The following is a 144,179-nucleotide window of genomic DNA, read 5'->3' on the forward strand; positions in this document are numbered from 1 at the left end:
TCATGGGAATGATGTTGGTTGTTGAACGCACAAAACAAAGACAAAAAAGGATACGCTAAAGGAATGGGGCAGCTCATTTTAGTTGAACCATTAATGGCCTTTTGAATTTATGTACTGAATGATATTTATATGTAAATTAATATAGATATTATTATATATCCTAATTGATTTATATCAGTGCCTTTTTGTATTTATTTGTTTGTTTGTTTTTAGTGTATAAAAATTATTTATATATAAACTAATAAAAAATTATAGGGTATCTATTATATGCATAGTACGTAAAAGAAATAGGTCAATAAAACCCTAAAAAGATAGTAACGTTGCCATCAATTAAAAAAAATTGGTATTAACAACGGTTAGTACTCCTTGGTAAGGCTCGAGGCTGCACAATATTGGTTTTAACGAGCATTAAAACCCCTCGAAAGTTCCAAGGGTTTCCAAACTGCAAGAAATAAAATTGATCTTAACGGGGACATCTTGTAAGTGGAAAAGTGACCAATACTGTATGATTAAGTGTTTAGTAATCGAACACTCATTTCTGGGTGCTTGTCATGCACCATTTGATTGAGTTATCCGTAATCCAATAGTGTATTTTCACTGCCCGTGCTGCACCAAAAATGTGTCCCGAGTCTTAAATTTGTGCCTTAATTTTCGAATGGTCCAACCTCCCATCGCTATGTACCCTCTCATTTGCTGGTTCCCTTTAAGGTATGTATAGTTGTCATCTGTCTTGGTCCATAATTAATTTTATCAAATGATTTTTGTAGTGATTCCTTGTAATATACCTGTTATGTCAGATTTTAGGGTTTTTGTTTAATTTGTATAATGTCATATTTCAAATGTATGTATTATACCTGTTATCTTAGAACTTGAAAATATATCTGCAATACAAGTTTGTTTGTAAAGTTTCAGAGGTCTTTAAGTATTTAAATCATGACCTAGAGACACAAAAATATTAGTAGTAAACACCTATGGACACTACGACAGTGGCATGACACACTTTGGCGATGGCACGATGTTGGTCATAGTGGACAATGTGGAATCAACGGACAAAAGCTTTGTCAGAAGTTGTGTTCTACTGCATCGATGGATTGTGCATCCCATAGAGTTGGGTCCTATAATCTGTTGTACTAACCTAAAGTTGACCACATGAAGTGATAACCGTTAGATTTGAGCAGTGATAATTTGATGGTGAAAAAATGAGTTATGCATGATAGCCAATGTCTTAAATCATTATGCATTTTATGACATACAAGTGTAATAGAAGGCTTTTGAAATAGATGAAAGCAAATGCTTTAGTGGTTCACCACACGTGGGGCTAAAGGCTAATTGCTTCCAAACTGAACATAGTTTTAAGTTCATTAGAAAAAAAACCTTTGAAACGCGTTTTCTTGCTCCCTTTTCTTTCTTTTAGCATTTTTAACATGCTATTTTGGGCACATCATTTTGGTACCTTTAAATATAATGGAGGTGTATTATTATCTAGTTACATTTTTTTGCCCATCTGATGAAGGTGCATGCCATTTAATTGAGTCTGGAGACAAATATATGCAATGTTATTTTTGACACCTAATATTTTTGGTTGTTTAACTTAGTTATTGAAATTGATCAAAATTCCAAAAGTTTATTTATTTTTTAGTGCATTACTATTGCAAAGCACCACTGCTGGCCTCAATGCTAATAACACTATACCTACATAAAAGTAGTTTTTTATTGTTATCCTCACATAAACCTTTTTTGTGTCTTAACCTCACATATTTCAATAATTTTATTTTATCTTTGAATTTTGTGATTGTCCCATAAATAATGTTGGAATAATTATTTTTCAATGGAGGTATGCACCTTTTGCAGAAGGGTCCAGGAATCTTTGACTGAAGTAGATCTTTCTATTGAGGTATGTTGTCTTCTCATACACTTATCACTAAGAGTAATGTCCAATGCTCCCTTCCCTTGACTGACTTTTCTCTATTTCAATTGAGTACTTTTTTTAATTGGCAATAACATATGCTTGTAGAATTTTTGGGGTTTATGTCTACAATTTACAATAGTTGAATGTAACATGTTAGCAACCTTTTGAACAATGCAACCCTGTAATCCTATCCTATCAACTCCTACTACAACATTGATATTGAAACAAATTCGAACAAATGTCATTTCCTTTTTCTTTTTTGCTTTCTGTTGTTTTTTTAGGTGGGGGTATCAGTATGAAAATTAAATGGATAAATGTCATTTTTAATGATTAATAAAACAATGTTATAGGTTGGAAGAATTCATTTGTTTTGTCAAAATAACTTAAATCAACCATTGAAATTATAGACACTAGACATGTAATTGGTCATTGTAAAAGTCATTTGTTTGTTTTTAGATAATGAATGTTTTGAGAATAATGTTTCAGATGATAATGAGTTAAAGGACGAAGAAGATTGTGACAGTGAGGTTTTAAATGATGAAGGTTATCACGAAACTATTTTAGAAGATGGTGTAGAATATGTAGTAGAAATAAATTATGCAAATCCTTTGATGATTAATGGTATTATTGATGTTTTGGAGCTATAGTTAAAATGATTTTCTATTGAGGATATTGTCAGGTTAAACTTTGTTAATCTTGAGACAGGTTACCAATTTTATAAGTGGTATGCACAGGCTAATGATTTTTCTATTCGGAAAAGTCATGTCCTCATAAACAAGAAGGGGGAGACACTGCAACAAACATTTGTTTGTTCAAGGGAAGGCTATAGACAAGATAGAGGATTGACTCCATGAAATAAGAAGCATGAATATAAGAATTTTACTCGATGTGGATGTAAGGTATATATCCATGTTCATGTAAATGAGTTGACTGATCATTGGTATGTGTTTGTCTTTAGTGGTGGTCATAAGCATAAGTTGTTGAATAAGCAAGATTGTGGTCTGCTTCCAGGTCACAGGAAAATTACTGCCACAGATGCAATGCAGATTGAAAATAATAGGAAAGTTGGCATTAGACCACCCCACATAGATGCATCATTGGCCCAAACTTCAGGGGGTTATAATAAGGTGGGATATGTTAGAAACGATATATATAACTATTTTGCAAGACAAAGGCATCTAATGTTAATAGGGCTTTGAACTACTTTCACCATTTGTGTTCAAAAGATCCCATTATGGTTGTTGCTTATATTGTAGATGATGAAAATACATTGCAACATCTATTTTGGTTTGATGCAGAGAGTCGAATGAATTATGTTGTTTTTGGAGATGTTTTAGCATTTGATGCAACTTATATGAAAAAATAAATACAATTGTCATGTAGTTGTGTTTTCTAGTGTTAATCATCACAATTACACAATAGTGTTTGCTACTGCTTTGGTTACTAATGAGACTGAGGAAACATATGTGTGGCTTTTAGAACAATTTCTGAAAGCGATGAAAGGGAAACATCCTAGTTTTATTATTACGAATGGTGACCTTGTAATGAGAAATGCTATTAGAATTGTGTTCCCTAGGACACACCATCGGTTTGCTTGGCATTTATTGCGTAATGCGTTGAGCCATGTAAAAAATAAAGCCTTTTTGCATGCATTGAACACATGTATGTTAGGAGACCTTGAGATTGCTGAGTTTGATGAAAAATGGAATGACATGATCACAAGGTTTGGTTTGGAAGACAATAACTGGGTAATAACACTGTATGAAAGAAAACAAACGTGGGCCACAACTTACATAAAGGGGATTTTTTTATGCATGTATACAAACAATCTCCCGATGAGAAGCCTTCGACAACCATGTCGTGAAATATGTTGATTCAAGGACAAATCTTACTGACTTTGTGCAACAATTTCATAGGTGCTTAATGTATTTTCGACAAAGGGAGCATTGTTTGACATGTATGGCCTCGAGCTTTCTTCATCTGGCCAAATAAAATGACTTCCATTTTTTGAAATTTCTGTAGGGGTGTTTCCTTGTTTAAATCTCTTGCCCCCTTTGTTATATAGGGGAGTAATACTTTTACAAGGGATGTATTTGATTCCTCTAGTTGGTAAATTATGTTACCAAGCGCCTACATACAACATGCGGCCATTAATGTTGATATATGGACATAACTATTTGTGTCGGTTTTTTCTACTCTAACGCATAGAAAAACAAAAATTTCAAAAATTTAGAAACGTCCATAAATTATATTTGGTTTCATTTTATTATAATAACTTACATGTATGGCCTCCATCAAATTTAGTAAGGTAATGTCCTTGTTGGTCTCAACATTTTGGCCCACAATGATGCCTTCACCTATCATTGTTGGTTTATTAGGCGCCTCACACACTGGTTGTTCGGTTCATCTGTTATTTGTTCCTCATGGACCATCTCCCTTTAATGTTGTTAGACCTTCATTCCTAGAAATGTTTCATTCGTCATACCAACCTTGAATAAAAATGCTAACAGTTGAAACAAGGTAGATTTCGAAGAACCTTACTCTTCAGACCTCGTGGTTGTGCTCTGACTTTCCATTGTTTATTGAGGTCTCTATGTGTGTGTGACTCTAGTCTCTATCTCATAAAAATGTCTTAGTTGGTCTTAGTCACAACTGATTCCATGTCCAAGCACCATCCCAATAGATTTCTAGTTGTAATTTGAATGGAAATTAATTTTTGTACCTTGAAACAATTCCTGTAAAATAAGTGGGAATTGTCATATAGGTCACTAGGGTTTGATTTCTATTTTGGTATTTGGTTTTAGCAAAAAGCTTTTGTTGTTTGTCACATTAAATGTGATGTGGACGCTTCATTTAGGCTAGACTATATGTGACACCCTCTACCCCATACATATATGTACTAATAATAAAAGGAAAAAAAATCATAATTAATTAAAAGTTCTTAAAACACATTTAAATAAAATCCTTTGAAAAGGGTAAAAGACTCACATTCAGTTTTTTCGCATCATAATAAAACTTGTCCAAATAAATAATAAAATCATCTCGGCTCAAGGTTCTCCATAGTCATTCACCTAATCATCTGCTCCCACAAACATAAAGTTCGAGATCATCATAGGATCTAAACACATCAATATAAATTACATGCAATATGTACATCCAATGTACACATTAGACTACATGTTGAATGAGTGTATAAAGTCCCATTAGCAGACATGTGTCATCACAATTATTGATCATCATATGAAGGACCACAATTATGTGCAATCCAACCATGAGGAAAAATAAAAAAAGGTCGACCAAAATCAACAAGAATACAAACTAATATGAACGAGAGAGAAAGAGGTAAACTAAAATGTTGTTCAGTCTACAGGCTAGTAGGTCATTCCAAAAATAGGTGTCTTCACCATCCTGAAAATTCTAGTCAATCAATTTGTTTTCCTTTTTTTTGTTTACTATTTATGTTATCAATGTATTTCATTGCACTCTATAAATTAGAAAAAATTTCTTCAACGAGAGTGTTTTTAACTATTTTTCTTTAACTAGACTTCTTTAAGAGATATTATCAATTTATTATCTTCGTTTATATATTCTCTAATTTTATTATTTTGAATTAATTTCCTTTATTTATATTATATTTTGAAGTTTAAAAAATTGTGAATTCAAGTTTATATTATTTAATTTTATTATTTATATTAGTAATTCGGGTTGGGAAGACCTAAATTTACACTGTGAAAAACAAAAGTGTATGTTTGTATTAATAATAGTAACTATATGTATGTTTATATCTATATTTGTTATGTCTTGTATGTTTGTGTGAAAAAATCTCACAAATATATGACTATTCATTCAAATGTCATGATGACTTGACAAACAAATCCCACCGAGCGTTACATTTTTACATGACCCACTTTTTTACAATCAATTTTGTGTGCAACCCACAATCCAAAGACATTGCTGATCATAAAATAATATTAATACTAATAAAATAAACAAAAGGAAAACAAACTCTCATAAAGGGAATTAATTTAAAATAATATAATATTTTTTCTTCTTTATTTTTTTAATTATTTTGAATTAATTTCCTTAATTTATATTTTTTTTATCTTTTAAAAAATTAATTTTTTATGAAAAAACAAAAGAAATACACGTTGAAAATTCGGGTAGGGGGACTTGAATTCTCAACTTTTTTTTTTGCAAATTATTTTGAAAATCACAATGTAATCGTGGGTCCTCCTAACCTAAATCTACACTATGAATAGTAAATGTAGAAGCAAAGATATCTTGATGTTTTGATGATGCCAAAGAAAGATGTTTCTCAAGTTTGATCCAAAACAAGACTCCAAGAAATCTAAGATAAATGATGAAGTTAGTCTCTAGAGTCTTAGAAAGAAGTTTCCAAATTGATGATGCATAAGTTATGGCCAAAGGTTTTTCTCAAAAGCTTTTAAAAGAGATATTTACTCTCTGGTAATCGATTACCAGTGGCCAAAATGCTTACTGGAATGTTTTAAAATATTTTAAATATTTTTGAAAGCTTGTAATCAATTACACAAGGCTTGTAATCGATTACCAGAAGTTTTGAGCGTTTTAAAACAGCCTTTAGAAATTTGAATTTAAATTTCAAAGTCTATAATCAATTACAGAGTGTATGTAATCGATTACCAAAGTTAAAATTCAAATTTGAAATGTGAAGAGTCACAACTCTTCAGAAAACAACTGTGTAATCGATTATACCATTTTGGTAATCAATTACCAGTGAGAAATTTTCTAAAAATAACTCTCAACAGTCACATCTTTTCAAATGATTTTGAATGGCCATCAAAGGCCTATATATAGGTGACTTGGGACACGAATTTTCTGAGAGAGTTTTTCTGAACTGAAATGTCTTATCCTCTCAAAAAGATTCTTTGGTCAAATACTTGCATTTCAATAAGGAATCTTGATTGATCTTCAATTATAATATCCTTCTCTTAAAGAGAGAATTCTTTTTCTTCTTCTTCTTCTTCTTCTTCTTCTTCTTATAAAAAGAGATTGATTAAGGGACTGAGGGTCTCTTGTTATAAGGATTCCTGAACACAAGAGAAGGGTTGTCCTTGTGTGGTTCAGACTTTGTAAAAGAATTTTTACAAAAAGAGAGTGGAAAATCTCAAGTGAGCTGCTTGAGGACTGGACGTAGGCACGAGAAGTGACCGAACCAGTATAAATTAAGTTTGCATTTCTTTCTTCCCTTAAACTTCTTTTATTTATTGTTATTTATCTTTTGCTTTAAAGAAGTTTATTTTGAATTGTCTTTTGAGTAATTCCCAAAAAAAAAAGAATGAAATTTTTAATTGGGGAATAGTTTTTATATCTTAATTCAACCTCCCCTTATTAAGATAACTGAGACCACTTGACTAACAGTAAACATGTATGTTTATGAAAATAATGAGGGGATAGGTATGTTTGTGTACATAATGTTTTTTTTATGTTTTGGTAAAAAAATTGTACAAGAATATTTGGTCCCCTATTGGCAGTAACTCATTTTATACCACTGACAACAATATAAATACCAGCTTAATTAAGCACATAATAATATTTGTTTTCATTCACAAAGATAATTTCATGTCTGGCACATTATTTCATAACCAGTACATTAAAAAATACATGAAATAGGCCAAATAAAAATATGAATAACTGACCATTTAGTTTTTTTTTAATAACAACAATAGTTATGCACCACCTATCAATTGTGTTATAAATATTTGCTACATCATGGTCTTTTTGGCACTACAATTCGTTGTGTTCAAATAGATAAATATTGCAATTACTCACTGGTTCCATCTCACTACTAACATTCAATAATGTTTGTGCCACCATCGACTCAGTGGATTTTTGTACTATACAATGGCTCTATTAATTGCTCATGCACTCTATTTGGTTGTATCTTTGATAGCGAGTATGGTAGAGCAATTGAAATGAAGAAAGATATCTCTCTTGAAGCCTTAAAGGACATTATTGCATCTCAACGAACACCGTATGAAGGATTCAAGGTTTGTGACTTGTATTTTCGCTGCCTATTTTTTCATTAGGTGAGTTTGTTCATTATCAACCACAGAAAATTGAGAATGGCAATGACTTGAGGACCATTTTCACTATATCTTTCACTTATCCAAACCTACCAATTGTTTCCTTAATGGAAAATATGACTCGTGGATATTAAAGGTGTCTCGTTCATTTGAAATAAATTAGTATGGACAATAGTTATTAAGTTAGATCTATACCAGATAGAAAAAATGTAGGGAGGGAAGTGGTGATGGGGGAGTGAATAGGCAATTTAGTCCCTGAGATTGTACCTATTGTGCATATTAGTCCCTAACTTAATATTAAATTCAAAATAGTCTTTATCTTTGCATAAGTGTTGCAAAATAGTCCTTCCGTTAAATTGTAAAGTAACGCCGTTAATGAAGTCAATTTTAGTGCCACGTGGACTATCCACGTGGCACTAAAGGATGACGTGGCATGACACATGGACGTGCCTGATGCCACGTCATTTGATGATAACAAAATGAGTAAATAGGCAATTTAGTCCCTGAATTTGTACCCTTGTTGCATATTAGTCCCTAACTTAATGAAAAATTCAAAATAGTCCCTATCTTTTACATAAGTATTGCAAAATAGTCATTCCGTTAAATTTTAAAGTAATGTTGTTAGTAAGGTCAATTTTAGTGTCACACCATTTGATGATGATAGAATGAGTGACTTCTTCAAATTTGATGGTTTTGAACCAATTGAGGCATATATACGAAAAAGAACTCACACACACTTGCACAAATAAAAAGAACCAAAAATCCACAGCAACAACCTTATCTCTGTAGTTGTCAACACCAATGGGCGAGGTCTGCATAACAATTCTCTTTTCCTCTTTTTTTTTTCTTCAATTACCATCAATGTATCATTCTGGGTTCTGATTTTTTTGTGTGTTTTGAATAGGAAGAGAAAAAACCAGAGGAAAACAAAGTGGAGGAGAAAAAAGCAAATGAAGAAAAAAAGAAAGAAGAAGAGAAAAAATCAGAGGAATCAAAAGATGACAAGGAATCCAAGGAGAAATCTGCGCGGCCAGAAATCGTGCTAGGCACAACCTTTGCAATGCATGGATACTTTAAGCATGATTTCTAGCATCTTTTAAGTTAGAGACTATTTTGCAATACTTATGCAAAAGATAGGGACTATTTTGAATTTTTCATTAAGTTAGGGACTAATATGCAACAGGGGTACAAAGTTAGGGACTAAATTACCTATCTACTCGTTTTGTTATCATCAAATGACGTGGCATCAAGCATGTCCACGTGTCATGCCACGCCATCCTTTAGTGCCACGTGGATAGTCCACGTGGCACTAAAATTGACCTCATTAACGACGTTACTTTAAAATTTAACGGAAGGACTATTTTGCAACACTTATGCAAAGATAAGGACTATTTTGAATTTAATATTAAGTTAGGGACTAATATGCAAAATGGCTACAATCTCAGGGACTAAATTGTCTATTCACTCGGTGATGGGGGGTTTCGGTATCTAAGATAACAAAAAGCTTAGACTAAGCCTCGAAGGCTTCAAACAACAACCTTATCACCTTTGTAATCCTGTTTGTAGTCATGTATATTTCATATTTCATGTATATGCCTTAGGTAATTAACCGTATGCAATTATATCATGCTCTGTAAATTTTCCATATATATGCACCAATATTAATTATGTCATTTTTTAAGTGAGTTGATACAAAGAAACAAATGAATTGTATATAAGTAAGTAATTAATGATGACGAACACACAAACTTATAATTGAAAACATAATCATTAATGTTATATTAAGTTTTTAAAAACTAAGATAAGAACACTCATTTTCTTCTCAAAATTAAAAAAAAAGAATAATTATAACCAATTAAATATAATATAACTAGCCTTTATTGAATTATGAAAACAAAAATAACTTATATTAATATTAATAACTTATATTAAGTTATAATAACATAATATTAATTTATAACATTTAACATTTTGAATTAACTAAAACCCTAACAAAATCTTTACTTATAACATATGTAGATAGGGTCACGAGACAATTTGGACTGCGAAAAAATATTCCAAATGGTCCATCAAACTTAGATTAACTCCATGATATAGATATAAGAGGGAGAACATGCATTTTTTTGGCTTTACCATCATCCTCATTGGATTAATAAATGGAATCATTGGAATGATTATATTGTTGAAGGTGAAATGGATCATTGTATTTTGCATGAAAATTTAGAATACATGCAATGATATATACAAAGAACTAGACAATATATATCTCATGAGGGAAAACTATCTATTAAGGTTGTAAGTTTAATTATGAATTTTAATAAACTATTCATATTATTATTTATTATTATTGATACTATCTATTTTCGGATTGGTGTATTACAATACTCTTTTATTGTATTCGTCAACCCTGAAAAGCTTTAAAAAACATATTTTTATTTTTACTTTTTAAAAAACATATTTTTTATTTGAATATTTACAGTTTTAATTATGACACTACACCTTATTAAAACTTTAAAAAAATAAAAGAGGACAACATCTTCACGCAAGATTCTCCTCGGACTACTGACTCTGCACCAAAATATTTGTCTGTCTTTTTGTATTAAAGTTTTTCGAATTCACAAGCGAGCACAATTAGGAAGAGATAAAGCACCCTTCACTAATTGATTGACCTGTAAGCACACACTACTAAAAAAAAGGTCTTCTACATGGGTTCTAATGGCCTTTCTACATCGGTTATGATGCGTGTTGGTAACATAGTGTCGTTGAATACCGACATCGGTTGGAGGACCGTCTTTGAAGGGCGACCTTTCTACATCGGTTGTGTAGCTCAACCGATGTAGAATGTGAGCTTTCTACATCGGTTCTAAAGTTGAAACCGATGTTGAATGGTAGGGTTTCTACATCGGTTATCAATCAACCGATGTAGAATGGGTAATAATGGCAAGGTTTCTACATCGGTTATAAGTCAACCGATGTAGAATTTGAAGGGTTTCTACATCGTTTATCACTCAACCAATGTAGAATAATGAATTTTTTTTTATTATTTTTGCGAAATTTATAATTTCCCCTTCAAATATTGATGTGATGTTAAAGTGCATGATTGTGGTTTACTAAATGTAAAAATACACATATTTGAGCTAGTAATAGAAAAATCACAAACTACGTGCTAATTTAACTTATTAGAGCTAATTACTATCTTAAATTGTCTTAGTATTTAACTACTATATATATAATTATATATTGTGCATTCTTCCTAATATTTCAACTTTTCAAGTCAGTGCTAATTTAAAAATTAAAATTCTATACTAGGAAATAATAGCCACGTACGTTATCTAACTTTCAAACCAAACTATTGTATGAATAAATTTATTAACCTAAAAATCCAGCATCTTCACATAATAAATTAAACTACCAAATCACCAATATTCTTCAAACACTAGTTAACAGGAACTTACTAGCAAGGGGTCTAGCTCACTCAAATAATACCATTAACTAATGACGTAACAATTATAATTCATTGACTAACCATAAGAAAAAATTGACAGGACATAATCGCGTGTTTTGTTTTTGGTAACCTGTTCTTTAAATCCCATCATGCAAGCGTAAATAATAAGGATTCCCTACCCATGTTCACGTTAAAAGAAAAGCCCAATTGAGGCATTATCTCAAATGGACAAAATAAATTTTTTTTGGAAATAAAGACAGATGTTGATTGAAGCTCAAATACAAGGAAGGACAACCCAAAGAAATGAAATGAAGAAAAAATTGAATATTAAATCATGTCATGCCATGGATATCAATCAATTATGACAATGACATCAAATTCAGTAACAATAACTGAAAGGGCACCTGTCATCATCTTCATCAAATTCAGTATCAGAATCCGTTGATGTAATGGTCACATCGGGCTTAAGTTGTGCAGACTGGAGCAAAGGAGGCATCACAAAACCCATATATGGGAGAAAATCCTGCCCAAGGCACTTGCAAAGCCGTGCCCATGCCTGAAAGCATGGCATCCAAGTGAAAATTTGAGATTTGTAAGAATTTTAACTAAACGACAAAATAAATATATATTTCCAAGTTGATGCTTGTAAAAAGACCATACTTGTAATATGTAACTTGCAGTTGGATCATCAGCATCCAGTTGAGATTGTTGCAGTGACATCAAGACATCCATGACCTAGTAAAGGAAAAAATGAAAACTATACATTAGCACACTGAAAGTAAACAATGAGTAAAGGAAAGAAAATATAAAAATTACTACTTCCAGCAATGCATATGAATTTAAAAAGAAACACAAGAAACAACACTCTGAACTAAATTAAAATCCACCTGTTTGGCATCATCCCTGAACTTCTCCTTTCCAACAGCCATTCCTACCAAACTAATGCACTCCATTGCTTTGGCTCGAAGCATACGATTAGATTTATCATTTGCGTTCACCAAAATAGCTTTTAAGTATGGCATCACAACATCATAATACTTCTGAAATTGCACCTGTTAACATGGCATTTCATGTATTAAGTATAAAACTTAAAAGCATTGTCATTACTATGGAGAATATCGGCTACATAAAGCACCTCTGAAGAATCTGCAATAGATGCTAAGGCTGTCAAAGCCCCTTCTTCAACCAAAGCCCCTGTCATCATCTTCCCCATACCAAGCCATGCCCAGTTTCCATCTTCACACTTTGTTATGTGGCTAAATCTGTAATGCCATATAAAGCATATGGCCACAAATAATGAGATTGCAAAGGACCTGTTGATGAACCTTCCTCTGCACCTTCTTGTCTAAAACAACGGGGAGTACTCAACCCTCCCCATAATAACTATGCTAATTATGTGTGTCTTGTTCTACACAATTTGGTGTTTTTGCTATTAGTTGCATTGGTATTTGTAGCCAATACTAAGGCATTATTGGCATTTGAAAGTTTGTATTTAATTGACTTATTTTCCATTGAGTTAGCGTGCCTTTTTTTAAAAGGATATTGCTGCATAATTTGGTGGTAATAGAATATAATAAGAGTTCCATTATAATAGAATATAATAAGGCAAGGAAAGCCAATGATACACCTGCTACCTGCTGGTAATAGAATATAATACCATCATTATTGTTTAATAAGAGTTCCATTAAGAATATTTAAATCATTCCCCACCAAACCCCATTTAATTTTATATTGATATTGAATTGATTGAAATTAAGCTTATAAGTTACGAACTATTTTTCACTTAACCTAGAAAGTTTATTTAAACTTAATTAAATTGAAAATAAATTATAAACAAATATTAAAGTAAATATTTTAATAAGTTCTCTATCAAACACCTGCCAAATATACTTATATATCTCATAAGATAACTCTAAAAAATTATGATTACATTAAAAAATCTATTTTTTCTTTAAAAAAAATATTTTATACATACGAATGTAGTGTGTGACTGTAAATTAAAGATATGCAAGTTTTATTTCTTTTTATCATCAAATATTAATTTCTTAATTTGGTTAAAAATTACTATTGATATACATTAAAATTAATCTATAAACTTTTGGCATGTCTAAAAATTTAAATTTTTAAATGCGTGTACTTTAATTATCATTAAAATTAATCTATAAATTTATTTTACACATTTTTTATAACTATTATATTTTCATTATATGAGATAACTAATATCAAATAAAATTAATATTTTTTTTAAGAAATGATCAAACAAATTAGTTATAATACAGCTTTATTCCATAAAAAAATGTTATTAACTACAACAGTTTTTTTTATGGAAAATAATATTTGTTGTGCAGCTGATGGTGATATTAGTTCCGTCAAGATGACCAGGACATGCGTACTTGAGATAATGCCATTCAAATACATATAATAATTAATTTTTCAATAAGTGAACCTTATTTTTTTATTTAGTAGTACTCTTATTATCAATGCAGTAAAATTCAATTTCAACCAATAATAAAAACAGTTGGAAAAAAAGATAGGATTACTGCTTATAGACAGATTTGTCATCCCATTCCCGAAACACAATACAATAAAAAAGAATAGAAAAATAAAAGAAAAATAAAAGTTTAACATGAAGAAAAGGTGTTAAAGAAAAAATTTACCTTAGTTTGTCATCTACAAAATCCATTTTAGTTCCAATGACATTCATAAGGGCCTTTGGATCAATCAATATATTAACACCCTTATCCTCAAGCAACTCATTAAACTTCCCTTTTTCACCTGTCAAAGCAACAAGAATCTAAGATCAAAAAGTCATAACTCATAATGCTATCACACATCCATCTCGAGCTCACCGCAATTGAAAGGAATAATCAGTACAGAAAAATAGTAAATTCCCAACAGGATTAAACTCTAAAGGTCAATGAGGTATGCCTATTTACAACCAAGCCACTACACCCTTTTCTAACAAAGCTGAATCCCACTCCCTACTCAACCTCCTATTTAAGCTATACCTGTCTTTCCATACTCTCTAACTAGTAACTAACTAACTGCTAATATTTGGGAATCTCTAGGAGCCAAAAAACGTAATATTTTGCCATTGAGCATAAGTTGTACTGTGCTGAATAATTTTACAGTTTACAATATATAATTGCGACACAAATCTCACTCATTTTAACCATATTTCCAGCTAAGATATCAAGAAATAAAAATATGGGTACAATGAAAGCATTTTATTGGAGAGCTTATTAAAACAAATCCCAATCTCTATCCACCCCTTCATTATAAAATATAAATCTACGTAGTCATTCTTAAGTGAGATGAATTCTAAGACCTACAGTCTTTCTGAATAAGCCCCAAGTGGCTTCTCCTACGTTATGTATTTCACATTTTATTTCTAAATTTTATTTCTTTCATATATTATTTCTTGATTCAAACAATTTACTTCCAAATTTTCGTCTTTAATTTTAAAAATGTTATGTCTTTAATTTGTTAGTTGTTTCTTTCAAATTTGAGAAAGGGAATAATCTTGTGAGCCTCTATCCTCTTATAATGATAATTCCATGTCAACTTAAGTAAATTATCATCTGCAGTGATGTAATATATATAAAAACATCATAAAACCTACCTATTTGTAGTGATGAAAGTTTAGAATTGAAGTCTTCAGTTACAGCTGGTGCATATGGTGTGATGGTAAAGAAGATGATGATTAGCCATTCAAAAATAATTTCTTGAAGCATTGGAACTAAATCAAGCTGTATTTTGTTTATATCATCATGTAACAAGTGGACCCGCATGAAAAAAATTCCACAGCATCTGTGTCATACATATAAGATATTATTAATCTGCATCTACAAAAAGGTAATAACATTTTGCTAACAAATACAATTGCCTATATGCTTTGTGAACTTGATCTACAGGAAAGGTCAACATGGTACCAAATCATGGCTGACCAAGTACTTATAGAATACAATCCTTGAACTCAATCCTATAACTTACCATACAGACAAGGCATCGACAGCAATAGTGGCATTCTTCAACTGGCCAGTCATAAGTACCAATATCCTGTAGTACTAGTTCTCTAAGCTGCATCAACATTTAAGATTCACGTGTCACCAACCAAGTACCCAAATGTTCTTCTCATTAAATGCACCAATTATACATAATTGATTGTCTAGTTTCATTCTCATTCGAGATAAGTTAGAATTTTGTTAATAAATAAAAATGATTTCAACTATTAAGACAAAATACAAGGCCAATGAAAAACTGAAAGACATCATATAAGTCCAGCAAGAATTCAAAGACTTCACTAGATATGCCAGAAATACTAATATACGAATTCAAAGACTCTGTTGCGGCGCCTTTGTGTTTGCCGCAGACACAAACAAGTGCTGCTATGCATCTCTAACCAAATAAGTGCTGCAGACACAGCACAAACAAGTTTTTATATACAAAATTTAAGATCTTTACTCTTGTTTTCAAATAGCATATGCACAGGGTAGCTAGCCTGATTGCAACTAGTGTATAAATAGGAACATATAATTAATCTAACCTTACGCTCACGAACAACCTTGGCGGCCTTGTCCATTCCTTCCTCAAGGAGCCTGAGATCTTCCACATTCAGACAATCTCCCATTCTCTACCTAAGCCATGAACAAACACCAGCAATAAACAAATTAAATAAAACATGTGCATGTGCATATATATATATATATCAAGAATAAAACATTACCAAAGAGATCGATCGAAGTGATGAAAGATATATATACCTAAACTCCTTACGAAGATTCCTATTCACCTCTTTCAGTTTCTTCAAGTTCTCTTGCATATTCTGGGGGACAAATCAACCAATTAAAATAAAATATATTATCAATTACAACGTCCAAAGCAGCAGGCAGAAGTAAATCTGAAGAAAAGAAAAGAGAGAACCTCGTAATGAGAGTTCCAAATATCAACTCCCAGAATCATCTGGTATTGATCGAAGAACTGCTTAGTTCTTGAAAAAAGAAAAAGACATAAGAGAGAAGATAGGTAGGTAGGGTTTGTTGGACGAGATAGAGAATAAAAAAACGTACGATTGCTCGATCTTGTGGAGTTTTCCAGTGCTGGAGAACATAATAATAGAAACCTTGGCATCGCAGAGAATGGTGAGCTTGTTGGCCTTCTTGGTGGTGTTCTCTATCCTCTTGATCTGGATCTTTCCTCTAGCCATAGCTAATAGCTAGCAGCTTCTTCACTTGCTCGATCTGGGGCAGCGATTTCAATTAATGAGGGAAAGAGGAGGTGTGTTTGCATTGCCGCAAATGGGAAGCCTCTTTGCCAAATTAGCGAAAGCTATTGCACACTTTGTCATAAACGTCTTGTGCTCTTTCTCGTTTCATCGTCAACACCAGCTCCCATGTGCACTGTGGGGACCCTTACGAGAAAGAGAAGAGAGAGTATGAGAGTGAGAGTATGAGAGGGTCAGCTGAGTGGAGGCAGGAAGGTTCAAGAATTAGGGTTCACGAAAGGAGAAGGGGGAGGACGCATTTTGCTTCTTTTTTTTTTCAATTATGACGGGTTTTTATTAAGACCCGCAGTGAATTTAATTACATATAACATTCTAAGGCGGTTTTCAATGACCGTCTTAGAATGTGTGTCGTAAAATACTCTAGACCTTATAATAATTACAAAAGTGGCACTGTATTATTTTTTAAGGCGGTTTCTGTACAACTCTCGTAGGATACGTGTTGTAAAAAGCTATTTTTACAATAGTGACATAATTTCACCACTTGCTATGACAACAACACTGAACTACTAAGTCATTGATTTAAAGTTCTGTCTTCTTTCATTACTTTTTATTTTTCTTTTCAATATCTCTTTTTTATAAACCTTGTTGTTAATATATGTCAATTAGAACCACGACTAGGCAAATTATTATATCTATGTATAATTAATATTTTGTGTTTATTGCATTTCTAATCTCTACATAGCTAGTTATAACTATCATGCTAACCTATTATAAATAAATTGTAAATTTTAGAATACTCTAAGTTAAACTATAGGAGAAAATCTCATAATTTTCTTGCAACAAAAAAAATATTTAATTTCTATTAATATATGAAGGAAAGATCATCTGGAGTTGTACATTTTTGTCCAAACATTTTTTAGTCTATTATCACAATATCTTATTTGACATGATATTAGAGTTTTAATTTTAACCATTGTCAATTCTTAAGCATTTTCATTAATGCTCTTATTTGATAGTGTTATTCATTTTTTTTTTCAAATTTTCGTGTCCATAATTTGTGATACTTTTTTCTTCTATCATTACGAAAATAATAATAGATAATGATAACTTAGAATCATTTCATGTTAATTTTCTTTGATAGAAAAAAATATGTCTAGGAGTTTCAGTTGAAGATATTTGTTAAAGGAAAATAATTATAGAATTATATTAGTGAAAATGTCTAACACTTGAAGACAGAAAAAACTAATTAAGTAAAAAAATAAAGAATGCATGAGTCATGATTTAGATACCTAACTCACTTGAATCGCATTTGGTTCTCAATATAACATAGCATAAAATGTGGAGTTATTTAGAAAAATTATATAATCAAGACAATACAACAAAGAGAGTTTAGCTCAATTATGAATTAGAGAACTTTTCACAAGAGAGGCTCTCAATTGAGGATAACTATTATGATTTTTAAAACTTATGGATAGATTGAATGCTCTTACACCATTGTTATTGATACCTTACAAGTTCTCTAATGTTAAAAAGGTCCATTAAATCAACATATATAAGAGACTAGTTATTGATGAAATTGTATTTTGAATGAGGGTGTTTATTCTAGTAGAATGAAACATGCTCTTGTATTGTTACTCAAGTAGCAATGAAACAAAATTAATAAGAATACTTGTGACTTATGTTAAAACAAGAAAATGTATATTAAGTAATTCTATAATTGTAAAAGATTTAAACTTATTGTAAAAAATTTGTCCACAAATTTTTTACAACTACTGCAAGCAACAAGTGCATCAAATCAACGTCTTATATTCAATAAAAAAAAATAGTGTTTATAATAATTTTATTAGTGCTTCCAATTATAGTTAAATACTTGTTACAATCTAAAGTGATACATACAAAAATTATCTTACTTCCAGAATAGTACAACAAATGATATTTTAAATTTCCTTCTTAATTGAATATGCTTTTTAAGACAAATCTTTTTTTTTTATCTTATCACCTATGTAAGTTATTGAAGATTTTCTTTTACTTACGTAAATTTAAATTTTCTTTTATACATTGGTATCTTTATATGTAAGTTTATATGTAGTATAAAATAAAACTCACACAAAAATAATATTTTTTTTATGAAACAAGTGTACCAATTTACACTTATTAAATCATGGGGATGAACCACTTACCTTAAACCATATTAACGTTTAAATTATTAGACAAAATATTATTCACTTTATTTGTTATCTTATATAAATTATTAAGATTTTATCCTATCTGTATAAATTTAATTTTTCTTTTATATATTGATATCTACATATAAATTTATTATTAATATATATATATATATATATATATATATATATATATATATATAATAGGAGTTAATAGAATGAATTTTTTTATGAAATCAAGTAAGGAAATTGATACTTAATTTAATTCGTGAGGAAGAATAATTTACCTAAAATCACAATGAAGACAATAACTTTAGGACAAAATTGTTTTTAAATTCATCTTTATAATAATAATTTTAATATAAATTAATAATTCAATAATTTTTTATATGAACAAAAAAATTTAAATTTTTTTTAGACATCACTATTAATTTTATTTATTTATTTTCTTCTCCCTTAAAACAATTGTTGAATTATTTTTTATCTAAGTAAATTTAAATGTTCTCTTATACATTGATTTCCATATGTAAATATTTTAATATAGAAAATATTTTAATATAAATTAATTAAATATTTTTATATATGAATAAAAAATTATTAAATTTTTTTTACACATAATTATTAATATTTATTTATTTTCTTCTCACTTAAAAAAATTATTGAATTATTTTTTATCTGAGTAAATTTAAATTTTATTTTATACATTAATATTCATATGTATATATTTTAATATAAAAACTATATTGCATACAAAATACAACTCACGGGGATTGACATTTTTTATATATAAAATGCAGTAGGAAAATTTATGAAAATGCTAGCTATGATTTATTGTAAAAATTAGTATTATTTTATAAATTTAGACAGAAAGCTCTTGATTTAAGTATTCAAGTTGTTTTCACACTTTAAGCATTTTTTATCACAATTCCAATATTTTATCTTTTTAACCTAATGAGCAGCTGAATTTTAAAAAAAATCTAAAAATTAATAATTATTCTTTAACTTTAACAATTTAACATTTTTATGATGAATAAATATAAACAAACATCGTTCCGTGCGAGTCACGGATCAACATAATAGTATTTCAACGTATATATGAGGGAATGGAACCTCACAAAAAAAAAAAAAAAAACGGAATGATAGTGTAATACCTATATATTTGAGGGAAGGAGAGTATAATTTAGTCTAAAAACCATGTAATGAGAAATAATTTTATAATCACATGAATGACACAGTATGAACTTTTTAATAGATATTACTTATCATACGTCATCTAAAACAAACACTTAATGGCAATTCCATTAATTAGTATAGTGATATGATTAAATTAATATTCTTCGTAATTGATATATTTAAAGAATTAAAAAAAATTATTTTACACAATTGATTAATGTTTATATAAAAATAAATAATTCAACAATTAATTTATTCTCGAAACACTATCTCATGTGTCAAGTACAAGATAGTGAGAATTAAAATTTCTCTTTAAAAAAATCTTAAAAGGACCTAAATATAGGTACTCTTGATAAACAGATTTAGTGCATGCATGTTTGTTTTGCTGTCCATAATCAAATCTTGCTCTTTTTAATGCAAAGATATTATACATTTTAATTTTTTTTCCTTACCTTCATCAAAGATTCAAAATTAAAGACTAAAATAGACGAAGTGTTTACCTCTCAACACAATACTTCTTTTCTTATATAAACTTTGGCGGTTCCTATCTTTGTTCTTGTAGATTAGCAAATGTCAAACATTAAATATAAGAAGTAGAAATGTATATTATCCAGTTTCAAAACAAAATAACATTACTTTAGACAATTGAATTCCAACTTTTGAGAAAATTAATGCACGAAGTGAAACAAAAGGAACTTGATATTCAAAAGCTAAATAAATTGCTTAAGTATGCATAAAAAGAACTTTGTTGGAAAAGATTATAGTCTCCAGATGTCAGCCAAAAACTGAAACAAATTCCACCTTCCCACAGAAAATCATCGTTTTGTTCCAACTCATTTAAATAAAAGAAAAAAAGAAAAATCCAAGGATCTACTCGACAGAGCATGTTTCTGTCTCTGCCTGTTCTCTTGTATGTTAATTTTTATTCATTTGTTTGGCCAAGAGTAATCCAACACTTGAGTAATCACGCACCCTACAGTACGATGATAAACAAAGATGAGACGCTGTTAAGTGATTGAGGCTATGAATTCAATCAAACACAAACAAAAATTGCTTAACTTAATGTCTCTAATCTTATGCTGCCAACTTTTTCTCACCCTTTAATGGGGTTGAATGTCATATGCATTCTTGTATTTTATCTATAATGTAAGTATAACTTACTAACCAAAGGGATACAGGTATCAAAATTGCCACATCCCATGCCAATCTAATAAGAAAGATGTGAATTTACTACATTTATCACATCCCATTCCTCCCTTCCAATCTTTCAAGAGGGAAAAATCTGCTAAGTTAATAATTTGCCCTGGAAGATGTTATGTTATGTAGGGCCCAAAAATATATTGGTCTGTCTCATCCTTCTAGGCAGGCCAAAATTCTGATAACACCTAATTTCACCTCCAAACCCTGCTGTCACAATTACCAAGCCCCATGCTGAAGGGTGTATTGATGAGGCACCATTGCAACCATCATATGATGAGTAATTGGAAGACGAAGATGCATTTGATGGAGTAGCTGCAGCAGATATACTAGCTGGATCACCATAGCTTGAAGCAAATGAATCACCTAATCCTGTGTGTGTCCTAGAAATTGCTTCAAGTTCTTCTTCTATAGGTTTGTAGTCACCGCTTTCTGTTGCATGGTTACTACTTTTATTAGGAAGGGGTGGCAACCTTCTCTTGCTGTTCCCAAATGAGTCTCCAATTCCAGATTCTGTGTGCGAAATCGCTGCAGGGTCATGTTCTGGGGAGCCTGGTGCACTTTCTGTGGTGTGGTTGTTGCTTTTCTTTGGAAGAGGTGGCAACATTCTCTTGCTGTTTGCTGCAGAGTCCTCTTGCGAACGTTTTGAGTTCTTTTTGGGGTTTTGCATTGGCACTGGTGGTGGATCACCCCTTATGGTACATGGCCAAGGTATTGCTACTGAAACATCTTTACATGGGAAGTGCTCGTGAGATTGGTTAACAATCAGATTCCTTGCTTTTCCAGAGCTCGGATTGCGAGTCTCTTCGTGCTTCCAGACATACACTTGTGAGTCTTCACTTGCACTAATGATGTACCTTCCACTTGTAGTAAATGAAGCTGCCATTTGGCTGCTTGCATTTCGAAATCCTGCTTTCACCAACATGTTAATAAGTTATGACATTACTCTACTGGTTATGTAGGCATAAACTCAAGTCGTTTTTGAAGTATTATTGGCAAATGATGCATCGGCATCATCATTACCTTTAAACTTTTGAACAACTTGGGATCCATCGACAATTCTTATCCTTGAATCAGCTGAAGTAACAAGCACTTCTGATGGATTATTTGGGGCAAACTGTGATTGTGAAGATGCAAAGCAAGTTATGTTTTATTCTTGACATAAAACAATCTTCAGTGGTATGAAATTGAAACCATAGAAGCTATCATTTTTAATATGGAGAGAAGAATTTACCTGGAAACCAGTAACCTTTTTCAGCTGAGATTTCTTTTTGTTTCGAAGCTCGATTGTGTCAGATTGAGTTAACTTGTAATCTGGTGACCAAATACAAATGAGAATTAAAAACACAGCAAGTAATTGAGGATGAGATATTCAAAACTAGACTAGTCGAGTAATTAACAGTACCTTCTATGCTGTAAGTTCGACAATTCCCTTTTTGTGTACCAACTAGAACACCCTACAATTAAAAGAAGAAAAAACCAAAATATCAAAGTGGGTATAGATTATTAAGTTTTATCAATAAAAAGGATGTGATAATCATTTAACCGATTTGTAACAACAAATCAGAGATGCACATAGTAGAAGAAATCAAGAAAATCATACCTGGCCATCAGGGGTGTAAGAAACAGCAGTAACCATTTCATGGATATCAATCCAATCCACAACGAGGCGTGCAGGGATGTTCCACATTCTGACCTTGGCATCAAGGGAGCCAGTAATGAAATAGTCTTCATCCATGGGGTTGAACTGCACGCAGGTCACTGCCATACCCAATCCCACAACAAATATCATAACACAGAACAACCCAATTAAGTAATGTGCCACATATCTCCCAAAAATATTAAGAAAAAAAAAAACAGAACAAAAGTTAAAACATATCACCATAGTCATTATGTGCAAAGAATTTCAAGCACGACTTAGTTTCCAAATCCCACAACCTCACTGTTTTATCCATGGAAGATGAGAGAAGTAACTGCAAGGGCAAATCCACATTAGAAAATAAAATCACCCTTTGTGTGCTTAGCTGAGAACATGTAAAATTGATCTCGAATGAAATTGAGTTAAAAATTAATTTTAAAATGAAGTGATTTATGTTTTAGATATTTTTATTTATTTCAAAAATAAATTCAGTAAAACTCAGAATACAATTTTTTCCACGCAAAAGCTACTTAAACTTTTTCAACTCAAATCAAATGATTCACAGAATCAAGTTGCATTGAGTGCGTTTAGTTTTACGGTGAGAATCATCAAAGTTGTTTCTAAGTTTCAAACTTGGTTTTAGTAAAACTTAAGGACTTAGATGTTTGGTTGTTTTGGATGAAATTTATTCTCTCAAAACCTTGTTTTAACTATAAAAAGTATTAAAAAAAAAGTTTTTGTGATAGGTTGAAAAATTTACACTGTATATTTACTTTGATTATAAAGAGTATTTAAAATTTGAAAATTAATTTTAATCAAATTCAATTCTATAAAGTTAATTTCATTAAAAAATAATTTTAAAAATATTCACCCAAATCAAAATCAATGAATTCACATTATTTGTCTAAAATCACATATTCAGCTTCTTTAATGAAAAAGTTTTCCCAGAAAACTTATTAAAAAATATTTTCAAAAAATTTCAGCAATATTATTTTTTAAAAAATAGATATTGAATATGAGAAACATTTCCCACCTAAAATTCTAAAAAAAAAAATCAAAATTTCTTCTCTACTAAATATCTCCTAATTAATTTTGGATTACTCAAGTAAAACCAAAACAATAACTGTATCCTTAACAATTACCTGAGATCTGGACCACGACAAATCCAAGACCTCGTCCAAATGCCCAGTGAAAGAACAATACGGCTTCTCGGATAGCGTAAACACAGTTTCCGGAACATGAACATACTCCGGAATAGCTCCAGCACCTCCTCTCCTGCTCCCATTCTTCCCTTTCGTCATCGACGAAAGCAACGACGGGTGAATAGGCGTCAAGTTCCCCTCCTCGGGCCTCAACGACATAACCTCCCACTCCTGCACCTCCCACACGTGTATTACCTTGTCCTCCCCCGCACTCGCCAAATACCTCCCATCCAAACTGAACTTTATCGTCCACACGCACCCCTCGTGCGCCTCAAACTCCTGGCATAGGTGCAGCGCCGATAGCTCCTTTTGCGACTTCCCACTCTGCCTCACGCGCACCCATCTGTTCTTCCCCTTCGGTTCCGCCGGTTCCGCCGCTTGCGGCGGAACCACCGCTTCGCGCTCACGCTCCCCGACGAATCCACTCGCCACACCTTTTATGTTCCTTAGCAAAGACGCACCTCGCCTCTTGCTTAACCTCAAACTCCTTGAAATGTAGGAGTTCGAAGAAAGCTTCTTCTCGCCACGTGCCACGTTGGCTCGTCTCATAACCTCTTTCACCACCGCAGAATGCCCCACCGTTTTCTCAAACTCCTCCATCGTTAACTGCTTCCCCGTCTGCAAATCACTCAGCCTGTTCCACGTGCCGTCTTCTCCGTATTCGTTTACTATAAACTCTTTTCCCGTGTCCAGGTTCTTTATTAAAAAAAACGCGCTAACGCCGGCCACTCCCATGACCGGCGTGATTACCTGGCGATTCACCCGTGCATCCACGTGCACAAGGGAATCGCCAGCAGCCGCATCTTTCACCACCACTCGGTTGTTCTCAACGCGGGCATGCCGGCGTTGAGCGACCTCTGTAACGGTTCTCGTCAACCGCTGCTTTGACACCTTTCCTATTATCTCCTCCTTCCTGGATTTCTCCATCGAAAAAGAGTCAATGTCGCCCTCGGACCGCGATCGGACAAGGACGAAAACCGGTGAGCTCGACGGTTTCTGCTTTTCAACACGAACGGCGATGGAATTGGCAGCGTATTTGTTGTTGTTATTATCGTTGTTGTTGTTGATGTCATTGTTGTTTTCAAATTTTTTTGTCATGGCGCGGGCGATGGCTTTGCTTGTGGCTTGGAGCAGCTCCTTGTTCTCGTCGAGGCCCATGCTACACAGCAACCTTCTTCGGCGTTCGGAGATGGATCCCGGCGCGGCCATCCAGATTTCGTAGTTTGGTTTTCCGGTGAAGTTTGCGGAGAAGTGTGAGGTTCGGGGCTTGATGGTGAGGGTGGAGGAGATGGTGGAGGCGAAGGAGAGGCGGCTGTCTTCGAAATTGCCGTCATCGTCGTCAGCGAGGTCCTGTGGCACGGCGGTGGAGAGGCGGTTGTAGGTCTCGAAGAAGTGGTCGTCGTCATCGTCGTCGCCGAGGCCATCCCAATTCATGGTCATCGTTTTCCGGCGCTCCATGGTGGCCATCGGCGAGACGTGAGCAGAGAGGAATGAGAGAAATGGAATGTAATAGTTTTGATTTTTTGTTATTTTTGTTACTGTTACTATTACTGTTATTACTAGTATTAGTGTTATTTCAAATAATTAATAGCAATTAATTAATTCTTTCAGTTACTATTATTTTATTTTTTGATAAATTGTTTTGTGTTTGAAGGTTTGGGAGTGGAGGAAAGTGGAAGGGAGGAAATCAAGGGAATACGGAGAGGTCCTTACCGTTATGGATTTTGGAGGCAAAGAAATGGTCAACGTATTTCCATTTGTGTAACCGTGCACATGCTTTGCTTCTTTTGTTGAGAATGTGTTGCGTGTTGCTATTTTTTTTTGCTTCTTCTGATTTATGCTGTGTAGGCATGTTTTGCTTTCCTTGTGAACGTGCTTTCATCGTAAAACTGGTTGCCACGTTTGTGAGTTTTATGCTTGGAAAGTGGTTGGTCAATTATTATTATTTTTTCTGTTAATTGTATTTTTTTTATTTCTTCGTTTCTTAAATTATGCTCTCTAAATTTGTCTTTTTCCCTACGTGGAGTGTGTTACACTTGCTTTTTATTCTCTCTTGTTGTCGCTATTAAAAGGACATTCTCGTGAGCATGTCTCCAGTACCAACAACAACGCCTTATCCCACTAGGTGGGGTCGGCTACATGGATCAACTTCCGTCATAATGTTCTATCAAGTATCATACTTCCATCCAAATCATTAAGTTCGAGATCCTTCTTGATAACCTCTCTTATAGTCTTTTTGGGTCTTCCTCTGCCTCGAATTGTTTGTCTTCTCTCCATCTGGTCTACTCTCCTCACTACAGAGTCTACCGGTCTTCTCTCTACATGCCCAAACCACTTAAGTCTATTTTCCATCATCTTCTCTACAATAGGCGCTACTCCAACTCTCTCTCTAATAGCTCCGTTTCTAATTTTATCCTGTCGAGTCTTACCACACATCCACCGCAACATCCTCATCTCCGCTACACCTACTTTAGTCTCATGTTGGCTCCAGTACCATTTTTTTAAAAATAAAAGAAAAAAATAACATGGGATAATATCAAGCAGTTAATCACTTCTATGCATTTTTACATTTGATTATCGCGAAACATGACAAAATTTGAATGATTGAAAAGCAATTTATATATGCAAGTAAGCTAGCAATATATATACGGTAGGATCATACGTACAAGTTGTTATAGTCGTTATAGTCGTATAATGTAAGAGGTAAGCAATTTAAGAGCTAGCAGTATAATGATTGAAATAAGTTGGCAAGAATTTTTTTCCTTAGCTTATTTCAGTCGTTATAGTCGTATCATATATGATATTATTCGTAACCAACTAACCATCACCTTCAACCCCTTCACTTTTCTAACTTTTCCAGATTTTTCTATTTGTCAATGCACCCTCTTCTAGCTTCCTATCCATTCTCTTCATTTATCCAAAGTTATTTTTATATAGATTAGGCCTTCATATAATGAAGGTCATTTTTTAGAAGAAAATATCACATTCAAGACAAGTTCTTCCGTAGTATATATGCATACAAGTTGAATTTCAGAGTTTAAGATATAGACATAGAAGCCTTAAGCTTAGGAGAAATTGTAAATGATAAAGCCTTAGTTAAGTAATCATGAAATGTATGATTGTTCGCCACTAAGCACTAGGGTTAGGATTAACTGACGTGTAATTATTGCGACTTAATTATATCTTGAGTTGTTAAATACTCGAAATGAAAATTTTTACTTTAACTCAGCAAAATTACTTTCAGTGAAAGATTCAAATTGTCTAGACAAAAGAAAAAATATATTTTTGATTGTTCAAGCAATACTTTAGTGTGTGTGTGTGTATATATATATATATATAAAATTTTAGGTGGGTATTTGTAAAATAAATTTTAGATAATTTTATGATATTAATTTTTCTAGGTAATGATATTAATTTTAATTAAAACAAATTTTAGTGAAATTATTTATGGGCATTCATAATGCAAAGTATGTCCTACTAATAAAATCATTTTCATAAGCATTTTTCCCATATGATTGAGGCTCAAAAATTTATATTAACAAGTTTGTAAACGACTGTTTGGTCTCACAAAAGCAACGGCAAAAACATACTCGAATGATAGAATCAAATTAATTAATTTTTTTTACAGAAATAGAACCCAAATCACATGGGCTCTAATCAAAATTTGATCAAACATAATATGTATAATGTTGAACACATATTTCTCTAAATTAATATACCCTTTTAATTAGTTAAAAGGAAATTCAACTTTTTGGGGTTTTTTAATATATTTTATCATTATGGGAAGGTTTTCTTCCCATTTCTACCTTTCTCTCTTCTTTTCCCAGCCATCTTCAACACCCTTCAGTTTTAATTTCTAACTTTTGCAGATTTTTCTATTTGTCAATGCACCCGCTTCTAGGTTCCTATCCATTCTCCAACACATCTCACCCCTTCAAATAAAATTGTTTAATGCGGATAATACGATAAACATCCTAAGACGTACTTTAATACGATAAACATCCTCCTATAAAAAATGAAAACAAATTAAGTTTTTTATTTAATTTCTTTAGAGAGAAAAATGAAAATGTAAAATACTACTATGAAATAGCTTTTAGATTATTTTAAAGTGACACTAAATAGGTGGCATGTAAATAAATTTATCATTTCATGTAAAAAATTTCTCTATCTCATTTTCTTTTTGTGGAGAGATATTTTTCTATTTAATTTTTTATCGGTTATGGACCGAAGTTTAGCCACAAAATATTTTGGTCTTGGTGCAACAAGTTTGTCTAGTAATCTAGCTAGTGGTGGTATGCAAATCGCATGCCACATAATAACTAATCTCTTGAATATGATAATTAGTTAACAATGATTATCTCTTCAAGAATCTTGCATCATCATCATCATTTAACTACATTTATGGATAATGATAAGTCGAGGAGGTCATAAATAAATACTTGAAATCAATCTACTAAGGTACACAATGATTCTATCCTTCACCTCTTAATTAACTTTAACATTAAAGTCCTTGTAGGTGAACTCCCTCCTCTAAAGCATGTGAGAAAATCTATATCAATTGTTGCTCGATCACTATTACAAAGGAGTTAAAATGAGTTCTTTTAAGATTTTGCTAAAATCAATTTTTTTTCTTACAAACTCAGATGCTTAATAATAAGTAAGAAAAGTAATATATAAATTGTATAGGTCTAAAAACACCATATGTCTAAAGAGACAACATTTTTTTTCACTTTTTCGTTTACTTCTTTGATGTAAACAAGGGGAAAAAAGTATATAAGTAGGTGTTAAGAGAATGTTTGTAAGAATATTTTTTAATAAGTGTAATTTAAATAATTATTTTGATTTATTTATCTTTTGGTAATTTACTTCCACAATGTAACATCATAATTAATTAATTCATATACATTTTGTTTCAATAATATATAATTTTAAACAATTCTTCCATGACTCCACATTACGGTAAACCTTTATTTTTCATGTTACCAAAACTATCTCAATTCATACGCAATTCAACAAGTCCGCATATCTTCCTACAATATTTGTCAGGAAAGATATAGATTAATTTTGGCTAAAGATAGATTTAAGTGAAAATATTTTTGTAAAATTTTTTTTAATCTTAGTTTGTTAAAATAATTTCAGAACTTTTTATTCTATTTGTTAAGTGCTGAACATTGTTTAAGAAAACAAAAGAAATTATTCATAAAAATTATCAAACAAAATTTATTTAATATATTTAATTTTCTTAATAATTAAAAATGATTTGATGATGCAAAATAAATAGGTTATTATGACAACAAAGGTTGATAAGGATCGGACTGTATCTTTCTAAGGAATTTGAATTTTATTGACATGTGATGATTTTATTAGATGATTTATAATTACCTTTCCAAACACACTCAGAATGTATTTGAATACAGAATTTTAACTGAGAAAACTAATTTATTAGGGAATTTAAATTTCAGTAATCTAAAATTTATTATTTGGATATTTTTTTTACGAAGAATTTAAATTTTTGGAATTTTAAAACAGAATTTTAAACAACTAAAAATGTGAAATTTCAATTTCTTTCTAAAAGGTGAGAAATTGAAAATTTCTTTTTTAAGATCATTCGCATATTTCCTTTATAACCTTCATCATCTCTTTTACCTGAAAGTTCTCGAGATCCCATTCTCGAACTCGCGACTCTTCCCTCACGCTGTTCTTCAAGAAACACCGTCTAAGTTCGTGGAGTATCGATCTGGTGTGGATGTAGGGGGACACGTAGAACTGCACCTACCAGTCACGAGAGTAGCCATCGTTATCCATCACGCAGCACACACGCAGCACAGGTGTTCGTCCGCGCGAAAGGCTTGAGTCATGCCTTGAGCCGTTGTCTGCATGTTGTAGTCAAGGTGTGATGGTGTACGTCGTCGTGTCTCGGTTCTCCCGCGACTTCCCATGCTGCATCAGTATTTTTCTCTTTGGAAGCACACCAACCATATATTATCTTCTCTTTGTATTTATTTTCTTTCACCCTCATAATTTTAATTTTTTTTTCCAAACACAAAATTTTAAAAATAAAAGAATTTCAATTAAATTATTTAAAATCCTTAAAATTTAAAATTCTTCTTCCAAAAAGACTCTCAATAAATCATGAATCTTATATATATTCTAACTTAGTAAGTTTTGAAAATCCAATTCACATGAACTTTCATTAAAAAATAAGTTATTATAAACATAAAATCGTTTGTAAGAATGAAAAAGCCAAGAAAGTACACATCTGCTGGAACTGACCGTACCAGAGAATGGCGAAGCTCGAGGACCTCCCCATCCCTAATCACGACACGCTGGAGGCAGTGTATGGTGAGCTGGAAGAAACACGGCGTCGTTTCGATGTTTTGTGGTCAAAGTTCGTGGACCTGTTCGGTGACAGTCCCGAGGTGATTGGTCGGTCACCGGGGAGAGTGAACTTGATCGGTGAGCATATCGACTAAGAGGGGTACTCCGTGTTGCCTATGGCCATTCGCCAAGATCCCTTGTGGCCCTCCGCAGAGTCCCCACCCAAAACATTCTCAGGATTGCTAACGTCAACCCTCACAAATATGCCACCCGCTGATCCCAAATAGGTTTGCCAAATTATTAGTAACGTTAAAAAATGTTTAATTTCTTCTATACATTGGTCAACATGCATGATGTGATTTTAGTGCTTTATATTTTTTTCTTCCCGTTTTTGTTTTGGTAAATTTTAAAGAAAAACGTTAACAAGTGTCTTAGCAGCATTAGTTAAATAATTAAGGAAAAGATTTTTAATTAAGAGACGCAAAATTGATTTTTCATGATTTTTTTTCTTCTCTAATTTAGTCGTTAATTTTTTTAACGAATATTCTTACAACAATGGTTAGCATTGAAGATTATCTTTGTTGTCATGTTAAATTGTTAATGATGTGCATATATTTAATTATGTCATATCATATATGATTATTGAGAGAAAAGAAAAACTTACTAAAACTAGTCTGCCATGTTTTCCGAGGTGATAGTTTACAACTGTAACATGATAACAAATAAATATACATAATTATTGATTTTTTATAATTAGATGCATATGAAACTATTATTACGTAATTAATATTTTTTAAAGAAAATTAAAACTTGTGAGAATTAAAAGTAATAAAAAAATTGGAGTATTAAAGTCAAATAAAGTTTATTAATTTTATAAAAAAAATAATATTATGTTTAAAAAGTTTGTCTTGTATGTTTTGATTAATTTTTACATGTTGTTCAGCTAACGAAAATGATACCTGAATTTTTATTTGTAAGCCAATAGCTTATCAAAATCATATATCTGTATCATCATCGATAGGATAATAATATTCCTGAAATTTCATTGCTTTTTCATTTAATTATCTCTATTTCGAACTATCTGTGACACTTGAAATTAATGTTTTGGAAACTTTGGTTTCTTCATTATTTAATTCAATTTTTATGTTTGTCTTTTAATGTGCTTCTTTTGTTAACAATGCAACAAGCTAAGTATCTACTGTTTTATGCAATAATTGATTTTAGCTTTGTCTATAGCCTGTTAATCATCTGAGATACAATCCCCTTTTGCATAAAGTGACAAATGACCACAGGGTTATTGGAATTTTGAATGCATTTTATTATTTCTTTAAATTATTTACATTTCATGTTCTTACATTCATATGCTGCTGACAGAAAGAAATTGCACAGCTTACGTGTGAATGTGAAAGATAGATTGGAACACAGTCTGGAGGAATGGATCAGGTTGTACACATCTTTCTTTGTACAAATATTCTATTTTAATATTAATGCAAATTTGTTCAAATGAAATGCCCAGACACGAATTTTCCTTCCAATCACTCTGATGATAGTTGCTTTATAAAGCTTTTTGCAAATTGGTATTACTGATTGACAAGCTATCTTTTGACTAACGGATAAAGTATAGCACTTTAGGTTAATGCATTTGTACTTTTACCGATATATTATTCAGAATAAAGCTATGATAAGATTGTACTTAAGATTCTGCTTTCTGTTTATGGTTTATTATCATAAGTATTTTAAAATATAAAACTATCACAAGTACAAAATATAGATTTAACATTGTACGATTAATATTGATTTTTAAAAAAATTGATGTTAAGAAAAGTACGATGACATTTTTGTAAATAAATTGAGTTAGTTAACATCAATTTTTTAAAAGATCGATGTTAACTACTTGATGTTAACATCAAATAGTTAATATCGGTCTTTTAAAAAATCGATGTTAACATTAACTGGTTAACATCGGTCTTTTAAAAAATCGATGTTAACCAGTTGATGTTAACATCGATTTTCTTTATAAAACCAATGTTGGGTTATAGATAAATTAAAACCCAGAAGGTTCTCCCCTCGCACGCTATCTCAGTCTCAGAAACAAAAGTATCTTTCTCCTTCACCGCGAAGACCTGTCACTGTGGTCTCCTCCACACCATCGTCGTAGCTGGGGTTCGTGATCGCCGTCGGGGTTCGTGACCACTGCGGTCTGTTGGAATTTGACTTCAACATTCAACATTAACACTAACACTGCAGTTTCTGTCAGGTAACTCCTTCTTTGCAATTTCTTGAAATGAGCTTTGTTAACTGTTAAGTTAAACCCTATATGGTTGTTTTCACCACCCTCATACTCCATAGTTAACCCTCATGCTTCAAACTACCTTACCTTAGGGTTTGTGCAAGTAAACTTCAAAGGATTGTAACTTTTGATAAGAATGTCCGTTTGAGGCCCATAATATGTCAAAATGTTTGAAATTGAAGGAGGAATCCCTTGATAAATGCCCAAAGGGAATTTGGTCAATCGATTTTTCCAAAAAAATGCCTCTAAGTAGGTGAAAAATAGGATTTAAGATTCAACCACCGATTTTTCCAAAAGTTTCAAGTTTTGTTATTCTATAATTACTGGCAATACTATTCCTTTAATTCAGCAAATTACCTCTCAGTTGAACTCAAAATTCTCTGCAGGTTATCATACAATATATTCCTGCCATTGACCAATGGGCATATGCTTTGACTAAACCCCTGTCTCCTACTAGGTTCAGTTTTTTGAGGACCAAACTCAATGTGATTGAGTTTGTTTCAAAGAGTCAACTGCACACTCACTTAATTATGACATTACCAAGTTAACCACAGACATTAAATCAGAAAGTCAACCATAGACATTAAGTTGTACATGCCAAGTTCTAATATTTATTTTCTCTTCTTTGGCTTTTGGTTGCTTCTCTGCGGCAGATTTAGTTGCAAGGCGTAGGGAGTACCTCTACCTTGGTGGTTTGCTTTCTTCTGGGCTGTCCATTCATCAATTGCACTCTTCAAGTTTGAGGTAATTGGCAATGCTGTTCTATTCTTTTAGTGTGACCGGTAAGCTATATTATTAATAGAAACATCATGTATTAGATATATTCTATTCTGGATAATAAGCAAGTAAATCCTAATGTTGAATGATCCCTTGGTCCAAATGACTACATAAATCAATATGAATTAGAGCAATATACTACTGACATAGTACATAAACAAGTCATATCAAAGATTTGGGCAAGTATGCGAGCGAGGAATTCTGATATGTATGGATTCCTCGAGCCACAGTCCATTTAGAGATCTGGGCAATCACAATTTGAATTGGAAAGTTACATCAAGAGTTGGATGCAGAGTTCAAAACGCGGTGTCTACCTTGGAGTCTACCTGAATGGGTAAGTCAAACACAACAACTGAATTTAAATAATCTATACTACTACAATAACCCATATTCGTCTCCACTGCAGCTAACACTGACAAATGGTCGTCAACAGTGCTTCGAAAGGACTTGATGATACTCTACAACCTAAATCCAAGGCTGCTGCTAGGTGGATTATTGTTAAGGTACATGATTTAAATAAAACTTCTACTTATATATATTGCTTATGTGTGTGTACACTAATTGTAGTTAATGTTTAATTAATATCCAAATTTCATTATGAATTTAGTGTAATAGACAAAAAGGAAGCATTGAGTGTGGCTATTACGTCATGCACTAGATGTCCATGATAATCTCAGGAACTTTCAGGAATAATTGGGAAATGGTAATTTTTCATTTCAAACAAAGTTGATTTTCTTATCATTGTTATTACATTATTAATTCATCTTTTATTTGATCATGTAGTATTTTAATGATGTTAGACCATTGGAAGCAGAGAGATTCAAGGCGCTTCGCATCCAGTGGGCACAATATTATCTAAAAGTTAGAAATCAAACATAGGATGTTAGGGAACTATGTAACTTTAGGTTACTTAATTAGTTTACCGTACTTTGCATTACATTTTTTTACAATTGTTGTTTCATTTTAACATTGAATAACCTTTGTTGATAGTTATTCATAGTTATCAATTGATTTTTTTTTACAATTAATAGTTTACTAGCTAGTTTTCTACTAAAACCTATTTGAAAGCAGAATACAAATCATATATGTTGTGTGGTCTGATTTTAAATTTACAGGTTAAATTTTGGTTGTTTTTTGTAAAAACAGAAAGAGTATTTAAAAAAAAATTCTTGAAAACAACATCGGTTATTTGTAAAAAACTGATGTTAACGTATGTTAACATCGGTTTTTCCAAAAAACCGATGTTAACTATCAACATTAACACATACGTTAACATCGGTTTTTCCAAAAAACCGATGTTAACTGTCAACATTAATACATTTTTTTGGGTGTAATTCTTATTATCAACATCGGTTATTTAAATAACTGATGTTGTAAATTTAACGTTAACATCGGTTTTTTAAAATCGATGTTTACGATAATACATTCAACATCGACACTTTCAACATCGGTTAAAAACCGATGTTGAAAGTTATAAATAATCAATGTTGAAAACATATTTTCTAATAGTGTATATAGAATATGAAATACTTTTTAGAACCAATCTTATGATAGCAACAGTTTGAGTTGGATTTTTGTTACTAAATGTTTCATTTCGTTAACTTCTATTCTGGTCATTGATAATTCCTTTTACATGGTCCTAAATTTGAAAATTATCGTAGGCTCAAAGTCACAGTTGAAGCATGTTACAGTACTATGCTTCCATCATGCTTATGATTACAAGGCTTACATGCTCTTATCTATGGAATAGTGTAAGATAAGCCTTCTAGGCCAATTGATGTTGCTCTTTGAACATCTGAACATGTGCATCAGGGGACTTGTATCATTTTCAAAATTTTTTCCATAAAAAAAATTACCAAACATACAACTAACCCAATATTTACGCAAACATAAATAAATATTATTCACAGTGTAAATTCGTACAACCCGAATTTACATTGTGATTTGTAATTTTTTAAAAAAAAACATGTTGAAAAATCGAGTTACCTCAATCCAAATTCTTAATGTGATTTTAATTTTTTTTATTTAAAAAATTAATTTTTTTAAAAGATTTTTTAAAAATATAAATAAAAGAAATTAATAAAATTAAAGAATATTATGATTTAATGTTTTAGTTACGATGTAGGTACTTAAATAAATTGCAATCTTAAGGAAGTTGAACATATTGTGAATTATTTTGAAGTTAAATTTATGTGTCGTTGGCGGTTTTGTTTTGTTATGTGCGTTAATTAAAAAAATGAGAAAATTAATTAGTAGTGTTAAAATAAATTAAAAAACAATGAATAAATAATTACTACATCTAAGTTATATAATACACATAAATTTAAACAGTACGGTGGCTGAGATGAGAGACATAGAGACATAAATAATAAACATAACATAATAAAATGAGAATAATGAAACATACTAAAAAATACAATTGAAATGCAAAAATGATAAAACTAATGATAGTTTGAAAGATGTTGTGCAGGAGACATGTCTTCTTCCTTTTAGGTTACTGGTTTGCTAAAAATAGATAAAATTTATATTGGGTATAATCGTTTTCAGTAGTTGGATTTTGTTAACACCTTTAACACGTCTTCATCGTTTTTCAACTCTGTTATTTCATATTCGATTAATTTTTCTAAATATTTAGCATGACCTGACTGTTCAAAGAACAAGCATCTGACCACTTGTGATTCATGAATTCCATAAGGGGGAACCCCTATAGGTGCAACTTGCTTGATGACATCCTTGAGTGTCTCGATGCTACATCCCGAAGGAATGTCAAATTTTATTGGGTTTGTTCTAGTGAAGGAGTAACCCAAAAACCCGTCTTGGCGTGGTATGTTCCACTTCCCGTTGTAATACAACATTGCATCATGAGAAGGAGTAATGATGGATTGAAGTAGGTTGAGTATACCATCCGGTGTTCTATTGATGATACATAATAATTCTATAAGACCAACACACGAGTTTTGCTCATTGCACATTAACATTGTGTAAACATCATCATCATTTTTCAATTGTAGAGATTGAAAAAAAATATCGCTGACCTACATCTATGAATGGTTGTCGGTAGTAGATTTCATCCATAAATTGATCATTGGTTAGCTAAAGGGTGTTGTGCATTCTACTCTTGAGTGTCTCAAAAGAACAATGATTAGGAACTCACATTGGTATTGGAGTAGGACTTCGAAAATAAACACCAGATTCGTTGTGAATGATTGATCCATTTGGAAAAATGAAGGCTAATATCGAGTTAGCAATGATCTGAGTGCTTGTTTCTCCCAAGAATGCCATAGTATTGAGATTGAATTTGGTTTGTGAAGGTATGTTGTGTGGAATTGTGTGGTTGTATTGACGATATTTCGTGTTATTTATAGTTGTTTGAACATTTTGCTCCATTGATGTGTATTGGAATCTCATAAGATTAGAATTGTGTTTTTGCTAGATTCTTGTTTGGAATCCAATGTTGATTGAGGCATGTCATTATTTTATATAGTGCATAGTGAATAGTGTATAATGTTGTCAATTTTGTTGGTGAAGCATTTTTAGAGACGTGTGCAAATTGCGAAGGGTTGTCAATTTCGACTGTGATTTTACCCTGTTATCTAGTGCAGTAGACGTCCATTATAACTTTTAGGCTAAAAAAGAGATTGAGTTGTCAATTTTGTGTTAGTTTTGTTGGTGAAACATTTTTTACAGAGATGTGTGCAAATTGAAAAGTGTTGTCAATTTCGACTGTGATTTTACCCTGCTACCTAGTGCAACAAACATCCATTATAACTTTCAGACTAAAAAAGACATTGGGAGTTATCAATTTTATGTCAGTTTTGTTGGTGAAACATTTTTTTCAGAGACGTGTGCAAATTTCAAATTGTTGCCGATTTCGATTGTGATTTTACCTTGCTACCTGGTGCAGCAGACGTCCATTATAACATTCAGACCAAAAAAGAGACCATGAATTGTCAATTTTATATCAATTTTGTTGGTGAAACATTTATTTGTTTTAGAGATGTGTGCGAATTCCAAAGTGTTGTCAATTTCGATTGTGATTTTACCCTGCTACCTAGTGCAACAAACATCCATTATGACTTTCAAACTAAAAAATACATTGACAGTTATCAATTTTATGTCAGTTTAATTGGTGAAACATTTTTTTAGAGACCTGTGCAAATTTCAAAGTGTTGCCAATTTTGACTGTGATTTTACCCTACTACCTGGTGTAGCAAACGTCCATTATAACATTTAGACCAAAAAAGAGACCGTGAATTGTCAATTTTATATCAATTTTGTTGGTGAAACATTTATTTTTTTTAGAGATGTGTGCAAATTACAAAGTGTTGTCAATTTCGACTGTGATTTTACCTTGTGACCTGGTGCAATAGACATCCATTATAACTTTCAAACTAAAAAAGACATTGGGAGTTATCAATTTTATGTCAGTTTTGTTGGTGAAACATTTTTTTTTCAGAGACGTGTGCAAATTTCAAAGTGTTGCCAATTTCGATTGTGATTTTACCCTGCTACCTGGTGTAGCAAACGTCCATTATAACATTCAGACCAAAAAAGAGACCGTGAATTGTCAATTTTATATCAATTTTGTTGGTGAAACATTTATTTTTTTCAGAGATGTGTGCAAATTGCAAAGTGTTGTCAATTTGGACTGTGATTTTACCTTCTACTTGGTGCAATAGACGTCCATTATAACTTTCAAACTAAAAAAGAGATTGTGAGTTATCAATTTTATGTCAGTTTTATTGGTGAAACATTTTTTAGAGACGTGTGCAAATTTCAAAGTGTTGTCAATTTCGACTGTGATTTTACCCTGTTACCTGGTGCATCAGACGTCCATTATAACTTTCAGGCTAAAAAAGAGATTGTGAGTTGTCAATTTTATGTCATTTTTTGTTGGTGAAACATTTTTTTTCAGAGACATGCGCAAATTGCAAAGTGTTGGTCAATTTCGATTGTGATTTTACCTACTACATGGTGCAGCAGTCGTCCATTAAAATTGTTAGTTGTCAATTTTATGTCAGTTTTGTTGGTGAAACATTTTTTTCAGATATGTGTGCAAATTGCAAAGTGTTATCAATTTCAATTGTGATTTTACCTTGCTACCTGGTGCACTAGTCGTCCATTATAACTTTGAGACTAAAAAAGAGATTGTGAGTTGTCAATTTTATGTTAGTTTTGTTGGTGAAACATTTTTTTAGAGAAGTATGCAAATTTCAAAGTGTTGTCAATTTCAACAATGATTTTACCTTGCTACCTGGTGCAGCAAATACCCATTATAGCTTTCAGGCTAGAAAAGAGATCGTGAGTTATCAATTTTATGTCAGTTTTGTTGGTAAAACACTTTTTTTCAGAGACGTGTGCATATTTCAAAATGTTGTCAATTTCGGCTATGATTTTACCTTGCTACCTGGTGCAGTAGATGCCCATTATAACTTTTCGGCTAAAAAAGAAACTGTGAGTTGTCAATTTTATGTCAGTTTTGTTGGTGAAACATTTTTTCAGAGACGTGTACAAATTGCAAAGTGTTGTCAATTTCGAATGGGATTTTACCTTGCTACCTGGTGTAGCAGACATCCATTATAACTTTCAGATTAAAAAAGAGATTGTGAGTTGTCAATTTTATGTTAGTTTTGTTGGTGAAACATTTTTTTTGAGAGACGTGTGCAAATTGTATAGTGTTGTCAATTTGGACTGTGATGTTACCATGCTACCTGCGGCTCTAGAAATGGGTAAACTGGAAATTGTTAACATAAACTTAAAGAAATAATTTATTTTATTACATAAAGTGATCAATGAACACTAACATAGGACACCACGAAAAAATCTCAATGCAGAAACAATTAAGACATAAATCATCCCCAGATTATCAACCTCGTTTGAATATTGTTTCATGGGAAGGAGACATGTTACTTCCTTCCGGCCCGGAAGAGGAGTTGGTATCATTGTCATGGTTTTTGACCCAACAACTCTCGTATTCATCTGATAGGTCCTCAAGATTCGAGGTTGAGTCATGTTGGTTGCTTGATGGGTTATTATTGTCACAAATTATGTCAAATAAGTCCACAAATAGTAGTGTTGGGTTGTTGTAAAAAATGTTGAACATTTGTCGAACATCAGCATCATCTCCCAGGATAAAACATGTGCACATATATGGTTGTCCTGGCTCAAATACGTGGCATCCAAAGTGGAGATGTTGGATATGTTGGGGTGGTTCAATGTTTAGTTTTTGGTGAACAAGTTCAAGAAATTGTGTAAAGGTTATGGCCTTGTTGACCATGAAAGTTTTTGTATTGTTACTAATGAAGTTGGTGTTGGACAAGTGGCCTCAATAACCTAAGAGGGGGGGGGGGGGGGGGGTGAATTAGGTCTCACAAAATTCCCATTGACAAATTTTATCCCCCTTTTAAATGATATATGATAGGCTTAGAATGCAGAAGAAGAAGAAACAATCAATTTAATAATATTATTTTAAATGCGCAAGACAAAGTAAATTGCAATAAAATAACTGAGATAAGGGAAGAGAGAAATGCAAACTCAATTTATTACTGGTTCGGCCACTTCCCGTGCCTACGTCCAGTTCTCAAGCAACCCACTTAAGATTTTCCACTATCTCTGTAAATCCTTTACAGACTTTGAACACACCTTGGGATCCCTCACCCTTGTGTTCAATATTCTTACAATCAAAGAGACAACCAGTCTCTTGATTACAACTGAGTTTATGAGATGAATAAAAATTTTTCTCTCCTTTAAAGTAGATGATACAAATTGAAGATCTTGAAGAATTCTCAATAGATTTGCAAGTGTTTGGCCAATAGTTGTTTAGAAAACATTTGACAATTAACTTCTCTTAGAACATCTCTCTCTTGCTTTTCAAAGTCAGACACACATATATATAGGCCCATTGTGCCTTTTTCAAAATGGTTTAAAGAGATGTGTCTTTTCAAAAAGTTTTTCTTAAATTTTCTCACTGGTAATCGATTACAGGATTCTGGTAATCGATTACACAGTTATATTTTGAAGGGTCATGACTTTTCAAAGTGTTTTGTGAAGTGTTGTTACTGGTAATCGATTACAAGATTCAAAATTCAAAACTGATTCTGGCAATCGATTACAAACATCTGGTAATTGAAAAGCCCATTTGCAATCTGTCTCTGGTAATCAATTACCAATGTCTTGAGTTGTTGAAAATAATTTGTTTGAGGCCAAAACTGATTAACCAGTGAGATTCTCTTAACAAATAAACCAAGGCCTTATCTTTTTCTTGATCTTATTTGTTTGACCTTGAATTAATCTTGAAGCAATCTCTGTTTGCTTAATCCTTGAATATTTCTTGAAGCAATCTTGTTTGATTATACTTTGGCATCATCAAAACCTATATTCATACATTTACATTCTCCCCCTTTTGATGATGACAATCATTATCAAGTAAATTCTTTCTGGCATCATCAAAATCCGCATGATTCACATTCTCCCCCTTTTTGATGATGACAACCATCTTTAGGTAATACTTTGGCACCATCAAACCTGCATGATATACATTCACATTCTCCCTCTTTTGGATGATGAAAACCATTGTCATCATCAAAACCTGCATGATATACATTCACATTCTCCCCCTTTTTTATGATGACAACCATCTGTAGGTTAGGAGTAAAAAGAATATCTATTTGTGTCATTTAATCCCCCTTGATTTTGCAATGATTGCTTATATGAAACAGTTGAAGATTTCATAGATTTCATATAAAAAAAACTGTCTAAAAAAAATAGATGATTTCTCTTACTATCTTATCTTTTATCTATTTTTCCCCTTATTTTTCCAACTCTAACAATTTTATCTTGTTGTCTCCATAGGTCACATGTTCACTATTTTTGGGAGAAATATGAATAAACTTTGATGCATCTCTCATCATGTGTTTGGAGCAACCACTATCAATGTACCAACTTTGCTTCAAGGAGTCCTTTTATTCATATAATCATATTTTGATTTTGGTACCCAAATTTTCTTGGGTCCTTGAATGTTAGTTTTGACTAAGTATCCTTTTGGAACCCATACCATTTTTCTAATGCTACTACCATTCTTTCTAATATAACATGTTGATGCACTATGACCTTTCTTACCATAGTAAAAGCATGTTAAGATGGGAGAACTATTCTTTTGACTAGAGGCAAAGAATTTTTTATACATCTTTTGTTGATTTTCAGGATTATATCCTAATCCAGCCTTATAAAAAACACATCTTTGTTTGTCTAATATAATATTTAAATTATTTTTACCAAGAGTAAATTTGGCAAGAACAATTTTTAAATCTACAATTTCTTCTTTGAATTTATCACAATATTCACATGAATGAGATGCTTTATTGTTTTCTTGTATTAAGCATTTTGTAGAAGATTGGTTTTTATCTACTGATTTTAAAATTTTAACTTCAGATTTAAGATTTTCTAACCCTACATTTAATTTCAAAATTTCCTTTTCTAAACTTGAAATAGTTTTCTTAGAATATAAAACTAATTTGGCAAGTTTGACAGATTCTTTATGCAAGTCATTGAATGCATCTTAGAGTTCATCAAAAGAAATAGATAAGTCATAGTTAGAAGGTGCTACCTTTTCTCCGCTTTCATAGTCTTTGGCCACGAGGCCCAGATTTATGATTTCATTTTTAGAATCACTTGATGAATCCATGCCATTATCTTCCTAAGCGATGTATGCTTTCTTTTCTTTCTTATCTTTGAAATTTTTCTTATCGGATTTTTTCATTCTTCTTTTAAAGACAAGACAATCAAATCTCAAGTGCCCAGGTTGATCGCATTCATAGCATTTTGGAACTAAGGAGGAATATTCTCCTTTCTTCTTTGGATTGAAGTTTCATCTCCTTTGATTTCCTTTGTTCCTTAGAAACTTGTTGAATCTCTTCACAAAGAGTCTAAAATCATCATCTTCTTCTAAGTTCTTTTCATTTGAGTCTTCTTTGTCATTTTCCTCATGAATAGAAGAATATGAGGCTTTGAGTGCAATTCCTTTCTTCTTTTTGTCATTCTCTTCATGTTGATAGAGTCTCATATTTTCCATTTCATGTTCTTGAAGTTTTCCAAAGAGAGTGGCAAGAGACATATTGGTGAGATCTTTTGATTCTGCAATTGTTGTTACTTTTGGTTGCCATTGCCCGCTTAAACATCTCAACACTTTGTTAATGAGATCTTCATTAGGAAATATTTTTCCTAATGATGAAAGATGATTAACTATATGTGTAAATTTCTTTTGCATATCTTGTATGGTCTCATTTTGATTCATTCTAAACAGTTTGTATTCATGTGTGAGAGTGTTTATTCTAGATCTCCTAACATCAGTTGTGCCTTCGTGGGTTACTTGTAATGTATCCCACATTTTTTTTTGCATTTTTACAATTTGAGACTTTAAAATATTCATCCATGCCTAATGCAGAAGTGATTATATTTTTGGTCTTTAAATTATATTGAACCCTCCTTCTTTCATCTTCATCCCATTATTCTTGAAGTTTTTAAACTTTAGAAAAGAATTCTGCTCTGATATCACTTGTTGGACAAGTGGCCTCAATAACTTAAGAGGGGGGCTGAATTAAGTCTCACAAAATTCCCACTAACAGTTGGTGCCTTCATTAGTATTGCAGATTTGGTTGTTGTAGTAAACACAAACATATACAATTGGGTGACATATTGTGGTAGGGGTTGAGATGAATATTTGAAAGTTCTACGAATGTCTTTAGCTAGTAATGGTATTTATAGAATTTGTCTTTAGTTGGGTGACTTATTAGTGTTCACTGTGCATTCACATGCACTGGTAAATGGCATGTGAGTCTGTCTAGCACATGGACTCTAGATGTGATAAGGCGCCTCAAGATGTGATAAAGGTGAGTACGTTGAACAACAATAATAAAAAAACATTATTGGCCACTTAAACATTGTTTGAAGGGTCGAAATCATAACTTTTTTGATTTCTTTTCTCTTAATTTGAGGTCGTTGTCGATGAAACTGTTGAATGATATATTTTTTAGGATTCTTTCACATGAAAACTAAGAAAAAATATGCCACGAATATTTTTAATGTATTGGAGATTATTTAAAAAAATTGCATAGCATGACCACTTAAACATTGTTTCAAGGGTTGAAATCATAGTTTTTTTGAATTATTTCTCTTAATTTGAGGTTGTTGTCGATGAAACTATTGCACTATATTTTTTTTTGGGATTCTTTGACAAGAAAACTAAGAAAAAAATGTGCCACAGATATTTTTCATGTATTGGAGACAATTTAAGAAAATTGCATAACATGACCACTTAAACATTGTTTCAAGGGTCGAAACCATAATTATTTGGGTTTTTTCACTTAATTTGAGGTTGTTGTCGTGGAAAGTATTGCACTATATATTTTGTTTTGGATTCTTTGACGTGAAAACTAAGAAAAATATGTACCACGAATATTTGTAATGTATTGGAGATAATTTAAAAAAATTACATAGCATGACCACTTAAATATTGTTTCAAGGGTTGAAACCATAATTATTTGGGATTTTGTTGGTCGTGTATAGTTGTTCACTATGTGGTCACATGCAGTGTTAATTGGCATGCAAACCTGAGCAACAAATAGATTTGAAATGCGATAAGGATCTGTGCGGTGAACAATAACAATAAAAGAATGTGTTTAATTGTTTGCACAGTCTTTGTCAGTTGTGTAAAATTGTCCACTATGCGGTCACATGTACTGGTAAATGCATGCAAGGCTGTATTGCACATGGATTTTATCTGAATGTAACGCCTTGAGATTCCAAAGGCCATTAAAATGATTGTCTTATTGTCATGCCTTGTGAATCCAAAGGCCATTAAAATGACTGTCTTACTGTAATGCCTCGAGATTCCAAAACCCCTTTACACGACTGTCTTACTATCATGCATCTAGATTCCAAATCACGTCTACCATTACCCCGTTATTGATTATATATTTAAGTGCATGATATCACTCTATACTTTGCATAGTTACATCAAAGTGTCAGTGAGAAAAAAATATACATAATGCAAGAAAAATGAGTTCATCCCTAATTTGTGTGTTCGTTTATGTCAATGGTGAGATCATCCGTAGCTTAAGTGAAAATGCAGTTTTCACCAGTGACAACACAAAATTGATGTTGTTATATCCAACAATGACACTAGCCAACATAACTAGTGTAATACAATCATCAATTATAGATGACGATGTTTCGTCTGCAATTACTTTAATTTGGTATCGTTGTCGTATACATGAAATGAATGGACATGTTAAGCATAGGGCATGTCCAATTACTGATGAAGAAGATGTTTGGTGCATGTTTAATACATTCACAAACATGGCAAGTGTAATATGTATGAAACTTAGAGTTGAAGTTCATACTTCACCATCACCGTCTCAAGCTAATGACCTAATCTGGATGAAGATGGAGCAAAAGCTGAATAATCCCATGAAATTATAATAAACTATTTAACATATTTTGTTGTTGTATTGATTTTAATTACATGTTAGTATTTATTATGTATTTGGCATTTCTACGATGTGTTTGTACGATGTTTTTTAGTTATCATTTTTGTTTGTCATGAGGGTAGTTAAAAAAATTGGAAAATTAAAGGAACATGAACATGATGTAAGTCGAAAAGTTCAACATAAGTTAATTAGAGAATGATATTTTTAGCATACAACAAATTTTACTACTTAATCCCCATAATGGTGTCCTATTCCATATGGAGGACGTCTCCCATTACGTCCTAGATTTCGACATGGGCATTGATCTAGTATATCATGCAATGATGGATTATTCTCTTCAACATCTTGGCTAAACATCAAGTTGAAACTTGGTGGAGTAAATTTGCCCACTTTGTTCTATAGGCTATGCATGTATTCACGAGCTGATGCTGGCATGCCACAATAAGTTCCAAAAACATTGCTCATGAAATCATTTGGTTGGACAATTGGTGGAGTGTAGTCCTTGTTCGAAGGACTAGGAAAAACGTAATCCTTCATGGGGGGAATTGGTGTGTATGTGGTGGAACATGATCTGTCATGGAGGGAATTGGTGTGTATGTAGGATTATATTCTAGTTGCACGATGTTTGTTGCCCTTGAGGATTTACCAATTTTGAAATTCATTGACTCTCCATTTGGTGGTTGCATATATAAAAAAAATAATAGTATTACTTTGATACCACGCCAGGTATTCCTGAGAATGCTTTGCATGCCCTATAACTTGTTGTCCCTATAAAACCATTGATTGATATTGTTGCCAATACCTTATCCATTTTGCATGTTTTTCAACCCAATTTGTGTCTGTTCGATCTCGCATGTCGATTTTGTGAAGTTTGTCCATATTTTTTGGGGGACCTGGTATGCCTTATTAGAGTCGGAATTGAAGTTTAAGTCTATCTGCTTGTTGTCATTCTACTATTGAGAAACAAATTAGAGGGGTACAAGCTGTCCATATGGAGGAGTCTACGAAAGCTCTCGACTCAATAACATCCAAAAAGTGGAGATATGGATTCCACAAGAATTGAAATAATACAAAAGAATAATTAATTAATTATTAAAAACACAAAGCTCAACATAATGTTTACGTAACCCATAGTTTAGTATTTATTACCTATTCGGCTATCATGTTGTCTAATCTTATTATATAACCGGTGATATCTCCATGTGGTGTGCCAGTAATGCTTAATCCACTGCCACTCCATTTAATAAATGAAAAAAATATTAATTTGATACATACTATACTAATCATATAATAATGAATTTGAGATTCATATTACCTCGTAACCAATGGATATGATGGTGTCCGATTAACTGTTGCTGCAATGAAGAGCACACGATACCATGCCCAAGATTGCAACAATGATCAGCCAACACACTTAGGTGCATCAAATGAACCTGGTTTCCTATCTTGTCTGGCATTAAAACCCCACCAATTAGCCGCAAAATGTAAGCTCTACAATGTGCTTCTAACTGTTGTTGGGTTGGTTCTGTGGGAAGTGACGACATATTATCTTACAACCACTTAAGCTCAATGGCAGAGCCAACTATTGCTTCTCCCTTTGGCGGAACCACACCCAAATATTGTTCACACATTTCCTCCCAATCATAGTACGTTGCACTAGTGACTGGCCTACCGTCCACCCTTGTGCTACATCCTCCAGTGGAATTGTGCATTCTCTGACAACAAGATGAAAAGTATGAGTCTCTAGTCTCTATCGCTCAACAAGTGTAGTCACTAGATGATGATCAATTTTGAAGTGGTGTAATTTTGCAACATCAACAAACCCAGTATAAGTTAACAATGACTCAATTAAAGGATGAGGAGGGGGCATCGAATGATAATAGGAAATGATTATTGGTGGTTGTCCCTATAAATTCAAAGTTACATTTTTATAATTGTCACGACAATAAAAATGGTGTTACCAAATAAAAGGTTATAATATCATTTAATTAGTACTTACCATGTTTTGTATCTTTGAAGCTCGATGACAATCTTGTTCCATAACAATGTTGCTGCCTCCATTCTCCCTTTGCATAATCAAATGATTGAAAATTTTGTTGCCAATAATAAAAAAGAAGCAGGTGTATGGAATAAGCCATTTGAGATGATTTTTATAGGCGTGAAGACACTGTGCGAAGTATTGTGCAAATATTGTGTGAGACACACGTCACTGTGCGCTTCATTGTTCATGACACTGTTCACATCATTGTTTATGTCATTGTGCTCGTCAGGAATCCTGCAGAGACATTGTGCACATCACTGTGTGCATCAGGAATCCTGCGAATACATTGTTCACATCACTGTGCGTGTCAGGAATCCTGTAGATACACTATTCATGTTACTGTACGCGTCTGGAATCCTGCAAAGACACTGATCACCCCACTGTGCGCGTCAGGAATCCTACAGAGACATTGTTCACATCACTATGTGCATCACTGTGCTTGCCAAAAATCCTGCTATTCATGTTACTGTAAACACAATCTTGACCGCTAAAATTGTCGATGTGATGATGACCGTTGGATCTATCTGTAACAAATTCTCATACCATGACACTATAAATTTGTCTCCAAACATATTCTTCTACACTCACAAAACCATTCCATGACGATGACGATATTGATGGCATGCTTGATATCTACGACCGACATCAAGTGCTTAAGTGGCTATCAGTTGCTTGTACAATACGAACAACAACCTTCTTCTACCACCAATGTTGAAACAACCATTCCATCACCACAAATTCACCAAAAACAATATACTGACTACCATATTGAAAACTACCATGAAGGCCCATCTTCTTACACACCAATCCCATACATGCCCACAAATGATTGTTACATCCCCCATATTGAACCCAATGAATTTGATATACACATGAGCTCATACACACAATTTCTTAGTGGATCGTCAAACTACTATGAGACGACTCCCACACTTTTAAACCTAAATGAGCCTTCCCACCTAAATGCCCAGCCAACTACTGAAATTCATGTTGCTTAATCTCAAAGCAACAAAATGTCACACGACTATCATGCTGAAAATGCACTACTACAATTTTTAGATTTAACATCGCACGGTTAACATCGGTTATTCATAAAATCGATGTTAACAAAAGCTCGGTGGCATTTTTGTAAATAAGTAGAGTTAGTTAACATTGGTTTTGCCAAAACCGATGTTAACGATTTAATGTTAACATCGGTTATTTAAATAACCAATGTTACCTATTTGATGTTAACATCGGTTTTAATAAAACCGATGTTAACTAGTTGAGGTTAACATCGGTTATCTTTAAAAAACCGATGCTGTTATGTTTATAAATTAAAAAATTGAAATTGCACATCCCACGCGCTTGAAGCCTATCGTTCTTCTTCTTTCTCCTTCCGCCTGAGTTTGTTTTTGCCGCAAACTGCCCTGCCCTGCCATCACTTTAAGCACATTGTGGAGTTCATCTTTGCTGAGTTCGTCTCTGCCACTTATCAATTGAGGTACATCCTTTCGTTTTAACATTAGGCGTTCCTTGTTTTAACATTTGGTCACTTTCATAGCTCGAAGAAAATTGGGAAAGGAAAGAGTCCCGAAAAGGGTGGGAATTGATTTTGGAAGTCCATAGGGCTTGGCTTTAAGACTCCCAGGGAAACCATCGAAGGTATGTCTCTGTTCTTTGTTAATGATGAAAATCCATTGTTCAGTGGTCTGTCTCTGTTCTCATGTTTTGAAACCATAGTTAGACTAACTAATATGATTGATATTTAACTAAGCTGAGACTAGTCAATATGATTATTTTTCCAAACAATAGCTTTTGTTACCCATTCGTGTTACTGTCAATTTGGAGATTTAAATTAGACTAAGACGATACTAAGTCATTATAGTTAATTTTGTTTCAAAACCAGTTAGTTTTTCTTACCCATTCGTGTTACTATGATTATGTTTCAAAAATATAGTCATTCATTGCTCCTATCTATTAGACACTTAGTTTCAATTTTAGTTGTTTGATTTTGGCTTTGCTCTAAAAGGTTAAGTTTCATGTATCTTCCAACCATTCTTTTGTGTGAAGACTTGGTGCCATTGATGCTAGAAGCCAAAGACACTAATTGTTTGCCCTACTTCTCCCAGTTTAGGTACTCTAGCTTTTGCTGTCTAATTAGTTCATGTTCTTCATTCAACAACCTATTGTCTCCACGTAAGATAGTTTTCATGTGTGTTTGTGTGTAGTCAGCACACGTTTTGATGCATGCTTAGATCAGTCCAAGAATCTTGTGACATTCGATTCAAGTAGCATTTGAGACTTGTTAATACTAAAACAAACACACCTTTCCTCGTCTAATTTTAGGTTTGGAATGTAATAGATAAGATACTAGGCAGAGTTATGTTAGATCATTCAAGTTCTGATACCATAAAGATATATAAGCAGTAATTAATAAATGAGAGAAGGAATATGGATAAATTATATGCTATAATGTTCATTGGGTTAATGTATATCCAAAGTTTTTCTATATTAATTTTTTTTAATTTGTACAAGATAACTTCAATATAGTGGCCATGTTGCTTCTTGCAGTCTCACTATAGTTGTTTTAGGGTCTGCCCTTCTGCACTGCTTGCCATTTGGGATTGATAGCTATGCTTAGAGTTCAGTGTTACTTGAACTTTTGAGACTTTGTTGTTAAATAGCTGCTACAGTGCCTTTCCTAATTAAAATATATGCTTAACCGGAGGCAGTGTTGTTAAATAGCATATAGAAAGTCTTTGGTGTTTGGTGGATATACCTTATAGATTTATACACATGAGCATGATTGTCAATTCTGTACCAATTTGGATATTAAGTAGAGTTCTTACGAACAACATGGTTGCCAAAGCTGACAGATGAACAAAGTAAATAGATGCAATTAAAAGTCAACAAAACACCTAAAATATATCATTACTTACTCATTGTAATGCCCCCAAAACCACTTAGTTCATGCATACAACACACTAACAATGGGATAAATGATGCATTAGATATATGCACATCCAACTTGGTAATCTCTTTATGCCAACACACTTTGTTAAATCAACTCATGTAGAGAGCCTAGTTACATACTTTGAGGAATTAAACTTAACCACAAAGTGATCATGAAAATTATCAATTCCATGGGGTTTTAGGGGACAGTGGTTAGTTTGGGCTTTGATTTTGGTCCATGTTTGTGGAGTCATATTGTGGGGCAGTTTGACTTGTTGAGAATTTGAATATGGTAATACACATTTGAGAGGGGGAATTAATGTTGAATTCAAGTGAGTTGCATCTAAAGCTAGTTGCGGGGCAGTTTGACTTGTTGGAAATCTTTTGTAGTTGTAGATTGCTTTGGAAGAGAATTTGCTAAAGATGATGACATTTTTCTTGTGTGTATCATAGTAATTAAAAATAGATTAACTCTATTATTTTTATTTGAAAATTTGTACTGAAGTAATAGTATTGAAACTAATAGAAATATTCAATGGTTTTGACCTTTCCCCGTCTTTTGCACTGTCAATTTTTGAACTAGTAGCTCCATCTTATTCATGGAACTACTTTATAGTTGCATCTAAAATTATCAGATCAACTTGTATTGCCTTTGTATTGTCTTTCCATGAGAATCTCTTTCTGATCCAAACCTTTTAAAACTAATTGGATTCTTATAGAATGACATTACAAAGACAATAAAAGTTGAGTCTGGAATTCAGGGTGGAATTTTGTTGGTAAAACATATGAAACTAGTTTTAACTTTTGCTTTTGTCTTTGCTTGGCCAAAAAGAACTGTGGTAGTTAGTTTGTGGGAAACAGCTTTTCCATTTATATATGATGCATGATTTCTAGATGGAAAAACAGGTTAACCTAGGCCAATGGTGGGATGGTGGGTCAACTGCCCTTTTTTTAAAACTTATTTGAAGGTCAACCCATCAACTTTTTAATAGTGGGTTTGGCTGTGTAGCATGGCTATAATTTTTTTTAAAAAAGCATTTAGGCTATGTAGCATGGCTATAATTATTTATTGCTTTACTGATAGCTTCTTTGTTCATAGGTTACAAGCACTAGAATATCTCAACCTCTATCAGCGTCAGAAGTAAGATTGAATCCTTTAGCCTGCGTACAATCTGTTCCTTCTAGTGAAAAGGTGAGGTGAGTTTATATTTCCTTGTTTTTTTGTCATTATCTTTCTTAGTTTCTTATATATTTTATATTTTATATTTTATATGTTTGAGTTTTAAACGTGTAAAAAATAGAAATAGAAATTTAAGGGGCTTTTATTACTATCTTGAGAACTAAATTATATTACATCTATAGTCCTATCCTTTCCCAGGAAAGAATGGTGTAAGCTAGCTAGCAAGCAAGCAAGCATTGTTTATAAGCCCCGTTTCATTAAAGAACGTTAGACAATTTTTTTCCCTTTCCATATTGTATATTCCAGTTCACAAATCACCTTTTCCTAGCCTACATGCAATATAAGCACATGAAGGCTGAGACATATTTTCTGCTACTTTCCTGAATGAAATCTCACTATTGTCTCAGATACACATTGCTCACATAGCTGCACCCATTTCTCTATTCATTTTCTTTGTTTTCCAACTTTTTTCTTTTAGGCTGGAGTGATTGAAAGGTAGGAGAGGATAAAATTGGCTATCATCACCATCAGTATTGTTGTTGTTGTTGCTTTGGTGTGAATTTGAACCAAGTTGAGCGACTACGAATGCTAGATCCTTATTTTCTAGAGCAGCAGCAGCTACTGCATTAGCATTACCAGGACTAGTAATAATAGCTTGGGGTGAATCCACTTGAGAAGCACTGCTATTGATTTATGATGAAAGTGAAGCACTTTCAATGTGTTGATCTAAGGTTTGCTTGATTTCTGATTTGTAGCCTAGGTTAGAGCTTTCAACTCATGAAAGAATGGGAAACAATGATGTAGCAATGTAGATTTAGATGTAGGGCATCCATCTAACACAAACCCAATAGCTTTCTCAGAGCCCGATTCCACTAAAATTTTACCAAAATCATGCTGCCTTGCAATCTTAGGACTTATTGGAATGTTGTGCTGCCTTAGAATATGATGATTTAAAATACCCCCTACCCAACTGCAATATAATAAAATTAGAAATAAACTAACACAAGCATATGACTAATTAATAAGAAAAGCAAAAGAGTGAACCACTTTTGTGCACTGCATGCAATCGCAGAAATTAAGTCCATATTATCACAAGCATGGATGCTAAAAGTGAGTAACTGAATCAATATTTTCCAATGAAATATAACATGTAAATATGATAGTTGAAAATTAAGGAATGCTTCTCCTAATAATTTGTTAGAGAGACACATAAAAGAAACACCTTCTAATGAAATGGTAAAAAGATGCATACATATATTATATTACATTAATTCAATATCTGTGTGCTTTAACTTATTTCAGTGTCTTTTCTCCATAATGTGAACCATGTATTTCCAGCAGATCAATAGATTGTGGTTGGTTAAAATTTATTATTTCAGAGCCAAAAGAAACTTCATCATCAGACTTATGCATTAGCCTTTCATTATGAGAACCAATTTGTCATAGAGTGGACATCATCTAGATTTATGGTGAATGTTGTGCTGCCTGTGGTGGTGTCTTGCACAACATTTATTGGGAATTCTTGTTAGAAATTTTGCTAGTCTTGGTGTTTTACTCACGAGTCACGATGAATAATGGGCTATTCTACAAGGGATTCAACATAAATGGTCTAGAGGGTTGAAACTGATGCTCAAGTGATAGTGAGTCTCCTCAACCATGGATGATTTCTCACTTCATTCTAACTTTAACATTGTCACTCAAACAACAAGTTCACCTTTCAAGAGTCTTTGATGTCATTTCCTCAAGTGAATAGCAAAGGGAATTAAGTAGTAGACACTCTAACTAAGTTTAATCATAGTTTTAGATAGGTAATGCAAGTTATTAATTTTGCTCCTAATATCATGTCAGCTGCCCTTATGGCAGATAGATCTGGTGTTACTTTCCATGAGGATATTACTAATGCAGTTGTAGTAGAAATTACAATTGGCCTAGAGTGGGAATTTCTTGTATACCTCTGTTTAGCATAGAGTTTGCATCGTGTAAAGGCATCAATGAAAAATTTCAATTTTAATTTTATCTTCTTTTAGCCTCTTTAAGGGTGGTTTTTTTAATCTATTTCCATGGCTTAGTTTTAGTTGTCTAACAAAATGATAGGGTAGGTCTTGAGAGATCAAAACAGATTCTAAAAATAAAGTGGCTTAAAAGTTATATTGGTGGAATTTAGAATATTATTTATAATGTCATTTAGCCTTTTTTTTTAATTTTCTAAACACTAAATTGCGCTGCCATACTATTTTCAGATTCCATTAGGAGTGATTTTAGCCATTCTTGATCTTGCGCTCATTGCTGTTTCGAAAAGTGGTCCTGCGGTCATTGCTGGAAAGTCAATTGTGTTGAAGCCTCCAACTCAGGTATTTATATATTTGATTTGAAAAGTACTTTCAAATTTTTTTTTGTATGCATTACTTGTACAGTTGTAGAACTGTTTGATTTATAAGCACCACTTGTTCCTGAGTACAGGACAGCTTGCAGCAGCATCTTCAGCAATGCCATGAAACTAGTTTTAATTGAATAATTTGGAAAGTAAATAAGAAATAATCAATTGCAGGCCCAATACCATTCTTTGTTACATAAATTCCTGTATTTGTTTGACTAACTAATCTAACATCTAATGAGTATCTGCCAATACTCCTCCCCTAAAGTTTCATTTCGTCGTAATGATGAATAGCTTGGGGCTACTGACATAAAGTTCCAATAGTGTTTCAACTAATTGAAGCATGGTGACCAAGCCATGCAGCCTAAAATTAACTTTCAATCCTCTTACTCAAACACAAAAATGTGATGTAAGTGTCTCCATTTTCTCTGGTATAGAGGTTTGCAGCAGTGGAATATACCCTTCACCAATTTACCTGTATGATCAATCTAGCATCCAATTTCAATCACAACTCCATTAACACCTCATGGATTTTTTGAAAAGTAAATCTGAAACATCCCCAACAACCTATGGTTGAACACTGGCCAAATGATGACCCTTGTCCACAGTTCTAACCACTGGAACCAATTCAATGCCCTTTCCTTCCAAATCATATAACCTATCTTTTGGAGATGCTGTGAGTTTCTTGCAAGCTGATGCCAACAATTGAAATTGCTCATGAGCATGGATGGAAGTGTTTATAGTTGGAGTGTGATTCAATCCTTGTTAAGTTAACTTTTGAGAATTTGAGTGTTATCCCTTGGCAGTTGCATAATAGATAGCATAATTGTAGTGTCCCCCAAAAAAGGTGAATTCATGCTGCTGCAAATTGATGATAATGGTTGTTTTGGCCGCATTGGTTTAGTAACTCTTCAATATAGGAGTGCATGGTGTCACTGATGATGTTTAGAATATGATGATCCTTAGCTACCCTCGAATGACCCCCTACACACACACACACACACATACAAAGAGACACACACACATAGACACAGATGTGTGCACACACACAGACAAACACACACACACACACACACATAAAGACACAGAGACACACACAGACACACACACACACACAGACAAACACACACACACACACACACACACACACACACACAGACAAACACACACACACACACACTTACACACATAAAGACACACAGACAAAATCACATACACACACACATAAAGACACAGAGACACACACAGACACAGACGCAGACACACACACACAGACAAACACACACACACACATAAAGACACACAGACAAACACACATACACACACACACACCCATAAAGACACAGAGACACACAAACACAGACACACACACACAGAAAAACACACACACACATATAAAGACACACAGACAAACACACACACACACACACACACATAAAGACATAGAGACACATAAACACACACACAGAGACAAACACACACACACACACATAAAACACAGAGACACACAAACACACACACACACACACACACACACACACACACACACAGACACAGACACAGACAAAGAGACACACACACACACACAAAGACACAGACACACACACACACACACATACACCCACACAAAGAGACACACACGCACACACATACAAATGTTAGTTACCAATTAATTTATTTTTACTTGTTCGCTGCCATTAATGCCAACTGATATATGCTATACAAATTGTCTTCATGATGAGTGCACCTTAGATTCGCATTTGAGACTGAATGCAATGATTCTTGCAGACAGTTTGCATCTATAGTGTGATGGGATTAAAAAGAATTACACGACATGGATATGACATGGTAAAGTGACAGACATGCAGAGTGGGTCCCAATCTGAACCGTTTGATGTAGAAATGGGAGATCGCTTGGAGGACATGATTCATGACCTTGGACAAGAGTCTTTTCAGCAAGCACACGCCCTTGTGTATGAACGATTGCAGATTGATTCAAAGAAGCCTTTGTATACGGGGTGCAAGAATTCCTTAACCCTGTTGTCTGCGGTGTTAAGTCTGGTTAATGTAAAGGCCAGGTATGGGTGGAGAGACAAAAGTTTTACCTCACCACTTGAGGTAGTGCACAATCTGCTTCTAGAGGACAACACGCTGCCTAAAAATTACTATAAGGCAAAAAAGATACTGTGTGCGATGGGTATGGAGCATCAGAAGATTCATGCTTGCCCCAATGATTGCATACTGTATAGGCATAAATTCCAACAAATGTCCAAATGCCCTATCTGTGGGACTTCACGGTACAAAGTGAAGGATGAAGAGGAAAGCAGTTCTAATGAAAACTCAAAGAAGGGCCCTCCAGTGAAGGTTTTGTGGTATCTTCCAAACATTCCAAGGTTTAAGCGTCTTTTTGCTAACGAGGACGACGCAAATGACCTTACATGGCATGCAAATGGAAGGATTTTTGATGGAATGGTCCGTCATCTGGATGATTGCTCGTAGTGGAAGAAGATTGATGGTTTGTATCCGGATTTCGGGAAAGAGCCAAGAAATCTTAGACTTGGACTAGCCAGTGATGGAATGAATCCATATGGCACCTTAAGCACTCAACATAGTTCATGGCCAATTCTACTAGTAATTTTCAATTTGCCTTCTTGGTTGTGCATGAATCGAAAATACATGATGTTGTCTATGATGATATTGGGCCCAAGACAGCCAGAAAATGACATTGATGTTTATCTAAGTCTGTTGATTGAAGACCTGAGAAAGTTATGGGACAAGGGGGTTTTAGTGTTTGATGTGTTCCACAATGAGACGTTTGAAATGCGTGTAATGCTTTTTTGTACCGTTAATGACTTTCTAGCATATGGGAATCTCAGCGGTTACAGTGTTAAGGGTCATTATGCATTCCCCATCTGTGAAGAAAACACAAGCTACATACAACTAAAACATGGAAGAAAAATAGTCTATAGTAGGCATCACCGTTTTCTAACACCCAATCATCCTTACAGACGACTAAAAAAAGCTTTTAATGGAAGTCAAGAGCACGATATTGCACCGATACCTTTGATTGGTGAGCAAGTATACCAGAGGGTTCAACACCTTAATACTATATTTGGAAAGACCCAAAAGAAGGGTAAAAGTAAGACTTGCATATGGAAGAAGAGGTCTATTTTCTTTGATCTTCCCTACTGGTCTGATCTGGATGTTAGACATTGTATTGATGTTATGCATGTAGAGAAAAATGTATGTGACAGTGTGATTGGGATGCTCCTTAACATTCAAGGCAAGACAAAGGATGGCTTGAATACCCGTTAAGATTTAGCTAAAATGGGGATACGATTACAGTTGCATCCAAGGTCTGATGGGAAGAAAATTTATTTGCCCCCAGCTTGTCATACTTTGTCCAAAAAGGAGAAGATAAGTTTTTGTCAGTGTCTTCATCGGGTGAAGGTTCCACAAGGATACTCTTCAAATATTAAGAGCCTTGTGCAGTTGAAGGAGCTTAAGCTTGTAGGGTTAAAGTCTCATGATTGTCATGTGTTGATGCAACAATTGTTAGTCGTGGCTATACGAGACATCTTGCCAAACAAAGTCAGGTTAGCCATAACTCGCCTGTGCTTTTTCTTCCATGCCATATGTAGCAAAGTCGTTGATCCTATCAAGTTTGATGAGCTGGAAAATGAGGCCGCAATTATACTGTGCCAGTTGGAGATGTATTTTCCCCCTGCATTCTTTGACATCATGATTCACTTGATTGTGCATCTGGTAAGAGAAATCAAATGTTGTGGTCCTGTTTATTTGCGGTGGATGTACCCGGTTGAGCGATACATAAAGATCTTAAAAGGGTATACAAAGAATCTATATCATCCAGAAACATCTATTGTTGAGAGGTACATTGCAAAAGAAGCCATTGAATTTTGTTCATAATACATTGAGAAGGCTAAACCTGTTGGCCTTCCTGAGTCTCAGCATGATGACAGAGTGGGTGGTAAGGGTTCAAGAGGACTGCATATGATCACTCCAAGTCTAGAAGATTTGTTACAAGCTCACTTGTATGTCTTGAACAACAATAATGAAGTTTTACCATACATACTTAAGCATGAAGCTTTAGTCAAACAGAATAATCCAAAAATGTCAAAGAATTAGGTGTTGAAAAAGCATAACAAGACTTTCTGTGATTGGTTTAAAGATACAATCTTTGTAGATGAAAATGCTTCAGAAACATTAAGAAAGCTAGCAGATGGGCCTAAAAGAAATGTTATAACTTGGCAAGGATACGACATAAACAAGTATTCATTTTACACAAAAGCACAAGATGAAAAAACTACAATGCAAAACAGCGGGGTCACCCTAAGGGCTGAATCTCAACACTTCGCAAGTGTGCATGACGCCAATCCTTGTGTAGCTTCCATCCCTTACTTTGGGTTCATTGATGAAATTTGGGAGCTTAACTATGTGAAATTTACTGTTTGTGTTTTCAAATGTAAATGGGTTGACAGCAACACCGGTGTACGCACCGATGATATAGGATTTACATTGGTAGACCTAAAGAAACTTGGTTACCACAATGACCCTTTCATCATGGCAGAACAAGCTAGACAAGTATTTTATGTGCAAGACCCTTATGATGAAAGGTGGTGCGTGGTTCTACCGGGCAAAACAATTGGTGTTAATGTAGAAGATGATGATTCATACATGGACACCTATGTTAGTCCTTTGTCCATACAAATCACTCCTAACGAAGAAGAAGCTGACGACGTTCATGCTAATCGTACTGATCATGATGAAAGAGAATTAATTAACATCATTTAATGTAATTTTCTATTTATATATTTGATTTTGCTATATTCATTTACGTAAGTCATACAATTGTTTTTTGTAATGTTTATTAATCTATGTTGTTTCTTGCAGGAAGTAGTTGCAGAGGTGGTTCAAAAGTTGCAACCACGTGAAGCATCAACTTTGTTTGTTGAGGTGAAATCTGAACATCTTCGAAGTATTTATCCCATTTTATAGTGTTATACATAGGATGTGCAAACAAATCAATCAAATTTCAAATACACATTATACATAATCAACATTTATATATACATGCCTCACTGCATCATAATTCTGAATTCTTCAAAGCTTAGGACACCATCCCTATTCAAATCAAATTGTTTGATCATAGATTTGCACTCATCAATGGATTTGGACTCACCCATCTTCTTAAGAATTTTTTTCTACCTCTTAGGGGTTATAAACCCACATCTTTCAGTGTCATACATCTCAAAAGCTACCTTCAAGTCATTCAACTTCTGCTATTCTCCCCCAGCTTCCATGAGAGCAATGAAATCCTCCAAACTCAGCAACCCATCTCCATCAGAATCCAATGCCGCAATTGCCATCTTAGCTTCCTTCATTGGAAGCTCACCACCCATCATTTCGAGCCCGTGCTTTAGCTCTGAAGGCAAAACCTTTCCATCACCATCTTCGTCAAAGTATCTTAGAACATCCTCGAAGCCAACTTGCTTCCCCATGTTATAGTGCAACGAACCTCAAATCAACTAGAAGTCCTTGATACAAGTGATTTGACACTTGAGTTCCTAACTAAAATCTGAGATTCGATTCTTAATCTTAGGAACAGAATTGAGATTAAAGATATCACTTTATCTCAAAATAGGCCGACCAGAGGAGTAATTGAGTATCAAATAGAAGGATTAGATATCTCTTGATTATGACAAACCTCACACAAAAGTCCTTGCTACAAACACTAAAAGGGTGTAGTATAAGTAACAAAAAAACACGGTGGAGCGTCTAAAGTTTGGAGTTAAGAATGAAATGGCAGAGGATATCACTTTACTCAAAAAATGGTCTGACTCGATGAATATCAAATAAAAACCTCAAATATTCTTGATTACAAAAAAAAAGTAGAACCTCAAATCAAAGTTGTTGCCACAAACACTTGTGTTGGAACAACTAAAGTGTAGTAGTATAAGTAACAAATTGTAACTTTGTATGAAAATGGAAATTTGAGTTGTACTATATGTTGTGGTTTTGGGCTATGGTATGAAACATGAGATTTTGCGAGTGGGTCTTTATATAAATTGTAGACTCTGTTAATGAGGGTTAACTTCAACTAGTAGGATCAAATTTTATCTACTTAAGCCCAGTTTGAATAAACTTTTTGATAAGCATTTATAAGATAATAAAATAAAGAGGTTCAGTGAATTAAACTTCTCCCATTAATTGTTTAGAAACTCCCTAATCTAATTTGTCCAGAAGCTAGGTGCACAAGTTAATTTTCACTTAAGGGGGAAATTTGATTCATTTTACCTCCTATATTTTTTTCTCTCCTATAAGTGTTCGTTGACAAATTTATGTAAATGAGGCCCATTGGTATGTCATTTGTAACTTTAAGTACCATTTGAAATGGCTTGTGCTATGTCATGAACTTGGAATGCAACAACTTTTCTCCCCATAAATTTTCATGTACCCACGTTCCAAAAAAGAAAAAAAAATGTTGGCTCTGGTGTAAGCCAAAACTGCCAAGTTGTCTGTGTAATCATTGTTCTTGATTAATTTGTATCAAATTAATGCCGCAATACTTCATTGACAGTTTTAAATAAGCACATGTTAGCTAGAAATTGATGGTTGGTTTGATATTCACCTTTTGAGCTGCAACTAATTTACTTTTCAGCTTTCTTAATAGCTACATTTCTATCAGTCACTAAGGCAATAGGTTCTTTGTGCAATGCTTACAGCTCCTCTTTCACACCTATTAAATCTGAAACAACTGTTGTATATCTTAATCATGAATAGAAACAAGAATTATCGTCTTACAACTCTCTTTGCCTGTCACATGAATAACTAACACTTTTAATAGCCAACAAGTAGTTTGACATACTTTGGTTGAGAAAAAGCTGAATTAGTTTGTTGTACTTGAACTTGGTTTGGCTTTGAGTTCTTCTAATGCCATTACTCATTATATCAACTGCAGGCGAAACTGAATTAGTTTGTTGTAGTTGATCTTGGTTTGTCCATTGGTGTTGTTGTGGAAGCTGTATCATTATATAAAGTCCAGGTAAAGCACATTGTTACTACTTGTTATATATACATGTATATGTGTAAAGCATGTATCAAAACCTGTATTAAAATAGTATAGCCAAATACCACTACTAGCTACATGTTAAAGTCCTAGAAGCTTCAAGCTGACAGAGAGTTGAGAAGTTTGGATAATCTCACTTGAAGCTATGAGTTTTGATTGATAATTTTTACATTCGTTCAAGCTTCCTTACTTGAGAATGTCTCTGAAATTGCTGGTTTTTTTACCATATACTCGATCTGAAATTTCTGCTTAAATGTATGTTTTTATGAAAATTTGTTAAGGTATTAATTACAAGGATTAAGCCATATATAGTTTAAGTGCAAGGTTCTAAGGCCAGAGTATTATTTGGAAACAATAATTGTTTTCTTAAGACTGCCTTTTAAATAGTGTAGTACCCTATACGTAGCCTAGACATGAAATTGTTCGGAAGAATATACTTACCTTTATTCATAGTTTCTTCATAACTTAGTTTTTTTCCCTATCATCCACATACACATTAGTTTGAGCCTCTTTAACCCACAACTTAATTTCCAGAATGGTATATGGAACCAAAACCCCAACAAGTAAGTCCAGTCAAGTTTGTTAGGCACTCCTATATATGTTGCAGCCCCCAAACTCCTACGTGCCTCAGGCATTTGGTCACAAAACAACTCCTTTTGGTCTTCCCAAGCCTGCACACACCACAAGCCACAACTCAAGTCCGTGCCAAACACACACACACACACACACACACACACACAGAGCGAGAGACCGTCCCTCTCCAATCCAAAAGCCTTAGATAATAATGAATCACAGATAAAATGAATCCGTCATACCTCTAACATATTCACAAAAGAATACACATACCCAACTACAATAATAAAGCATAAGCACCCCCGAAACCCAGATTTCCAAATTAGTTACATAAAGAAATGTTGATGTCGATATTTGTTTGTAATCAAAATTTACATTTTGATGACGTATAATGGATCATGGCTTCTCCACCTGCCTCGCCTCCTCCTCCTCCTCCTTCTCCTCTTTCCGATGCATCAACTTCGTCATCTGCCGTGAAGCGGACACGCAAAGCCTCACGTCTACGATCCTTGTGTACTAGACCACCTAGTGCTGAGAGACTAGTGGTCCATGTTGATCCTGCTAGCTGCTATCGGCAAGGCCGATGGTCCCCACAGGAAGAAATTAAGAATATATTTGGGGATTGTGGTGCATGATAAGGTGGACGTCACATACGAGAACATGAAAGAGGTCACTACTGCTTGAAAGGACTTGATTTGGGAGGATATTCAGGTATTTTTCTTTTCTTATTTGATGTTCTTTAATTAATAGCCAAAAAATACATTATTGTAACAAATAAACCTTATTTGTTATTGTTAGGCAGAATTTGAAATCCCAGAGGCTTCTGACAGTAGGACGAAAAAGAAGTTACTTAAGATTGTCGGCGAGAGATAGAGGCAGTTTGAATCAGACCTCACGAGGAAATGGGCCCTTGCAGCTGATTAGGACGGTGTGGATGACATTGTCTGTGAGAAATACGGCATAAGCAAGGAAAAATGGGCCCAATTTTGCCAGACTCGCAGAGACCCTTCTTGGGAGGTATGTACCTTGCCATTTAAGTTGTTTTTCAAAAAGCATTAACTTGTTATAATTCATTCTAGCAATTTGAAGCATTATTGTTTTATTTTTGCAGGATGTGCGGAAAAAGGCATAGGCCATCCAGAAACAGAACACTGCCCCCCACGTTTTGTCTCGTGGGGGTTATGAATATTTGAAGCAGAAACTCCTAGCTGAGAAGACCAAGAAGAAGCTGAAGGAAGCTGCACAGTCAGGAAGCGTTGATGGTGTCATTGACTCTCCATCCCCTGTCAGACGCCACGTGAAGTGGAAGATGGCCGGCACAAAGAAAACAGGGGAGATGACGACTGAGGCCGCAATGAGAATCACTGAGAAGATCGTAAGTCATTTTCAACTAACCATTAAAATTATATTTCTTTATTTTGTGAATGCCATGTACAAATGTTTATTTTCTATGCAGGATTCCTTTGAGGAGCAGGCATCATAGGGATCCTTCGTCCCCCATGGATGTCAGGATGTTCTCACCGCTGCTATTGGACGTCCAGAGCACCCTGGATGTGTCCGGGCTGTTGGAGCCGGTGTCACCATCAGGCAATACTTCGGATCGGCTCCACGGACGTCCTGCAGCTCTTCCTTGCTACCTCCTGAAGAATTGCAACAGCTGACCCAGCAAATCAGGGACCAGCTAGAGGAGAGATCATAGAAAAAGTGACTCGGTAGCTCATGGCATCGTTCAGCCAGATGCAGTCCCAGATGCAATGTCAGGGACTTGTACTGCCTCCAGAGCCTCTGGTTGGTCCCTGATATGCCATTATTCTCTCCTATTTCTTAACCTTTTTTGCACCATTTTAATTACTGATTAGTCTTAATTGTCAAATTAATTAGGCAGTTTTATTATTTGGGCTCATTAAGCTAATTTGATGTTTTTAATCTAATTTCAGGAATTAATGAAGCATTGGGCTTGAATCCAGAATTGGGCTTGGACTTGAAGAGAGCAGACTATTTTATTCTACAAAATTTTATCTTATCTAGACTTTATCTTATCTAGATATTATTTAGATTTGATCTCATCTAGATATTATTTCATCTAGATCTTATATTATCTTATCTAGATTTGATTTTATTTTATTTATGGGCTTGGATTTAAAATAGATTTGTAAGCTTTGGGGCTGGAAAACTATATAACAACACCAAGGTTCTAGTTTAGGCCCCCTCCCTCTCTCTCTCCTCTCTCTCTCTCTCTCTCCTCTCTCTCTTCTATTTTTCATTTTCAGTTTTAGTCTCTCTTCTCTTTCTCTTTTATTTTCGTTTTTTACAATTCCAGTTCAGACTTTTAGTTTTATCAATAAAATTTCGTTCTCTATTTGATTAATGGAAGGCTAAGTCCGTAGCGTTGTTTTCTCTTGAGGATCAAGCACAGTTCTCTTTGAGGTTCTATTATTACTATTTAATTCTGTTCAGTTTTTCCTCTTCACTAATTACTCTGAATTTGTTGCTATTAATTCATGCATGCTTAGTGCTTGATTAATTGTCTCTACGCTTAATTTACATTCATGCTTAATGATCGTTTATGAGTAATTGGTGTGTGTGATGCTTAATCACATAATGAATGCTTTATCTTAAATTTCGCTTAGTAACTGATAAAGGATAAATTCTCGCAACCTAGGATAAGAGACTTGCTTGTGAATCAAGGGGAAGCAACATATTTTAATTCTGATAATTTCTAATTCAATTTTACTCGCTGTTTAATTTACAAAAGCAAACAATCCCCCCCCCCCCCCCCCCAATTTGTTACTATTTCCTACTATCTGTTATGAACATTTGGTGTATCATTGCTCGTTGGGAAACGACCTAGGATCACTTCCTAGTTACTACATTTTAATATTTATTTGATTTGGGTACGGCCTCGATCAAATTTGGCGCCGTTGCCGGGGAGCAGTGTCCAAAGGTTCATAATAGCTTGTGTCGTGTTAGTGTTTAATTCTTTCGTGTTTTATGTTTAATTGTTAGTGTTGTGTTAGTGTGTTAGTGTTGTTTAGTGTCTTGGTATTTTGTTTAGTGTGTGTTCTATTTTAGTTTTTCTGTTAAGCGCTTCCGCTGTTTCAGTTTTGGGTGTTTTGTTGTGAAAAGTGTTTTGCGACGGATTTAGCGACTACTTTTGCTTGCGGCAAAACAAAGTAGTAGTGGAAATCATGTAGCGACGGATTTTAGTGACCACCCTTGCTGAATTATTTGGGATTTTTTGTTTTGGTAGCTAGAGTTATTATTTTTGGCTGAATTTTTTTGTGGTAACTTATTTTAATCTGTACTTTGTGGGAAAAATAGCTAGAGCCTTTAGTTTGGTCAGATTTGAAAGTTTCAAAAAAGTAGCAAATTTGATTTTTGTCAAAACTTCAAACGACCAAAAATTTTGCTCTGGTTATCAGAATCGCTATTATTATATATGTATTTGGGGTAGAAAAAAATTTCCTACGCCATGGCAGCCGCCACAGGCTGGCTGAGGTCTCCATCGTCCAAAAAAGGTGATTCTGTCAATTTTTTTCCAAGTTTTATTCTCTTATTTTTCTCAACTTATCATATTTAGCTTATATAGTTAGACTTCGAATTTTCATTTGAAATTTTTTGTGCTATCTTCTCATCATTTTATAAGGTGGCTCACAAAATTTCAAGTCATTTGGATATCATTTTATGGTAGCTGTTGTTCAAACCTACACTGTTACTTGCATAAGAAGACAACTAGTTGTGCATGCTGAATTTAGTGTATGACTAGGGGAAATCCATCTAACTTACAACCCTTTGATCCTGAGATAGATAGGACATTTCATAGATTAGTTAGACATCATTTAGTACCTTTTGAGCATCCTGAGTATTCTGATATTGGTGATTTTGAGCATTCTGATTTTGAATATTCTGAGAACATGGCACAACCTCCACCCCGTGAGAGGACTTTAAGGGAAATGGCTGCACCTGATTTCACCTACGAAAGCTTGTGCATCCAATACCCTGATGAGGATGTCCCATATGTTCTTAAAACTGGACTGATCCATTTGCTTCCAAAGTTTCATGGCCTTGCAGGTGAAGACCTACACAATCATCTGAAAGAATTCCATATTGTATGATCCACCATGAAACCACCAGATGTCCAGGAGGATCACATATTTTTGAAGGCCTTTCCTCATTCTTTAGAGGGAGTGGAAAAGGACTGGCTATATTACCTTGCTCCAAGGTCCATCACGAGCTAGGATGACCTCAAGAGAGTATTCTTAGAAAAATTATTCCCTGCATCTAGGACCACTACCATCAAAAAGGATATTTCAGGCATTAGGCAACTCAGTGGAGAGAGCCTATATGAATACTGGGAGAGATTTGAAAAACTATGTGCTAGTTGCCCTCACCACTAGATTTCTGAGTAGCTTCTTCTCCAATATTTTTATGAAGGACTCAGTAACATAGAGAGAAGTATGATAAATGTTGCCAGTGATGGAGCCCTTGGAGACATGACCCCTGTTGAAGCCAGAAATTTAATTGAGAAGATGGCTTCAAACTCCTAGCAATTTAGTGCCAGAAGTGATGCTATTGTCATTAGAGGAGTGCATGAAGTAGCCACGAATTCATCTTCATCAGGTGAGACTAAGAAGCTTGAAGGTAAACTAGATGCCTTGGTTAACCTGGTAACCCAACTGGCCATGAATAAAAAATCTGCACCTTTCGCCAGACTCTGTGGTTTATGCTCCTCTATCGACCACCACACAGACCTTTGCCCTTCTATGCAACAATCTGAAGCAATTGAACAGCTTGAAGCTTATGCTGCAAACATCTACAACAGACCTCCTCAACCTCAGCAGCAAAATCAGCCACAACAGAATAACTATGACCTCTCCAGCAACAGGTACAATCCCAGATGGAGGAATCATCCCAACCTTAGATGGTCGAATCCTTCACAACAGCAGCAATAACAACAACCTTATTTTCAAAATGTTGTTGGCCCAAGCAGACCATACGTCCCTCCACCAATCCAACAACAACAACAACAGCAACAGCCCCAGAAACAACAAACAGTTGAGGCCCCTCCGCAACCTTCCCTTGAAGAACTTGTGAGGCAAATGACTATGCAAAACATGCAGTTTCAGCAAGAGACCATAGCCTCCATTCAGAGCTTAACTAATTAGATGGGACAGTTGGCTACACAGTTAAATCAACAACAGTCCCAGAATTCTTATAGATTACCTTCTCAATATGTCCAGAATCACAAAAATGTGAGTGCTATTACATTGAGGTCAGGAAAGTAGTGTCAAGAACCTCAACCAGTAACATCTTCCTCATCCGCCAATGAACCTGCCCAACCTCACTCTACTCCAGAAAAAGATGATGACAAAAATTTAAAGAGTAAGTTACCTAACAATTTCTATGCAGGTGAATCTAAAGAGAAGCAGCATATCCTTCTTCCATTCCCTCCAAGAGCAATTTAAACATACCTCTGCTGGATGCAATAAAGTAAATTCCAATATATGCTAAATTCTTGAAGGAGTTGTGCACTAATAAGCGAAAGCTTAAAGGAAGTGAAAGAATTAGTATGGGCAGAAATGTCTTCGCATTGATTGGTAAATCTGTTCCCCAAATCCCTGAAAAATGTAAAGATCCAGGTACATTCATGATGAGGACATGACCAAGAGCAAGGGCAAGGATCCACTTGAAGGACTTGGAGGACCTATGACAAGGGCTAGAGCAAGGAAAGCCAAGGAAGCTCTTCAACAAGTGCTGTCCATACTATTTGAATACAAGCCCAAGTTTCAAGGAGAAAAGTCCAAGGTTGTGAGTTGTATCATGACCCAAATGGAGGAGGACTAAATGACACCACTTTATTTCAATTTTAGAGTGTTTAGTTTGTCTAAATAATGGCCCAATCCTTGTAAAGTTGCCTGACCAAAAATATGTTTTGGGTTAATCAACTAAAAGGGCTTTAGTTCAAGTTGTAATAAGGGCCCAATTGGCAACCTAGGCATCAGCCTTTTGGGAGACCAAATGGTGGCTGACTTGTTGGCTGTTGGGGGTGACTTTTGGTTGCCACAATTTCAGTTACACTCAGCCATTAAGTTTGTTTTAATTCCCTAGGTTAATGGCATTAAGTTATTTTAATTCTAGGTTAGTGGGTCATTACTAAAATCTGCTATAAAGCTTCTATATAAGCTGAACCATTTTATCAATAAACACAAGTTGAGTTTTATTCAGAAAATTAGAGTTTATCTCTTTTATCTTAGTGAGAGTGATTCTCCTAAATTCTTGAGTGATTCAAGAACACCCTGGCTGTATCAAAGGACATTCACAACCTTTGTGTGTTGCCCTCGCTAGAAAGAGTGATTCTTTCCTTCCTTTCATCTTCACCCTTGTTTTTTCAAACCACAATTCCAGAAAATCCACCTCTGCCCAGAATTATCTCGTGGCCATAACTCCCATTTTACGCACTCAAATTAAGTGATTCTTGAGCCTAAATTGAATTTCAAAACGAGACCTTTCACCTCGTTTTGGAATCACCTCATTTGGAGCCCTGTAGCTTCAGTTATTGCCATTTCTATATTTCTGTCCAGCCACCACTTAACCTACGTTTTACCATCCCATTCATTCATTTTATGCCAAGAACCACCTTATTAAGACCCACGAAATTAACCACCTTATTTTCAATCCTTTCCTTAATCAATTTCTGCATTTTCCATCAAGGTTTAATCCTAGACGATCCTAAGTCAGCCCTTGTGCCATGTGGGTTCATATCAATTCAGCATACCTTATATTATAGGGAACAATAAGTTTGACAATGCCATGCTTGATTTAGGAGCTTCTGTTAGTGTTATGCCTCTGTCTATTTTTAATTCTCTATCTCTAGGTCCTTTGCAGTCAACTGATGTGGTAATTCATTTAGCTAATAGAAGTGTTGCCTATCCTGCTGGTTTCATAGAGGATGTCTTAGTTAGAGTTGGTGAGTTGATTTTCCCTGTTGATTTTTATATTTTAAATATGGAGGAGGGATTTTCTAAAGGATCAGTTCCCATCATTCTAGGCAGACCTTTTATGAAAACTGCTAGAACTAAGATAGATGTATATGTAGGCACACTATCTATGGAGTTTGGTGATATAACTGTTCATTTTAATATTCTTCATGCTATGAAACACCCATCTGAAGATCTTTCTGTATTTCTTGTTGAAATAATTGACCATATTGTTGATGAATACATGACTGATCTTCATTCTAATCTGCATGCCTGTCACTCTTCATGCATTGAATCTGAATTTGTACTTGATCATATGTCTGAATTTGATGCTGAGAGTGAATCTGAATTTGATATTGATTACATGTCTGCTGATGTTTTACCTCTTGAGATTGATTTTATAGAGTCAGATAGAACTAACCATGTTTCAGGAAGTACACATACCTCTGACTTTCTTTATGAGGTACAGGCTGAGAAACCATTTCTTTCTACCACTATCCAGCCATCCACACCAGAATTGATGCCTCTTCCATCAAATTTAAAATATGATTACTTGGATGATAGCAAAAGTTTTCCAGTAATTATATCTGCCTCCCTTGCTGATGAGCAAGAGGAAAAGCTGTTATCAGTTCTCAAGAAGCATAAGAAGGCTATAGGCTGGACAACCCTGGCGGACATTCCTGGTATTAGCCCATCCACATGTATGCATCGGATAAATTTAGAGGATGAGGCTAAACCAGTAAGACAACCACAGAGAAGACTCAACCCGGTGATTCTTGATGTAGTGAAGAAGGAGGTAACCAAGCTTTTGCATGCTGGAATCATTTATCCTATCTCCGACAACCAATGGGTGAGTCCCATCCAGGTAGTTCCGAAGAAAACCGGCCTCACCATGATAAAAAATGAGAAGGAGGAACTGATTCCTACTCGGGTGCAAAACAGTTGGAGAGTCTGCATTGACTATAGAAGGCTGAACCAGGTTACCAAAAATGACCATTTTCCACTGCCATTCATTGACCAGATGCTTGAACGCCTGGCAGGTAAATCTCACTACTATTTCCTTGATGGTTTTTTTGGTTATATGCAAATCACTATTGCTCTTGAGGATCAGGAAAAGACCATATTCACCTGCTCCTTCGACACTTTTGCCTATAGGAGGATGCCTTTCGGCCTGTGCAATGCCCCTGGTACCTTCCAGCGGTGCATGATTAGTATTTTTAGTGATGTTTTAGAAAATTGCATAGAGGTGCTTATGGATGATTTCACTGTATATGGATCCTCTTTTGATATTTGTTTGGATAGTCTGGAAAAGGTTTTGAATAGATGCATTGAAACTAACCTTGTTCTAAATTTTGAAAAATGTCATTTTATGGTTGAGCAAGGTATAGTTTTAGGCCATATTATTTCCAATAAGGACATTGAAGTAGATCCTGCAAAAAAAATTGTTATTTCACAATTGCCTTACCCCTCTTGCATGCGAGAGGTGCGATCTTTTGTTGGTCATGCAGGATTCTACAGGCGCTTTATAAGAGATTGTAGCAAGGTAGCCCTTCCACTATCCAACTTGTTGCAAAAGGACATCCCCTTTTGAGCTTATGTGTGATGCATCAAATTATGCATTGGGGGCTGTCCTTCCTCAGAAAATTGATAAATTGCCTAGGGTGATATATTATGCTTCTAGGACTTTAGATGTTGCCCAAGCGAATTATACTACTACTGAGAAAGAGCTACTAGCCATAGTTTTTGCTCTTGAAAAATTTTGTTCTTATTTGCTTGGTACTTGCATTATTGTTTATACTGACCATGCAACTTTAAAGTACTTGTTGCAGAAGGCTGATTCAAAGCCTAGGTTGATCCGATGGATGCTCTGGCTCCAAGAGTTTGACTTGGAGATCCATGATAGGAGCGGAGCACAAAATTTAGTTGCTGATCATTTGAGTCGGATCGAGCATGTGTCTGATGAGGACTCACCCATTCGGGATGATTTCCCGGATGATCATTTATATATATATTGTATAGTATTTCTGATTCTCTTTCTGCTCTCTGGTTTGCTAACATTGTCAATTATTTAGTTGCTTCTGTTTTTCCTCCCTTAGCATCTAAGGCCCAAAACGATAAAATTAAATGTGATGCTAAGCATTTTATTTGGAATGACCCCTACTTGTGGAAATTGTGCAGTGATCAGGTTGTTAGATGATGCATTCCAAATCATGAGACTGACTCAATCCTGCAGTTCTGTCATTCTTCCGCACCGGGAGGTCATCTGGGTGTTCAAAGGACAGCCCGCAAAGTGCTTGACTGTGGCTTTTATTGGCCCACCATCTTTAAAGATGCGTGGAAGATTTGTAGCACTTGTGAGCAGTGTCAGAGAGTAGGAAGTGCACTTACATGGCGACAACAAATGCCTCAGCAACCTATGCTATTCTGTGAGGTGTTTGATGTCTGGGGTATAGATTTCATGGGCCCTTTTCCTGTATCTTTTGGTTATGTTTACATTCTCCTTGCAGTTGATTATGTTTCAAAATGGGGGGAAGCCAAGCCCACTAGAACTAATGATGCTAAGGTTGTTGTAGATTTTGTCAAATCTAATTTGTTTTGCAGGTTTGGATTACCTAAAGCAATCGTTAGTGATCAAAGAACCCATTTTTGCATCAAATCAATGCATGCCTTGCTTAAAAAGTATGGGGTTGTCCATAGGGTATCCACACCATACCACCCCCAAACCAATGGACAAGCAGAAATTTCTAACAGGGAGATCAAGAGAATTTTAGAGAAGATTGTGCAACCAAGCAGGAAAGATTGGAGTACCAGGCTAGATGATGCTCTTTGGGCACATAGGACTGCCTACAAAGCACCCATAGGAATGTCTCCTTATCGGGTTGTCTTTGGAAAGGCATGTCATCTTCCAGTGGAGATTAAGCACAAAGCATACTGGGCAGTGAAGACCTGCAACTTCTCTATGGATCAAGTTGGTGAGGAAAGAAAGTTGCAATTGAGTGAGTTAGATGAGATCCGCCTAGAAGCATGTGAGAATGCCAAGTTCTACAAAGAAAAAACCAAGAAGTTCCATGATAGCATGATAATTAAGAAGGACTTCATGGTTGGGCAAAAAGTGTTATTGTATAATTCTAAGCTCGGACTCATGAGTGGTAAGTTGAGGTCTAAGTGGATTGGTCCTTTTGTTGTTACTAATGTTTTTCCTTATGGTACAGTTGAGATCAAAAGCGACTCCACAAACAAGAGCTTCAAGGTCAATGGACACCGACTTAAGCCATTCACGTAGTGGTGGAAGAGACTTCCTTACTCCACCCTACTCTTCCTCCACCATGACTTAGGGAGTTTTTCTTTCCTACCTCCTTCTTTACCTTTATTACATTTGTCTGATTCTATTTGATGGTTTAATTGCTCTTAATCTTTTAATTGTGCTACATTGAGGACAATGTGTTGTTTCAGTATGGGGGGGAGTGTGTTCTTTGGTTTTGGTTTTGTTAGTTGTGTTAAATTAGTTTAATTTTGTTAGTTTTGTTGGGTTCTAGTTTAATTTTGGTCAATTTTGTTTGCATGTACAACTTTGCATGTTTTTCTTTGAATTATAGGATATGTTCAAGAAATGGGTAATTGTTCTGAAAATAAAAGTCTCTTGACATTTTGTGATTTGAAATCCTTGTTTTTCCTCTACATGTCATGATAGTTTTGAAAGCTCAATTTGGAAGTGATAAGTTTACCTTTGTGAGAATTTGAGCCATCCATCATCATAATCTTTTGGTGTGTTTTGCTCCATTGATTGCTTGCACAATAGCCTTGGCTTGATTCTTGTTGATGCTTCCTAATTCACATGCATATTTGGAAATGATTTAGGCAATTTTGTTCTTATAAGCCTCTAGCCAAATGGACCTACCTTGAATTAATTCCTTTGATAGCCTTTTTGTGCCTTGTTTCCCTTTCCTTGTTTTAAAGCTCACTGTAAGCCTTAAGTGAAAAACCATGATATCACCTTACCCTTAAGGAATTTTGGAGCTTTGGAATTGTTTTGGGAATAAGTGTGTTGGGGGGGGGGGGGGTTGTTGGAAAACATGTTTTGTTGGCTATGCTTCATGATGTGTTTTTGAGCCATACTGATGTACATTGTATATGGGTTAAACGTTGGACATGCTGCTGAATTATATGCTAGTTCTCAAATGTTACTGTTATATGCTAGTTCTCAAATGTTACTGTTAAAAAAAAAGAAAAAAAAACAAAAAAATTTGCAAAAAAAAAATAAAAATTTCAAGTTGAATCAATTCGAAAAAAAAAGAAAAAGAAAAGCAATAAAGTTGAGTGAATAAGATCTTAAATAGAAAAAGAATGATGTGACTCTTGGTTCTACTCTTTATGTTTAAATTTTATCTTTAGGTCTTCTTATTTTTTTCTTAATATGCACTTATTCCCCATTACTCCTCTATTCCTTTGGGATTTAGCTACTTATTCCATATTTTTCCCTATCTTGTCCTTGGCCCCATTACAACCTTAAAAGACCTTTTGATCCTCATGTGCTTGTGTTTATGGGTTGATTGTCAATTTTAGAATCTTGTTAAGTTTATGTGGTGTTGGTTTTCATGGGTGCTTTGAGGGTAAATAGTAGCCTAGACACTTGAGAGATAAAGTGTATATCTTGTGAGCCTTTATCACTTTTCATTCTTGAGCTGATTAACTCATTTGCCATAATTGGGTTGCTTGGATGATTTTCACGAATGTCTTGACTCTTTGGATCTGGATCTCTTCATGTTAGATGTTACCCATTCCTTTCATTCCTTGATGTTCATTGAGAAATATGTAAATGTTTTTGTTTGTCTCTCTTTGATATCCTTGGATTTTGTTCTTTGTTTCATTTTGCCCAGGAGTGCAAAAGGCTAAGTATGGGGGGTTTTGATGTGCCATTATTTTCTCCTATTTCTTAACCCTTTTTGCACCATTTTAATTACTGATTAGTCTTAATTGTCAAATTAATTAGGCAGTTTTATTATTTGGGCTCATTAAGCTAATTTGATATTTTTAATCTAATTTTAGGAATTAATGAAGCATTGGGCTTGAATCCAGAATTGGGCTTGGACTTAAAGAGGACAGACTATTTTATTCTACAAAATTTTATCTTATCTAGACTTTATCTTATCTAGATATTATTTAGATTTGATCTCATCTAGATATTATTTCATCTAGATCTTATCTTATCTTATCTTATCTAGATTTTATTTTATTTTATTTATGGGCTTGGATTTAAAACAGATTTGTAAGCTTTGGGGCCGGAAAACTATATAACAGCACCAAGGTTCTAGTTTAGGCCCCCCTTCCCCTCTCTCTCTCTCTCTCTCTCTCCTATTTTTCGTTTTCAGTTTTAGTCTCTCTTCTCTTTCTCTTTTATTTTCGTTTTTTACAATTCCAGTTCAGACTTTTAGTTTTATCAATAAAATTTCGTTCTCTATTTGATTAATGGAAGGCTAAGTCCGTAGCGTTGTTTTCTCTTGAGGATCAAGCACAATTCTCTTTGAGGTTCTATTATTACTGTTAAATTTTGTTCAGTTTTTCCTCTTCACTAATTACTCTGAATTTGTTGCTATTAATTCATGCATGCTTAGTGCTTGATTAATTGTCTCTGCGCTTAATTTACGTTCATGCTTAATGATCGTTTATGAGTAATTGGTGTGTGTGATGCTTAATCACATAATGAATGCTTTATGTTAAATTTCGCTTAGTAATTTAATTTAGGGTTGGATTAAGTGGTTGAACTGATAAAGGATAAATTCTCGCAACCTAGGATAAGAGACTTGCTTGTGAATCAAGGGGAAGCAACGTATTTTAATTCTGATAATTTCTAATTCAATTTTACTCGCTGTTTAATTTACAAAAGCAAACAACCCCCCCCCCCCCCCCAATTTGTTACTATTTCCTACTATCTGTTATGAACATTTGGTGTATCATTGCTCGTTGGGAAACGACCTAGGATCAATTCCTAGTTACTACATTTTAATATTTATTTGATTCGGGTACGACCTCGATCAGTCCCTCAGGTCCTCGAGTAAGCACAAAGGAGAGTTGTGTTGATCCCTTAGGAAATCATCCTGAGACGGGTGACTCAGAGAAGTGCAGCTTATACATCAAAGCAAATCTTGCCGGCCTGGTTGCCCTGGGAAGACTTTATGAGGGATCCACTATTGTTCATAATACTCATTTGTTGCCTGGCGAAGTAAAGGTGGGTGTGGAGGAGGTTAAAGATCCAGATGTTCTCGTTCCTGTACCCACTGATGAGGTTTCCTTAGTGGCGCAGGCAATTCACACCTTCCTTGCTTGGCCGACCTATCTGGTCAAGTCTTTATCACTGCAGGTACTTTACTCTTACTATATGTTTCTTCTTTTTCAATTAATTCATTCAGCATGCCTCAAACTAGGCCATTTAACTTTGTTTCATGAATAGGCAGTTGTGTCTCCGGCAAAACCACCTGAAAAGTCGGATCCAGAGGTCGATGATCCGCTTTATCTGATGACATTGACCATCCCAGAGCTTTTCTTAAGGCCTTACCAGGTTACATGGGATGCCACCGTGTTCGGGGTCTTTAATCCAGACTTCCCGCTCTACATAAAGCATGAAGACCTCTCCGAAATCGCACACAATGGTCAATGTCTCAGCATATCAGTGTTACAGTTGTGGATTCTGTAAGTCATTTTAGATAACTTTTAATTACCTAAGTTATTGCTTTCAATTCATAAATATTTAACTTTGACTTAACATAAACAGACATCTGACTGAAACAAGTATGCGAGCGGGGAATTCTGTTCTGTATGGATTCCTCGAGCCACAGTCCATTCAAAGGTCTGGGCAATCGCAGTTTGAGGCTGAAAGTTACATAAAGAGTTAGATGCAGAGTTCAAAACGTGATGTCTACCTTGGAGCCTACCTGAATGGGTAAGTCACACAAAATAACTGAATTTAATTAATGTTTACTAATATACTAACCCATATTCATCTCCACTGCAGCGGACACTGACAGATGGTGGTCATCGTGCCCAAGGAACACCTAGTTGTCTGGTTTTGTTCATTGCATAACAGGCCCGACAACTACCTTAAGGGGATAATTAACAGGTCAGTGTTCTTTTCAATACATTTGCATTCAAATACCTCAACAACACTAGCTTTTAATTGTTACTCATCTGAAACAGTGCTTTAAAAGGTCTTGATGATGCTCCACATCCTAAATCAAAGGCTCCTGCTAGGTGGATTGTCGTCAAGGTACATCATTTATATAAAACTTCCACTTATATATACTTCTTATGTGTCTGTACACTAATTGTTTAATTAATATCCAAATTTCATTATGTATTTAGTGTAATCGACAAAAGGGAAGCATTGAGTTTGGCTATTATGTCATGCAATGAATGTCCACCATCATTTTAGGAAGTTTCAGGAATAACTGGGAAACGGTACATTTATTTCAAACAAATTCAATTTTTTATAATTTGTATTACATTATTAACTTATTATCATTTATGTCATCGTGCAGTATTTTAACGATCTTAGACCATTGGAGCCAGAGAGATTAAAGGTGCTTCAGATCTAGTGGGCACAGTATTATCTCTGAGTCAGAGCTGAAAGCTAGGATTTAGGGACATTAAGTTTAGCTTTGTTTACTTTGGTTTAACATTTTTGTCATTTCCTATGTTATTTGAACATTGAATTCATTTGTTGATAGTTGTTAATAATAAATAAATTATTCATTGTTTATTGCGATTAAAACTGCTTGAAAGTAGAATAAAATGTTTATTTGCTGTGAATTGAGTCTGAAATTGCATTTTACAGGTACAATTTTGGGTTTATTGTAAAAACAGAAAGTTTATATAAAAAAACTTGAAAACAACATCAGTTATTAATAAAAACCGATGTTAATATAGTAAATAACATCGGTTATTTAGAAAAGTCGATGTCAACATACACTTTAACATCGGTTTTTCAATAAACCGATGTTGGTTATTTCTAATAGCATCGGTTATTTATACATAACTGATGTTAATGTACAAACGTTAACATCGGTTATTTATAAATAACCGGTTATATATAACTAACTATAGCAAAATAAGTGTATACATGATGAACATTGACATTGGTTTTCTGGAAAAATCAATGTTAATCTATTAGTTAACATCGGTTTTTCTAGAAAACCGATGTCAACGTTCATCATGTATACACTTATTTTGCTATAGTTCTTTATATATAACATCGATTATTTAGAAACCGATGTTAGCATTTTTATGTTAACATTGGTTTTTCAAAACCGATGTTAACAATAATACATTCAACATCGGTATATCCAAATTGTGTTGATGTTGGTGACAATAAGTGGCTGAGAACCCTGACTATAGGCATTCTTTAGACCCACAACAACAATCTAACTCGCAGGATGGCGAGCTATATGTTGGTAAATGATTGGGTCACTTGGAGGACCTCAAACACCCAGTCAAAATGTGGCATATTAAGAACCTTGTCACTTTCAAACATAAGAGGTGTGCGAAGGATACATGGGTCTTATGTTGCCAAGCTGAGGGGGTGCCAATGAAAATTTTGAGCGTCTAAACAAAAAAATCTAAAAGTTTGGGAAATTAGAATGATTGAAAGGCCTCACACATGCGTCATTCCTACCATTACAAGATCACAATAATATGGATTCAAAACTCGTTGGCAAAAATATCCTTGTGATGGTTGAAGAAAACAAGCAACTAACCGTTCCTACATTCATCGCATTCGTTAGACAAGAGTTCGGATACACCATCACATATCGAAAACCATGGCTAGCAAAACAATGGGTCCTCGAGAAGGTATATGGTAATCGAAAAGAGTCATACAACATACTTCCCAAATACCTACAAGCTTTGCAACTATTTGTCCCTGACACAATTGTTAGAATTCAAACTATACTTGCACTGGACGAGTTGAGCCAACGAATTCCAAATCAATGGAACATGGCTTTATGGACGATACAAAGGGATGCTATTAATTGCAGTTGCACAAGATAGAGCTAACAACATATTTCCATTAGCATTTTCCATTGTCGAGGGCGAGACAACAGATGGTTGACACTTTTATTTGCAAAACTTGAGATCCCACATCACACCACAACATGGTATATGCTTAATCTCTGATAGGCACAAGTCAATCAAAAGTGCATACTGATGACCTGAAAAAACAATAGACAACTCGTCGCATATGTTCTATATTCGTCACATTGGCCAAAATTACAAAAAACAATTCAAAAGTGAGGACGAAAGAAAAAACATCTTGAGTATGGGTAATATATTTTTTAAAATTTTAATTCACAATATTTTATTATTTAAAATTAAACTGACAATCAGATTTACATTTTTTTTCAAACTACAAGGTATGCCATGACCCAACCAGAGTTTTTTCGTCACTACCGAGAGTCACAAGAAGACAACCCACACGACATTGCCTGGCTAGATCAAATACCAAAGGGGAAATGGAATTTGGCATGAGATGATGGGAAGCAGTGGGGACACATGACCACTAATTCGGCAGAGTCACTCAACTCGGTGCTCAAAAAAATGAGAAATTTTCCAATCACTGCCTTGGTTAGAGCCACGTATGAGAAGTTAAACAAATATTTTGTTGACCGTGGGACTCAAGCTAATGCAATGATTTCCTCTGGACAAGTTTAAACACTCATTGCAGCCAAGTTCATCATTGAAGAAGAAACTAAGTCCAACACTCACTTCGTCCAACAATTTGACTGCCAAAGATTTCAGTTTCAAGTTGAGGAAATAGTGAATTCAAGAGAGAGGCGTCGAATGGGGAAATTCACTGTGAGGCTAGATCAAAGAACATGTGATTGTGGGAAGTCTTAAAAGCTACACATGTCATGTGCACATGTCATTGCTACATGTAAGCACATCAATATAAATTACTTACAATATGTTAGTCTAATGTACACATTGGATTACGTGTCAAGTGTCTACAAAGTCTCATTAGCAGACATGCGTCATCATGATTATTGGCCACCATATGACAAACCACAATTATGTGCTAATCCATCCATGAGAAGAAACAAAAAAGATCGACCAAAATCAACAATAATACAAACTAATACGGATGAGAGAGAAAGAAGTCAACCAAAATGTTGTTCAATCTGTAGGTTAGTAGGTTATTCAAAAATTAGGTGTCTCCATCATCCCGAAAGTTCCAGTCAAACAAATTAAATTTCTTTTTTTTTTTTTGTTTACTATCAATGTATTATATTTCACACTATATATAAATTCAAAAAAAAAATCTTCAACGGTAGTGTTTTTAACTGTTTTTCTTTAACTCTATTATCTTCTCTAATTTTATTAATTTTTTTATATTCTTAAAATATAATTTTTTAAATAAAAAAATTAAAATCATGTTGAGCATTCGGGTTGGAGGGACCCGAATTCTCAACATGTTTTTCAAAACAAAAAGGGAGTTGCTAGGTGCACCTAGCATTATTGCTGGTGCACCCAATATTCTTAAAAAATGGAAAAACTGCCCCTGCCTTCTTTCTCCTTTTAAAAGCTGTTTTCTTTTTAAAAAACCACACCAGCCATTTTTGTGAATTCTTCTTCTTGCTTTTCTCTCTTCGGTGCCATATTTTCTTTGGTTCCTTGGCAACGGTTAGGTTCGATGAATGTGAAGGTACCGATGTTCAGTGTTGCGATGGTCGTCGGTGGCATACGAGGTACGCATTTGTGTTGGGTGTGCATTCTGGTGTACCGTAGATCATGCGGATCAACTTGATCCATAAAAGATTTACGATCAACTTGATCCGCATGTTGATTTTAAAGCTACGGATCAACTTGATTGTTATGGATCAACTTGATCTGTAAAAGACATGCGGATCAACTTGATCCGTGAGTCTATTGCGGATCAACTTGATCCATAAGTCTTTTGCGGATCAACTTGATCCATAAGAGGCTATATTTTTTTTAAACTTTAACCTTTATTTAAGTTTAATTTTATTTTTTAATTATTACTTTGTTTGTATTGTCATTTTTTATTTGAATTGTTTATACGTGTAGACTGATATAGGTTTTTGGCTTTTTACTAATGATGAGTTATTCCGTAACTAGCTATATTTTTTGAAATTTTAACCTTTATTTAAGTTTAATTTTGTTTTTTAATTATTACTTTGTTTGTATTGTCATTTTTTATTTGAATTGTTTATACATGTAGAATGATATAGGGTTTTGGCTTTTTACTAATGATGAGTTATTATGTATAGTTTTGTATGTTATGTATTGTTCGATTAGGTGTTGTATGCCTGTGTTGAAATTTTTTATTTATTGTTAAGATGGACGAAGATCAGTGGATGTATGAAAGTATAATGTCTGAAGAAGTGGATATGGATTATCAAAATGAAGAAGAATGTGGTGTGAATGAACCACATGTTGATTGTTCGGATGCGTTCAATACTTCTCAGGTAATAATGTTCATGATTGTGAGTGATTTAATAAAATGAATATGTTGTAGGAAACTGAAATTATGTGGATTGGTTTGTAGGTGTTTGACAGCCAAGAGGATGTTTTGCGGTGGGCTCGATCCGTTGCTCATGAAAATGGATTTGTGGCGGTAATTATAAGGTCTGACACAAACACTGGTAGTAGAGGAAGAACTTCAGTTGTAGGAAGAAAGAATTTGTTAGAAGAGATACTGGGACTAGGAAATGTGGGTGTCCCTTCAAGCTTCGTGGCAAGCCAGTGGTTGGAGGACAAGGCTGGATGGTGAAGTTGATGTGTAGGATTCATAATCATGAATTGGCCAAGTCATTAGTTGGACATCCATATGTCGGGCAATTGACTAAAGCTAAAAAGACACTTATTGTTGATATGAGGAAGTCAATGGTCAAACCAAGAAACATTCTGCTAACTCTAAAGGAGCACAATGGCAATAGTTGTATGACCATCAAACAAATATACAATGCAAGAAGTGTATATCGTTCTTCCATAAGAGGAAGTGATACCGAAATGCAACATTTAATGAAGCTTCTTGAACGGGATCAGTATATTCATTGGCACAGATTAAAGGATGAAGATGTGGTTTGTGATATCTTTTGGTGTCACCCTAATCCAGTGAAGTTAGTCAACGCATGTAATTTGGTGTTTTTGATAGATAGTACCTACAAAACAAATAGGTACAGACTCCCACTGCTCGATTTTGTTGGGGTGACACCAACTGGGATGACATTCTCTACCAGTTTTGCATATCTGGAGGGTGAACGTCTTAATAATGTGCTTTGGGCTTTAGAATGCTTCCGAGGTATTTTTAAGATGTGATTCCCTCCCTGGAGTTATTGTGACTGACAGAGACCAAGCATTGATGAATGCAGTGAAAACTGTATTTCCTAAGTGTACAAATTTGTTGTGCAACTTTCACATAAACAAGAATGTGAAGGTCAAATGTAAATCGTTAATTGGTCAAAGAAATGCTTGGGAGAAGTTCATGGATTCCTGAGGAACTCTTGTTGATTGTCCTTCGGAGCAGCAGTTTCTGAAGAAGTTTGAAATGGTTTGTTCACCTTGGCCAATGTTTGTTGACTATGTCAAGGATACATGGATAATCCCACACAAGGAAAAATTTGTTACCGTGTGGACGAATAAGGTGATGCACTTAGGTAACACAACAACAAACAAGTATGAAATTGTTCAATTATTTCTATTAAAGTTGATGAATTGATGGAACTTTATTGTTGTATATGTTTATTGTTATTTGTGTATATGAAATGTAGGGTTAAATATGCTCACTGTGCTTTAAAAAGAGTGTTACATAAAAGCCTTGGAGACTTATGCAATGTCTGGGATGCCATGAACAACATGATGACGCTACAACACATGGAAATTAGAGCATCATTTGAAATAAGTACACATGTCGTAGGACATGTCTTCAAAAAAACCTTATACAAGAGGCTTCTTGCAATGGTTTCAAGGTATGCTTTAAATCAGATTGCTGCTGAATTTGAGTGTGTTCACTATGTTGGCAAGAATCCTTCCAGTTGTGGTTGTGTGATGAGAACCACACACGATCTTCCTTATGCTTGTGAGCTATCCAAATATGTTGTTGGTTGCATCCCACTGGATTCAATCCATATGTTCTGGAGGAGACTCAGTTTTTCAGACCAAGGGTTATCTGAGTCCGAAGTGAGCATCAAGGAAGAAATGGAAACAATATCCAAAAGATTTGAAGAACTTGATGTTTGTGGTAAGTTTACTCTGAAGACTAAACTTCGAGAAATTGCATACCCTGATCAAAATTTGATGTGTCCTCCTCCAACAAAGGTTAACACAAAAGGTGAACCGAAGAAACCGATGAACAGAAACCCAAGGTCAACAAAGCACGATCCATCTTACTGGGAGTATGTAGATGCTTTTGATTTTATGCAAAATAGCAATTCATCAGTGAGGCATAGTGCATCATCTTCTGAGCAGCCTAATCCAAGAACGATCATGCCTATGTTGGATCAATTTTAGCCATTTATCCACGAATTCATTCATAACATTGTTGATGTCAAAGCTGATGGAAACTGTGGATATCGGTCGGTTGCCGGTTTATTAGGTATGGGTGAAGACTCATGGTCGTTGGTCTGCACCCATCTGCTTAAAGAACTTGGGAAATTCTCATATGAGTATATGAAGCTCTTTGGTGGCAAGGAGAGATTTGAGGAATTAAGGATGTCACTACTTGTTGATGGGTTAACCAAGGTATGTAATTTATGTTTTTGATTTTTAAGACTTAAATTTAAAATTAAGTTTGACATGTATATTTATTTCATTCAGGTGACTAGGGATAAATGGATGGATATAACCGACATGATATATGTCATTGCATCAAGGTATAATGTAATCCTTGTCTCAACAACAAAGCATGACGTTTTTTCCTCTTAGAAGTCAGTCGCCACCAGATTCTTCAGTGCATCGCATAATTTGTATCGATCACGTGTATGGCAATCATTTTGTTTAGGTACATTCTAGATATAAAGTGTTTTTTTATTTATGCAATGAGTTGTGTACGATTGAGTTAATGTTTTTTTTGCATGTACAACAGGTTTATTTAAAAGACCGTTGTCCTTTACCGCCTGTAGCATTGTTATGGTTTAACAATTGTCATCCTCAGACGAAGCAGTGGTCAACTCCATATATTAGTAGAATGCAACATTACAAAAGCTTCATGATGTTCAAAAGAGACTATGTTGACATAAATGATGATTGAACATGTACCTTTTAATCACTGATGATTTTGAATTTGAATCTCACATTAGAGTTATATATGTGTCTTTGTAAATTTGTTACGTTAACAAAAAAATTATTACTTAATTCTTGCATTAAGAAAAAAAGTAATTGGTGCAACTAAAATAAAGTACGCATGTATGATAAATCGTTGTTTAAGTTGACAATACATTGTGAAATGCATGTGTGTTAACATAAAGCGTGACAGGACAGTGTAAGGCTTGACTACACATTCATGTCTGATGCAAGATAAAGCGTGTCACGTCATTGGTGTAGTCGACAACACAGACAGAAACCATGTGCACGCGTATGTATTTATTTTAAAAAATTGAAGCTATGATATTGAAACTCATCTAGATATATGACACAGCCGAACACTGTAAAAAATCACACATTCTATCCTAACCCAACTCTTAGAACAAAGTATGGCATTCTTAGGAGAAACAAGCAGTCAGACAATTGTGAACTCGACATTAGGTTTTATTTTTCCAAATGGATCCATTGTTCACAACGACAGTGGTGTTTATTTTGAAACTTCCACTCTAGTACCCATTCGAGTACCTAACGGTAGTGATTTTCAAACGTTAAAAACCAGAATACACAATACCCTTTAGCTAACCGACAAGTATATACATCGTATGATAATCTCAAATGTGTAAAGAAATTATGGCTGATCCGTGACACCCCTGACAATCCTGAGGCATTGTTCGATGACCTTATGTGTCGATGTGGCTGGTGAGACTACCCCTAGGTTGAGATGACACTCCAACCTCTCGGTGATCACATGGCAAACCTCCTGTGAAATAGAAAACAAACAAATTAGACAAATTAGTATTAAAAAATTGACGTAAATCCTATTTCATACATCAAACCAAATAGTAACACTTACCATTGCATGTCTGGGCTTGTCCACATCAGACGTGGCAGGTGTCGATGTTGCTGCTGGCTCCGGGACCTGAGGGATATGTGGCTCTGGCACCAGAGGGATATGAGGAATATGTCTGGGCTGCGTAGCAGGTGCATCTTGTGGAGGATCTGATGTATGTGTCGCGGTTATGAATGGATGCGAAATGACGAAGAACCAATCAATGTAGTCACCCGTACATTGACCTGGCACAACACACATCTCACCTGTTGGCACAAAATGGTCTAAGTAGTGCATCCACCTATCGTCTATCTCATCAAATGACACCCATGAATCGACAGGCAAAGCAGGAATACTCTAGACATATCCAAACTAGCACATGACCCTCTCTGGTCTGTATCTGACAGCAACGGGCCCCCAACGGAGCTGACCGAAAAAACATGAAATCAAATCAAACTCCCGGACCCATCGGTGCTCCCCATATGGAATATAACTGACATCGGGAATCCTCATTCAATCCAGGTGTTGCCTGTACGTCTCTGTGGATATGCTCTTCACTATCTTCTTCGTAACAATCGACTGGCATGCACGTGGTGAAGCCTCGTTGTATTTCGGATCAGCGTTGCACTCCACAACTAACAGAAAGTGCTCGTATATCCAACACTACAGAGGTTACATGAAAATCATACAAAATTCAAATAAACATCTAAAATACCTTAATTAAAACATTGTTGTAATTAACTTATCAAAAACATGTTAATTACCTGTAACAAGGTGATGTAACCAGCAACCTATCTGCTGGTGCTGATGCAAGCATCATTCAGGTGATTGTACACATGCACCAGGGTAGCAGCTCCCCATGCATACCTCCCAGACTGGCTGAGATCGCGCAAAGCATCCAAGAACACAACATGAACATGGGTTGTACTCTTGTTAGAAAAAAGAGTGCAACCCAGAAGATGAAGAAGATACGCACGAGCTACAGCTGTCCAATGTCCAGCTTGACATCCACGCTGATACATATCTTGTAGCCAAGATAGGCGTATGTATGGTCCATAACAATGTCCTGTCTTGGCCCTGGCTGCCTCTGGTGAAATCAGTAGTAAGTCGACCAACATCAGCACCGTCTCGTTCATGTGCAGAGGCTGGAAGCTATGAAACTTGCCAATGATGGGCAGATGAAGAAGAGATGCCATGTCGTCCAGCGTGATGGTAACCTCCCCCACAGGAAGATGGAAACTACTTGTCTCCCGGTGCCACCTCTCCACAAACGAGGATATAAGTCCCTGATCGCTAGTGTCTACTGAACACGCGATCAAAGGACTTAGTCCTGTCCCAGCAACTAGCCCTTTAATGTCAAGGACAGGCCTGCCTAATTTCTGCACCTTCCTCCCGTGGGAGGACAACTTAAACTCAGGACGTTCCTGAATTAAAGTATAAAGGAACAAACAATTCATTAACATAATATTTTAAAGGAACACAAATTTCATTTCAATAATAACACATACTTAACAAATAACTTTAATTAAAAATTATAAATACCTCTCCCGTCCATACGCTGGCTGCAACATGCTCAGCATACTCGGTAAGCATGGATGGGTCGATCAGTCCACCAGGAAATCCCTCAAGCTCATTTGCAGCAGCCTCTGCATCGGTGCCTGCACCAATGTCTACACCAGTGTCCTGTACGTGAGCATCTACCATCGGCTCATCGGCAGATACTGCAGGCTCAGTCGCAGGTACGACAGGCGAGTCCGAAGGTACCATTGGCTCATCATCAGTAACAGTGACCAATACTCGATGCCTGTGTGCCGATACAGTAGGCCTTCGCCGCTGGGGAGCACCATCAGAATCATCACGATCCCCTTTGCCCAGACCTCTGTTAACAACCCTACCTAAGGCAAGACCTAAGCCTCTAGTCCTAACCATGATCTACAAATGTCTACCACAAATTCCATCACTAAACAACACAAATTCATCACAGTATTAACTTGTTCAAACAAAACAAAATTGAAGATGGAATTAGTTCTTCATGGGAAGGCACTCAAGAATATAACAGGTTCAAGTTGAAGGTGGAAATTCTGATAGCTTCTAAAGTTCTTCAATGGAAGGCACTAAAGAATATGATGTAGACAAAGGATCAAGCTGAATGTTTTGATGATGCCAAAGTTTCACATACGTCTCAAAGCTTTATTCAAGACAAAGAAATTAAAAATATTCAGGATGGATGACCAAGATAGTCTTTAGAGTCTTAGAAAGGGTATATTAAATAGGAAGGGAATTCCAATTGAAGTACCAAAAGGTTTGGCCAAGAAATTTAAGTTAAAAAGTCTTTTTCAACAAATTTACTCTCTGGTAAACGATTACCAGAGGATGTAATCGATTACCAGTGGCCAAAATTGATTTACAACAGTTATTAAAATTTGAATTCAAAATTTGCACTGTGTAATCGATTACACATATATGGTAATCGATTACCAGCAGTTATTGAACGTTTTAATTCAAATTTTAAAGCTTGTAATCGATTACACAAATAATGTAATCGATTACCAGAGCACATTTTTTTCAGAAAATATTCTCAACAGTCACATCTTTTCATGTGGTTCTTGAATGGCTATCAAAGGCCTATATATATGTGACTTGAGACAAGAATTTGCTAAGAGTTTTTCAGAACAAAAAGGTCTTATCCTCTTAAAAAGCAAAATCATTTTACAAATTCCTTGGCCAAAACACTTGTCATTCAATAAGGAATTATTTGAGTGCTCAAATTATTCAATCTATCTCTTTCAAGAGAGATTTCTTCTTTTCTTCTTCTTTATTCTGAAAAGGGATTAAGAGACAAAGGGTCTCTTGTTGTGAAAGAATTCTAAACACAAAGGAAGGATTGTCCTTGTGTGTTTAGAACTTGTAAAAGGAATTTACAAGATAGTGGAACTCTCAAGCGGGTTGCTTGAGGACTGGACGTAGGCACAAGGGTGTGGCCGAACCAGTATAAATCTGAGTTTGCACTTTCTCTTCCCTTAAACTCCTTTATTTATTATTGTTTTATATTCATATTCAAATTGTTCTATTTGAATCATTATTTAAGAAATTCATTATTAAGGGAATTTATAAATTGAATAGAAAGATAACTAGAATTTTTAATTGGGGAAATAATTTGTAATATCTTAATTCAACCCCCCCCTTCTTAAGATATCTGAGGCCACTTGTCTAACAAGTGGTATCAGAGCTTCATTCTTGTATAAAGTTTAGAAGCTTCAAGAATTATGGCCTCATCAAACTACTTGTTTCCCGAGGGAAATTCTATAAATAGACCTCCTATCTTTAATGGAGTGGGTTACCACTACTGGAAAACCCGCATGTAAATCTTTATAGAGGCAATAGATTTAAATATTTGGGAAGCCATAGAACAAGGACCTTATGTTCCCTCTATAATGGCCGGAAGTGCAACAATAGAAAAACCTAGAGCAGATTGGATTGAGGAAGAAAGAAGATTAGTACAATATAATTTAAAGGCCAAAAATATTATTACATCTGCCTTAGGAATAGATGAATACTTTAGGGTTTCAAATTGTAAAAGTGCTAAGGATAAGTGGGATACACTACAAGTAACACATGAAGGCACAACAGATGTTAAAAGATCTAGGATAAACACTTTAACTCGTGAATATGAACTTTTTAGGATGAATGTAAATGAAAGTATACAAGATATGCAAAAGAGGTTCACACACATAGTTAATCATCTTGCATCTCTAGGAAAAACTTTTCAAAATGAAGATCTAGTAAATAAAGTCTTAAGATGTCTTAATAGAGAATGGCAACCAAAGGTAACAGCCATCACAGAATCTCAAGACTTATCTAGTATGTCTCTTGCTACATTATTTGGAAAATTGCAGGAGCATGAAATGGAATTTCTAAGATTAAATCAGCATGAAGAAACTGATAAGAAGAAGAAGGGAATCGCTCTTAAAGTTTCATTTGCAATCCAAGAAGATAGTGATAAAGAAGATTCTATTGACTTGGATAATGATGAAGATATTAGTCTGTTTGTAAAAAGATTCAACAAGTTCCTGAGAGTCAGAGGAAATCAAAAGCGACCCAATTTTAAACCTAAAAGAAGGACAAAAACTTCATCCTCTACTTTAAAATGCTTTGAGTGCAATCAACCTGGACATCTGAGGGTTGACTGTCCCATCTTCAAGAAAAAGATGGAGAAGTCTGAAAAGAAAAATATAAATGAAAAGAAATTGAAGAAAGCATACATTACATGGGATGAAAACGATATGGAATCTTCTGAAGATTCAGAAAATGAAGAAATAAACCTCTGCCTTATGGCAAAAAGTTATGAAAGTGATGAAGAGGTAACATCTTCAAACAATTTATCTATTTCTTTTGATGAATTGCAAGATGCATTTGCGAATCTACATAAAGAGTCAATTAAACTTGCAAAGATAGTTTCATCTTCAAAGAAAACAATTTCAAATTTAGAAAATGAAATTTCAAAATTAAACAAAGAATTAGATCATCTTAGAAATGAAGTCTCAATTTCTAAACCAAATGAAAAATTTCATATTTCTACTATTTTTGACAAGAGAATGTCAGATTCTTGTAGTTGTTGTGAAAAGTATGAAAAAGAAATCAAAGAGTTGAAAAACTCACTTGCAAAATTCTCTTATAGTAAAAATAATTTAGATGTCATATTAGGAAAACAAAGACATGTCTCCAATAAGGCTGGATTAGGATATAAATCTGAAAAACAACAAAAATTTCATAAAAACTTCTCTACTTCCACACAAAAATATAATTCTAGTTCTATCACATGTTTTTACTGTGGAAGAAAAGGGCATGGCACATCTACATGCTATTTTAGAAGAAACTGTAACAATATTAAAATGATTTGGGTCCCAAAAGGATCCTTTATTCATACTAACACACAAGGACCCAATAAAGTTTGGGTACCTAAGTTACAACCTTGATTTTGTAGGAACCCTTGAGGAAAAAGTGGTACATAGATAGCGGATGCTCAAAACATATGACGGGAGACAAATCAAAATTCACACATATCTCTCCCAAGAAAAGCGGACATGTAACTTATGGTGACAACAACAAAGGTAGAATTCTTGGAGTTGGAAAAATAGGTACAAATGCTTCAACCTCCATTGAAAATGTTCTACTTGTTGATGGTCTTAAACATAGTCTGCTTAGTGTGAGTCAATTATGTGACAAAGGCTATCTGGTATCATTTGATTCTCAAAAGTGTGTCATTGAACATAAACATGATACGAATATAAAGCATATAGGGTTTAGAGTCAACAATGTTTACATGATAAACTTAAGTCAAAAACTAGATAATAATCAATTTTTTCTTAGTAAAGATGATGATCCATGGTTGTGGCATAAACGGATTGCACATATAAACATGGAACACTTAAATAGATTAATATCAAAAGATTTAGTTGTTGGTTTGCCAAAACTAAGATTTGAAAAAGATAGGCTATGTGATGCATGCCAAAAAGGAAAACAAACTAGAGTTTCTTTCAAATCTAAAAACATTGTTTCAACTACTCAACCCTTACAATTACTTCATATGGATTTGTTTGGTCCTTCCAGAATCATGAGTTTTGGAGGAAGTTACTATGCTCTTGTTATAGTTGATGATTATTCTAGATACACATGGACTCTTTTTATCACTCATAAGAATGATGCATTTCAAGCATTTAGAAAACTTGCAAAAATCATTCAAAATAAGAAAAATCTAAAGATTATATCTATTAGGAGTGATCATGGGGGTGAGTTTGAAAATAAAGAATTTGAATTATTTTGTGATAAGCATGGGATTGAGCATAACTTTTCTGCACCAAGAACCCCTCAACAAAATGGTGTTGTTGAAAGGAAAAATAGATCTTTGGAAGAGATTGCTAGAACTTTATTAAATGATACTCCTCTTCCAAAATACTTTTGGGCTGAAGCCGTTAACACTGCATGCTACATTTTAAATAGGGCTTTAATAAGACCCATTTTAAAGAAAACTCCATATGAATTGTTCAATGGCAGAAAACCAAACATCTCACATCTTCATATCTTTGGTTGTAAATGTTTTGTATTGAATAATGGAAAAGATAACTTAGGAAAATTTGATGCTAAGTCAGATGAAGGTATTTTCCTTGGATATTCTCTGCATAGTAAAACTTATAGAATATATAATAAAAGAACAATGACAATTGAAGAGTCTATACATGTTTCCTTTGATGAGTCTAATGCCATTCTTCCAAGGAAGGATTTTTTTAGATGATATTTCAGATTCCTTAGAAGATACACATATTCATGGAAATGACTCTAAAGAAAAAGATGAAGGAAGCAATGAAGATTCTCAAGATAATGAAGTTAGAGCAAATAATGAACTTCCTAGAGAATGGAAAGCCTCAACAGATCATCCCCTCGACAACATTATTGGTGATATATCAAAAGGGGTAACAACTAGACATTCTCTTAAAGATTTATGCAATAATATGGCTTTTGTATCTATGATTGAACCTAAAAATATAAAAGAAGCCATAGTAGATGATAACTGGATAATTGCCATGCAAGAAGAACTGAATCAATTTGAAAGAAATAATGTGTGGAAACTAGTAGAAAAACCTGAAAATTATCCTGTCATAGGAACAAAATGGGTTTTTAGAAATAAATTAGATGAACATGGCATAATTATTAGAAATAAGGCTAGGTTAGTAGTAAAAGGGTATAATCAAGAAGAGGGAATAGACTATGAAGAAACATATGCTCCAGTTGCAAGATTAGAAGCCATTAGAATGCTCTTAGCATATGCATCCATAATGAATTTTAAGATCTATCAAATGGATGTTAAAAGTGCTTTTTCTAAATGGTTTAATTCAAGAAGAAGTATATGTTGAACAACCCCCAGGCTTTGAAATCCCGAATAAACCAAATCATGTTTATAAATTGCAAAAGGCTCTTTATGGTTTGAAACAAGCCCCTAGGGCGTGGTATGAACGTTTAAGTAATTTTCTCCTAGAAAAAGAATTTTCTAGAGGAAAAGTGGATACCACATTGTTCATAAAGAGAAAGCATAATGATATTTTGTTGGTTCAAATATATGTTGATGATATAATTTTTGGATCTACTAATGATTCATTGTGCAAGGAGTTTTCCCTTGATATGCAAAGTGAATTTGAAATGTCAATGATGGGAGAACTAAAGTACTTCCTGGGATTACAAATCAAGCAAACTCAAGAAGGTATATTCATCAATCAATCCAAGTACTGCAAGGAATTGATCAAAAGATTTGGGATGGAAAGTGCAAAACACATGGCTACACCGATGAGCACTAGCTGCTACTTAGATAAAGATGAATCTGGTCAATCTATAGACATGAAACAGTATCGAGGTATGATCAGATCTCTTCTCTATTTATCTGCTAGTAGACCTGATATTATGTTTAGTGTATGTATGTGTGCTAGGTTTCAATCCAACCCCAAACAATCACATTTGAGTGCAGTTAAGAGAATCATGAGATATCTATTAGGTACAATAAATTTAGGATTATGGTATCCTAAGAACTCAACATGTAACTTAATAGGATATTTTGATTCTGACTTTGCCGGATCTAAAACTGATAGAAAAAGCACAAGTGGAACTTGTCAATTCATTGGATCCGCTCTTGTATCATGGCATAGTAAGAAACAAAACAGTGTTGCTTTATCCACTGCTGAAGCGGAATATATCTCTGTCGTCAGTTGTTGTGCACAAATTTTATGGATGAAGCAACAATTATCTGATTATGGTATCCTTCTTGATCGAATACCTATTAGATGTGATAACACTAGTGCCATAAATCTATCCAAAAACCCTGTACAACATTCTAGAACGAAACATATAGAAATTAGGCACCATTTTCTAAGAGACCATGTTCTAAAGGGAGATTGTTTGCTAGAGTTTGTGGATACAAAGAATCAGCTCGCTGATATCTTTACAAAACCTCTCCCAAAGGATATATTCTTTTCAATAAGAAGAGAATTAGGACTTTTAGACCTTAGTGATTTTGATAGGTAAAGTTTTATGATTGATTGATTAATTTACTCTTATGATTGATTGTTTATATGTTACTTTGATTGATTTTGTTTAAATTCTTGTTATTATGATAGAATTTATGTATTCCTGTGTGTTTTATAGTTGAATGATTGATTTAAGTGCTTAGTAGTGATGATTAATCATATTAGATGTATTTAGCATAGACATAGATATTTTTTTTAAGAAACTAGCCTAGGTTATGTTCTGGTAACCGATTACCATTCACTGTAATCGATTACACAAGAATAAGCAGCCTGTAATCGATTACAACATCCTGTAATCGATTACCAGAAGGCTCATTACTCCTGTAATCGATTACCAAGCCTTGTAATTGATTACAACTCATCCTCGTCTATAAAAACTCACGAAATCAGAATTACTGCGCAGCCACGGCCTTCCCTCACGCCTCATCCATACCTAAAACTTCAAATCTTCGTATCTCACTCAATTCTTCACCAAATCACGTCTCGTAAAGCCCAATCTTCCTTTTTTTCACTCCTCTTTCACTTCCACCGATTAAAATCCACTAAAACTTCATCAAATGGTAGAGCCATCGAAGAAGAGAAAGGGATCATCCTCCACCGCCTCTGCTACTGCCCATCGCCGCCACGGACCATCTGAAGCATCCACAGCACCTATTCATCCATCTTTATCATCTCCAAGATCATCCACATTATTTTCTTCCGATAATCAGCGTCTACGGCACCTCTCTCAATTTTCTTCTAGGATCATACTAGACCCTAAGTACCTAGACGTAGAGTTCTTTAATGATGAAACGTTTGATTGCTATCAAGTGTTTCAAAATTCTGGCCTTGTTGATTTTATGTCATTAAAACTGCCACATTATCCTGAACTTGTAAAGGTCTTCTACTGCAATTTGAAAATTCAGGATGGCATTATTTCCTCTGAGGTGCATGGTATTCCTATGATCATTGATCAGCCCTTATTCTTTTATTTAACTCATTTACCCAGTCAAGGTGCACCTTTTGAGGGTACCATTGTTGATGACTGGAAATTTGATTATTCTAGTCATGATGCTCGCCGTATGGTCTGTAATGACCAGGCTGAAATGACCGGTAGATTACTGGCCGGATCATTAACTTTTGATAATCGCATCATGCACTATATCATTGTTAGAATTTTGCTTCCCCGGTCTTCAAATTTAGCACAAGCCTCTGAGGAGGATTTGATTCTGATGTGGGCTTTTCTCACCGGTCGTCAGATAGACTGGGCCCATTTGGTTCGGTACCGACTGCATAAGGCATTACGGGCCAATGCACCTCTACCTTATCCACACTTGATAACTTTATTTCTGCGTCATGTTCAAATTCTGCTTGATGATGAGCCATTTGTTCAAGTCAAGCGTTCCTTTGCAATTGGTGCTAGTGCTGTGACTTCCTTTGGTTACCGTAAGGATCGGAATGGTCAATGGCTGAAGAAAGACGCACTCCCTCCTCAAGATGAGCGTACTCCTTCACCTCCTCCTCAGCGTGAAGATTCAGCACTCCTGAATGAAGTCCTTACCGAATTACGAGGTCTTCGTTCTTATGTTGGTGAACGTTTCGACTCATTGGATACACGCTTTGCCGGCATGGATATTCGCCTCACACAAGTTGAAAAAGATGTCTCCTTCATCCGTACTTGCTTTGATCCACCACCACCGCCTCCATCATTCTCTTAGATTAATTGTTATTATTATTATGACTAAATCTTATTAGAAATTAAGTATTATTAGTACTTTGTTTTATCGTCGTGTATTTGGCTTTTTGTTGCTCTAGTTATAGTACTCTTGCACTACTATTATTAGTACTTTGGTTGGTTATGACAATGTATGGATTTATTTTGGTTTAATGTTTGGCTGTGTTTGGATTTTGATTGTGTTGCTTAGTTCTTTTTGATGTTGCCAAAGGGGGAGAGAACTTGAGAGAACTTGGGTTAGAAATCAATTATCAAGTAAAGTTAGGCATACATGCCAAAAGATAGGGGGAGTAAGGGTTGTGTGAACGTACTATCATCTTGTATATAGCTTGACTTGATTTCAGGGATTGTCATCATCAAAAAGGGGGAGATTGTAGACAAAGGATCAAGCTGAATGTTTTGATGATGCCAAAGTTTCACATACGTCTCAAAGCTTTATTCAAGACAAAGAAATTAAAAATATTCAAGATGGATGATCAAGACAGTCTTTAGAGTCTTAGAAAGGGTATATTAAATAGGAAGGGAATTCCAATTGAAGTAGCAAAAGGTTTGGCCAAGAAATTTAAGTTAAAAAGTTTTTTTCAACAAATTTACTCTCTGGTAATCGATTACCAGAGGATGTAATCGATTACCAGTGGCCAAAATTGATTTACAATAGCTATTAAAATTTGAATTCAAAATTTGCACTGTGTAATCGATTACACATATATGGTAATCGATTACCAGCAGTTATTGAACGTTTTAATTCAAATTTTAAAGCTTGTAATCGATTACACAAATAATGTAATCGATTACCAGAGCACATTTTTTTCATAAAATATTCTCAACAGTCACATCTTTTTATGTGGTTCTTGAATGGCTATCAAAGGCCTATATATATGTGACTTGAGACACGAATTTGCTAAGAGTTTTTCAGAACAAAAAGGTCTTATCCTCTTAAAAAGAAAAATCATTTTACAAATTCCTTGGCCAAAACACTTGTGATTCAATAAGGAATTATTTGAGTGCTCAAATTGTTCAATCTATCTCTTTCAAGAGAGATTTCTTCTTTTCTTCTTCTTTATTATGAAAAGGGATTAAGAGATAGAGGGTCTCTTGTTGTGAAAGAATTCTAAACACAAAGGAAGGATTGTCCTTGTGTGTTTAGAACTTGTAAAAGGAATTTACAAGATAGTGGAACTCTCAAGCGGGTTGCTTGAGGACTGGACGTAGGCACAAGGGTGTGGCCGAACCAGTATAAATCTGAGTTTGCACTTTCTCTTCCCTTAAACTCCTTTATTTATTATTGTTTTATATTCATATTCAAATTGTTCTATTTGAATCATTATTTAAGAAATTCATTATTAAGGGAATTTATAACTTGAATAGAAAGATAAATAGAATTTTTAATTGGGGAAATAATTTGTAATATCTTAATTCAACTCCCCCCCCCCCCCCTTCTTAAGGTATCTGAGGCCACTTGTCTAACATATGAGAAGCAAGTTGTCAAAGTTCTAAAGTTCTTAATTGGAAGGCCTTGTACGCATAGGTGGAAGTGCCTTTTTTATCTACTTATACACTTTCTCTAGTCTGTCCTAGAAACCTTAAGTTTTCATTACTTGGCATGCTGTGCAGCATTGCTGCTAATTAAGCACCACCATCACTACCTTATAAGGGGGGGGGGGATATAAAATTATTTGGGTGTAGGTGTTAGTCCTAGGAATGTCCTAGTTTAAAACCTCAAACAACAATTTTTGGGTATCTACAATCACAATTGTGGATACATTTGCTACATTTGTCTGCAATACCAACAATTGCAACAAAATCTAAAACACCAACCATAGTTTAAAACCTTGCTTTTTATTGCCAAAACTTTGCACCATTGTTCTTAGTTTCAAAGGAATTCATATAAACCATTGTTAAGGAGTGGCATCCAATTAGTTCCTTTTAGTCTACCTAATTGATCAATGAAATGGAATTATGAACACATATCACTAGTTAGACTAAACCATCAAAGGAGATATTTTTTTTTCTTCTGGAAATTCAGTTTGAACATTTGATGGGAGATGATTTTGGGAGGAGGGTTCTGAACACATATCACTAGTTCCACTAGTTGCACCAACCGATACACCCAAGACTAGTTATAAGGTTTTGAATTCTAATTGGGTGAGATTGAAGGCTGAAAATGAGAATCCCTCTAAGTAGCCTTCTTTGACTTATTTCAACAATAGAAGAAATGATAAATTGATTATGAGGAAAAAAACTACACAAAACTGAGTATTTTCATTGTAAAATCGAAGAGAATGGGTATATACAATGTAAAACACATGTAAAATCGAAGAGAATGTCTTTCACAATAAATAGGTCTAACATAAGTTCCTTAAGAGAGGACATACGTTCCAATCATTATTTAACCAGATTGTAGGCATGTTATTCATGCATGGGAAATGAAGTACCACAGTGAAAAGAATGTACAACATATGAAAATGCTCAAATATCAAAGATGTGCAGTAAAATAGAAGGCAATGGGTTCACTCAAAGCTTAGGGAAATAACATTATATTAAAGATGAAAAGGACTCCACTACAAATAGAATGAGGGACTTAATCCCTTGCAACTTCAAGTAAAGATGAAACAATATTTGGAGAAGAAAAAAACATAGAAAAGGCGCCACATGGAATATTGTATCAATTACAAACAAAACAACTAAAACAAGCCTCAAAACCAAACCAAATAGCATTTTCCAAATTCAACTGTACTCTACTTTAGCCTAAAATCCTCAAAACTAACCCTAAACACTAATAAAACCATTTTTCATAAATTATACATTTTTTAAAATTAAAATAAACATTTACGGTTCAAGTTGATCCCTAATAAGCTTGTGGATCAAGTTGATCCGCAACTATCTTACGGATCAAGTTGATCCGCTAGCTTCTCATGGATCAAGTTGATTCGCAACCTTCTAACGGATCAAGTTGATCCGCAAAGAAGCTAATGGATCAACTTTAGGTTGCAGATCAAGTTGATCCGTGAAGAAATCTGATTTAAAATAAGTGGAAATTTGGGGAGAATATATGCTTTTCTGGATTGTTGCAATATTGGATTTGTGTCCACCATTACAAAATGGATGTGTTTGAAATTTGGTGCATGCATATGATGTATACACGGCATATTTATTAAATAGTGGATTTGTTTGAAATACTACTAATCATAATGCTTTTGAAAAAATATGGAATTGGTGAAATCAAAAAAGGATTTTAATTCCACTACTTTGTAGTGTATTGGTCTTTCAACAAATTGAAGAATCTCTAAGGCCACAATAACCAACTTTTCATGCGGCAAGATAAGAAAAAAATTAAAGACAACATCAATCCATATATGAAATGGAAATAGGAAGAGCAAAATGATACTACAAAGCTAACTATTAATTTCTAGTGTATTAGACAACCTCTCCTCTCATGATGCTTCCCACTTTTGTGTTTATTCAAGACACAAGTAGGATACTATACTTATATCTTAATTTCTAATTCATCACTCAAACAAATTTAGAAGCAATTAGTTAATTTTATTTGGAAACTATCGAAGTTACATTGATCTGAATAAAACTAAACCTAAATCATCTAAGTCTTAAGTTCAAATTTTGTAGACAAAAACATATAATTGAGAGAAAAAAATCTTATTATCAACAATTAGTCAAAAAATTTAGTAGAAATTGATTATTGATAAATCTGTTAAATATTTTATAACATCATCAAAAAAATAGTTTATTAAAATTGACAAAGCATAACATTCCAAGCCTTAAAATACTTCGTTCTGCATGTTACGGATCAAGTTGATCCGTAAGTTCAACACCTACTGTGGATCATCTATTCCTATTGTGGATCAACTACGTCTCTACTATGGATGACCTAAATCCTTAAGCAGACCAACTACATACCCACAAATTGCACTACGCAAGCAAAAATGGAAGCATAATGACACAAGAAAAGGGACATTAGGCTTACCTTGATGAAGAACAGAAGAACGGAAGCTCGCGGAAGAACGGAAGAAGAAGAGGCACTCGTAGGAGGGACGAAGAGGCAGCTCGCGGAAGAAGAACAGCCACCTCATGGATGAAGGAGGGAGGCTCGCAAAAGAAGAAGAAGCAACTCGCGGAAGACCCAGGCATAACTCGCGGAAGAGGAAGAGGCAGTTTGCGGGAAAGCGCGGAAGAAGGAGAGGAAGAAGGAAAATGGCGGAATAAGAAAAGACTGGTGCACAAATTTTTTTAAAAAATTCAAAGGGGATATTTTTGACTTTTCACATTAAATGTTGGGTGCACCAACAATAACATTAGGTGCACCTAGCATCAGCCAAACAAAAATTGCAAATCACAGTGTAAATTCGGGCCCCCCAACCCAAATTTACAGTGTGAGTAATATTTATGTATGTTTGTGTAAATATTGAGGGAGTTATATGTTTTGGTAAAAAAAAAATTGTTGTATGTTACGGAAAATATTTCTATCATTTTCCTATTTTTTTTTTTTCAGGCAATCTTTGTCATGGCCAAAACTGGGTGTGCAGAACTGATTGATTTTAGCCCAATATGTACAACAGATGTGCAACTTCCTGCTGGTGGGACATTTGTAATAGCTCATTCTTTGGCTGAGTCTCAAAGGGTTGTCACTGCCGCTAAAAATTATAACAACAGGGTTTTTGAATGTCATTTAGCATCAGTACGTGTTTTTCATCTTAAGATTGTATATCTTTCCATTTCTAGTTCTACTCTAGTCATTTGGCAAAGTATTAATGGAAATTAATCATATGGCCTTATATAATGAAAAAAAAGGAGAAAATTCCAACTATCCTTCATTAGTTTGTTCACATATTTATAAAATAATATTAATTCAATTGATTATACACAAAACTCTTGCTATTCATGTTTGACAAGTGTTAATTGTTAAACATGATTCTTAATTTATGATACTCTTTTAACCTGTAATGTAAGAGTACAATTTTAACTTAATGGATAGGTAGACAGGTAGAGTCCAATCAGATTAAGTTCTTTTGTAGCTCGAAATCTGAAGCTTTTCATTAGCTATATATTTTATTAATTTAGAAGACCAAAAGTGAATTCCGTTCATTTTAGATGCTTTTGGTCCTTTAATGTTGGAGGCGAAAGGGCAATTATTGTGGGCGCACACTACTCTTTAGTTTTTTTGGTAGACCTGCACAATTCTATCTTTTGATGTCATTTAAGCATTTTAAATTGTAATGTGTTACTGTAAAATTTTCCAGATTGTTCTTGGTATACAGCTTGGAATGAAACCAAGGGAGGCAATTGTAAACATTAAAACAATCTCTGATGTTGAAGGGTTATGCTTATCGTTTGCAAGTATTCATAAATCTTCTGATCCTGTCCTTGCTATCAAGGTAATTTACCTTGTATTATCCCATTATTGTTTTATCATTTTAAATTTCTAAATCTTGTCCTTGTGAATACATGAAGAGTGCTACTTATGAAGTTACAGAATTTTGTGTTTTATTCAGATTCATGATATTGTATTCTTTCTGTATTTAAATAAAATGTCTCATTTTTCTACAAGAATTTTTGAAGGAAGAACCATGCACAGCTGAAGAAATTGAGAAAATTACTGATGAAAAACTCACGTCAATTTTTAGCAATAATACTATTTATTTGAATGCCATAAAAGCTTCTGAGCATTACAAGTTACATCAGGTATTTTTACATTCTCCAGTAACTTAGCTACTTTAACCTTAGTTATATAATTAAGTAGCCATATTAAGTTATACAATAACAAAAAAGCCTTATCCATTGGGCACGGTTAAAACCAAAGTTTCATAGCCATATATTAAGACATAATTATATTAAATTTTCTTTGCTGAAGTGCTATATCTCTAAACATTATTAGATTTATAATATTGATGAGGTCAAGTTTTTTCTAGATTCTATAACTGTCTATAAGTCACTCACGGGTGACCTACTCATTCCATTTGAAAAATATCCAATTTTTTCTGTGGCTTTTCTATAATATCACATGATGAAAGTTGTATAATTTCTTGTTGGTTCTAAACCGGCTATCATGTAATTTTTATGTGATAATTTAATTTTGAAAATTATTTTTAGAGAGCTACTCGTGTGTATTCTGAAGCCGAGAGAGTACTTGCTTTCAAGGATATTGTATCCACAAATTAAACAAAGGTGGGTTTTTGGATTTATATCTATACAATTTTATGAAATTCTTATGCAAGACATTCCTGAAATTGACTTTTATTTTTGTCATCTATAATAAAAGTGTGTATGACTTCAAATCCACCAATCCAAAAGATAAATTCAATCATCGCAGGATATACTTTAGTATAACCCAAACCAATGCCTATTGTCCATGTAGTAAGTAACTTGGTTTTCTTTTAATTTGAAGTCTCATGAATGAAAAAAAAAAATCATTAGGACATATACTTTAACGAAAATGACATGGACACGAAAATGGGATGGATCGTCTTGAAGAATTCAGGATTTAGGAATTGATTTTAGTTTTTTTAGGAGAAGAATATTAATGTCATACTTAAGAAATAGTTGAGAATGTGAGTAATAAGTCATAGGTTGATTGCCAACGACAATTCTAACAAAAAAGAGAAAACTCAAATTTCATTCAAATTCAGCATGTCTAAAAGGTATAAAGTTTTCTCTATTTATAGGCTTGAATTTCCTCTAAACATCCTAGTCGAATTAATTCCCACTAAAAATTAAATTCACCCTTATATTAAATTTTCACTAGAAATAAAACCTCACTAACAACTACAATGGTTTAGGAAGCAAAATAAACATTAAAATTGACCCTAGGCATGGCAATCGGGTGGGACAAGAACAAATTCTAAATTTTTTTAAGGGTTTCCTAGATTAACGATTATAAAAAACCAACAGGATTTTAAAACCTACGATTCTCACAAATAATAGATAAACAATGCGTACCTTTCTCCATAGTAAGACTTCTCTCTAGTGTACTTTGATTTCTTGGAAAATGAGAGAAACAAGATTTCACTCCCTTGACTATTCTTTCTGTCTCTCTACGTTTCTGATGACCAAAGATTAGAGAGAGCATTTTTCTGTCAGGAAGGGGACCTTGTTTCACGTTAGTGGATATTAACCCTTTTTATAACCACTGCTCTCATCAAGTAACAATTAACTCTAGAAACTTCTCTTATTTAACCCAACTATTATTGCCCATGGACGTCAGAATGTACTGACTGCTGCCATTGGGCAACCAGAACACCTCGGTCGTGTGCGTGCTGTTGGAGTCAGTGTGAAATCAAGCAATACTTTGGACCGGCTCCAAGGACCTCCCACACGTCTTCCTCCATGGCTCCCAAAGACCTAGAGTAGCTGACTCAACAAATTAGGGACCAGCTGGAGAAGTTGATCACAGAAAAAGTGACTTGACAGCTAATGTTATCCTTCAGCCAGATGCAGTCCCAGTTTCAGTCACAAATGCAATCACAAGGACTTGCACTGCCTCCTAAGCCTGAGGTTGGTCCTTCAACTGCTCATGTCAGCACAAAGGATAGTTGTGTTGATCCCTCAGGGAACGGTCCAGACATGGGTGACTCAGACAAATACGGGTTGTACATCAAAGAAAATCCTCCCCGCCTGGTTGCCCTAGGAAGAGTTTATGAGGGATCCACAACCGTTCACAACATCCCTTTGTTGCATGATGAAGTGAAGGTCGGTGTTGAGGAGGTTAAAGATACAGATGCTCCCATTCCTGTACCTACTGAAGAGGTTAAGTTAACGGGATAGACACTTAACACCTTCCTTGCTTAGCCGACACATCTTGTCAAGCGTTTATCAGAACAAATATTTCAATGTCATTAAATGCTTTTTTTCAATTAAATTGTTCACATTAATTAAATTATGTTAATTAACTATGTTGGATAAATAGGGAGCTATGAGACCAGCAAAACCTGCAGATAGGCCAAATCATGAGGTTGATGATCCCCTATGTCTGATGACATTGACCATCCCACAACTTTTTCTGAAGCAATTGCAGGTTATGTGGGATACTACCATGTTCGGGGTGTTTAATGAAGACTTTCCCTTGTACATAAAGTATGAAGATTTGTCTAAAATAGCACACGGTGGTCAATGTCTCGGCATCTCTGTTATACAGTTGTGGATTCCGTAAGTCAATTTACGTTCTTGTTAATTACCTAAGTTATTGTTATAAATTCATACATAATTTACTTTGTTTTAACAACAATAGGCATATGACTGAGTTAAGTATGCGAGCGGGGAATTCCGATGTGTATGGATTCCTCGAGCCACAGTCCATCCAAAGATCTGGGCAATCACAATTTGAATAAGAAAGTTACATGAAGAACTGGATGCAGAATTCAAAACGGGATGTCTACCTAGGAGCCTACCTGAATGGGTAAGTTAAACTGAACAAATGAATTTACATAATGTATAATACTAGAATAACCTATATTGGTCTCCACTGTAGTGCACATTGGCAAATGGTCATCATTTTGCCTAAGGAAAATCTTGTCGTCTAGTTTTATTCATTGCATAATAGGCCAAACAACTATTTGAAAGGAATAATTAACAGGTCATTGTTGTTTTTCAATACATTTGCATTAGCATTAGTCAGGAACATCAATATTTTAATTGTACAATAAGCATCCATGTTTGTATTCAACAGTGCTTTGAAAGGACTTGACGATACTCCACAACCTAAATCCAAGGCTGGTGCTAGGTGGATTGTTGTTAAAGTAAGTGATTTAAACAATGCTTCTACGTACTTATATTTTATGTATGTGTAGACTAATTTGTAGTTAACGTTCAATATGTAAATTTCATCATGTATTTATAGACAAAAAGGAAGCACTGATTGTAAGTATTACGTGATGCACTGGATGTCAACAATAATCATAGGAACTTTCAAGAATAATTGGGAAGAGGTAATTGTTTAATTCAAACAAATTTGATTTTGTTATGTTTGCTATTATATTATTAACTTATGTTTTATTTTATCATGCAGTATTTCAATGATGCTAGACCACTGGAACCAAAGAGATTGAAGGAGCTTTGCATCTAGTGGGCAAAGTATTATTTGAAAGTTAGAAATGAAACTTATGATGCTTAGGCAATTTTATAATTTTAGTTTAGGCAATTTTGTAATTTTAGTTATTGCTTTACATTTTTTACAATTGATGTCTCCTTTTAACATTAAATATTCTTTTAATTCTTAGTTATTAATAAAGTTATCATGAAATTTTTCTGCTAAAAACTGTTTCAAAACAGAATAAAAGTTATAAATGTTGGGCTGTGTGGTCAGATTTAAAATTTGCAGGTTAATTTTTGGGTTTATTGAAAAAACAAACACCGTATTAAAAAAATTCCTAAAACAACATCGATTTTTTAAAAATCTGATGTTAAGGTATAATAACAACATCGGTTTTTTGAAAAACCGATGTTAACATCGGTTTTTATAGAAAACCGATGTTAACATTTGTAACTTAACATCGGTTTTTTTAAAAAACCAATGTTAACATATTAACGTTTGGAAGTTAACATCGGTTTTCTAAAAAAACCAATGTTAACGTTTACATCGGTTTTCATCAAAAACTGATGTTAACTGCCAACGTTGGTATGAACATATATACCTTTTTTTTCTGTAATTCTTATTATATAACATCGGTTATTTCAATAACCGATGTTGTTATTTTACGTTAACATCGATTTTAAAAAATCGATGTTAACGATAATACTTTCAACGTCGATACTTTCAACATCGGTTAATAACCGATGTTGAAAGTCCTAAATAACTGATGTTAAAACCTTATTTTCTAGTTGTGTCCTTTAAATCTCCATTAAGAAAAACAGTTTTCACATCCATCTAATATACCTCCAAGTCATAATGGGCTACTAATGTCATGATAATCCTGAAAGAATCCTTTTCGTGAGATCGGTGAAAACGTCTCTTTATAATCAATGTCATCTTTCTGAGTAAATCCCTTAGCAACAAGTTTAGCCTTGTAACGTCCAAGGTTGCCATGAGAGTCACATTTAGTCTGGAAGACCCACTTACAACCAACTCTCTTACAACCCTTTGGTAATTCTACAAGGTCCCAAACACCATTATGTTCCATGGAATTTATCTCCTCTTTCATGACATTTAACCACTTTTCAGAATTATCACAGCTTACAGCTTATGAACACAAAATTGGATCATTACCATTAATGCTTAAGTCTATTTCTGTTTCATTTAAGTATACCATATAATCATTTTAAATAGCTCGTCTCCTTTCTATTTGAGACCTCCTTAATGCTACTTCTTGTGGTTCATCCATAATAGGTTCATTATGTATCATGGGCTCATTATTGTGTTGCTCCTCTTCATTATTTTTTTTTTGGAATAACAACTAAATGAGCAATAACCTTACTGCTAGAGGCACAAGCTAAAAGGACCTGCACTGTATCTTCTTTATTTTCCATATCTCATGGAACTGTACTCCCACTGATTTCACTATTTTCAATGCACCTTGCATTTCCAGTTTTGACAATTCTCATACTAGGATTAAGACGATAAAACATATACCCCTTTGACTTTTCTGGATAACCAATGAAATATCCACTAATTGTTCTTGCATCCAATTTTCTTTCTTGCGGATTATAAATCCTTATTTCTGTATGGCAACCCCAAACATGCAGGTGTCTTATACTAGGTGTCATATTCGTCCACAGTTCAAAAGGCGTCTTTGGAACTACCTTACTAGGAACCCTATTCAACAAATACATGATAGTTTTCAAGGCATACATCCACAAAGATACAAGTAAAGTTGAATTGATTAACATACTCCTAACCATATCCATTAAAGTTCTATTACACCTTTCTGATACATTATTTTGTTGTGGTGTACCAGGCATTGTGTATTGTGCACAAATTCCACATTTCTGAAGAAGTTTAGCAAATGAACCTGGGTGTTGCCCAGTTTCATCGTATCTTCCGTAATACTCACCACCTCTATTAGATCTAATAAATTTCACCTTTCTGTCTAATTGTCTTTCTACTTCATTCAAGTAAATTTCTAAGGCATCCACTACCTAAGATTTCTCATGTAGTAAGTAGACATAACCGTAATGTGAATAGTCATAAATAAAGGTGATACAATATTAATCCTTTCCGAAAGAATTCACATCAAATGGTCCACAAATATCAGTATGCACAATTTCAAGAAGCTGAGTGCTTCTTGTAGCTCTTTTCTTTGTATGTTTTGTTTGTTTTCCCTTAATACAATCCACACAAATATTTAGATCCGTAAAATCTAGATCAGGAAGAATTTCATTCTTTAGTTAATTTTTCCATCCTTTCTCTAGAAATGTGGCCTAAACGTTTATGCCACAAGAAAGCAGATCGTTCATTCACTAAACTACGTTTAGTGCCAACATTGTGATGCAGAGTTAAAATGGTTTCAACATACAAATCATCTAATTTCAATTTATATAAACCATCACAAAGAACACCAGTACCAATGAGATGATTATGCTTAAATAAACTGAAACATCCATTACCAAAATTAAAAGAGTATCCAGTAACATCAAGTTTAGATAATGAAACTAAATTTCTAGATAAACTAGGAACATAAAAAGTTTTCAGTAACTCTAAATGATGTCTAGTGTCGAGTTTTAAATGATAAGTCCTGACTGTTTCCACTAGAGCTTTCACTCTATTCCCCATGAAGACGAGCTTTTCATTTGAGCTTATGGTTTGGATTGTAAGGAATCCCTTTCTTTTTGAACCAAGACTTATGCTTTGGGAAATCCTTCTGGAAGTATCCAAATTTCCCACAAAATTGGCAATTATTGCCCTTTGATACCTTCTTCTGGATTAGCAAAGAGTCGTCATTGATCTTTAATGATCTTTTGCCTTTATCATGCTTCTTCATAAATTTCTTTTTAGCTCCTTGATTTCCTTGGTGGCTTATATAATGAACTATGTGACTTCCTTGATTCTTAAGCCCCATTTCTTTCTGAACTAACATACTGCGCAATTCATAGACATTCCATTTATCTTTCATGGTATTATAGCTCATTTGGAACAGGCCATACTCAAACGATAATGAGTTCAAAATAAACTGAACAAGGCAGTTCTCATTCATAGTCATTCCCAAGGTCTTAAGTCTTGTTGCAATGACATGTTCATGTATAGTACGTGAACCATCAAACTTCATAGTAGTCAATGTACTCATTAATGTCCTAGCAAGAGACTTATCAGCTGTTTGAGAGCATTCTAACACTAACTTCATAAACTCTTTAGCATTATCGGTCTTAGGGAGAGCTATCTTAATATTGTCTGTAATAGTCATTTTCACGAACATTAGGTTGAGTCTGCTAGATATTTTCTCAAGCTTCATAATGGACTTTCTCTTCACAATAAGATTCACATAAGTGTTTTGAGACATAAAACACATGTCATACATATGATTCATTCAGATAACGGTCAACGTATATTGATGCTCTCCTTTGGGTAATACACCAACACACAACATACAAACATGATGATGCTAATAAAATTCTTAACATTATTTGGCAATTAAATATGCATCAATTAGTAGTACCTATTTCCTTTGGGTATATAAGTAAAACTAATGATACACACAAATCACCTACGATTATATTCATTAATTATAAGAACAACTAATTAACCTTTGGGCGGTCCATAAATGCCTTATAACAATGAATTTCAATGTACCCATAAATCAATAATCATATATAATTTAGCATCCATTATTCTATGAGTAATTGAAATAATCATTAATTTGGAATTAAATAACCTTATAGATTTGGCCACTTTGGTGACTAACAAATCTATCATACAGTTAATTCTAACCAAATATATGGCCTGCACATACTTATTGCTATTAACATTCATAGCCATTTTATTAATTTCATTCCAAGCCATAAAATAATATTCACATTTATTTGCATTTTGCATTCAATCACGTTCCAGCAAAAACATATTTACCGCTACCAACAATTTCAAAGCATTCACGTTAATTTAATTCCAGGACATAAACTTTAAATCCTTTAATGACATTCAATAATAATAAAAAAAAGCACGTGGGACTGAGAATAACAAAAGTTGATTGCAAATAGAAATTCCAAAGAATTCCTTTAAAGAAAACAAAGTACATGGTAGACTTTCTACCCACTTTCTTTCTTTGTGCATACGTGCAAAAGGTTTCGGAAAGACAATTTCAACAATCATAAAATTTCATACTTGCAGTAGCAGAAAAAGAATCCCTAAATTTCATAATTAGGGTTCATCATAATTGAAAAAAAATAAATCATTATTGGAGAATCAGAAATTTCATAACACATGCTCTAATACCACATGTAAATTTTTTTAAGGGTTTCCTAGATTAACGATTATAGGAAACCAACATGATCTTGAAACCTATGATTCTCACAAATAATAGATAAACAATGCGTACCTTTCTCCATAGGGAGACTTCTCTTCGGTGTACTTTGATTCCTTGGAAAATGAGAGAAACAAGATTTCACTGTCTTGACTATTCTTTCTGTCTCTCTACGTTTCTAATGGCCAAAGATTAAAGAGGACACTATTTTGTCAGGAATGGGACCTTGTTTTACGTTAGTGGGTATTAACCCCTCTTATAACCACTACTCCCATCAAGCAGCAGTTACCTCTAGAAACTTCTCCTATTTAATCCAATTACAATTTAGTCCTTAATTATTAATTATTTATTTATTAGTCCCTACATAAGTCACATGTCTTTCACATGAGACATTAATTCTAACACAAACATGTGGTTTCTTGTCCATGTCCCTATCCCTGCCTCCCAAAACCCATCTCCATCTCTATCCCCATCCCTAAGGGGTATGGTTTTTGGTTTCTCATCCCCGTCCCCAATGGGTATCGAGTATACCCGTTACTTACTCATACCTGCACTATAAATTAAATTTAAGAAGAAAAAAATAAATCATGGCCTGATAATTATTATTTTATAAAATAATGTTACCATATATATATATATATATATATATATATATTCAAGAAAAAAGGCTTTATCACTATACCATATGCATATTTGATCCCAAACTTCTAGTCCTATCACCAAATGAACGTCAAAATCAATCAAGGCCTGATAATTATTGTAATAAAAATCCCATAGTGACATGAGTATGCACTTTAGTTACAAAGGAAAATAATGACAAAAGGCTAATTAAGAAATATATGTTACATAAAATATGGATAACTTAGTTATTACACATATCAGGTACGGGGACGGGTATGAATACAAGCGGGTATGTACATACCCATCCCCATCCCCGATCAAAGCGAGGATTCCCTGTCAATCTCAGGGCGGGGCGGTACCTGTAGGTGTATATATATATAGAGAGAGAGAGACACACACACACACACAGATATTCAAGAAAAAAAGGCTTTATCACTATACCATATGCATATCTGATCCCAAACTTTTAGTCTTATCACCAAATGAATGTAAGAATCAATCAATGCCTGGTAATTATTGTAATAAAAATCCCATAGTGACATGAGTATGCACTTTAGTTACAAAGACAAATAATGACAAAAGGCTAATTAAGTAATATATGTTACATAAAATTGGGATAATTTAGTTATTACACATATCAGGTACGTGGACGGGTACGAGTATAGGGTGGGTATGTACATACCCATCCCCATCCCCATCCCCAGTTAAAGTGATGATTCCTCCTTAATCTCAGGATGGGGCAGTACCCACAGGTATGAGTTTGTTTGTCATGCCTAATTGACCAAAAAAATATCAAGAGTCATATGAAATTACCTAAAACATGACTACGAAATTCATAGAAAATAGAAAAATGGGTCGTAATTGTTTGGTCAACCCAAAACTAAGTAACCAGCCCAAAGAAGATCTAGCCACATATGTGGCAATCTTTAGCTTGAAAGTTGGATCCTTAGTTTTTTTCATAGAAAATTTAGCTGGATCTTTAGCTTCTCCCTCCAATCCTCCATGTGCCTTGCAAAACCTCTTTAACTTTTTATCTCTTGCTTTAGTTATTGGTATAAAAATTCTTAAGGGTTTCCTAGACTATCAATTATAGAAAACCAACAGGATCTTAAAACCTATGATTCTCACAAACAATCAATAAAGAATAATAGATAATGATGTGTACCTTTCTCCATAGGAACTTCTCTCTGGTGCACTTTGATTTCCTTGAAAATGAGAGAAATAGGATTTCACTTCCTTTGGCCTTTCTTTTCTATCTCTCTCCGCTCGTGATGGCTATGGGTGAGAAAAGAGCACTTTCTGGTCAGGAAGGGGACCTTATTTCACGTTAGTGGGTATTAAGCCCCTTTTATAACCACTACTCCCATCAAGTAGCAGTTAACCTAGAAACTTCTCCTATTAAGCCCAATTACAATTTAGCCCTTAATCGTTAATTATTTATTTATTAGTCCCTACTAAGTCATATGCCTCTCACATGAGACATTAATTCTAACATTCTCCCACTTGGCTCATGTGACATTAATAAACATTATGGACTAAATAAATAAATAGATTAACTAACATAATGCACATTAAAAATTGACTAAACTGTTCTATACATTGGGTACATCATAATTTCATGATTAAGAATAGGAACCAATTCAAGTCATGGCGGTTGTACATCATCTAATCGACATAGTCCCTTCCATGTACTATAAATTAGTCTTCTCCTTAATATGGCCATTAGTTAGGAGTACATAATTGGTCCAACATAATGTCTTCATTCAAGACAAAACCTGTTAACATTACTCTAAAACAAATATGCATGCAAACATAGAGAACAGGTAATCAGAAACATATCATAATTGAGCTCAGAGTGTCAGCAAAATTACATAAGGTAAATTACACTTAATGATCATCAATAACAATAATGCCCATACTTTCAACATGTTCTATAATGTCTTGGGCAATAATCCCTTATTCAAAGGGTCAACTATCATAAGATTTATGTTAATATGTTCTATTGACACTCTTTGTTTCTAAACTTCTTCCTTCACGACAAAGTACCTCAATTTCATATGCTTAGCACCCTTAGAGTACTTGTCGTTCTTACAAAAAAAAATATTGCTGCGGAGTTATCACAATACATTTTCAGCGGCCTAGCATTACTGTCGACAATTCCAAGCCCTGAAATAAAGTTCCATAGCCAATTAGCCTGAATTGTAGCCTCAAAACATACTACAAATTCAGCTCTCATATGCAACAACAACTGATGCATACAAAATTACTTTCATTTGTTTTTGTTCCATATCATTTCTAGGACATTGTGCGAGACTAACTCTGTCTCATTCTAAATTAGAATAGGCGATGTTAAACACCTTTTCATCTTGAATTTCTCTAGCACTTTATCGATATATATACTTTCTGAGATAAGCCTAACAATCCTTGTGATCTATTATGAAATATTTCTATCCCTATCACATAACTTACCTCACCCATATCTTTCACTTCAAAGTTTCTAGAGTGAAATTTATTAGTCTCATGAATAAGACCAAGATCGTTTGTTGCAAGTAAGATATCATCAATATACAGAATTAGAAAATAACCTTACTCCCACTGACCTTCAGATACATACATCAATAAACAGTATTTTCCTTAAATCTAAAGGAAACAATGACATCATTAAACCTCAAATACCATTGGCGGGAAGCTTACTTTAAGACTGTATATTGATTTCTTTAGTTTGCACACTATGTGTTCCTTTCCCTCAACTGAGAACCCCATTGGTTGGTCCATACAAACATTCTTCTCTAAATCTCCATTAAGAAAAGCAGTTTTCACATCCATCTGATGTAGCTCCAAGTCATAATGGGCTACTAATGCCATGATAATCCTGAAAAAATCCTTTCATGAGACGGGTGAAAACTTCTCTTTATAATCAATGCCATCTTTCTGAGTAAATCCTTTAGCAACAAATCTAGCCTTGTAATGTTCAAGGTTGTCATGAGAGTCACGTTTAGTCTTGAAGACCCACTTACAACCAACTCTCTTACAACCCTTTGGTAATTCTACAAGGTCCCAAACATCATTATGTTCCATGGAATCTATCTCTTCTTTCATGGCATTTAACCACTTCTCAGAACTATCACAACTTACAACTTGTGAAAACAAAACTGGAGCATTATCATTAATGCTTAAGTTTGTTTCTGTTTCATGTAGGTATACCACATAATCATTCGAAATAGCTGGTCTCCTTTTCTCTTTGAGACCTTCTTAATGCTACTTCTTATGGTTCCTCCATAATAGGTTCATTATGCATCATGGGTTCATTATTGTGTTGCTCCTCTTCATTAATTTTGTAGCAATAACTGTAGGAGCAATCACCTTAATGTTAGAGGCATAAGCTAAAAGGACTTACACTCTAACTTCTTTAATTTCCATTTCTCGTGGAACTGTACTCCCACTGATTTCATCATTTCCAATGAACCTTGCATTTCTAGTTTTGACAATTCTCATACTATGATTAGAACAATAAAACATATACCCTTTTAACTTTTCTGGATAACCAATGAAATATCCACTGATTGTTCTTGCATCCAATTTTCTTTCTTGCGGATTATAAATCCTTATTTTTGTCTGGCAACCTAAACATGCAGGTGCCTTATACTAGGTGTCCTATTTGTCCACAGTTCAAAAAATGTCTTTGGAACTGCCTTACTAGGAACCCTATTCAACAAATACATGACAGTTTTCAAGGCATACATCCACAAATATACGGGTAAAGTCTGATTGATTAACATACTCCTAACCATATCCATTAAAGTACTATTACGCCTTTCTGATACACCATTTTGTTGTGGCGTACCAGGCATTGTGTATTGCACACAAATGCCTCGTTTCTGAAGGAGCTTAGCAAATGGACCTGGGTGTTGCCCAGTTTCATCATATCTTCCGTAATACTCACCACCTCTATCAGATCTAATAATTTTCACCTTTCTGTTTAATTGTCTTTCTACTTCATTCAAGTAAATTTCCAAAGCATTCACTGCCTGAGATTTCTCATGCAGTAAGTAGACATAACCATAACGTGAATAATCATCAATAATGGTGATAAAGTATTATTCCTTTTCGAAAGAACTAACATCAAAAGGTCCACAAATATCAGTATGCACAATTTTAAGAAGCTGAGTGCTTCTTGTAGCTCTTTTCTTTGTATGTTTTGCTTGTTTTCCATTAATACAACCCACACAAATATTTAGATCCATAAAATCTAGATAAGGAAGAATTTCATTCTTTATTAATTTTTCCATCTTTTCTCTAGAAATGCGACCTAAACGTTTATGCCACAAGAAAGTAGATCGTTCATTCACTAAACTATGTTTAGTGTCAACATTATGATGCAGAGTCAAAACAGTTTCAGCATACAAACTGTCTAATTTCAATTTATATAAATCATCATAAAGGATACCAGTACCAATGAGATGATTATGCTTAAATAAATTGAAACATCCATTACCAAAATTAAAAGAGTGTGCAGTAACATCAAGTTTAGATAATGAAACTAAATTCCTAGATAAACTAGGTACATAAGGAGTTTCCAATAAATCTAAATGATGTCCAGTGTCGAGTTTTAAACAATAAGTCTCAATTGTTTCCACTGGAGCTTTCACTCCATTTCCCATGAAAACCGAACTTCTCATTTGGGCTTATGGTTTGGATGGTAAGGAATCTCTGCATAATGTTAGAAACATGAGTCATACATCCAGAATTAATCCATCATGTATCATGAGAAACTTCAGTTAAGTTTAATTCAAAACATACATGAGCATTAAGCTCACCATTCTTTTCGAACCAAGACTTACACTTTAGGCAATTCTTTTGGAAATGTCTCAATTTCACAAAATTGACAAGTATTGCTCTTTGATACCCTTCTTCTGGATTTGCAAAGAGTCGTCATTGTTCTTTAATGACCATTTGCCTTTATCATGCTTCTTCATAAATTTCTTTTCAAGCTCCTTGATTCCCTTGGTGGCTAACATAATGGACTAAGTGACTTCCTTGATTCTTAAGCCTCGTTTCTTCCTGAACTAACATACTGTGCAATTCATGCGCATTCCATTTATCTTTCATGGTATTATAGTTCATTTAGAACAGGCCAAACTCAGACAGTAATGAGTTTAGAATAAACTGAACAAGAAAGTTCTCATTCACAGCCATTATATTCCCAAGGTCTTAAGTCTTACTATAATGTTTGTCATCTCATTGACATGTTCATACATAGTACGTGAACCATCAAACTTCATGGTGGTCAATGTACTCATTAATGTCCCAACAACAGACTTATCAGCTATTTGAGAATACTCTCCCACTAATCCTATAAACCTTTTAGCACTTTCGATTTTAGGGAGAGTTGTCTTAATACTATCTGCAACAGTCATTCTCATCAACATTAGGCTGAGTCTGTTAGATCTTTCCCAAGTTTTATAATGAACTTTCTCTTCATTGCTACTAGCATCAATAATAGTAACAAACTTCTCTTCCAACATAGCAAGATCATGATCCAAAACACTAAGGTGAAATTGGACTTGCTCATTTCTGTCAGAGAAGTTAAGCCCATTAAAATTGGTACAGATGATGCATAAGAATCCAATGAATTCAAAACATGTATTACATAATAAAATTCACGTAAGTGTTTTGAGACATAAAATACATGTCATACATATGATTCATTCAAATAACGAACAATGTATATTGATGTTCTCCTTTGGGTGATACACCAATACACAACATACAAACATAATGATGCTAATAAAATTTTAACATTATTTGGCAATTAAATATGCATCAATGAGTAGTATCTATTTCCTTTGGGCATATAAATAAAACTAATGATACACACAAATTGCCTACAATTATATTCATTAATTATAAGAACAACTAATCAACCTTTGGGCGATCCATAAATGCTTTATAACAATGAATTTCAATTACCCATAAGCCAATAGTCATATAATTTAGCATCCATTATTCTATGAGTAACTGAAATAATCATTAATTTGGAATTAAATAACCTTACAAATTTGGCCACTTTGGTGACTAACAAATTTAACATACATTTAATTCCAACCAAATATATATGGCCTGCACATACTTGTTGTTATTAATAATTCATAGCCATTCCATTAATTCCATTCTAGGCCATAAAATAATATTTGCATTTATTTGTGTTTTCACATTCTAACACGTTCAAGCAAATATATAGTATATACATATATTTACTGCAACCAATAATTGCAAAACATTCGCATTAATTTAATTATAGAATATAAACTTTCAATCCTTTAATCATGTTTAATGATCATTTTCGAGAGAAAAAAAAATAGGCAAGTGGGATTGGAAATAGCAGAAAGGGATTTGCAAATAGAAATTCGAAAAGGAATCATTTTCCCTGCAAACAATGTACATGGCGGCGCTTTTCAAAGAATTGAAATTAAAAGGGAAGCGTACATGTCACCGCGCAACTTTACAAAACAATAATATTTGCTTTCTCCAATAAATAAAAACATGAATTGGAAGTCTAGCAAAAGTCACTGTGGCTTTCTTCCTCAAAATCAGAATTTAATAGTAATTATTGCCAATAAAACAATATATACAGCGAAAAATAAAATCCTAAATTTCATAATTAGGATTGATGCATAATTGGGAGAAATTAAATTATCCCTAAATTTCGTAATTATGATTCATGTATAATTGAGAGAAATTAAATCATTCTTGGAGAATCATAAATTTCATAACACATGCTCTGATACCACATGTAAAAATTCTTAAGGGTTTCCTAGACTATCAATTATAGAAAACCAAAAGGATCTTAAAACCTATGATTCTCACAAACAATCAATAAAGAATAATAGATAATGATGTGTACCTTTCTCCATAGGAACTTCTCTCTGGTGCACTTTGATTTCCTTGAAAATGAGAGAAATAGGATTTCACTTCCTTTGGCCTTTTTTTTCTGTCTCTCTCCGTTCGTGATGGCTATGGGTGAGAAAAGATCACTTTCTGGTTAGGAAGGGGACCTTATTTCACGTTAGTGGGTATTAAGCCCCTTTTATAATCACTACTCCCATCAAGTAGCAGTTAACCTAGAAACTTCTCCTATTAAGCCCAATTACAATTTAGCCCTTAATCATTAATTATTTATTTATTAGTCCCTACTAAGTCATATGCCTCTCACATGAGACATTAATTCTAACAATTGGGTCTTCTTGCAAAGATCCTTAGCTGGACATTGTTTCTATTTTTTGTATAATAAGGGTGCATGAAAGTTTCAATTAATAACTCTCAAATGCCTTAAAAAGACGTCTCATCTTCTGATTGGAACTCTTTCTACTGAAAAGCTAAAAAGTTAACTAGAAGTTTAAAAACTAGTTGATAGTCAAAAGTGTTTGATAAAAGTATCTATTGAAATAGTTGACAAATGTAAAATGAAAAATATGAATATGTTAATATGATATATTTTTCTTTGAATTTTAATTTCATTTTATTGATAAAATATATTTTGGAATAATTATAATTTTTAATTAGTTTTAAACTCTTGCAATTTTTTTGTAAATAAATTGTTTTATTACATATTTTAGTTTCAATTATTATATTTTTATAAATAAAATATATTTTTGGTTCTTTATCTTTTTACTAAAATTAGTTTTGGTCCTTTATCTTTTAAAATATTCATTTTGGTCCTTTAACTCTCAAATTTGAGTTCATATTGTCCTTCTAAAAACAATTATTGTTTTTTATTTTGGGACACGATTTTGAACATTTTTTTATTGATTCAAGGCATGAACTTGTCCCCTTAAATTAACTTACATGAAAATTATGAAACTCAACTAATATTTGAACCAAAAAGGACCATAATAATAGTGGAAATAATGTGAAAAATGAGTCCTCCAGGCAACTGAAAAAGAGTCTTGTATTAAAATTTTCATTTTTTTATGTTGTTCGTGAGACTAACTTTTCATACAATTTTTTTTGCCATGCTTATTGTTCTTTTTGGTTCAAATAGGTAGGTTCCTTAATTTTCATGTAAATTAACCTAAAGGAACAAGTTTTACATCTTGAAACCTAAAAAATGAAAACAAACACTATTTCGAAAGGACAATATTAACTCAAATTTGAGAGTTGAAGGACCAAAATAATATTTTAAAAGATAAATAACCAAAATGATAGTAAAAAGATGGACCAAAAATAGACTAAAATATATTTTTCGTTCATGTAAAATTGATAAAGTTTGGATTTAGTTCCTACAAATTTTTCATCCGTTTTTCATCCTCGTAAAATCATAATGTGTGACTTTTTAGTTCGAAGCAAGGGTTAGTTATATCTGAACCTATGTGGCATTTTTTATTTTAAATTTTAAAATACGATTTGTGATTAAAAATCGAGCAAATTGCAAGATTTTCTTAAAAAAAATACAAGAGACACAATACAATTTGTGGTGATTTTTTAACTACGACAAATTGCAGGAAAAAATACAAGAATCAGATTGCAAAACCCAAACAGTCACAACTATCGCACCTCAGACACCATAACCACCACACATCCAACCAAATAGCCACCACCTCCAACCAAACATCCATCATCTCCATATCTAAAATCCCTAAATAATTTATAATTTCATCAAAAACATTTCTACTGAGCACAAGTCACCACACTTGGCATATGTAGCAATCGAAGTGTTGGCCACAAAAACATCAACAAAAACAGCAATTCAAATCCCAAAGGAAATAACTGCACCCTAAAAATTAAAAAATTGTCATCCCAAGTACAATAATGTTAACAAAAAATGATTTGAAGAAACCCTCATTCTACAAGTTAAAAAATTTCCAAATTTGAAGAAACCCACAATGTCCAAAATGACATTATGATGGCCTTTTGGATCTCGCAGTCAAAGCAAGACTTATGCATGAGATCAGAGAATTTGTGCCATGCAACGTGCATGCGTATGAGGGATTTTTTGCATACTTGAAGAACAAACACAATGCAACAACAAATGGATTTGGTGGAAGGCGTCGAAGACAATTCCTCGCTTTTGCGCGCCTCCAAAAACCCCAACCGCCAAAAATTGCTTAGTTGAAACCGGTCTCGACCAACCTGTTTGCAACCCCAAGTTTCGTGGCAGTTGGAGGTTCACTTCAATCACTTGCCTCTATGAAAGTGAAAGAGAAAGAGAAAACAAAGCTGCCACCGACGTGTCCAGTTTTTAGTGGACAAACATTAGACATGTAGGTTCAGATATGACCGTACCTTGCTCTGAGCCAAAAAGTCAGACATTATAATTTATGAGGAGGGGAAAAAGATGAAAATTTTTGCAGGAACTAAAACAAAACTTTACCAATTTCATAAGGGTAAAAAATATATTTTAGCCCCAATAATATGTTTAATGGACTTTGCACTTTCTAATAGATAAATGGAGAAATGATATGAGTGGGTTTCGTTAAATGGGACTAGAATTCAAACATATTCCATTGACGAAGTTTGGTGACTTACATCTTGATGACTTAAGCTAGCTTCCATGATCTCTTAAAACTTCTAGAATTTAGGTGTAAGAGGCATGTCCTAGGAAAAGATATTTTAATTTGGGTAAAGTTGCCCAATTTATTAGGAGAGGCCCCTGCTACTCTTACCCCATGTTTTACTCCTGAGTAATGTTATATCTTCCTACTACCTCTTATGGTAAATATTAAATGAAAAATTATTTAATGTCTTGGAAATATAAAATACATTTAAAACTTACCATAAAACATAGTAGGAGGATTTGTAAGAGGATGAAGTTTGAGAATTTACTCTTTCCACCTCCCTCTTTTTCAAAAAACATGCAAAAGACCATTTTTTACTCCAATTATTTCCTTGCTCCCCCTTGCCTTCCCCCTCCCTCGTCACTTTCCCACTGCATTTCCATAGTACCCCACCCTCTTTTCCCCTTTTTTTTGTTCTCTACCTTCACACCCTTAATTCCCTTCACTGTTGCTACCACACTATGGCATCGACAACCACAACGAACTATTGCGACACTTGCAAGAGTCACCATTGGCTATAGTTGAGAAATGTATGTTTTAAAGATTTTAGATCGAATGAAAATGCGATTTTATCATGTCAAAACAGACAACAAAAATGCTTTTCAGAAACACACGATGAAATCACATTTCTGTATCGTATTTTGATTATACCCATCTTACATAGCAAAAATGTGATTTTGTTGTGTGTTTTGCTGAACGAAATTGTGATTCTATCAAGGTATTTTTAGAAATTATAAAAACCAAACACATTATGGGGGTTGAATGAATGAAACAAAAGGTGGGAATAGCAAAGCCCCTTAGGAGATCACGAATTTGGATTTGAGGGAAAGTCTTGCCCAACATGAATAACGGACTTATTTTTAGGTCAACCTATAATAGTTTAGAGTGACTATTGTCACTACTAAATTTGATATTTAGACTACCATGTTTTTTGAAATATCTCTTTTGCCCACTCATCAAATCCCCACACTCTTCCCCTTTCCTTGTCACTTCCCCCTCCCTTCTTGTTGCACCGTGCAACCCCCACCTTGTCCTGCCTCGCCCTACTGTCAAGTCTTAAGTAGCATTGTCATTGTCACATTTCCACCAACACCATCATGACTACACCTAAATCTGACCATATCCATCCCAATCTTGTCACCAATGAAAACAACCACAACAACCACGACCTAATCACCATCACCTAGGCAAGATCCGCATGCAACCTCAACCTCTAAGGCCTTTTGTAGGCATGTGATAGTGAGGAAGGTCATGGACAAAGCTCAAGATTCCATGTGATTGGGGTTTGTCAAGGAAGTAAGGAAGGTCAAGAAAACTGTCACCGCTAACAAAAAAAAGAAAACGAGGATCACTACTAGAATAATAGCATTCCACAATGCTCCATCAACGATTGTTCCTAAAAAACCATCATCGAATAAAAGGTGATGGAAATATCATAATTAAAATGAAATGGGCAACGTCGGTTTTAACAAAACTGTCTTTAATTATTGCATTCAACGATGCTTTTGCACTTGAACCATCATGGTTTATTCACATTCTGCCAGCTAGCAACCACATGCGATATATCTCTTTTTCATTCTGCTCTGTCCATCTATCTTTCTCTTTCTCTCTCTCTCGATTGGGAAGAAGTCATCGATTTGGAGGAGCAGTAGCAGTGCCACCTTCGTCGTGGACGGGTCGAAGTTGGTTGTTCTGATGGATATCTTGGACCGGTGGTTCAAGAAGTTTCAAGAATGGGTCAGGCGTGACCTTGAGTACTTGAAGTGTTTGGCTTTGTAAGTTTGAAACTGAAAAAAAGATTTTTTTTTATTTTAATTTATGCGTTGTTTCTTCTTAATTTACGGTGTAAAATGATAATGAACAGAGAATAGAAACGAAATATAATCTTGTATTGTAATTCTAATTTAGATGTGTACTTCTGAAAAAGTTGTGCTTGAGTTCATGATTCTATATTCCATACTAAAAGTAATTATGGGGGATTTCTTTTTTCGAGACTATGAACTGTCTAGACTACAAACTGTCTAACAATGTTGTTTTGGGCCCAAACAAGTTCTTTTACTCTCTTCATCTTCTCTGTGACTTTTCATTTCCACAATTTAATCTTAGTCATTCATATTTTAACACATCAATGATTTGTTATGCATGAGCACAAAATATATGTTAACTGTGAATGAGAGTTGCTAACTTTAGAGAAGCTGAGTTGTTCTTCAAATTCATCAAGTTGTTATGATTTTTTCAGGTTTTTCATTTGGGGGAACATTCTCCTGACAAGGTTCTCAGAACAATGCATGCTAATTTGGAAGGTCTAAATGTACGAGGTAATCAACTTGCTAAAATGATCAAGGAGATATTGAAGTTAATTGTGAGTTATGATGATGATGATGATGATGATGATAATAATAATAATAATAATAAAATAATAATTGATGGCTTGTGATTTTTTTTTTTTGCAATTTTTTATGTGTAAGGAAATTTAAATGGGTGTGGTGTTGTTTGTTTGAGTTTAGGTTGCAAGGGTGATGGAACAACAGGTTGGCTTCTTGGAGTATTTTGTGATCTCAAATTGTCTCATCCTCCATCAATAGCCACCGTCCCTTTGGGCACAGGGAACAATCTATCTTTTGCATTTGGTTGGGTAAGAACAACTTACACAAACTTTCAAGTGCATGTGAAATGTTATACTCACTCACTGTTTTAATTGTATTGTTTTATTGTATCCACTTTAAGAGGGAGCATATTATTATGTTTGTTTATTACTGAAACATTTGCACCTTTACTAGGTTATGAATCAAATAGACATCCTCTTTTTTTTTTTGCATATCACTACTAGAATTTATAGATTTAACATCGCATGGTTAACGTCGGTTATTGAAAAAACCGATGTTAACAAAAACACAGTGGCATTTTCATAAATAATTTTAGTTAACTAACATCGGTTTTTTAAAAACTGATGTTATCATCAACTGGTTAACATCGCTTTTCAGAAAACTGATGAACATCAATTGGTTAACATCGGTCTTTTAAAAAACCGATGTTAACCAATTTATGTTAACATTGTGTTATACATAAATTAAAACCCCAAAGCCTATTTCCCCCCGTGTGTTCAGTCTCATAAACAAAAGCTTTCTCTTCTCCCTCACCCGCAAGACCTATCACCGCCATCACCTCCTCACCATCTTCGCCGCTGGGGTTCGTGACTGCCGTCGGGGTTCATCACTGCCGCGAGTCTGAGCATCCTCCGTTGGAGTCTGACATCAACACAAGGTACGTGTTAGCTTAATGGTTAGTTCAGTAACTAATTTGTTGGTAATGCTAACTTCATCTTTTCCACGACCATGATGTTCTTCTTGAAGTTCAAGGCTAACTTCGTCTTTTCCATCAACAACATAGTGGATCTGCAATTGTGAAACAACCAACACTACCCTATCGAGTCGTACAAGCAACTCACTCAGGTTCTTATGTCATTGCCTTTACAATGTTGCATTAGGGAATAATGGGTCGTTTAATTATTATTATTATTATTACTTGCATACACTCTGTGCCTCATTTCGATAGCTTCAATTTGGCTTTTATATTAAGAGTAAAGCACTTGCATACAGTCTATGTATATTTGTATGCTGATATCATCACAAATAAAAGTGTGTTTTTGTGCTTGCATATGAAGATGCAAAGCGTATAAGAGTTTGTTGTGTTGTAAATTGTAGTTTAAGTTCAACTTCACTACATTGTTGGGTTCATTTGCAAACACTTGTATTTGTCATATAGTTCATATGGTTAAAATTCTAGATTTTAATTGCTTGAAGGATTGAATATGTTACCTTGAGTAATGCATGAATTTTGAAATGTCCAGCATTCTGGAGAAAATGAGGAAGGTGATATATAACATAGATAATAGTATTCCAGTACAATGTTGCATTAGGGAATACAGGGTCCTCTTTCCACCCAACAAGCCTTTCTCTTCCTGCATGTTTATGTAAGATTAATGAGTACAAATAATGTATGAAATCTATGTTAATCAAACTTCAATCAATCACCTTGATAAGAAAGATGTTAGATCAAGTGTCCTCAGAATAATTAAGAAGGGGGGGTTGAATTAATTATTAACGTGTCTTGACTAATTAAAAATTATCCTTCTTAATGTTACTAGATTCAATTAGGCTTTACTCCTAAGTTATGAGAAAGTAAATAACAGAAACAATAACTTAGACAAAAGTAAAGCGGAAATAAAAAGTGTACAGCGGAAAAATAAAGAGTGTAGGGAAGAAGAAAACAAACACAAGTTTTTATACTGGTTCGGCAACAACCCGTGCCTACATCCAGTCCCCAAGCAACCATCAGTTCTTGAGATTTCCAATAACCTTGTAAAATCCTTTACAAGCAAAGATCCACAAGGGATGTACCCTCCCTTGTTCTCTTTGAACAACCAAGTGGATGTATCCTCCACTTGAACTGATCCATAAGAGATGTACCATTTCTTGTTATCAGTATTACAACCCAAGTAGATGTACACTCTACTTGTACCACAAAGGATGTACCCTCCAATGTGTTAAGACAAAGAATTCTTAGGTGGCTAGTCCCTTGAATCTTTGTAAGGGGAAACAAAAGATATCTCAGGCGGTTAGTCCTTTGAAATCTTTTGTTTAAAGGGAAGAGGAAGAATCAAAAGAATTCTCAGGCGGTTTGTCCTTTGAATCTTTTGGAAAGAAGGAGAAGGAAGAACCAAAAGAATTCTCAGGCGGTTAGTCCTTTGAATTCTTTTGGCAAGAGGGAGAAGGGATGAAGAAGAAGAATAGCACAAGTTTTTGGTCAATGAACTTTTCTTGAATAAAGAAAGTATTGAACAAAAACTCATAGAAGAATGCTTTGAATGAATGAAAGAAATCTGAAAGTTCTCTATGTAAAATTCGTGTCATGGTCACATATTTATAACCATTTGATGGCTCTTGAAAAACCAAGTTAAAAGTTGTGACTCTTGGCAATTTCTTCAAAACTAGTCAGTTTCAGAGTTGTGACTCTTTTGAAAACTAGTCACTTTAAAAGTTGTGACTCTCTTTGAAAAGTAGTCACTTTAAAAGTTGTGACTCTTTAAAAAAATCTTCAGAAATTAGTCACTTTAAGAATTATGACTTTTGGTAATTTATTTTTCAAAATAAGTCACTAGTAATGGATTACCATTATACTGTAATTGATTACACATCAACAGATGTGACTCTTCATGTTTAAATTTAAAAATCAAAATGTTTAGAAACACTGGTAATCGATTACACTTGTAAAGGATTTTACAAGGTTGAAATGATTTGAAAATTTTTTATCACAAGTTGTGACTCTTGAAATTTGAAATCTAATGTTTTAAAACATTGGTAATCGATTACATAATTATGGTAATCGATTACTGCTTTGTAAATCAGTTTGAAAAGAGTGTTGGCTACTGGTAATCGATTACTTCCTTCTGGTAATCGATTACCAGAGAGTAAAACTCTTGGTAAAATATTTTTCTTTGAAAAATTCTCTTGAACAAAATTGTGCTATTCAATCTTTTCTTTTGAAAAAATCTTTTGATACTTATCTTGATGTTTTTCTTGAAGTTCTTATACATCTTGAGTCTTCTCTTGAATCTTCACTTTAATCTTGATTCTTGATTGAACGACTCTTTGATTCTTAATACATGCTTGACTCTTGATTCTTGACTTGAGTCTTTGGCATCATCCAAATAAACTTGGAAAGCTTTGCTTCCACAAAAGATAGACAAAAATAATAATTCACACTCAATTTGGTTAACAAATTTCCCATTTCATTATATAAGACAAGAATCTAAAGCTATGACTATGAGCACAAAACTGGTTAATCAACACCATCCTAATTTCCAAATCAATTACAAGAAATAGCACAACAAAACATAAAATTCATGTAGAGTAGAGTAACTAAGGATATTATTAGAACAAATTGCACTAACATCCTCCCAACGAATATTGAAATTGCACATGACTTCATGCTTTACTTAAAGTATACAACAACTCCCTTATGCAATTGATAGGCAGAGAACCATAAGGCCTAAAAGAAGCATCAACCCACCAAGGCATCAACAAATTCTTTTATAGGTTAAGGAGCTGGCTAGGAGATGATATCTTCCATTTACCATTTTGTTATGCTTTTCCATTTCCTTTGGGTTATTCTTTTCTGTAATTCTTTTACATTTCCATTAGTGCCCTGTACACAACACTCCATATGATGTTTCTGCAATATTTCTTTTATCCATTCTTCATTTTCTTTGTTAAATTTTGTTTGTCAAGACAGGGTACTGATTCTGGTGTTGACGCTTACTTTGTCTATTATTGGAATTGATTATCGCAGATACTTGACTTGGGTTCCTACTAAAGAATCCAGGTTAGGTTCTCAAAACCTGTAATTTACTTTGAATTATGTTTTGCAAGTTGTGATGTAAGGTTAGGTAAGTTGTGACCTTGGTTTTCGTTTACTTGAGATGAATATATGTATCCCTTATGGTATAATCATTACATTGCTCCTGAATTAGGTCTAGATGTTAAGTTCTCCTATGCATCACACAAGGTTGTGGATTAATATAAAAAGGCTAAAATTGTAAGTTCAAAGATAGCTTTGGCACAACTATGTTGCATTTGATCTAAAATTTCTTAATGAACAACTGTAGACTCTGGTCTTAGAAAAATTTTCACTGCTTGACCTATGACATACTACAAAAAACTCCAACCTAGGAAGAATGTTTACTACAAAAAGGGAACAATAAATTATTTAGAATTATTAAATTCATCCACTGATTCTTATAACCTTATTTCTAATATGCAGCTGGGAATTAATATTGTACTTGTCTAGACAGGGTACTGATTCTTTGTTAATTTAATGTTTTGACACTTTATTAGGCAACTTATAACATGGTTGATTTTAATGTTTTGGCAGGTATACCCAATAGACATATATGCTTTTGGACTTGTAGCTTGGACTAGAAATGATGGTATACTTGCTTCTCTATGCACTGAACTTTGTATTAGCAATGTGTTTAGGTGGATGGAGATAAACGGTTATATTAATATGATTTATTTGATAACTAAAATCAGAATTCAAATGTTGAATTATTTGAAAGTTGAAGCAAAAATGTTTTGTGACAATTAATTTAAACAAATGATGACAATAAATAAATAATAAGTTTTTAAGAAAACTATGGCATCAAATAGACCCTTAATTAGATGGTGATTGATAAATCTCCCAGCTCAACACTTGTGTTATTTTACTAGTCCAAACATTTTTTGTGATTTAAAATTCCTTCTCTCTCCTGATGTTGCGTGTATAGAATGGAATTGTTTTGTGTGAAAAGTCAACGTCTCTGTCTCTCTCTATAAACCCATTCTCTTTTGTTTGTTATTGAAGAGGAAGAAAAATCAATTTCAACCCCCCCCCCCAAAAAAAAAAACTTCTTCCTTAATTTTCTTTTTGTTGCTTTTGAATAGCCAAACCCAGGAGAAAGCCTTTCCTCTCACCCCCCCTCCCCCTTCTTAATAATCTCTAGCCTAGCTCCAAACAAATTAAAATTCCCACAACAATTGCATGTGTCTCTCATCATATCATCACATATCTTTCTCTAATTATAATGTTGTCTCATACTCCAACATCATCCATCATCTTCTATGCTAGCTCCAAAACATGTGACACACATACCCTTCTAATTCCTCCTCTTCATACTTGAATATAACATCAACAAGCTCAAGCTCTTGATCTTGTTCTTCTTGTTCCACTAATAGCTAGGAAAAAAAAGCATGCACTGCAGCAACATAATCATGGACAATTACCAATGTGACTTAACTGACATACTCCGAGCAAGTGGTGGAGCATATGGTAGCACAAGCATAGGAACTTCATCATCTGATCAATTACCTACCACATCTCATCATCATCATCATTCTTCTTCTCACACCACCCTCTCTCATAATGATCACTGGCACCACCACCAACACTTGTCTTCTTTTTCTTCTTCTTCTTCTTCTTCTTCTTATTCTACTGATTCTCCCATCACTTTCTCATCTTCTTCTTATGTGCTAATTCAAGACATAAACTTTGGTGATCCTTTCTCAACCATGAAAGATCCCTTCCTTTAGAAGCTTGACATGCCTTCAGCTTCTGCCCACTTCACTGGTGGTGCCTTGGAATTAGAAGCAGTTGTAACTTTTGGTTCTATTACTAATAATACTACTACTGCTACTACTGTTTTTGCTACTACACATAAGATTCTTGAGGAACATGACAACAACAACATCAGAAAGCCTTGTAAAAACATATTCTCAAACATGATTCAGATCTCTCCCAGTGCAAAGTTAACATAGTTGGTTGCAAGTATTAAAGACGTGTGAGTTCCATGACCCAAGGTGTCTCTAGCTGAGTTCATGTTGATTTTAACCTTGGAATTTGCTTCAATGACACCCTTGTTGAAATATCTAGCTCCAATCAGTTTGAAGTTGCACATGGAAGTGTTGAAGTCTCATACTTCCTTACAGCTCCCTTTCCATTTGTTTGGAATTTTCTTGGTCATTCCATGATCTTTGAAGCCTTCACTCTTTGGCCACACACCAATGTCAATAACACCCACAATCACATCCTCCCTAAAATTTGAGGCATGCCATAGGCCACTGGAAGAGTCTAGGGAGAGAAATTCAGAAGTGTCAGTAGTGTCTATGGTAACATTTCTGTCTAGATATGCTACAACAAAGCCATGAGTGTTCTTAATAGCCTTTAACTCTTCTGAAGATAGTACAACACTAAAACCATACATGGCATGGTTATAGGAGTACACATATTTCTGTCATTACTTAGATGAGTGATCAACTGCTTTTCTGATTTTATGGAATCAATGATGGATTCAAACCAATCATGATGGGTTGTGAAAACATGAGGAAAAAGGGATTTGCCCATGTGGACTATCTATGTGGAACTCTCAGCACTGCCATGAAGAGCCAATAGAAACCAGTGAGTAATAAGGAACATAAATGAGACTGGAAACACTAAGTTAGGCTTAGGCAAAATCATTGTTTATGCAACTAAAAATGAAAATTTTTGAGTTTGAACAAGCTGATAAGATCATGCAGCATATATAAGAATTTTCATAGGTGATGATCCCTTTCTTTACATACGTAAAATATATAGGCCCCTTTCAAAGCATTCTTCTGTTCATTAATATATTAAAAATCATAGTCTTTTAATTTCTTTAGGCACAATGTTGTGAGTTATTGCTAGTGAAGTATGTATCAGAAATGCTAACTGGGTCATTTGTTTTGTTATGCTTTTTTTTTCTGCTTTTAGTAAACGAGACCTTCGAAAAATTTGCAAAGGTGGGGCTTCATGTAAATGTGATTTTGTACCTTCCGCAAGAGCACTCACATATTTACTCCTAAGCATACAGGTAAAGTTGACTTATTGCCATTTCTTAAGTGAATTCAAGAGCCTTCACATAATTTTTCACGTTACATGTGCAACTTCAGCAGGGTAGTCAAGAAAGACCATGACTAGGAAGGAGATTATCGTTAAAATTTATGAGGAATATTTTTAAAAGACAATTCATACTTTAATTAGTTGCTTTTATTCTTGTCGTTAAGATCTCATATCAAATATATATGTAAATGTTTTCTTGAAATTCTGCAACTTATTCTAAATAGATCTTATATCAACTTGTTCTTGTAAATGTAAAAAATAAATCATGTGACATTACTTAATTTGAGAATTTAATATAAAAAATATGATAAGTTTAAGTTAAATACTACATGTTTATTTTAGCTTAGTTTAATTTTAGAGTATCTCTAATACAAGAACTCAATAGGAGTTTTTATTAACTCTTTTGATGAATCCTTTTGTTACCACAATCAAATCAGCCAAGATCACAGAAACATCCCCTCAAGAAACTCGTCTAAGTTATCATCATCGTCATCAATTTTATGATCACTTGCTGAAGTCAAAGCTTTTTTCCCTGTAAATACATGGTCAAAAAAGTTTTAGCTTGTAACAGACAATTAAATTTTTGTGAATAAGAGCATTTCACAACGAACATTATACAAACTTAGGAGAGAGAGACACAGAAAACCAACGAACCCGATATAAAGCATGAAGATTTGTCGAAAATAGCACACAGTGGTCAATGTCTCAGCATCTCTGTTATACAGTTGTGGGTTATGTAAGTCAATTTACATTATTGTTTATTATCTAATTTATTGTTTTAAATTCATACATAATTTACTTTATGTTAACATTGATAGGCATATGACTGAGACAAGTATGCGAGCGGGGAATGCCAATATGTATGGATTTCTCGAGCCACAGTCCATCCAAAGATCTGGGCAATCACAATTTGAATCAGAAAATTACATTAAGAACTGGATGCAAAATTCAAAATGGGATGTGTACCTAGGAGCCTACCTGAAAGGATAATTAACAGGTCAATGTTGTCTGGTTTGTTCGTTGCATAATAGGCCAGACAACTACCTGAAAGGAATAATTAACAGGTCAGTGTTATTTTTCAATACATTTGCACTAGCATTAGTCAGGAACATCAATATTTTAATTGTACAATAAGCATCCATGTTTGTATTCAACAGTGCTTTGAAAGGACTTGACGATACTCCACAAAGTAAATCCAAGATTGCTCCTAGGTGGATTGTTGTTAAAATAAGTCATTTAAACAATGCTTCTAGTTATATTTTAGTACTGTGTAGACTAATTTGTAATTAACGCTGAATATCTAAATTTCATAATGTATTTAATGTAATAGACAAAAAGGAAGCACTGAATGTGGGTATTACGTCATGCACTGGATGTCATTTATAATCTTAGAAAGTTTCAACAATAATTGGGAAACAGTAATTGTTTAATTCAAACAAATTTCCTTTAGTTATGATTGGTATTATATTATTAACTTATGTTTTATTATATCATGTAGTTTTTCAATGATGCTAGACCATTGGAACCAGAGAGATTGAAGGCGCTTCACATCCAGTGGGCAAAGTATTATTTGAAAGTTAAAAATGAAATATAGGTTGTTTAGGAAATTTTGTAATTATAGTTTATTTACTTTACATTTTTTACAATTCATGTCTTCTTAATATTAAATATTCTTTTAATTCATAGTAATTATTAAATTTTTGATGGAATTTCTGGAAAAAAAACTATTTTAAAACAGAATAAAAAATATATGTTGTGTGGTCTACTTTTAAAAGGTTAATTTTGGGGTTGTTGAAAAAAACAGACACCATATTAAAAAAAAAAATCCTAAAAACAACATCGGTTTTTTAAAAAACCGGATGTTGTATGTTATTTTAACCCTGATTATGTAAAAAACCAATGTTAAAATTCATTAACAACATCGGTTTTGGTAAAAACTGATGTTGCTGGTAATAAAACAATATCGATTCTTACCAAAAACCGATGTCTATTATAAGAAAACAACATCGATTTTTATTAAAAACCTATGTTGTTTTATTACCAACAACATCGGTTTTTACCAAAATCGATGTTAATATGGACATACAACATTAGTTTTTACTAAAAACCGATGTTGTCTTCATATATTAACATCGGTTTTGGTAAAAACCGATATTGATATGAAGATATATAAATTTTTTTTAATAATTCTTATTATATAATATCGATTATTTAAATAACCAATGTTGTAATTTTATATTAACATCAGTTTTGGAAAATCAATGTTAACGATAATACTTTCAACGTCGGTACATTCAAAATCGATAAATAATCGATATTGAAAGTCCTTAATAACCGATGGTGAAACCTTATTTTTTTTGTAGTGTATATAAATATTTATTGTTCCTTTAATGATTTACTATTTATGTAAGAAGAAGTTGAGGAAATTTTTAGCACTAGATATGACTCTGATGATGAAGAATTTATCAGAGAAGTAAAGAAAAAAATGATGAAAGTTTTTGCTACTTTACATTGGAAGAAGAACTCGACCACAAATCAAAGATCAGTTGAGGCATTTCTAGATCAAGTCATGAAAGCAAACGAAATGAAAATAGACAAGTAATGATTTTGGGCCCATTCTTTAATCCTAGATTTTTTTTCTTATTTTTCTACCTAGATGGTTGACACTTCAATTAGGATGTCATTTTCTTGTTACACACTACTAGAAAGAATGGATATAACATCGCTATGTTAACATTGGTTTTTTAGAAAACTGATGGTTGACACTTCAATTAGGATGTCATTTCCTTGTTATACACTTCTAGAAAGAATGGATATAACATCGCTATGTTAACATCGATTTTTCAAAAAACTAATGTTAAAAAAAATGTGGTGGCATATTCGTTAATAACGCGAGTTCATTAACGTTGGGTTTTAGAAAAACCAATGTTAACATGAGTTTGTTAACATGAGTTCGTTAACATTGGTTTTTTAAAAATCGATGTTAACAAACTCGTGTTAACATCAGTTTTTTTGTTAACATCGTTTTGTTCCAAAAACTGACGTTAACAAAATTATGTTAACGTCAGTATTTTGGAAAATCAACATTGTGTTTGTTGAATTAAATCTGTCTCTTCCTCTTCTCGTGCTCACTTTGAACCATCTCTCACTCTCACGCTCTCTTTCTCACTCTCACTCATCTCTAACGCTCTCGTTCTCACTCTCGCGCTCTCGTTCTCACTCTCGCGCTCTCGTTCTCACTCTCATGCACTCTTCGTGGCGACGCAACGACACCCGTCATCTTTGACTCTCACTCTCCCTCTCTCGCTCTCACTCTCACTCACAGCTCTACTCACTCTCGTTCTCGTTCTTGGTCATAAAAGGTTATTCTTCTATAAATGCTTGTTTTGTGTTTGGTTTTGATGATGATAGCTGAAAGCATGTGTTATTTTATGGATATACAAATATTGATGATGGGACTTTGTGCATATTATTAACATGAAAATGCTTGTTAACAGGACTTTCTGCTGGTGTAAGAATTCTGCCACTTCCTTAAGCCCCCAATTTTTTTCAAAATAGGAATATCATTCTTGGTTTTCAAAAATGGGTATATGGTGTCTTTCAACTCTATGGCATGTACTCGACCAAACTCATATGTCTTAGTTTACTACTAGTAGGTAGGCATGCATATTTATTTTAATGGTAACTTTTATATTGTAAATGGAGTTTAGAAACGATGAATGAAGATCAATATAACTGGACGGAAATGGCTAAGACAATGATGAATATTAATAAAAAAAACCAGAGGAAATGTTCAACACAGTTCATATTATGGATCAGGTTAGAAATTTCAAGACTATTCTCAAATAAACATGACATGATACAACACATTTGCTTATATTAGTTTGCTTGCTATATGTAGCCTGATGGTGAAGTGAGTAGGTCCTTTGCTATAAGATGGAAGGATGAACTAAAACATACTTGACATCTGTTAGACAGTAATAGCAACATGCACTCTATTACATGCAATCAAGATCTGGTTAACCTAACTATACTTGTTGGATGGACAAAACTCATATTTCTATGGACTCACTGGAAATCATCAAGTGACCATGACCCATTTTGGACAGAGTGTTTTCTTCCTCACCATCTTCAAAAATAGCTCTAAACCAAAAGCTTATCCTAAATGACACTCCTTGTACCACCAATTTCCTAACTCAGTCACTTTTAAAGTCCTGCTGAATGAGTACAAAGTGACTTGCAGTAGTTTGGTGAGTAATCAAGCACTCATCTATTTGTAAAATTTTAAAATCATATACATATCTAAGATGAATTTAATGTTAATTTCATTATGTGTCGAGTACCATGTACTCATTTATGAAAGTTGTAGGATTCATCCATCTGAATTTGGAAGGAACTACAAAGTGCAAAATTGTTTATAATCATTGGAGGAAGACTGCAAAAATTAAAAATGGATGGAGGACTTTTGCACAATCACAAAATTTGCAAGTTGAAGCTCAAATTATAGTTGAGTTCCCAAATGCAACTTCTAACTTTGTTTTATTTTGGATTTGGTTGTAATTAAAGTACATTATACTATACTATTATCTATAAATTTTTGTTTGTAACTCTTGGTAGTATATTTTGTGGGAAATGATGCTTGGAACATGTTGAAAACATTTGTGGAGATTTTTGCCTATAAGTACTCTTGGTGGTATATTTTATTTATAACTCTTAGTGGTATATTTGGTGATATATTTTGTGTAAATTTTTGTTTATAACTCTTGGTGGTATATTTTGTTTATAACTCTGGTTTATTTTTGGTGGTATATTTTTTTTATAACTGGTTTATTTTTAGAGTTTTTTACATCTTTGAATGATAAGTTGTGATATGAATAATTACAGTTGGTAATTAAAAAAATAGATAGGATATAAAAAAAATCCAAAAAATAACATTAATTTTTAAAGAATTGATGTTAGCGTTGATACTTATAACATTAGTAGTTTTAATATCGATTAGTAACTAATGTTAAATGTTCTTAATAATCGATACTAAAAATCTATTTTCTAGTAGTAATGGTTGAGAAGGTACTTCTAATGTCTTTATTGAATAGAATAAATCTACAAGGTTTATTTTGTGAGAGGATAAATGACAATATAGTTGCAAATGGGTTAGCTGTGTTACGAGTACTGTATGTTATTTTTTCATAAATTCAAATTGAAGATTAATGATTTTTCTTTCTGATTGATTCATTGAATTCCCATTTTGTTGTCCGCCATTGCAATATGATTTTTTTTTCCTATTAAATCTGGTTCATAGTACAATTTGGGAACCAGTTGATTAATGTGGTATGCTGTCATTCCTTCAGTGTCACAATTATGCTAAAACAATGTGTAGTTGGTTAACAACAGTACTTGTATGACTTTCTCACTTTGAATGGAAAGCCTAAATAATTTTGGATGAGAGAAATTTTCTTGAATAGGGCTGGTAAATTCGTAAAAGTTCATACCTACAATATTTTCTAGAGTTGAATATGTGAAATCTACTTGTTGACACTTGGAAGCCTATAACTGATGCTCTGATTGTATATTATTAAGCCATCTTTATTCTATTTTAATTTTTACTATTTTTTCTTATAAGTCAAGAGAGAAAAAAACATTTTTTAATTATCTATAAAATGAAAATTAGTTTTGGCACTTCAATTACATAATTAAGCTAAACTATATATTACGCACAACAAATTTAATCCTTACACATTAATTATATTTTTTTAAAATAGTCATATGGGATTTCACAAATAAGGATTATTCCTTTTTTTATTCGATATACACACACACCTGCAAACGCACAAACAAAAAAAGAACAAAAAAATCGTGTCATATAATTTCTGTACAATCAAATTCACTACATGCCAGTAGTGCAAGAACATAATCATTTAGGTTTCCAGCACTAGCAAGTGTTTCTGCTCCCTCTATCTTTTGGAATCCGAAGACAACTTCTCCAAGTGTAAACCGGAAGGAAGAATCTCAGAAAGAAAACGATAACCAAACTTAACACACTTTAAATAATTAAGATGAATCTTGAGTTTGTTTTTTGTGTTCAAAATAAACCTACATCAGAGAATAAATTCTCTTCTAATGATAAAAAAAAAGAATAAATTCTCTTCCTTTATTAGAACATGGCTGATGTTCATACATGCAGCACCAACATCTTAACTGGTACAAAAGTAATTAATTAACAACTGGTCGGAACGTACAGTAGTAAAGTTAGAAATTCTACAACTTCCATTCACACTTCACATTAATCTTTTCATCAAGACCTTTATCTTTTCGGCTTACACCTTAACAAATCGCTCTAAGAATATATACTAATCAAGATCTCAACAGGAACAAACAAATTAAAGGTCCAAGCTAGGCAAATTAATTTATAACCACCAAAAAGAAAAAATTGATACTGACCAAAATCTTGCACCTGATATTATGAGTTATGCACATAGAAACTGTATTTGTTTTTTCGTTGATCAATATTCGAGCCAGAAACTAATCTTTCGATATACAGATATCCATTTTAGAGACTGATGGTTATGGCGCTTGTAGTTTTTGCACCAAAATTATTGCATCATCACTTATTTTCTTGACTTCGAACTTTCTTTGTGTTTTGTTGAGAGGCAGAGAGTGGATTAGAATGTTGGGTTGGGAACAATAATTCAAACACCTCTTTTGAGAGATCAAGTGGGTGCCTGCAGTAGTTGCAGTGGTTGTTGTAATAAGATGCTTTTCTTTTCAGAGAAGGTTGGGTTTTTCTTGGTGCAGGAGGGCATTGTAAAGGTAAAGGAATCTTGTGGTCCAAAGATGTTGGAGTTTTGAACCCATCTTCTTGTTCTTGCTCTTCTTCATCATCTTCCTCTTTGAGTTTTGAAGTACTTGATTCTGAATCAGCTTTTGTTATTCTACAGATCTGTTGTTGACACTCTTCTATGATCTGTTGATGATTGCTTTTCTTCTCTTCTTTTTGTGAATGGTGAGAGTTGGAACTGCTTGAAAGGGTTTCATTACAATTCTCACTTTGGAACTCCAACATAGGTCTCTTCACAATCTCGAAGTTGCTCAAATCTTCTTTGTCATCTTTGGTGAGAAGGAAGAACTCTTTATTTGACATGCTTGACAAAAGGGTATATGTTGATCGGTTTTGAAGTGCATGAAGTGAGTGAAGCTAACACTGCTGAAGAAAACAATGAAGAAAGAGAAGATAAGTAGTATGAAAGGGTTAATAGGGAGATGTTTATAGAGAGATCATCAAACCAAAATCTCTTCCTTTTTCATTTAATGATTTCTTTAGCTGCACTTTTGGGGGATGTGTTTCTCTTACCATCTGGGTTTGTCCCACAAAGAGTGGACGTTGAGAGAGTTTTATAATATGCATTGGATCTTATATCAACACATCAAAGGAAAAAAGATGATACTTGTACAAACTTAATACTCTTCTTAAAACTCTTACCGGTCACTATCTCACCACTTAAATAACACCTCACATTATTTTATCCAAGTATCTTTCTATCTCACTAATGGGTACGTGCTTCTTAATTTCTCACGAATATTACAAATTTTCTATGGATATGAGGTATTGATTACCAAGTAACAAGGGTTGACTACAAAAAAAAAAAATATCATTTACTAAAAGAATTGGTTTTCTATTACATAGTTAAAATTTCCTTTTACTGGTAAAAATTATTTAATGAGAGAAAATAAATTGTTAATAAATATTTAGTATGTACTGATAATATGTATATGTGTATTGTATAATAATGTTTGATGTAATAGTAGTGTAAAATTATTTGTAAATATGATGTATCATGATATTATATTATATATTAATACCGACTAATGTTGTTTATGTTAATAATTTAATTTCAGTTGCTTGAGATTTTTACCAACAGAAACTATATATAATCCAATTAATGCTAACTTGTTAATATATACATGACACTTCTCTAATAATAGTTCGTCTATTTAGAGTCTTTTTGTTTTGGTAACAAAAATTTATCATTTTAGACCTTGCTTTATTCCAAAGTTAAGAACTAAATGTTAAAAAAATTGCAAAAAAGAACTTACAACGATATTATACATCATACATGCATGTTCCAGTTTTGGCCCATAGCTCTTTTGAGTCAAAATAATTGTTTTTACTAATTAAGGATGTGTTTGACACAAAAGTATGGAATAACTGAGTTAAAAATTAAAAAAGTTAGTTGGATGAAAGTTGAAAGTTTAAAACTAATGAACTAAATTAATTGTTAAACTATGAGATCAAAGGATATAAAAGGAGGAGTGATGATAAGATAATGAAAATAAAAACAGAAAAAAAAAACAAGTTAAAAACTTATAATTTTAAATCCTATATGATATAGTATTTCAACAAACACTACTAAAATGATACAAGTTACTAAATAACTCTTATTTAGTTAAATTATTAAGTCAATTAAATAAATGAAAAGATAATTTTAAATGCCTCGTCAAACACATTTCAAGTTAATGAACTTTACTATTTAGCTTCTGAAGTTTTAATGAAATATAGAGGCTTATATAAAGAAAAAGACTTCTCCCAAGTTTAATATAATTTTATGACTTAAATATGTATAATATACTTCTTATTCAGATTGTTACTTATTTTTATTTTTTATTTTATCATATAAACTTTTCAGATTTTTACATTTTGATTTTTCGCGTTAGTCTAGGTTCGATCATTAAGTTATGATGTGGGGAGCTAACCGAGTTTTATTTCATCAACTAAGTAATAATGTATCAGACTAATAAAATATCTCGTCATTAATGGACTTAGACTAATAATAAATATCAAATACAAAAATTTGAAAATATCAGATAATAAAATAAAAATAAAAACTAATAGGTAATAATATGAAAAATAAGTATATGATATGTATGAAAAATATATATTTAAGTTTAATTTTATTTATTTATTTATTAAATTATTATTCTTTTGGTGATATGTAATTTGTTTGAATAGGATAATACTTTATTTTCTTTATTTTTTCACCCAAATATTTTTTTTCGAGACAATATTATGTTGGGAACATATACTACTGCGTACTCTTTGGGTTTGAATTAGAATTTAGATAACACTTGTATCGTGCAACTTTGTTTTGCTTTTCTGATATATAGGAACTTTAATTCATCTATATGCACGTGATATGCTTTTTTGGGGACCATTTACTCACAACCCTGCAATTGTTACGGGATGCCCTTCATCTCATAGATCTCTTGCTATATTTGATACACTTATGATGAATACGATGCTTTGTTTCACTCGCAAGCAATATTGTTCATGAGGTAAAGTTACCGAAAATTTGACTTTAATAGAAGGTCTACATCATTATATTCATTTATAGGCTTTTTCAAAGTGTTGTATTTTGTGGTAAAAACATAAAAGTAAAACTATATTAGCATTCCAGAAGCCCAGCTCAATTTCCAAGGGTTACTTTAGATTCGACCCCCTTCACTTTTCCATGTGTTTATATTATTTAATACATTTTAAATGTTGATTTATCTGCCATTCTTTAATTACCTGAATTAAAGAAAAATACAAGCACAAAACTGACAAAAGCCGAGAGTAATATTGATTGAAGGTGGTTGATTATTTATCATTAAACAATCATTAAAGTATCCAAGGATGGATCACATCATGTGACACGAAAATTCAACATCTGCCTATGACATCACCTAACCAAATTTAATGGATTTTTAAACTTAGGTCAATGACCTCTTCTCCCTAATGAATTCCTCTTTTTTTTTTTTTTTCCTTTTCTTTTCCGGGACAAAAGAACTACACACCACACCAACATAGGTTCGTGTGTTTTAGATTGAATACAGTTAATTATTAAATCCGAACCCAGTTAAGTGAACTATATTTTAAAATGTGGAAACCTTAAGGAAAAAATTTATTAGCCAAATGAAGAATTTGGCTTACGTATGATTGTGCACCTGAAAGATTTTATTTACAAGTTTGTATTGTTTTATTTGGAAGCTAGTTCGCAATGTAGCTTTCTATGTGTGCTTTGTATTGGATTCTCTCTTTTCATGATACTATAGTCGTCGCTTTCTACTTTGCCTTGGAGTAACGGGCAAAGAAATACAAAGTCTTAGTGCCCTGTTCCACTTAATTTAGAGATTGGTGACCTTGGATTCCTTCACTGAAAATAGAAGTAATTTCAGATTTGGTGACCTTCCAAAGCTAACATAGCTGTCCCCTAACATACTATAACTACCATGATATATATATCTACTGTAGGTTACGATGGCGTCATCATATAATGGGGTTTATTTGTTTTAATTAATTTGTTGAAAAACAATATATATAACTGTATACAACAAAGTGAAAAAAAGAAGTGTATATAACACAGTGCATGGTTTTCTTTATAAACTACAACTTATCTTTTTATTTTATTCCACATGATAAAGAATATTATATTTAACCAGTATATTAATTCTATTTCTAGCCCAAAATGTACAGACACGGGGAAGAAACCCAAAGTAAGAAAGGTGCAGCTGCAATTTAAAAAATATTTAAGGTATTAGTTGAACATTTTTTATGTCCATATAAATTTGAATTTGACAAGAAGGAGAATCATTGAATTGTTTTTTCTTTTTGAAATTCTCAGATTTGGTGAATAATTAATCGTGGTAGAGTTATGTAGTTGTTGGCAATGGTACAAACTTGCATTAATTAAAAGGAGAGAGCACCGGCACCACCGCATGGTTTTAAGCAAATTATTGTGGTTCAGTGAACAGAGATTTTCTCACTCATGAAGCATCATTGCAAATCATGTTCTGGCTTATGATTTTGCCTCCATTATCTCATAACGTAGGTTAATTTAATTTACCAACCCTCACTTGATCCCGCTACATTTTGACTGGACTATATGTGTTGCAAGTATTATAAGTTTGGCCAAGTACGTTTAACATACGTTATCACATTTTATTTAGCATCCAAGATTTTAAGAAAAAGCTAGAATGTAACCACTACGTATTGCTGAGTTTGCCTATGTAGCTAGGGAAAGCATAGTGTTGGGTTTTATTACTGGGTGTGATGTAACCACTACTTATGCCTATAACTAGACTGCAATTGAATTGATGCAATTTAGGCATGCTAGCACGATTCTAATTTTATATATAGTATATGTTTTCACAAAAAATATTAGAAGAAATTTTGAAGAAAAATGATTCTATACAATTAGTAGGATTTAAATTTTTCAGTCTAAATAGCCAAATGAGTCTTAATTCTGTACATTTTCAAGGATAACAAAAACATAAAAGGAAAAGTATTATCACTAACTATACTATGTCTCTAATTCCATTTCAGTTTTAATGTTTATTTATTCATTTCTCTTGATTTACAATAATCTAATATAAGGGTAACATAAAGCTGGGTACACGAACTAATTCAGCTTGATTTATTTAAGTTCATAATTTAGATCGGTTTACGTACGTAGATTTACATTTTAATAGACTTGTATTTAACAGATTCGTGTTTGCACTATACAAGCTTGTAAATTGGATAACAAATAGATCTAAATGCTTTTTTTTTTATCTGTGATTTGAATAAGCATTGTTACTAATAATAAATACATATAAATAATAAAACATATAATAATTTTGTTTTATTAAATGTTTTATTATTTATATCTATTTGTTTTATTAAGATAATATGTTAGGAACAAGTGATGTGTTTGGAACTACATTTATAATTATAAATATGGAAAAACTCATGTAAAATAGGTCTCCGACCAAAATCAATTAAATTTATCTTTTGTAGCTACTTATCTTTTATTTATCCTTTAGCTACCACTTCCTTTACCATTTTCTTTGACTACTTTTAGTAGTTTACACCTTTCGTTCACCACAAATTTCATAGGAGTAGCGTAACATAGAAATTTTAGTTCAACAATTGCTAGAAAACTCTTTGGAGTGGACTAGGAACACAATTATGGAACAAAATTCCTTCCTTGAGTCAATCGCTTAAAGGGGAACCACTCGTTGGTAACAACTGACTCAATGGCTGATCAGTCGACTAATTTTCACACCAACATAAATTGGGCGAGTTTAGGGTCAGAAAACTCTAGGAAATGACCATTTTGCCCTTTCCTTGTGGCTTTTGTTTCTGGAACTGACAAACAACCATCAAAACCCTGCGTGGCCCCTTGGCCTTGCATTGTAACCAATGCCAAACACCGTAATTCAATTAGCAATGATTAAAACATCATATACAAATGATAAAAACATTATACCCGAATGAAATTAAGGTTTGACAGTTGCCCATCTTTACTTAACTTTTATTGAAAATAAAAGATAAGTAAAGATAATGACACTAATTTCATTCGAGCGATCTGGCTATTCAAAATCGGATGCTAGAGAAAACAAAAAAATGAAACCGAAAAAAAAAAGGACATTGAAGTCCTATAACACCAAACAGAGGACCTTGAAGTCCTATAGGGCATAAAAGCAAATGACATTGACATTGAAGTCTTGTAAAGCGTAAAAACAAAATGCATTGAACTCTTTGAAAAGCATAAAAGTAGAAGACATTGAAGTCTTTGAAAAGAATAAAAGTAGAAGACATTGAAGTCTTTGAAAAGCATAAAGACAAAGGATGTTGAGTCCTATGGAAGATAAAGACAGAGGACATTGAGTCCTATGGAAACGTAAAGACAGAGGAGGTTGAGTCCTATGGAAGATAAAGACAGAGGATATTGAGTCCTATGAAAACATAAAGACAAAGGACGTTGAGTCCTATGAAAATATAAAGGCAAGGACGTGTTGAGTCCTATGAAAGCATAAAGACAGAGGACATTGAGTCTTGCGAAAAATAAAGACAGAAGATGTTGAGTCCTGCGAAAAATAAAGACAGAGGACGTTGAGTCCTATAGAAACATAAAGACAGAGGACATTGAGTCCTATGAAAGATAAAGACAGAGGACATTGAGTCTTGTGAAAAATAAAGACAGAGGACGTTGAGTCCTATGAAAAATAAAGGCAAGGAGGTTGAGTCCTATGGAAACAAAGACAGAGGACGTTAAATCTTGTGAAACATAAAGACAGAGGACGTTGAGTCCTATGAAAAAATAAAGGCGAGGACGTTGAGTCCTATGGAAACATAAAGGCGAGGATCTTGAGTCATATGAAAGCATAAAGACAAAGGACGTGGAGTCCTGCAAACAAAATATAAAGGATGTTGAGTCTTATGAAAAATAAAGGCAAGGACATTGAGTCCTATGGAAACATAAAGATAGAGGACATTGAGTCCTATGAAAAATAAAGGCAAGGATGTTGAGTACTATGAAAAATAAAGACGGAGGACGTTGAGTCCTATGGAAACATAAAGACAAATGACATTGAGTCCTATGAATCATGCCAATAGATACTAGTACCCAAGGGCTCAACCTTATAAGGAAGCAAAAGGTTGGCTCTTTAAGAGGGCCTCTAATCCTAAACTCAAAAGATAGGACATTGGATTTTGGATATTGGTATATAAAGAGAAATCTATGCACTTATAGCCTGATGTGAAACATGAGTTTTGGAATGCAGAAGCATGCAACCTTCGTCTTGAAATGCAGTAAATGTGGACTTTGTATCTAGCAATGCGTAAGGTTTTGAATCATGAAAACTGTGCAATGCTCATGACATTCTTTCCTCTTTTTGCGATTTCGATTTTTCTTTTGTGTAAGAAAAAACACAAATTGACTGTCTCTTTCTGAAAGACGTGAAAACTCATGCAACCTCATCCTATCTTTTGCAAATCTCTCCGGGGACTCCCTCAGAATGTATGTTTTGTTTGATTTAGTCACTTGACAATTTTGGAGTGACTACAGTGGAGCCGTTTGATATTTAATCAATCAACTGAAATATTGATCGTATGGTTCACTACTAGAAAAACCAGATTTAACATCGGCGGATTAACATCGGTTTTTCACAAAACCGATGTTAACGTAAATGTGGTGGCATAATTGTAAATAATGTGTATTCCTTAACATCGGTTTTGAAGAAAACTGATGTTAACGAAGCGACGTTAATATCAGTTTTCAAAAAATCGATGTTAAGGAAGCAACCTTAACATCGGTTTGTTGAATAAAACCGATGTTAACGTTCTCATCAATTTGTTAACATTAGTTTTTTATTGAAAACCGATGTTGAACTTACATTTTAAATTATATTTGATGCGACCTATTTTGCTCCGCTCTCTTCTTCTCCGTGTACCCTCTCGCGCTCTCTTCTCCATTGCACTATTAACATTCAAGCTTGTTGTTCTCCATTGCATTGAAGACCGTGACAGGTACGTTTCGTCTACCTGTGTTGTTCTATTGAATAACTAGGTCTGTTTCTGGAACTCGTGGTTAAGCTAAGGACATTTTTTGGTTTCTGGTGCAAGGATTGGCGAACTCATGGTCACCTGAGGTACATTTCACTGCCAGTACATGGTCTTTGTGCTCAGCTAAGGTACATTTCACCTGTCGTTGTTGGGTTCGAGGTACATTTCACTGCCTTCGTGTCTTCATTGTAACTTTATGCTTCGGCATATGTGGTCTTTGTGCTCTTTGTTCTTATAGATTGTTAGTTAGTTTGTTAATTAGTTACTACTAGTAGGGTTTGGAATGCAGCTAGTCTTGCTTGGAAAGCTGTGTCAAAATATTGCCTTATTTTGTTGAGTTATTGCTTAGAAGCATCTACTTTCTTCCTTCACTATTGTTGTGTACTCCTTTCTTTCATGCTCTAGTTTTTGTTTCCATGCTTCATATCCTATAGCTTTTTGGGATAGTGCCTGTTCAAGTTGTTTGGCCTTATTGTTCATAGCTTCAGCAGCTTCTATTGCTGATTGCTTAGATTCCCTAACACTGTTGAGCTTCGTTCTTAGTTCCTGAAGTGTCAATTTGGCCTTATCAAGCTCGGAAAGAGTTTTGGATTTTGTGTTCTCAGCACTTTGTAGCTATTTCTTTATGTTGTTCAATTTTGTTTGGGCCAAGAGAAGTTGAGTCTCCTTTTCCAACACTTTCTGCAAATCACACAAGTTACTAATCATGAATCATATCTTCTCAAAGAAAGACACTATCAATAATGAAAAATGATAGAGTTGTTGGAACCCAAAATCATGCAAATGAAGCACTTATGCAAACTTAGAAATCACCTAAGGTTTAGGTTAGAAAATATAGTCAAAGTAAAGCTGACATCATCATAAAAATAACCTGCAATTAGATATTAACATGTACTTTGTAGTTGTTTCTTTATCTTAAGGCTTATTTATAGGACGACTAGTAGTGATCCTTGTAGAAGCAAAGCTTCATGGTGAATCAAAGTGATTCAAAGGTGTTTTGATGATAACAAAGATGATAACAAAAGATGATGACAAAGGTGATGACAAAAACCTCAAAGATCAATCAAAGAATAACTCAAGTGAATCAAGAACAATTCAAGAGTTCAAGATAAGAATCAAGAAGAATTCAAGACTCAAGAAGAAAGTCTAGAGACAAGAATCAAGATTCAAGGTTCAAGATCTCAAGAATCAAGATCAAGATTCAAGACTCAAGATTCAAGAATGAAGAAAAGAATCAATCAAGATAAGTATTAAAAAGTTTTTCAAAACTTTGAATAGCACATGAGTTTTTGACAAAACCTTTTACCAAAGAGTTTTTACTCTCTGGTAATCGATTACCAGATTGTTGTAATCGATTACCAGTAGCAAAATTGTTTTGAAAAAGTTTTCAAATTGAATTTACAATGTTCCAATTATTTTCAAAAAGCTGTAATCGATTACAATGATTTGGTAATCGATTACCAGTGCCTTTGAATGTTGAAATTCAAATTCAAATGTGAAGAGTCACATCCTTTCACACAAAAGCTTTGTGTAATCGATTACACTAATTTGGTAATCGATTACCAGTGACTGTTTCTGATAAATCAAAAAATGTAACTCTTCAAAAAGGTTTTGACTTTTTCAAATTGGTTTTAAGTTTTTTTTAAAAGTTATAACTCTTCTAAATGGTCTTCTTGACCAGACATGAAGAGTCTATAAAAGCAACGCTTTGTTTTGCATTTTCAATCAATTAATTCTTTCATACTTTTACATTCATTCAATCAATCCTTTACAAGCCTTGAATCTCTTTGAACTTCTTCTTCTTCTTTGTACCAAAAGCTTTCTGAAGTTTTCTGGTTTTCCAAACCTTGAAAACTTGTGCTATTCATCTTTTCATTCTCTTCTCCCTTTGCCAAAAAGAATTCGCCAAGGACTAACCGCCTGAATTCTTTTTGTGTCTCTCTTCTCCCTTTTCCAAAAGAACAAAGGACTAACCGCCTGAATTCTTTTATGTCTCCCTTCTCCCTTGTCAAAGAATTCAAAACGACACAGTCTGAGAATTCTTTTGATTCTTCCCTTTCCCTAATACAAAAGTGTTCAAAGGACTAACCGCCTGAGAATTCTTTTGTATCCCCATTCACAAAGTATCAAAGGTTTAACAGCCTGAGATCTTTGTCTTAACACATTGGAGGGTACATCCTTTGTGGTACAAGTAGAGGGTACATCTACTTGGGTTTGACTGAGAACAAGAAAGTGTACATCTCTTGTGGATCAGTTCTAGTGGAGGGTACATCCACTAGGGTTTCAAAGAGAACAAGGGAGGGTACATCCCTTGTGGATCTTTGCTTGTAAAAGGATTTTTACAAGGTTGAAAGAAATCTCAAGGACCGCAGGTCGCTTGGGAACTGGATGTAGGCACGGGTTGTTGCCGAACCAGTATAAAAACTCTTGTGTGCTTGTTTCCTTCTTCCCTACTCTTTTACTTTCTGCTGTGCATTTAATTTTTGCTTTTACTTTCTGTTAAGTTTCTTTTCTACTCCTCATTCTCTTAACAATTTAGTAAAAGCCTTAGAAGAGTAAATTTTTAATTAGTAAAGGTTTAGGAATAATTAACTCAACCCCCCTTCTTAATTATTCTGAGGCCACTCGATCCAACAATCTTGTACTTTCTTTCTGGTTTTCTTTAATGATTGGTGCTAGTACATCATACTTTCTTTCTGGTTTCCCCCCTTGTTTGTGTTTTATGCATTTTTAGTTTCTCCATTGGTGATTGCTATAGAGGGTAATGATTTGGATTCTCAGACTTGTTCTTAATTGTATTTTGGATTCAAATTTCCCCTTCTTTTCCAAATCTGTTTACAAGCATGTTTATAGCTGAAAGTAGATATGATTAGGTTTTGGAATTTATTTTAGAAGCTAAACTAATGAATTTGTGCACACACACACACACACACACACACAACTTCAAGTTTAGATTTTATATGTATTATGGACTTCATACTTAATCCAGGAATTGCTATACTTGGTTTTAACTTGTCAAATGAGAAAGACTGTTGTGAAGCCATACAAGGCATTGAAATAGTTCAGTTTATAACTTGGTATTAGCAAAGATATGTATTTATGTTCTTATTCTCAACAAACAAGATAGCATTACAATACCAATCGCAAACATAAGACTTAAATGCATGTTTCAGTACATATACCTCTTTGCAGGTCTCAATGGGTCACCATTACCAATCTCAAGAACTAGATTATCATAGGCAAGCCTCAACTAATCTAGGAGATCCTTCACTTGTCCATAGTCTAGCAAGGCAACCTGAATTGAGGGAAGTTAGTACATTACGATAGTTAAGAGTTAAAAAAAATACAAAAAATTAGATCCTGATGTGTAGAACTAATTCTCAATATCCTACCCATTATGGTCATTTCCATATGTAATTCATGTTGATTAAAACAAGTCTACAATGACTATATGATACTCACCTAGAGATGAAATCACAGTTAAGGAGATATTACAAAACCAATATAGCTGATGACTTGCCTCTGATCCTTTACAAATCAGGATATTTCCGGGATGAGGATCTGCATGGAAGAATCCACTTTTCAAATCATTTGACCATATGCTAGAGTCCAACTTTGAAGAATTTTCCTGCACTTTTACTAAATTTAATAGTGTAATATAGTTAAAAATGCATATGATGGAACAAAAAACCTAACTAAAGTGGAAATGGGTTTAAAATTTAATTCACCTATAGTAATAATGGCTTATCTGATTGCAGCAGGATTCCAATCTGGGTGAAATGACTTCACATATGCTGCTACTCTAGCAACATGAG

At 33.9% G+C, this 144,179-nt stretch overlaps 3 protein-coding genes, 2 long non-coding RNA genes and 2 pseudogenes across 11 annotated transcripts; 3 read left to right on the top strand and 4 right to left on the bottom strand.

The window, feature by feature from the left end:
• Nucleotides 1–11,467: 11,467 nt before the first annotated feature.
• Nucleotides 11,468–16,943, bottom strand: LOC114395804 (importin-5-like). Of its 7 annotated transcripts, none has more exons than XM_028357654.1 (10): nucleotides 16,489–16,943; nucleotides 16,343–16,381; nucleotides 16,183–16,244; nucleotides 15,966–16,056; nucleotides 15,042–15,229; nucleotides 14,077–14,194; nucleotides 12,555–12,681; nucleotides 12,307–12,471; nucleotides 12,080–12,154; nucleotides 11,468–11,975 (listed from the first exon to the last, which is right to left on the bottom strand). In XM_028357654.1, the coding sequence occupies exons 4-10, from the start codon at nucleotides 16,031–16,033 to the stop codon at nucleotides 11,799–11,801; spliced, it is 918 nt and encodes a 305-aa protein (XP_028213455.1). In that variant the 5' UTR covers nucleotides 16,034–16,056; nucleotides 16,183–16,244; nucleotides 16,343–16,381; nucleotides 16,489–16,943; the 3' UTR covers nucleotides 11,468–11,798. The 7 variants fall into 7 exon arrangements, with proteins under 7 accessions (XP_028213455.1, XP_028213458.1, XP_028213456.1 ...); XM_028357657.1 differs by having other exon boundaries at nucleotides 15,966–16,052; nucleotides 16,343–16,409; XM_028357655.1 differs by having other exon boundaries at nucleotides 16,343–16,409.
• Nucleotides 16,053–16,625, bottom strand: LOC114397263 (floral homeotic protein PMADS 1-like). The gene is made up of 4 exons (XM_028359351.1): nucleotides 16,489–16,625; nucleotides 16,343–16,409; nucleotides 16,183–16,244; nucleotides 16,053–16,056 (listed from the first exon to the last, which is right to left on the bottom strand). Exons 1-4 carry the CDS (start codon nucleotides 16,623–16,625, stop codon nucleotides 16,053–16,055), a joined length of 270 nt encoding a protein of 89 aa, XP_028215152.1.
• A 3,842-nt stretch (nucleotides 16,944–20,785) lies between the features above and the next one.
• LOC114395839 (WD repeat-containing protein 44-like) lies at nucleotides 20,786–25,518 on the bottom strand. Its single transcript, XM_028357706.1, has 7 exons — nucleotides 23,960–25,518; nucleotides 23,061–23,151; nucleotides 22,782–22,939; nucleotides 22,584–22,635; nucleotides 22,413–22,492; nucleotides 22,202–22,295; nucleotides 20,786–22,087 (listed from the first exon to the last, which is right to left on the bottom strand). Exons 1-7 carry the CDS (start codon nucleotides 25,484–25,486, stop codon nucleotides 21,300–21,302), a joined length of 2,790 nt encoding a protein of 929 aa, XP_028213507.1. The 5' UTR covers nucleotides 25,487–25,518; the 3' UTR covers nucleotides 20,786–21,299.
• On the top strand, nucleotides 25,390–25,977 carry LOC114395840. Its single transcript, XR_003663128.1, has 2 exons — nucleotides 25,390–25,525; nucleotides 25,674–25,977. It is a non-coding gene; the product is annotated as an uncharacterized LOC114395840 (long non-coding RNA).
• A 4,326-nt stretch (nucleotides 25,978–30,303) lies between these two features.
• LOC114397265 lies at nucleotides 30,304–99,154 on the top strand (annotated as a pseudogene).
• LOC114394663 lies at nucleotides 32,335–34,250 on the top strand. The gene is made up of 5 exons (XR_003662810.1): nucleotides 32,335–32,594; nucleotides 33,281–33,738; nucleotides 33,811–33,907; nucleotides 34,012–34,107; nucleotides 34,188–34,250. It is a non-coding gene; the product is annotated as an uncharacterized LOC114394663 (long non-coding RNA).
• On the bottom strand, nucleotides 58,515–59,025 carry LOC114394662 (annotated as a pseudogene).
• Nucleotides 99,155–144,179: the final 45,025 nt, after the last annotated feature.

Source organism: Glycine soja, chromosome 18 (assembly GCF_004193775.1).
Source record: "Glycine soja cultivar W05 chromosome 18, ASM419377v2, whole genome shotgun sequence".
NCBI classification, from domain to species: Eukaryota; Viridiplantae; Streptophyta; class Magnoliopsida; order Fabales; family Fabaceae; genus Glycine; species Glycine soja.

What these genes read in the sequence shown, in the direction of transcription:
- LOC114395839 (XM_028357706.1), bottom strand. Translation starts at nt 25,486, where the DNA reads ATGGCCACCATGGAGCGCCGGAAAACGATGACCATGAATTGGGATGGC. An exon ending in CTTTGCACATAATGACTATG is followed by an intron (nt 22,940 to 23,060) that starts GTGATATGTTTT and finishes TGGGTATGGCAG; the next exon opens with TGACCTGCGTGCAGTTCAAC. An exon ending in AAAAGGTTACTGGTTTCCAG is followed by an intron (nt 22,296 to 22,412) that starts GTAAATTCTTCT and finishes TCACAATCACAG; the next exon opens with TTTGCCCCAAATAATCCATC.
- LOC114397263 (XM_028359351.1), bottom strand. Translation starts at nt 16,625, where the DNA reads ATGGCTAGAGGAAAGATCCAGATCAAGAGGATAGAGAACACCACCAAG. An exon ending in CTCCACAAGATCGAGCAATC is followed by an intron (nt 16,410 to 16,488) that starts GTACGTTTTTTT and finishes TCTTTTTTCAAG; the next exon opens with AACTAAGCAGTTCTTCGATC. An exon ending in TTTGGAACTCTCATTACGAG is followed by an intron (nt 16,245 to 16,342) that starts GTTCTCTCTTTT and finishes TTTGTCCCCCAG; the next exon opens with AATATGCAAGAGAACTTGAA.
- LOC114395804 (XM_028357656.1), bottom strand. Translation starts at nt 16,033, where the DNA reads ATGTGGAAGATCTCAGGCTCCTTGAGGAAGGAATGGACAAGGCCGCCA. An exon ending in ACTTTCATCACTACAAATAG is followed by an intron (nt 14,195 to 15,041) that starts GTAGGTTTTATG and finishes TTGCTTTGACAG; the next exon opens with GTGAAAAAGGGAAGTTTAAT. An exon ending in CTATTGCAGATTCTTCAGAG is followed by an intron (nt 12,472 to 12,554) that starts GTGCTTTATGTA and finishes CCATGTTAACAG; the next exon opens with GTGCAATTTCAGAAGTATTA.